Here is a 136,084-nt window from a genome sequence, read left to right on the forward strand (position 1 = left end):
CATATCTGATCTGACATTTTGTTGCTATTCCAGCCATGGGATGTGCTTTCTTCCCAAGATTGAACGGATGTAACTGCCAGCTAGTTTTTCCAAGACTTTTTTGGGGGTAGTTTAACTCTCCTCACAGACTGCTGATTGTAGTGTGTTTATAATACTTAGAGGAGGAGGAGAAAGGGGGGGGGGGGTTGAATAACTGTGATGGAATTTAATCAGTAGTCCCCGGTTGATTATCACCTTGTTTTTTGTTATTTTATTCTTAAATGGCAGAGACAAGAGTCTATGACTGGGCTTCAGGTTTCCACACTCATCAGCAGCAGTGTTTCAGTCAATGAGAGAAAGGCTGAGAAGAACTGATAAGAGGTCAGTGGGTATATGAGGAGAGGAAGTGTTTCATAAGAGGCCAAGGAATGTGGCTTTGGTATTCGGTAAACTGGGAAAAGCAAGGTTGGCGTGTGTATTTAAGCCCTTAAATGACCTTAAATTACATGGAATCCCTTCATGGAACCTCCCGTAAGCCCTTTGATGTCATCGCCATCTACAAAATAACTTGAACAATAGGGAAGCACCCTCATAAAACTTCAAAATATCATAAAATTGTTACAAATTGTTTCGGACCCTTGTTCATGGCTCCCATGGCCTTCAGCTATGATGAACTTTGAGGGCAAGTAGGAAGCTGCGGTTAACGTTAACAACAACAACCTGACAACAAACAAGAGTTTCAGGAAATGTTTGTAACATCTGCTTATCTTTGTTTTCTACCTCTAAAGTATGTATGAAAAATAAGCAACCTTGTTACTGCAGATATGGTATGTTGCCACCAAAGCAGCTGCTCTGCTAATGGTCTGAGTAGTAATTTTGTTATATCTGGAGAAGATAACTAAGTATCAAACTCTCACCCCAGAACTTACTTGAGTCAAAGTAAACCGTAAGATAAGAAAATAGCAACGTTGGCTTGTTTGAATGTTTCTAATCTTTTTATGTTGAATGTAATGATAAACATGTTTGAGGCAAATAGAGGTAGAAAGAAGGCTAAAGGTCCTCTGGTTTGGAATGTTAATTAAAAACTTCCCTAACCATTAAGTTATCAAATTAATAAAGATCCCTCTTTTCTAGGTGAAGAAGATATTAACTTGTTCATGAATATATGTCCCAGGACCAGTAAAAGAAAAGCAAAGCAACAAGGCCAGATCTACTACGACTCCTTACTTCTATTCATGCACATTTATGTTAGATATAATAAGATGTATTTGCCAGTTGGTGAACCAGACTGTTAGCTTGGTTAGCTTGGCTAGCTTGGTTAGCTCGGTTCTATCAAATTCAGAGACTTCGGAATTGCAGATTCAGATTTAAATGAGTACGCTAAAAGCATATTTGACTCAGGAGTTTTGGGGGGTTTTTGTTGTTGTTTTTTTTTAGTGCTTGTCTCAATTTACATGTTTTTTCAGGGTTGCAACTCCAACCTTTATTGCTAACAGCAGGTAAAAATACAACTCTTTTGAAAAGTACAAAAATACAAAGAAAAACAATGCCATTATGAGAAGGAACCTGACGTTGTACATACACACATACACACACACACATATATATATATATATATATATATATATATATATATATATATATATATACTTATATAACTCTATTAGATCCTGTAAGTAATGATGACTTCTTTCCCAGATAAAGGTTTTCTATTTCCATGGTTGTACTTCTACTTCAGTGCTAAAAGTCAGTTATGTCATACAAGTACAGCTCATACTAAACCCTCCTTGATGTGGACATCAGATTGTTTATGTCCCAGATACTTTGCATGTCCAAATATGAAATCACCATGCAAAGACCTCTCAGAACTGCCCCTCGAGCTAACAACCGAGCCACCCGCTGCTATTGTCTTATTGTTTCCTCTACAGGAAATACTTAAGAGTTGAGCAGGAGTGCAGACAAGGGGACGGCATGCTTGCTTTGAAAAAAACACCCTTCAACAATGGCTGGGACCGTGCCAAGTCTTTTGACCCAGCAGATCATTTCACATTATTGACCTCGCCTTTGTGCTCGCTGATCTGACTCCAGTTGCCTCGAACGTCCAGTCTATAAAGAGCAGACGAGCGTTTCCATCAGAGGCTCGTCCTGCTGTCTGGATGAAGCTGAGATCTCTGTCTGGGGTTATTCTCCGTTCCGACCTCCTGGGCTCCAACATCCTAAACATGGAACATATTTTCCTGCTGTGGCAACAACAATGAAATCTGAGTCAGGCCTGGGGAGCAGTTATCAGATGAATGTCAAATAAGAACTTTATTCCTTTGTGGTCCAAATTTAGGTTTCCTTAAGTCAAACAGACTGTGTTTTCGGCCTGATAAGGATCCTTTGGTGAATTAAAAAAAAAAAAAAAAAGCACAAGTTTTGACCAAAATGGTAGCCATCAAGGCTTTTTTTGTTGTCGTTGTTTTGGCTCCACGTAGCGCAGCCAAAGAGCGGGCAGGCACTGGGTTTTAGGCTTGCACATCCATTTGGCTGCACATCCGTCCCATTACCGCCAGTGTGATATCGCAGGAACACCTTCGGGGAATTTTTCTCGGATTTGTCATGAATATCAAGTGGGACTGAAGGATGAGTCACAAAGACAAAGAGGTCAAAGGTCAAAGCCACTGCAATCTCGTGACACATTCTGCAATATCTCAGGAATGCCTTAAAGGAATTCCATAACATCTAGCAGCGACACACATAATTATTTGATGGCAGGCGGAGCATGTATTGTATAATACTATATTTGGTACTACCAAACTCTACTCCTGATACTGCTGATACTCGTTTGTAGACTAATATGGGGGGAAGTACTAGCTAATCTATAACCTGTTTCAGCAAATCTAAACACAAACATACGTACCTTCTGATTACAGTGCAGCGTAAATCTTGGAGGCGTACAACCAAGACGAGCTATTTCAGGTTTAAATAAAGATTATGAAATTGAATGACACCAAAGAAATTTGCTGTCGAAACATTTGAAACGTGTATTGAAGCGTCAGGGGAGCAATGCTGAAAGAAGAAACGGGAGCTTAAATGGATGCGCTTTAATTTCAGTTCAGCTAATGCTCGGTTAAAAAGGGAAGTCATAAAAAGCTGTCAGATCATAAAATGAGAAGCAGGTTTCAATAAGTGACAATAAGTTGCATAATGGAAAAGTGCTGGCTGAGGTGAGAGCACTGAAGGCAGTGGAATGTCCATTATGACAGAACAGAGGCAGTTTGGGGAGTTTAAAGTTGTTGTTTTTTTTTTAATTGATAAGGAGAGCAGAACCAGCCTGTTTCAGAATTCAGAATTTGATAAGCAGAAGATTATTTTGCCACCGCCAGATGAAAACCTGAGACCTCAAACGTGTCACTGAAAACAGCGGTTAATTAGTCCAGTCCTGTCACTTTCAATTTATGTTCGTTTATGTCATTTCACCGAGAAAAGCCCCAGTATGTGACCATAAAATCCAGCCAGATTGAAGTTGCGTAATGATACATTGATAAAAAGGATCATTTAGGCTCATTATAGGTTTTAAATTAGAATAAACATGCTGTCATGACCTCATTGTACTGGAGGCAAACTGATATAAAAGTGCAAACAAATCAGATTACAGCCCACGTTTCTGTTTTATTGGCATCAGTGAAATCAAATTTGGAAGCCACCTCCACCATTATTGATGGGCAAAATCAGCTTTTGTCTGTGTCTCCATTGTTCCGTTGAGGTTCTGCTCAACACTCGTCTGATTCTCCTGGAGACAGGAACAATGAAGGATCCTGGGCCAGACGGGTCGCTCCTTCATCAATGACTATTTCTGATTAGGGCCTATTGTCTCCGGGGGCAGCCATCACACGTGAGCGGCTGTGTGTCAGCCATCAGCAGCAGACAGGAAAGACTGTGAATAACCATGAATCAAGGAAACCTTGTGTATTCAAATATGAGAGCTTATATTGTAAGATTTGAAAAACAAAAAATAGGGCAGCATTTTCAAAAACTCCCTCAGCAGACCTCTGATCCTTCGGCCGTCTATTCATGGTCATTTCCTGCAGACGACTTACGTAGTGGCGCAGATTTTGAAATGAATGATCCTGCTACGGCGTTCCGACCCGTATCAGACCTGCTATGTTTCTTTATGCCACTGATTTGTAACCATGCCAGCTCCGTGGTTGGCAAGGTGATCCACCAATTTGTTCACGATAACAATTTGATGCATCAACATGAATTTTGACCAAATTTGAGTAACAAAAAAAAGTCTAGTGTAGTTTAAACCTATAAAATAACTGCAAGGTCAAATACAAAATGCCCCATTATGTCCATCCTCTTAATTTAGTGTAACTTTTAGCAAATGCAGATTTTGAAAATGAGCGATTTATGTATTTTTAATTTAAAAATGTTTGAAAAACTTTGAAACGTTGTCTATTGGCAGAAGTTGTTTGGCGCACTAATTTTCTAATTTCCAACCGCTCTCTTGTCAAATATTTCATTACTAAAAATGCAAAAAGAAACACTGAAGAGATCAACCAGCAGGTATCAGATGCAAGTCGTTACCGCAGCTTGAATCGGTGGAACATCTGCAATGCTGTTCTCCATGACAACCACCAGAGAGCAGCATCCCACTCCCAAGACCTTAGCTGTCCACTCCACCTCCAACTGGCATCACTGGGATCCCCACAGTGATTCATCCTCAGAGCCGCTGGGACTGACAACTGAGTCAGAGACCCCATCACTCATTTAGCTGGTCAATATCCGATCCAAGCGGTGATGATCCCCTGTAAATCGAGGCATTAGCCTTTTATTCACCTGAGGCACAGTGGGAGTTATTTCCTGCTCCCATGCTCACAGTGCTGCGGCGCCAACGGGAAGAGTAATTGCAGAAAGAAGAGTAAAGGTGTGCTGGTGTTAGTGGATGATATTGCCAAACATGATAGACAGGTGATTTTTACCTCCATGCTTTGGAGGAAAAATTACAGCCTGGAAGAAAGACACTGACACAGAGGGAACACGCGCACTGTCACCAATCAATCAACTACTGAACCGCACTGATTAATTAAAGGCACAGTGTGTAACATCTGTTGCAAGAACGATTTGATGAATGTGATGGTGATGTAACAAGCAGAAATTATGTTCTCTGTATAGCCAACTATTACCAACAATGTATAAAGACAATTCAACACACAAAATTAAGCTGCACTTTATCTGTCTAGCAGTTAGTCACCTCAGCGTGAAAATATCGAGAACTTTTTAGAGTTACAACCACTTTTCAATTTTGTGTTGTTTTTTCCCCCTTATTTTAATGTAGAAGTATTACACATTATACCTTTAAGATAATTCACCTTAAAAAGTTTGACTACCACATGAAAATATAAAAAAGTATCCCAATTTTCCCTGATTAACATTCCCAAAGGGAGGATGAATTTTTTTTTTTTAAAGCAAATTATGACTTTTTTATTTTTATGTTTGATTTTTGCCCTATTGACTTTTAAAGGTGTTATTTGCCTCGGGAGAAGCAGTTGACTAACGCGTCAAGGTTTAAGCTGTTATGATGTTCAAGAAAGTGCTGAGTAAAAATATAAATTTTAACAACATCAACGCTTGGACGACTCAAGGTCAGTCAGCTGATGAAGATGCTGTGATTGAAAGCTCCGGAATCGCTACTAGAGGACCTTGAGGTGAGTGTTTGATCATGTTTTCATAAGAAACAACCTACTGACCTTTTCCTTTCCTGTCAAACTTGTGGTGTGAAATTGTCGTCCGTGTTTTATACAGCGCGACTGACTCCGACGACCTTGCTAGCACGTCACTGTGGTGCTTTACGCAACATTCAATCATGCACACAAGAGCTTTTAAGGAAGGACTGCAGGTTTTTTCTTGTAAACATCACATGTGACTAGATGATGCTTTGTATTCACATGGAAAAACAAGAGTCAGTACACCCTGGATCTGAAGGTAGGGCTCAGGACACTCCAGGCGTGACCACCTCTGACCAGAGGAGTGCATTGTAAATTGTGCACATGCCCAACTATACACTTAATTCTAGTGCAATACACACGCTCGTGCTTTGTTAATTACAATGTGCAAGAAGTTTTATCACTTCAGTAGTCCCTCTTTGGTCTGATCTGTCATGTACAACATGCCTTATTATTCCATCTTGACTTACTATAGTGTATGTGCATGAATATTATCGAATATATCTCGCAGGATGCTTGATTTCTCTGAGTGGGGATCCATCTTTGCGTAGTTCACATTTAAATGTAAAATCTTGACGTACTTTTAACATAAACCTGCCAAGGAATTTACAATGGAGATAAGCCTCAGACGCCAATGTTCATGAACAACAGTTATAAACAAAATGAAAAAAATGGTGACAAAATGTCTGCCGTGCGAGAGCAACAATATATGACATGTTCAGTTGATTCTTGTTTACAACAGAAATGGGAGTTTTCGTCTGCTGCCTTTGTTTATGACTTTAGTTTCTTTCCTCTATTTTGGAGAATCATCTGCACGTGTCGTCTGCCACTGGAGTTACATTTGCTTTGTTCTTTTCCCTCCTGATAGACGGTTTCTCTTTCCTGTTCCGGATGGACAAAGGTGATTTGATGTGGAACACTCTGTGATGAGACCGGGCATGTCTCACTGCACATTGTGTTTGTGTGTGTGTGTGTGTGTGTGTGTGTGTGTGTGTGTGTGGGTGTGTTTCTGAAGACTGAAGGATTTCCTCCTTCATCCAAGCTGCTGCTGCTCTGTTATGTAATATGTTTACATCAGTTGTAACTGCAAGGCATCGAGGGGTTTCTTGATCCAGATGAGTTGTGCTATAAACAAGCTTCATCCTCATCAATAATGGATTCACATTAAAACGTTGTCCCTCCTCTTCACGACCACTAACCTGACATACTAACAGAACAGTTATGTAACACGTAGCTGACAGGCAAAACGCCACAGACAGCCTAGATGGCATTCTTCAAGATGGAGGGCATAATGGCAGACCCCTATCAAGCCCCCTCCAGACCCGCCTGCCTGGACCTCTACCTTCCTGCCAGGCCCAGGCCCTGACATTTTGATTGAGCACACCGGGTCTGTGGTGCTAACAAGCCACCACTGAGATGTCGCTGCTGATTTGAGCTCCAGCTGCCACCTTGTGACTCTCAGATGGGGGATGGATATGGGCACTTTCATCCTGGCCATTACTCTCAGTCTGCTGGCTGGGTCGCTGACCTTTCCGCAAATGTTGGTTAGGAAGTAAATGCCGCTTAGCGCAGTGGTACTGAGCAGGAATGTGACGGTGATGGCTGGCAGGTATGAGCTGAGCCTGCAGGTTGCTGAGCACTGATGAGAGTGTTTCAGGCAGGTATAGTGTTATGTAATAAATCATAACGCTGGATTTGTGCCTACTGCTGTCTCTTAAAATAGTGACTTTGCACCACATCTGATCAGTTCTTTTCAGAAACATTATAGTGACAGGAGCCGGGTTGGTGGAATATATTAATCATGTGATCACAGATAAAGGAGGGGTCTCATACGTGTGTAAAGGGATGACTCAGAATCATATAATTATAGATGAACAAGCGATTTCAAATCCAATCTGCTTCTGTCGATGCGGGAAAATCTAATTACAACATGACTGACACATTATGTTCAAAGACTGTCTTTTGAAGCCATTTGGAGGGGGAATTCCACCAAAATCAGCTTCATCTTCAGTGAGAAAGCAGTTTGTGGTTTAGAGCGAACAACCCTGATGATGATGTCAAATGAGCAGCATCACGGGATCCAGTATTTGCTGATAAGTGTTGCAGTTTAGTGGAAACATCTGCCTGCTGCAACCAAAAATTACAGCACAAGAAACAATCATAATGAAAAGCTACAAAAAAAAAAAAACGAAGGTCATTGTCACCTCATTTCCTCATACAGATGTCTGGTGTCTGTAATGCCTTCAGGATGTTGATATCGCTCCCGGGAGGTGAGAGGAATATCCATTGATTAGCCCGTGCAGAAAGGCCAATTTTGTCTGTTTGTCTAGATGCGTGGAATATCCTCCCACTCCTCAGAGATAGCTGCAGCGGTAGCATAAGCTTACTTGTAGCTTGTTTGCTTATTTTAGCAAATACAATTTCTACCGTCTGCAAAACCCGCAGCTAAAGGTCGGTGTGGTCAATTCACTTGACGCATATCGGAAAAGCAAAACCAAACAAAAATCAACAAAGGTGAAGTTTCACAGACACATCGGAGATTACGGAAGGAATGAATGGACTTCTGGTTCGTTCACATACGTACACAGGTGAAAACTAGGCGTATAAAACCTCATGAAGCCCATTTATATATATATATATATATTATGCACAAGTACACATAGTACTACATGTTATGGTACAGGAATCAGCTCAAGAAACTCCATTTCAGATCACATGTCTCTCTCCAGGGTAAATACTTTTTTAATTCTAGGTTCATTTGTGTAACGTATGATGTTTATAACCAAAACAGAGTGAAAGCAGAGTGAATATTGGATTTATATTCTCTATGTGAACAAATGCACCACCACCACAAATAACTGACAGCTTCTTTGCGGTTTCGCGTGGAAAGAATAAGTTCATCAATGCAGATGCACAAATGTCAGAGGAAGAATTCAAGGACGTTGAGTTTAATGACCAAGATTCCAAAAGAAGTTAATGTAAATTAGCTGAGAGTTCATTAAAGGAGGTTTTGTGAAATTCTTGGAACTGATATACGATCAATATACTCCTCCCGAAGCACAATGTACAACCCCCCCAGCCCCCACCGCCAGTATGTTTATATTTCACTGGCAGCAGTTTCTCTTTGTGAGAATTTGATATTGGAGGGTGATTAAATTCATTGCATCTTATTGGAACAAATCTGTCTTTGGTTTTACTTCAGTTATAACAAACAACATTGTACAGTTGGGAAAATTTAAAGGATCCTTTTTTTCTTCTTCTTCTTCTTCTTCTTCTTCTTCTTCTTCTTCTTCTTCTTCTTCTTCTTCTTCTTCTTCTTCTTCTTCTTCTTCTTCTTCTTCTTCTTCTCAGGAATAGGTGGTGGGTGGGTGGGCAGATTGTGGGGTAAAAATAAATAGCAAAGAGAATGAGTCACCGTTCCCTCAATCCCAGTCTGGATATAAATACATCCTCATAGACACACGTATACGCATACGCTTCTACACGCGTGGCTGACATTACATAAGCCTGAGCGTGGGAGGTGTGATGCGAGGCATGTATAATTCATCAATGTGGGACTCAACTGAGGGGTAGCTCTTATACCCGAGCCAGCCCCCAAACACATCACCTCTGTTTATGGTTGATTTTAATGCTTGATTCTACGCGGACAAACTTGAGAATCGGTGTTAAATCAGTCGGTTGCAGTGCAGAGTGTGAAGTGACAGGTAGCCCAGAGGATTCACGCCGCGCTTCAGAGCACTTATCAAATATGACAGAAAGTGAGGAGAGAGATCAGATTGTCACAGTGGCAGAGCAGAAGTGGGGGGGGAAAGGGGAAGACGTTCTTAAAAATCTCCCTGGAGTTTGTTCTGTATGTTGTGGTTGTTTTTGGGCCATTTGAGGTCAGCAGAAACAAGCTCTGAAGGTACTGATCCGGTATCAGTTGTTCGTGTCTGTTTACACACCAGGCAGAAAAAATAAGAGCAAATCATCTGAAGTGCTGCTTTTAATGCATTTTCACCAACATTATTGTCCTTTTTGCTGAGTTTTTGGGCTCCACCATCTCCACAGGATGATATTTTAGCTTCTAAAATCATACAGTCAGACATTAGACCTGTTCTGCTGTTAACAACAACGAAAAGAACATGAAATGAAGCAGAACATGAAACGAAGTGGATTATGATGGACGCTGGTAACGGCAGCCGGCTGGGAGAGAAGCAGTCAGGACCCTAATCTTGACCCTAAACCTGACCAGAAGCTTATTCTAATCCTAACCATAAGACAAAGTCTTGACCTTCACAAACCAATTTTAAGTAGTGGGGCCCAGATTTTTGGTTCCAGAATTCCTAAAATACTTGAGTACTTCCATTCCTGTTGGTTCCTTTCTATTTTACATCTCTAGTTACCTCCCAGGAAGAGATTTACACAGTGGATAATATAATAAGCTTTTCAATAGAAAACTTTGTTAACAATGAAACCAGCAGTTTAAAACATTTTTGGCTGCAACATGTTGTCGCTGTCATGTTTCAGATGTCAGTGAGCAGCCCTGCCACTTTCTGATTTTTCAATTTCTCACAATTCTTGTCAGAAAAACCCTCAAACTATTCAATACTTCGCCAAAAACCAATGATTACAGAAAAAAGTCCATCCACAGTTCTTTAGAACCCATCATCTCAGTAGCGCCTCAGCAGAATTCCAGAATATTTGGTTCAAATGTTCACTTGGACTCGGGATGAACTGATAATCGTTTTGCGCTCAAATGTCACTGAGAGCTCACAAAACACATTCTCGGTCAAGAATTCCCTCACTTACTTTGAAATTCACATGTCATGTTTTCTATTCAAAAGGTCAAAGGTCAACTTCAATGTAGCGTCATACATTTCTGCAAAGACATTGCTATAAACTGAGTACACTGGCTGGCATATTGTAGTTTGAATTATTTTTGCTATTAAGATCTCAATATCATATACCTTTACTTCTCTACAATAAAGATCTAGAAGTAACTGATATGGGATACTGTCACACTGAGTGACATCATAATTTTCCAACCTTAAAACAGCTTTGGGAAAAGGCAGAAGCCTTTAATTTGCTCCCATCAGTTGTCAGCAGCAGTTAATCAGTCTGTACGGTCCTCCAGAGTCGGAGCTGTCAGCAGACGCGCAGCTGTAATGATCACTCAATGAATCAGTCAAGCCGCGAGGTCACATCAGATAAAACACACACACACACACACACACACACACACACACACACACACACACACACACACACACACTCCTTATGAGGACTTGAACTGCCATTGAGGGTGCACTTTACACTCCATTATAACACGCACGGCGGGCAGTTTTCAGATAGTTTTTGGTATAAATGTATCGGTACATTTTACACGCATTTCTGGCTGCGTGAAAAAGACTGTCAGGATGAGAAAATTTGCACAAAACAAATGCAAAGAAACATTGAATAAAATGAGAAGTGCTGTAAAAATATTACAAACATGCAGGTCATGAGGTGCATTTTGTGCAAATGAACTAATTTAGTTGAATCAAACTGAACTTGTTAAATAAAAAAAAGCAACAACAACAAAAAAAAAGAACAGTGCACTTGTCAAATATCCAAATTTACAACATCCAGGTGTTGGTTTGAATAAGTTTCTCTCTTGACCAAAGGGGGCGCAATAGTGTTAAGAACAAAGCTCCTCTGGTTGACTCCAACCATAAACATGAGCTGTTAGTATACGCGTCACATGACCAATGCCACATTCAAATGAAGCTACTCTTACATGTATAATTACTGTATGATTCCACTGTCTGTCCATCAGACAGAGGACTGGAATATAATCAGACAGGAAGTAAGCAAGTTTAAATATAGTAATACTGATAATAATAATATGAATGGTAATGATAATAATTGCAAAGATGAACTCTGCCCATGAGTGGAAATCATACGTCCCAACAGTTAAGATCAAGCGACTAAAACTCACACTCTGACGTCAAAGTGTGTGACAATGACAGTAAGTCAGGCCTGTTTGGGGAAACACTGCATTTCACGTGTGAACAGCATTCATTTCCTCAAAGCTCCTGTAAGATGAAAACCAAAATGAACCAGTAAACCCCAAACGAATCTAAGTGAGCCATTAAATCACGATATCATGTATTCTTAATTGAATTTGCCAGCTGTTTATAGTTTCTGCTGTGTACAACCTGGATATATTATAGGATGATTGTACTTTTGAATTTTATTTTCATGGTTTTTAACATTATGTCCTATCAGTTTAATTCCAGGCTCTAGCAACATGTTAAATTTGCTCAAATAAAACTAAATGAGACAAGAAATGGAGTGGTGAGACAATCGGACAGAAAGATGATCACCTGAAATGTCTTTCTGCATTAACGTTCACCCTCCGGTGTAGAGTAATTAGGGCTTTTTTTTTAATTTCAATTTTAGATTGAATTCACGTCCACATCAAGAAGTTGAGATAATCTGGTTAAACTGTCAAATGCTGCAAAAATGGACCGATTGATAAGTCAGCTTCTGGAGGTTCCCTCAGCCGTCTGACCTCAGGGTCTCGTTTCCTTCTGTTTCGGGGGGCCAGGACTGCTTTGATGCTCCCTAGAGGCTGAGCACATGGGGACAGTCGAGGGTTATTAAGTGTTGAGTGTAACCCATAAATCAGACAATGAATGAAGCACTCCTCCTCCTCCTCTTCTTCTTCTTCTCTTAAACGAATGCAGCATTTTTCCATGTATTTCTTTGTTTCCTTTTGTTTTCCAGTGATGGTCTAAAAGTATCAGCAATACAGCTGACATGTTTTTCCTTGTGTGTGTGTGTGTGTGTGTGTTTTTCCCTTCGCGTGAATGTTTTCCATGAGTGCAAACAAATGGAAATGATGACAGAGCAAAAAGACTTCAATTCAAAGGATGAAATAGTCTGTGTTTTTTTTTGCTTGGCATCTCATAAACAACTTGCAATATATTTTGACTCCTCTTTTTCGAAAAACTGCAGCCATTATTTCAGCGTGCACATGTCTCCTTGTTGGGCGTCTGATGAAGGAGTAGAACACTGCAAATATCTGAATCCCCTTAACAAACAAAAAAAAGGTCCTGACTGAACTACAGCACTGATGGTGATGAACATGGAGGGAGACAAGTGGGTCATTAGTTGAAGTGGGCCGGCCTGGAACAGTCAGGTGTTTGGCTTCTTCGCTATACGCTCCAACACTGGTCTGCAATCTCTCGCAAAAAGAGGCAGATCTAAAAAACAAAACCAAAAGGTGAGGTGACAAGTCTTCAGAAAAGTTTCCAGTGTTTTAACAGACAGACTGTGTCATGCTTAAAAATAATCAGAACTGAAGTGAAACTCTTCCTTGGTTCCTCCACTACTAAGAAAATCAACAGAGAAGCAATGAAGTAAAATCAAAATTTCAACACGCTAGTTCTTCAAAGTAGACTGGAAGGATTGAATCTCTGCTCTTTCCTCGCCTCTCAAGACGGTGCGTTAATGAGCCGACACTTAAAGCATTTTCCCAACAGCAGGGATTTTTCCCTCTGCGGTCACGTCACTGGAAATGTTGACACAACACCAGGCTGCTCCTCATCTTCTTCTTCTACTTCTTCTTCTGGATCCAGGATTCCAGTCTGGCCTTCCTCATCCCACATCCCTCTAAACCTTGCTGCCGAGCGAGGTGTCGTCACAGCTCCAGCTCATATTTGTGTGTGTGTGTATGTGTGTCTGTGTGTGTGTTTCCCCGCGGTCTAAATGGAAACTCTGCAGGACTGCAGGAGTTCACTGGCTCAGTCTGTCACTGGAACTCAATGCAGAGCAACAAAATACCAGGAGAGAAGACGACAGATGTTGGCCGTGCTTTAAAGAACAGCTTCAAAACTTTTCTGGACTGTATGTGGGTCACTTGAGTGAAAAACAGGGAATTTATTTTTCCTACAGGTTTATTTTGAAGGGCAGTGAGAGCTGGATTGAGCCCACTGGGGTTGATGGGGTTTACCTCAGCTATACTTTTCCGAGAAATGCTGCGTTTAAAGCTGGCATCGGGCAAAGTGATTTTCTCACTAGGGATTAGTGTCGGGCGTAAGATTCTTTCACTTAGCACAGTCAATGACATCTTTCCACTTCTGCTCCACTGATTAAACATCAAATCCACATACTGTATGAAGCTCGGAGACGGTCTTAAAAGTGGCTTTAGTGTGAGTAGATTCCAGCGTCAGCTAAAAAGATTGACACAAACAAAATCTCCATTTTGAACAGGTCTAAATGTCAGCTGGTTTCATACATGTAGAGGTGAAACAAAGGCAGCTGCTACTCTGACATTCTCTGGCTGCGCACCCATGATGGATGAAGTGTGGAAACCACAAAAGCTTTCCCTGTAACGGCCAAGTATCACGCCCTCTCACCCAAACACACACATTCACTGTCCTTGCTTTTCTTTTTTCTTTTTTTAAAAAAATCGAGCAGCATCTCTGGATTGGTGCCCAGCTGCTTTGGGATAGTTTTTATGGTCCCATTGAGCAAGAAGGTACTGCAAAAAAAGTACTTGTGACTTTACAACAGTAGTTATATTTTGATCATTATTATAGATTAGGGATTACATTTTCTGATAAACATTCAGTGGAGCTTTGAGGCTTGAAAACTGAAGATTGCCCTTATTAGCATGTTAGCATCTGGCTCTGAGTCTCACTGAGGTGCCGTCATTTTACCGCAAATTTTTTATTGCAAAATTGAAAACACGCAATTTAGTCAAATGGACTTGAAGTTTGAAACAACAGACAAGAGGAAGTACGCAACAAAATCAGAGGCAGAGGAAGAGAAAATGAAACAATATAGATGTCAACTAGAGTGGCCTGCTCTCTTTCAAAATACAGATTGATGAAATAATGGTCTTTCAATTGATCTGTTTACTGGCCCGATGCTTTTCTGTTCTACCCACGCCGAGTCAGGGAATGTCCTGTTGCCTCAGTGTTGTGTGTGTGTGTATGTGTGTGTGTGTGTGTGTGTGTGTGTGTGTGTGTGTGTCTGTCTGTGTGTCTGTCTGTGTGTGAGTGTGCGTGTGCGTGTTAATACTGTACGTGTATGTCTAAAGTGTAATCAGCAAGGGCGGGGTGGAGTCTGAGCATCGCCAAGGCAACAGCCTCAGTTATGTAACATCATATGGTTGTGGAGTAAACAAAGAATCCGGTGATGTGCACACCACAGCTTTGGAGACAATATGGAAGCAGAAATTTGGCTCAAACATGCGCACAGCAGGTTCATATAAAACAGCCGACAGGAGTCTCCTATAACATAACAGCCATCAGTGTCTAATGATTAAAAAAAATACAGCTTTATGAAAACAAATTGCACCGAGGGCAATGGACTTACAGCCTCATTATTCACATTTTTATGACCAGGCACATCACTCCTGAAATGGAGTTTGTTATGGATGCTATAGCTGCTGTTTGAGCTCTGCTTCTGCTCTCTGCAATGGTACATAAATGTAAAACTGTCCAGTGTGATACGTGCATGTGGTTGGGCTTATCTCCACAGGACAGCTTGGGTGCCAAAACTATTGTCCCACATTTATGTAGGGTGTTTATAACCAGTTCCTTGCATATCTGCTGCAATAGGAAACATACTGAGAAACAGGGATGAAAGGACGCCACCCTATAAATACTTCAGCAACATCAATCTTTATCCAAACGCCTAACCGTGTGCCAAGAGAAATAGGACACAGGCATTCCCTTATGAATACTCTCTTTCTTTGGAAGGTCGCATTCAATAAATATCTATTTTTGATACAAAGGCAAATAAAGTCAGAAAAACAGCACCAGATGAACAGCGCTTACAGAAGGACATAAACACAAGTGCCTTCCCTCCGCATAAGAGGCTTTTGTTCTGCTGGGCAGCTGTGCTTATTTACTGTAACCCCTCCATGATATTATTAGCTGACTGCCTAATGCTAACACTGCTACGGGGCAGCTGAGGAAGTCCCCTTCTTTAAAATGACCCGACTGAGATTATATTACGGTATAGAGAGAAAAGGTCTAACCGTCATGGCATTATAAAACCTCTGTGGATCCTGTTTAAACATATTGGTCTGTAAATTGCCCCTCAGATCAGTTGAGGAAAATGCGCTCCAGAAATTTCTAAAAGACACAAAAGGAAGGACCATTTAGAAACAATCAGCGAGGGAGGGTAGTCATGCAACATCCATCCATTGTCTTCCGCTTATTCCTATTAAGGGTCACGGGGGGGGTGGAGCCTATCCCAGCATCAACGGGCGAGAGGCAGGGTACACCCTGGACAGGTCGCCAGTCCATTGCAGGGCCAACATACAGAGACAAACAACCATTCACACTCACAGTCACACCTACAATCAATTTAGAGTATCAATCAGCCTCGTCCCCTCTTGATGTCTTTGGACTGTGGGAGGAAGCTGGAGTACCAGAGAGAACCCACACAGGAACAGGGAGAACATGGAGACTCCACACAGAAAGATCCCGCGCCTGAGCCAGGACTCAAACCAGGAACCTTCTTGCTGTGAGGCAACAGTGCTGACCACTGCACCACTGTGCAGCCGACATGCAACAGATTATGATAATAATATATAGAGAAACTGGGTTGGAATATTACCAACCTGAAAGTAATGGACAATGACATCTTACACAGGTTTTATGAGGAGGTGTAACAAAATTTGTTGAAATGGTTTCGTTTAATCTGCTTGATGATGAGTAGAACAAATTTGTATTAAGGTGCAATTCAGTCTGAAACCTGAGTGGCAGTAATGAGCCAAAATAGCCTGCCAAAACCTCAGAGAAGAAGATTGCATGTTGATTTTGATATGTGAGTAAGTTAATGTCTCCAGACGTCTGGAGTCCCTAAATCTGTTAAATCCAATTATTTCCTTAATCTCCCATTTTGTTGCCTCTACATTTACTTATGTACCAATATTTATGTTGTGTAAAATTTGTTTTTGCAATTTTCCACACTTTCCAGGTGCAAAAACAAGCTAACGGGCTATGAATGAGCTAACTGGCTTTTGCTAGGTTGCAGCTAATTCTGAAGGGTTCCATGTGTATGTTCTAAACATGCAAAAGTTGAAAAACAGACAAAATGTTTCTCTCAACCAATCCAGATATGGGTAGCGTTCACTGGAGATACAAATGGTAAATTAATGCAAGTCTGATGGTGTGTGTCACATGTGTCACATGATTCAGTGCCTCACTTGGACCACCCCAGGCAAAAAGTCTTAACACATTACTGATGCCAGCACCATGGAAACAATGTCAATAGAAAGTCAATTAAGATCCTGTTTTCACCCCCCCAAAAAAACAAAAAACCACAGAAAATCCTTGGTTCAACAAAATAGCGTTCTGGGTGGTGGTTTGTGTTGTTTTGTAGTTTAAGAAAATATATTCTATCATAACTGACAACAGCTTCTTGAAATGAAATTCCCGGTAGGAAAATAATGTTTTACGATGTGTCAAATTATACAGTCAAGGTCTGGTTAGGTTTAGACACACACACACACACACACACACACACACACACACACACACACACACACACACACAAACCCAAAAAAATATTTGGTTAAGTTTAGGAAAACTTCGTGGTTTGGGTTAAAGTGAAATGAGTGCTGTAACACGACTCAGAGAGGACTCAAACACCCGTGTCCCTCCGCGAAGTCCACCACATTAAGAGTTAGTGGTGATTTTACATATCGTCAATGGTGTCGCCCACCTCATAGGGCACGGACAGAGAAGATGTCAGAGCTGCGTTGAAAGAGCTCTTGCTGAATTAATTTATGTGCAGTTTAAAACGACACTGAGAATGCAGCCACCGTCCCGGCTCTGTGAGAGGATCACCCTGATTCATCGCGAGGGCAACGTGTGCACAAATATTCACGTGGTTAAGAAGTTTTTACTCCAGACAACAAACGTAAACCTCATAAAGGTATGATGAAATGTTAAAAGTCCACACCAGTACACATAAAAGGTTTCTAAAATGATTAGAATGGAAAGGCTTACTCTCATGCACATCTGTACCGAATCAAATGGCAAATGGAAAAAAAAACAAAAACAGCTTTCCCCTTTGTGGTGGCACTTGAGGAAAATTCATTTGATGACCAATATTTTATTGAGTTTGAAGTTGTTGAGTTATTTTTGAACCAAAGTCTTAGACTGATTGATGTTGTCATCCCTGAAGTTTCAGAAGCAGGAACTTCCAGTTTCACAGCCTCTAATTCTTCAGAGCGGTTCTTTGTCTTGACAGGCATGTACAGCGCAGTATCATCAGCGTAGCAGCGGATATCACTTAACTGTGTATGTGACTCAATAGGTCAAGTGGTGATATATGGAGTGAGTAGAGCAGCAGATTATGTCTTCTTGTCCTCACAAACACTTCTACACAGCAATACCACATTTAAAAACAAAACCTCTGATCTGTACTTGTATTGAAGAAAACACTTACGTTTGATGTCCATTTTTGAAGTCAGTAATGAGAAACAGTGATACCCTTGACACAGTTTACTCTCAAATATTGAGAAGGTAAATGATCAAAAACACATTTTCATATATATATATGTGTGTTTGTGTGTGTGTGTGTATATATATGTATGTGTGTATATATATGTATGTGTATATATATATATATATATATATATATAATAACCTCAGAGGTCGATCACACATGGCCATTATTAGAAGTGGAGATCATATCAGTATCTGCAGTAACACACAAAACAACACACACACACACACGCATAAGAAATCTGTATTATAAAAGATTGTTCTACTCTACATTGCAAACAAGTTGTCTTCTTAGAGAAAAATGTGGTTATGTAAAAACCTCCACTGCACCCCCCCTCCCACCTCTTTCATACAGCACTGACAAACCAAAAACATCTCAATTTTTACGTGGGTGTGCAGACAGCAGTGAGCGAAAAAAAGAAGCAGCGAGACGCCTCTGTTGGCATTTGAGATGATGTTAAATGTCGCTCATATTTGAAGGATTGACTGAATCCCTTTCATATACTTTTAAGTTATTAACACCTTCATTCATACACGATAAACCACTGAACAAACAGATACGCTGCATCAGTGCTCTGAAATCAGCGTGAAAAAATACAACCTCGCTCCCATTATTAAGTTCCACTATTCAAATGTGCCATTTCAAGTTGTTGCAGCTGAAACAGGTGAGTCATAAAGCTCGTCTCAGCCAGGAGTCCCACTCTGCAGTCTGCAGGAAGCCTGTGATGCGACGGTGGGCGGCTGTCACACGATCACTTATTAATGAGTAGATTTGCCTCACTGCAGCAAAGTTTCTTTGGGTGACAGTATGTTTCTCACAGCTACTTTGCTGCTGCTGCAGCCACTGACTTGATATGAAAAATGAGGAAAATGTTCAGGCTGATGTTTGGTTCAAAAGCAGCAAATGAGCTTTGTCAAGGGGCCCACTTTTAAACTTCCTGTCATCGCTCTTGACAATAAAGGAGTCATTTGATACTTGATATCAGAAATATTCTCTATTAGAAGCAGTTTCATCATGAAACCAAGCGAGAGTGGCTGGCAAATGATCCAGAAATATCGATACTACCGCTGTACTATGCCTCGTCCTCTGAAGATCGATTCTAGCATGAATAGGATGTGTACCAAGTCCAGTTTCTCTTCTGTAGAAAAGAATATTAGTATACAAACACTGTTCTGCTTTTATGACATATTTGTGTACTTTGGACTTCTCTCTTTGCTGTTGTTATGTCCTTATCACATTCGGTTCATTATTTTCCTGTCCTGTCTTTTAACAGCACGTCGGCCTAAGTAAGTCCATTCACCTCCAACACGAAAGTAGACAAGCTGCTTTTAAAAGAAAAAAAATTATTGTTATCAGGATACCAGGCCTTAATTTATTTAGTATGGAATTGAAACCAAATTTGGCAGTAGACTCAGGCACTTTTATACTAATTACATGTGTTCTACATGGGTTGAAAACATTTCTTCGTGCCATTGCTTTGGCAGCGTATTATCAATTACCTCCACCAAGGAGGTCATGATTTTGCTGGCGTCTGTCAGTCTGTCCTTCTGTCTGCATGATTACCCAAAAACTATGAGGCTGATTTTCATCGAACTTGCTGGAGGGGTGTAGAAGTGTAGAGTGGGCCAAGGAGGGGTCCATTTAATATTCGACTGGATTAGGCAAAACGCCACCTGGTGGCAGCACGTTAAACATGTTTTTTGTTTGTTTGTTTGTTTTTCCACACTTCACTTTTTTTACACGATTCCTTCTAGTTAGGGCCTTGGCCAATTTCACCATAGCATGTGGAACTATTCCATCAAAATAAATGGATCTTTTACAAACTTCCCACATTTGATGAGGGTCCCAGTCTAAAGACATCGACCATCTGAATTTAATTCACAGTTGTAGCGCCAACAGGAAGGAGGTTACAGGAAGTAAGCTGGACAAAACAAATATAATTTGATTTACATCAAAATGACACTTCTCCCCATGTAAAATAAAAATTGACTAATAAGAGAATGTTCTCTTGTGCTACATAGTAGATGCAGAAAGTGATCATTTCACCACAGAGCAGCGTTACTCTGCTCCTTCATGTAGAAGCCAAATATTATCAGGCTTCACCTCCATCTCCTGCAACTAAACAGCCACACACTGTGATGTGCACACAGCTTTAATGAGCACCAGAGCACAAAAGTGCCAGGGGCTTAAAGTTCACTTTGGTAGAGCTATGCACTCTCTGAATGCTTTCTAGTTTGGAGAGAGTATTTCTTTGGATGTTAAAATATCAACAGTCTTTCTCCAGATTTGGTGACTCAACCTCCAGCACTTTTCTCTGTTCAAAAAAGTGGGTGTAGTGTAAAAAGTTTAAGAGTGTGAGAGTTGGAAATACTAAACCATGATGTCAAACGGCATTTTCGATGACTTAAAAAGAAAATTGCTTTCAATTCAAAGTACAGCTGTTCAGTGCTTCGTCTACCTCTGTTAAAGCCTGGCGATAGTCGGACGATCATCATATAGTAACTTGTAGACATAAACATCATGGCATGTCCCTGCTGTTTCTCTGTTGCACTGGAACTATCCGGATGCTTTGCAAAAACTTTTGATTTGTTTATGCATTTACGATGACAGTTCTTTCTCGCTGTCTTGCAAATAGTAGTGTGACCTTTTTGGTTCAACGATGTGTCACAGTTGGTGCAACTCACCCTCTCATGGTGGTCATAATTCGAAGAAGACAGAAGGAAGATAAAAATAACACAACACCAGTGTACACAAACTAGTAAATCCTTCCAGTCATGATGACGTGAGGAGTCAGTTCCTAAAGATATCAACCACCAATAGTTGCTGAGGGATGCAGGCGATTTATATCTTGATCTACTGACTAATTTATCACTTTTCTGAGTCTAATGTAGAGTGAAATATGAAGATAATTCTTTAAATGTGACTGTCGCATGGAAGTTAAAAAAAAAAGTAACCCTGTGCAAGCAGTACCCTCAAGAAGGAATAAATGTGTTAAATGTGGGCGTGAATTCAAAAGGGCAGTTTGAAGCACGACATAACCCTGAGTCATTTCAGTCACAAGAGATTTCTTCTTTCTCCTTTAAACAAACACAACATGGCAAGACTTTTATGCTCTGTCAGAGGTACACAGGCACCAAAATTACACTCAGCAACTAAAATGTTAAAAGTGAATTTATAAATGTTTTAATAGGATAATGGCACTGAATTTATAAGGATAATTATGCTAAGATGATATTGTGGAAGACTGATGTATCACAGTATGATGCAGGAAAACTATATTATCGTGAGTACGCGCTGTTACAATTATTCTCCTGTTGAATTACAGTAGAGGATTTTTTTTTTTTTTTAGTGTGTTGCTAATCAGAGCTGGGTTTCTCATTCAATTTTCACATGACTTTTCTGAATAAGGCCATTTTAATGCAGCAATGTTCTGAATATATGTGGCTTGTGAAAAATCTAGCCATTATTTTCTTCAGTGACTGTGAGATAAGAGAAATGGTTAATGTCTGTACACATGCGCTTCTGAGTGAGTTTGTCACAGCTAACTGTTAGCATATATTTGAAATGAAATGTAGATAAGGAATTACCATATTGCATTAAGTGCAATTGCTCGTTGGCTGGTCATAAAAGTTGGACTATCGGGTAAATTAATTCAACATAGAGACCACTAAAATATGACAGCTGAGTTATACCGAAAGTAAGCTTCACCACTAGCTATCGCCTAACTGCTAACTGCTGTCTCGCTAAAGGCTGGTTGTAAATAGGGTTGCCAACCATCCCGTATTAGCCAGGACCCAGCTAATACGGGATGGTTGGCAACCCTAGTTGTAAAAAGTCAACAATGGGGCAAAATATACAACCAGGCCATGTCTTCCTGTTTTGTTTGGAAATACATCTTCATTTCAAAGATGGAAACAAGCTAAGAGCTATCCAGTCCTCTCAAATAAACGGGAAATTAAACTTACGTCAGTGTTAAAAAATAACAGTTAATTTGCATAGCAGATATTAAAGTTTACTTCATCTCACGGGTACACATAGATCTTGTGCTTTTGTTCATTTTTCTTTTTGAATTTTAAGTTAATTTAATTCCTTCTTTCCGCAGTTGGAAGAGATAATTCGACTCAGAAAAGGAAGAAAAGGGACACTGCGCTGTAACAGTTGGTAGCAGCAGGGTCACGTACACACAGAGAAAACACACTTGTTCTGCTGACTGTCGCTCAATTCGCTGTGAAATGTTTCATTGTATTCAGCCTCTAAAATGACAGGTCTTCACAATGTGTAGTAGTTTTTGAAGCTGTCCACAGTGTGAAAGCTAACTAAGTAGCTCACTCTTTTAGCTAGCATTGCATAGCATAGCATAGCATGGCATAGCATGCGAACTCACTAGCAAGCCAATTTTCTCAAACACTATTTGTTTAGGCTACTAGCTTGTCCAGCTGGCTGAGAGAACCATCACCTGTAAGGTGAGAGAGAGAAAGCATTTAACTTTTAAACTCTTTCGTATTTTATTTGGTGTTTGTGAGTTTCACATAAAACATACAGAAACTTGGGCACATATTTTCAAATTTTATTTTAATTATCATAATGTTAGGTGGCTTTCTATTTTACTACAAGTGAGTTTATTTTACTCGGGCACGGGATTTTTCTGTGTGAGTCTCCATGTTCTCCCTGTTCCTGCGTGGGTTCTCTCCAGGTACTCCAGCTTCCTAAGCGGAAGACAATGGATGGATGGATGGATGGAGTTTATTTTAAGTTGGATCTACAAAATAGCAAACAGTGCTGATCATGTTTCCCCAGGGACCCGGGTGGGGATTTAAAGTGTGAATGTGTAGAATTCTGGATGGATGACTGCGAGAGATTGAAAGCTCCACAACTCATCTTTTCAGCAGTGTTTAGTCACTTGACAACACACTAATGTGGCTGTCTAGTAAACAAAGAATCGCTGGTTCAAACCTCACTTTTCCTACACAATCAATTTCAATTCATTTTCATACTTTTTTAATCAAAACATTAAAACAAAGATGAGATGCTTTCCAGTTTTTGCTTTTTCCTCCCATCTGTAGCTCCTTTGAAGATAAAACAAAAAATTAAGATAGTAATAGTTCATAAATCTCAATACTTCTGTATCTTGCAATGTAAAAAAATAAAAAGACCAAAAAGAAAAAGGGATATTCCTGGATCGACTTTAAGGAGGTCCTTCTCGGCCCATGTGTTTCTTCACCTCTCGGAAGTTTCATGAAAACTGGCCTGGTCGTCGTAATCCTTCAGACAGACAAACAAATGGAAACAAAAGCTTTGTGGTGGAGGTAAACACACAAGTAAATTTACGCAACATATATGCTGTATACATTTTCTAAATTAAACTCCATTCATTCTAGTCAATTTTTCATGATTAATGGTCTTGTGTTTTTCATGGAATGATAAAAAAAAATGTTATAGCTATGAACCTGAATACACATTGTGCATGAAGAATTGTAGCTCCCTCGCCTTTATGAATTACTTCATATTCAAAGTATGTAAACAGGTGGTGAACTTGACACCAGGACCTGATAAAGTGGGAGGTCAGCGCCTATAAAATACCCTTTATTGAGAATTAGTGGCTGTTTGCTATCAGTTGGAGGCTCCAGTTAACCCATTGTTATTTACCACCAGGGGCATCGGTGCTGGTGCATTGAGGACCGTTGTGATGTTTCTGCTGCGGGTTTATACATGGGAAAGCCCGCTCGGTAGTGGCGGAGGGGCACAACGTGACCTGACAACAAGGAACTCCGGGAAAACCGTCAGTCCTAAACTATGTGCACAGGAGAGGGGGTCCGGTCGGGGGGATTGCGAGCAGCGACGTGGCATGCGAGCCCTCATCTGAATAATAAATGAGCGCTCTTGTGCTACTCTTGCTTGGGGAAGAAAAGGTGTCGTTTGATAAATAACCACAGACACCAAGGTGAGGTTCTGGTTCCGGTGGCAGCTCCCAACTCATTGAACGCTGCGCTCGTCGACACCCCCCCGCTGCCCAGCGAGGACACCCTGTGGCTGGGAGGCGGAGACGGGACCCCCGTTGACGTCAGTGGGCCTGTCTGTTTCCTGCAATAGAAAGTGAGAGAGAAGGTGAAGGGAGAAATACAGAGCTGTACCCCCCTCCTCGCTCTAAAGGTGTGTTACAACCCCGACACTAGCTAAAACTGTACCCGTGAGTATGAACACATTCACTTTCGGTGCGCTTGTTTTGTTTTCCTGCGCCTCTTTCCAGCGGCAGCAGCTGGCGGAGCGGGGTTCTGTCACTGTGCTATAGGTCGCCCTCGCTAGCCGCGGAGCCTCATGCTTTTTTATCGGTTGCTCTCCTGTTGTTTAGTCGCTAACTTTAGCGCCATTTAAAGTCCAGTTGAACCGGTGAGCTTTTTTTGGCGCAGTGTTTTTTTTCCCTTATTTATTTATTTGTCTATTTTAGCGTGGGACTTGTGTAGCATGCTCTAAAGACGAGCCAACTCTCCGGTGCGTCTGTACGCAGCGGCTCTTTGTTGATTTTAGGTAAGCCAGCGGCTCCATCTGACACCCACGTTCATGTGTTGAGCTAATGTGAAAAAATGTGCATGTGTGTGCGCGCTGCATGAAGGTTTAACGTCTCGGTGGGGTTTTGTTGGATACAGGGAAGCGTCCCATTCGAGCGCTGTTGCAGAGACAGCGAGGGGTTTTCCCTGGCTCCGCCCTCCCTCACAGGGCGTTCACGTGTTGCAACAGGCAAAAAATACGCTATTCCCACGCATTGTTTTTGCTGACTTCATCCCATGCAGCTATCTGTGAATAATATCCCGAGCTCTTTGTTTATCAAGATTGCACCAGATGGATCAAATCTGGCTCAGCATCGCTCTGAGTTTGATTATTCTGACTGCCCTATTAATATTGTCTCATAGCGGTGTGTGCTTTTACATAACGCCTGTGGTCGATCCTCAGGTGTGAGCGGAAAGCATCATTCATTAGTCACCTGCAAGTGCATACCAGCCTGCAGCGTTACAGGGGTTGAGCCACCGATGTGCGTTTTTCTCAGTAACAGGGTGTTTCCTCAAATGTAACACACACATTCGCACACACGCGCGCGCGAGCGAGCGAAAAGGCTGACGGACGGACTGACGGACACCCCGGGGAGATGTGCCCCTCTCTCTCTCGCTCTCTCTCACTCTCTCTATCGCTCTCTCTCTCGTCCGCCTCATCCACGCCGTCGAACCCGCCGATCACAGGTGAGGACAAGAACCTCTTTGCGTCGTGTGACAGGAATGTGGCTTTATGCGACCCGTTGCACGCGCCGAAACCTACCGTGAAGATGATGTCATCGCTCTAGCGCCACATGTACCGGCTGCATATGGAGAGAAATCATCATCTAGTCGTAGTAAGTGTTATGTAATGATGGTGAGGAGGGGGGCAAACAAAGGCTGGTTCCTCCTGAAGCACTGCATTGCTCTGGCAGGGGTGGAGGTGTTATTGGAGAGGATGAGGGTAGAAAAATCAGAGTTTTATTAGACATTTACCTCATGATTTTGATGCTTTTTTTTTTTGTCTGAGATGAGTTTTCCTGCTGCTGCATACCTGAGAGCCTTGTGGGCGTCACAGGTGCTTGTGCACCCACCTTTATGTCTTGTTTGTCAAACAGAAAATTTGCATGAAACCTCTATTTAACCAATGGAAAGGCATTGAAGAACGATTCCCCTCCTGGAAGTGGGTTGATGTTTAGCATAGACTGTGTGGGTGACCTCACTGTTATGCATCGCCGGTGCACAGAGGAGCTTATTGTTTGCACCGTTTACCAGAGTTGACTGACATGTCAGACAGACATGGAGCATGAAAAGCAGTTCTGTGTCGAGCGTTGAGATCAGAGGGCGGCAGAGGTTATGTTGATGTAGGAGAAACATATTCACGCCACAGAGTCCCACTGCTCATCGCTACAGAGCAGCTCCGAGGACAGAAGTCCAGCCGGGGCACCTGTCAGAGGACCAAACTCAATCAGCGTCTCTGTCCTGGACCACCAGACAGCTTCCAAGTGTGAGACTACAAGGATGGCCTTAATGATGACTGGGGCTCATGTTTGACTGATAAACGTGTGTGTGTGTGTGTGTGTTTTATCTAGATGTACCACGACTCTCCCTCAGGACATCACTCCTCTCAAGGTCCAACATTAGACCACGCTTTCCCCAAGATGCACCTGTGAACTGAGGTGGAAAGATGCCGCGCACCAAGCAGAACAACCCGAAAAATTTAAAAGGTGAGTTTGCATCCTTTTGAATTCTCAAAGCACTGTACTCACGTCCCCGCCATGTTCCGGTGTTTAAAATGGCTGATTTGTTGATTTGGATCGAACCCGAGTTTGTCAAACTGACTATGAAGGATGAATACATCAGTTTCTCAGACATTTCCTCCTCCCACCAGAGACACGTGATATAAGCAGGCTCAGGATTTCCTTCCTGTTTGTCTTGAGATGTTGTGACCTCCGCCATTATTTCCTGTAGCAAGATAACATAAAAAATATGTGGCCAGATTTCCTCAGACTTGTTGGAGGGGTGTAGTTTGGGCCAAGGAAGAATCCAGAATGTTCTGGAGATGGATACATTTAACATGGCAAAAAAACTTGTGTCTTTTTTTTTTTTCCACGCTGAGTTTGGTTGAGGTCGCCTCGGTGGAATTGTGCGGTCTCTGTGTGCCCTCTGGTCACAGAACGACTTTATTTAGACTCGGAGCATGAAACACTGGTGAATATAATTATTTATTGGCTTAACATAATAAAACAACTTTATTATGAATCGGACTTTTTCCTCTGTCTGGCTGTTTTGAACTTCACACTCTCTCGTTCAGTTTGAGATGCTGAGATCAAAGCTTTTACACTTCTACGCATCACTATCATAGTTGCTTCCTGTTCTGGACCCGACCGGCGGTGCAAAATGCGTCTTGCATCTTTTGACTGAGTGAAAATTTTTCAGGATGGTTTATCATATTTTATGTTTTGTAACGTTTAGGGGGGTTTCCTCTATTAGAGGGCGAAGGCACCTCAGTGACGACTCTTCGTTAAGTGTTGACATCAAATTACAGTCCGGTAATGAAGCCTGAAGCCGTGTCCCCCAGAAGGTGGCTTTGCTTTTCTTCTTGCACTTGAATTCAGCAGAGAGGTTTCATGCAGGGGAACGCTGCATGAATCTACATTTTATCCACTGCAGATTTCAAACAACACATGTTGGATAGAGGAAAAAATAAATAAATAAAAACACCTCTTCTCGCTGAGGCAAAAATTGGGCTTTTAGGACAATAATTTTGCTTGTTTTGAGGATCTAATTGTTTTATGTGCCAGTTAAATGTGGCAACGCTGAGCAGCAACTGCCTATCTGAACCACGCTGGGATATAATCTCGTAAATCTTATCCCTTCTCGTATCACGTTGAGTTCTGTGCCTATGTTATCACCAGCACGGCCGGCCTTTCTCTGAAGCGGCGCACTTTCTGTTTTATATCCTGTTTTTCTCTTGTTTTTTGATGTGAGCCGACGATTGTTGGATTTTTTTTCCTTTTTTTGTGTTATTGTTGTAGACATTAAGTAACACATTCTGAGTCTTTGGCTGCACTGCTTGTTTCTGATCCTCCACACTGGCGAGCGCCTCGTATCTTGAGGCCAGTGCGTTGAATGAAAACAGCTTGTTGGTCTTCACCTGCATCTGTTTGTTTGTTTGTCAGCAGGATTGTGTAAAATTTAAAAAACAACTATCTGTTTCCATGAACTTTGGTGCACTTGTGCAGGGTCAGGACCGTGGGTTATGTGATGTCTCAAAACATCAAAATCATTTATTCATTATGTGACGTCATTGCCACTACATGCCCCGCCCCTTTATGTAATGGACCTCCCTGCCTAATCTCTGACTGGTTTCACTTTGATCTTGGGATTCTGCTTTAATCTCTGACAACTAGACGACCGTCATCTCAGACCGACCCAGACTTCAAACTCGGCACTTCCTCGAGATGCGTAACATAGTGAAAAATGTCCCTTTTTTTGGACACGGGGTTTGGTTGAGATCCCTCTGGTTGTGATCTTCGTGTGTCCTCTCAATTTTTCATGAACGTTGGTGGAGATCTGCATCTCCCCGCGTGTGTTTATGTCCGTGTGACGAGAGGAAAAGTCACAAGCTGATTTTCATGAAACCTGATGGAAATATTTCCACACAGTTGTTTAGGTGCACTTATAACATGAAAAATATAAATCTGCTAATTTTACATGAGGTGAAGGTCTCATCATTCTTATGCAGCATCAGAGACCTGGGCACAGCCACACATGTTGGAGCTAGTCGGGCGGACGGAGCATATGGAAGCCACAGCATCTCGCCAGGCTAATACAGAACACCAATTGGCTCGGATGGATTTGTGTTATGTTGAGAACTGACAGATTTAGGTGTCAACAGACGTTTGCAGTTCACAGATCTCGGATTTTGCAGCATTCCATGCTGGGTGTGAAAGTGTGCATCATTGCCATTCCCCAGCAGTCCATCCACACAGCAGATTTCCTAATGAGCCAGTCCTCTGTTTATTTACCTTTATAAAGACTTCCTGTCCCATATTTGACCAAACAACCTAAATAATTAAGTTTTAGAGCAGTACAGTTCATTGCCCAACAGAGGACAATAGAATCATCGGGCAAATGATACTTGACTCTATTTTGAAAGGTGACTGCTCCCTTGTTTCTGCGCTTACTATGGGTTTTTCCTTAAGTCTGAATTCTTGCTCGTGTTGTACGTCGCTTTGGACAAAAGTGTCTGCTAAATGAAATTGTAAAATTGTAGAATTGTTTCTTGTGCTGCAAAATGCTGTAGCTGCTGTCGTGTGATTTTTGTGTTAAAGTGTGATGATCTGGACTTGTAAATGACAGTAATTTGAATGGAATGCATCATCCTTGATTGTGATGAAAGCAACGATGCTCCTTTGCAGGATTGTTGTACAAATTCCAGTCTTTACTGTGTCTTAAAAAGGGTCCAGGAAGGTTTTGTTTTTGTTTTTTTTCCTCTAAATGAACTTGTCATCCTCCTTTAAGGGACACTTCTCTCAATTTTCTAACTTCTTGAGACCTTTGTTTTGCTCCTTGTGCTTTTTTACCCAGTTCATCAGTTCAGTCCCGGCCTGCACTCAAAGGCGTTTCCTTCATCAGACAGGAAATGCTAATTGCATGGCACGCTAGCACGTGCTTAAACTCTGCTGTGGAGAACGTCTTTTCCTGGAATCTCACAGAATCCTTTTCATACCGGCCTAGAGCAGTCACATGATGGTGCCCTAGATGAGCTGTGAAAATCACTTCGCTTCTGGACTTTTGACACAGCTACATGTCTTTTTCTACACTGAACATTGCCGCATTCATTTCTGCGCATATTATAACCTCCAAAGGTTGTTGAAATCAGTATGCTGAGTTGATGAGGGGAAGCCTTGGCTCCGATCCTTTGTGTCTCTGAGGCTTGGCAGCAGTCTGACACTGGTATAAAGGGAACCACACTAACATTTTCCCTGCTGGTTGCCTGAAATCTGACTCGACACACTTCGTCCTGACAGGGGACACAAAGACTGAATTGATTTATTGATGCCATCCCAACCCAGCTGCATTGCTGACATCTGTCAGGTGAATTAAGGCAATGCAGCCTTCTCGCTGGGTCGTGTGAGAGCGCGAAGAGACTGTAGGTGGGAACGTGAGCAATAGTTGGTTTTATCCTTCTCTGTCTTTCTGTCACCCAATCAGAAGAACATACTAATAGTTTTAGATTGACATTTGTTAACGATTCTAACAGATGAACAAAATATATTGAGGTTTTATCAAAATCCCAGTATAGTGCGATAGCCATGTCACAGGAGGTTTATCTAAATACCTTCTGAATGAAGTTTTGTGGTACTGCAGAGGTATTCTGCAAACATCTTTGATCCCCACTAAAAAAAAAATCCCACCACGAACACTGCAATACATTTTTCTATGAATATGTAAATAATGACACAGAAATGATAATTCTTTCTGATATTTTGAATCATACCACAATCGCAGTCTCAGTCAAAATAATCACAGTTAAGAAATTGTTTATCGAGCTGCATCAGCACTAAGTGGGCCAAGGAAGAAGCAGCACAGATCCGTTCGCTCAAGAAAAAAATGCCCCGTTTTTTTTTTTAGGGTGTTTCCAAGCAAAGTCAATTGTTGTCCCATTTCTTATGAAAAAAAAATGTGGACAGTAGAAAAAAATAACAGTAACTCTAAACCTTGCAGTTCCCTTGGCCTTTTCTGGAGCATCGTTCCACTTACATGTTGAGTTACAGATCCCTTATGTATGTCTGCACAAATGAAAACACACGGCGGGAGGAAGGAACTCGGATTTATCGCTGGGAGAGCATTCCTGCCTGTATTTTTGTCTGATTCATAATAAAGCATCACACACTGTAAACAGAGGAACTGTCCGCTGTTTCAGGACGTGAACTTTGCAGACGGGAGGGGAAAAAAAAAAAAAACGGGGTGCATGAAATAGCTCGGACGTGAGGAAAGAAGACTTCAGATGAATCACTCAGCCTCCAGAGACAGTCCACAGATTCATTCATGAAACAGTTTCACCAAATAAAAGTGACCTGGCTGAAATGCTTCAGAACCTTCTCTCACTCAGCAGGTCAGACTCCAGGTACTCTGACCTCTGCTAAAAGCTTGTCAGTATATTCCTGCGCTCCGATGTTTGTGTGTGTGTGTGTTTGTGTGTGTGTGTGTGTGTTTGTGTGTGTGTGTGTTTGTGTGTGTGTGTGTCCTCAGAAGTGGCCCTATGACGCACTTTGCGGGCAACAATGTAGAAAGTTAGGAACTCCTGCCCCCCCCCCCCCCCCCCCCACCTCTGGGCCTGGTGTTTACTTTTCTCAAACAGCTGGTCTCCAAGCAGCTCTGGTGAAACACACAGCGGTTTCCCTCTCAGACAGACACGCTCTCTGTGGACTTGAGCAGAAACACACAGCTCACGGCAGGCAGGCCAACTCCAAATGAGCGAAAACTGTTTTTCCTAATATGAACAGCAACCTACAGTCAAACCAGAGATACATCAAACAGTCAGTCTGAGAAATCCACCAACAAGTGTTGCTCTGTTTTATTTTATCTTAATGAAGACTGAAAGCAGAAAAAAAGCTTGTAAGATTTCTTCTTCAACCCCCCCCCCCCCAAAAAAAATGGATGTTACATGTAGGGTTCCACACATCGATTATATGTCCCAGATACTTTATTTAAATATTGACCCAGTATGCAAACCTACAGAAGGTTTCACTTTCACATTGTGTCCCATGACAGTCACACTCGCTCCTGCAGCTGCACTTTTCAAGCGTCACCCTCGGGTTCAGGATCTGCACTTCGAGTGTCTTTGGTTCAAATATGGTGAAAAGTGTGTTGATTTGTCTTGCAAACGAAATAGGGGAAAAATCAAACACCTGTTGGAATGTAGCTGTGGATAATTGGAGCTCATTTACAAGTATTTTTTTTTTATTTCAGGGATTACACTTTATTATGCAGTTGATTTGCATGCCACTTATTGCAGATTAGTGATTTTCGATGAAGTCATATATTTTTTGCAGGTGTCAAATCTGTTTCTACAGCAACAACAAATGTGACACAAGAAACAACGCTTTAGACTTTAAACTGGATTCATGATTAGTTAGTATTTAATTACACTTCTGGCACATGATGGTGAAGTTTTTCCAAGTTAGTTGGGAATGTGGAACGTGAGGGGACAGAGAGACGCTGACGCCATGTGCTTCAGGCTGGGTGGTCGCTGCTTGATGCAGACCTGGTGAGGAAGAGCAGCCCTGAATGTTCCGTTCATCCCTCTGAGTGACCAGCAGCCCTCCAACAGGATGTGTGTGTTTGTGTGTGTGTGTATGTGTGTCGTCACACAAGTGAAGGCCGACACACACGTGTGACGGAAGCTTAGCTCCTGAAACCTGTCAGTGTTGTTACAACAGGTTTATTAGTAAAGTCTGGATTTTTTGGTTCAGTTCCAGGAAATCTTCAAGAATTTCTTTGTCAAATTGAATCTGAGCTTCTTTTATTTTTTATTTTTTTTAGCTTAGTGAAGTGACACACTTCTGAGTGCAAAAGGAAATGTGGTTGGAGTTTAATTATTAGAAAAGGGATTTAACTTGAGTCCCTCCGATATTATTGGATCATGGAGCGGTGGGCGTGCTTTAGTGAATACACAGTGATATTGAGCTCCCCAGGCTTGTTGACATGGGAAGAAATGAATAAACGCCTCAGATTTCAAACACTTTAAGAAATATAAAGTCTTTTTTTTTTCCTACTGAAATCAAAACACACCCTTCCCGTTAAGATTCTGCTCCTGATGAGCAAAACCTTATTTTTATGTGTCCAAAAAATGTATAATTAAAAAAAACAAATTCTAGAAAAATGAAGAAAAAAATCACTAGAAAAATACTCAAAATGAATGCTTTGAATATTCAGAGAAAAAATACTCGAAAATGCTTACTTCATCTTCAACGGTGTGTGGTGGTCAGTTGCTCTTTGACAGAAAAAAGGCCAGATTTGCACAACTTTCTTATGCCTTGTTTTGTTTAGGTGGTAAAGATCTATAATAGAAATTTAGAAAAAATCTAAATTTTCTTTTGCAATTATTAATTGTGCTGCTGTACACAATGAGAGCGTTCTCTGATAAATTACTTAAATTATTTTATTTATATCTGAAATTAATTTGTGCTCCTTTTTTAGTGGCCGCTGCCACCAAGTGCGTTGGGTACACAATAAATCATTGTTTCCTCTGGGATTATATTAACAAATTACATCATTGTGTGCGGTGCTTTTTAATTTTATTTATTTAAATTTTTTTATAAACTAAACTGCATTAGGTGAAACGGAAGAATGTGACCCAAAGTTGAAACCCAGCAGTTCGCAAAAAAACCTAACAAAAAAAAAACACCTATTTTTCACTAGCAGGCTGTTTTCCCTCTCTCTTTATGTGGTTATTATTTTCTTCTGCCGCTGCTGTAAGTGACGCTCCCTTCACTGACAGCACGGTGTTTGTCATGCGTCCGTCTGTGCTGCATTTGGTTTGTCTGCCTGTCGCCTGCAGCCCGCTCCTCAGAGTGCCCCTGAAAATGCCCAGACTTGTTAGCTGTGCCAGTGTTTATGGAACCGACTCTGCATTCCTCTTGTCTTATAAAAGGCGTCTCGCACTAAAGCCCAGCAGGTCTGGTCCCGGGCTCCAACAGAGAACATGCTGCGTGATAAATGCTGAACAACTGGAGTGAAAGGGGGCTACGTTTAACAAGGTGGAAAATGTTTACCCTATAAAGCCAACGCAAGGAGATGGAGATGGAGTTCCCCTTCCCTCCAACATCCCTTACCGTCCTGACAAGGATGTTTAGACGGAAAAAAAAATTGCTTTGGGCTGATGAATGTTTAGAAAGGTAATTAGCTTGGACTGTGAATTTATTATTTTAAGACGCTTTATCTACTCATCCTTAGGTAGTGAGCACACACACACACATACACACACACACACATACACACACATACACACACACACACACACACACACTCTCCTGAGCGGCAGGGAGCAGCTGCAGTAGGGAGCGGTCGGAACTTAGGTGCCTTATTTTCAAGGGCACTTGAGCTGTGGATGTTGAGGGAGGGGAAAGTGCTTCTCCATACATTTTCCCCTCCGTCCAGGAGATGAAACTGCCCACCTTTTTTTTTTTATTTCTTTTTTTTTAACCAAATAAGAGCCAAGCTCAGCACGAAAAGGTTATAACCTTTAGGCCATGAATCTAGTTTGGATTTGCATCCTCCAATTGTCCAGTTTAGCTCGCGTTGGTTTTTCACCGCCTCAGTGATTTGCAACAAACTGTTTCCTGTTAATGATCAACTCTGCCTCGAAGCACATAGCTGACTGTGGTTAAATATTCCAAGTCAGAACCAACCATCCACCAGCAACCAGCACGAATCAGAGGTACACGCTAACCCAGAGATGCCCCGACGCTGGACACACACTTGTTTGTTTGTTGCTTCACAGCAGGCTGTTGAACTGAGCTTCCATTAACCCTCCGATTGGTTCTGACTTGCGATAAATTCACTTAAAAACAGGAAATCTCCAGGAATTTTTTTTGTCTGCCATCACTTATATTTTGCGACACAAAAAGTGTGAAAACTTCAATCGAGTCTGTCAAAAACTGTAGTCTACATGTCATTTTGCTCCTGTACACAGCAGAGAAAGAGTTAACACCCTGGCCTGCTGAATGGATTTTTACATGTTGTGTCATGCTTAGGCAGCCAAACCAGTGTTTCCGTACGGTCCTTTCAAATTACAGTGTGTGAATGCAGCAAGAATCACACAAAGGGAACTTCTCTCCCAGAGGCAGGAATAACCCCGGGTTTTAGCAACAGTAACTACAACAGACGGGCTGAAACTAGTTCAGGGATGTCTGTTCAACGCGGTGCTAACCTCAGAGAGGCTTTCACTCTGACTGAGAAGCAGAGCTGGAAGAGGGAAGCAGGAATTTAATGGCCATATTTTGAGCAAATGAAACTGAATATGGTGGAAAAAAAGGGTGGGGGGGCTGTTACTGCGCTGCAGTGTGGGTTAATGTCTATTCCTTGTTTTTAATGGAGTGAGAGCCTTGACTTGAGTCACCGTGCGCTGGCTTTTAACGGCAGGTCGGCTCATAGGTCAGAGACTGAGCAAAATACATTTTTGATGAGGGGAAATGTAATTATCAGGGAGTATCTTCAGCTCATAGACCTTTTTAAATGTCTTGCATCACTTTTCTATTTGGTTTTGACTCTAATTGTGTGGTGTAGCTCACAAATGGCAGTGTATTCACTCACCTCAGGCCTTTGCTAAATGAAAGGCGGTCACTTGCTGACAAATCAGCCCTCGGGGTGTCTTCAGGATGGCGGGGAAGATGGGAGCCTCCCCAACACCTGCTGACATCTGGTTCCAGGAAAACAATTTGTCAGTTAGTTAATTTGTCCATATTTCAGATGGCGGCCTGTTCAAGTAATTGCATGTGTTGTTTTTATAACGGCTTCATTTTCAAGGCTTGGTGATGTGACGGTGCTTTTTACTGACACAAGACAATACTAGGTGTAAATAATAGGAGGAGGAATTATTAAAAGCAGGCAGCATGATTGTATTTATTTCTTACATGCATCTGTGCTTCTTTAATTACCGAAACTCCGGAAAGGTCAACAAATTAAACTTTGATGAATGTAGCGGAAAAAAAATATGAAAAAGGCCATTTTCATAAAAAATAAAAGCTTATACAGGAGTTTTATATAGCTCCTGATCCGTATGACGTTTAAAATCTTTGGCTGCCTTCCAGGATAGTTTTACTGGCGCTGTAGCAGTTTTGTGATTTTTAATTCTGTCGCCTTCTGTTGAAGTTTAGGTTTTCTTCCTCCCACCCGCATCTAAACCTGTTTCCTCTGTGTCGACTCTCAGTTTGAATGGCTGTCAAACTCTGCCTGTTTATCAGACGCTGGTGACTAATACCATAGCTAACACCGCCCGCCTGCTTTTGTAGAAAAGGTCTTGCATGTGTTTTATTTAAGTGTGTGTGTATGTGCTTGTGTGTGTTAATTAAGTCGTCTCATCTGTGCTGCGAGCGTCGCTGTGTGGAGGCAGGGATGTACTTTCTCGTGAAACCAAATATTCTACAAATGATCAGGCCATTATTCATTAACAGCTTGTCCGTCTAAGCCCTTTTCTCTGGCCAGGCAGGCGTGCTCGTGTCTTCTCTGCCAGTTACGTACGACCACCTGCAGAGAGATGACCTGTCTGTTTATAGCCTCGTGTGAGTGTCCGGGGCTTCATTTGGGTCGGTAATAAGCACCGCGGCCCAATCAGTCAAATTATTTGGCTTAAACTTTTCAAACTGAAGCAGTAGTGAAGGGCTCAGGCAACCTGAGTTAAATTGGAGCTAACGAACAGTGACCTTCTCGTACTCGTTAGCCTCATATGCCTGTGTGTGCGCACACATGCACCTTTTCCCTCCACAGGTGAGCCTTTGCAGCCTGGGGAGTCACTTCCAGTGCTCAACCAAGTTGAGCAGCATTGATGTTGGCAACTCGGAAAGGTGAGCATTGGCGTCGGAGCGGGAGCGATGAGGGGAAAAAGCAGGGTGGGGGCAACAGGATTTGCCTCTGCTCACGTCAGCACAGGGGCCAAGAATAGAGGAAGAAATTCTTCCTGCGGTGCCGAAACAGGACCAATGCTGTGGCTGGATGTCGCATGTTGGCGACATGCGCATGACACACTGAGGGGGTGGAGAGCTCCTATACACACTGAGGAGATGTGTCATCTGCAGAGAAATGCCCCAACAAAACCTGCCTCTGTTAGAGGGGGCTGCTAATTCCCAGGGGGTCCGTTTTTATAATCTTGGGGAAAATGTGATGCGAGTAAAGCTGCTGGATTTAGAGGTTTAAAAAAAAGAAAGAAAGAAAGAAAAAAGCCATGGAAAAAGTGCTCAAATTAAAAAAAGAAGCAGTAAAGCTATCGTCTGCCAGCGGAAAACCCTTAAAAGGGTGCTTGTGTGGGGGCGCTTCTGTGTGTGTGTGTGTGTGTGTGTGTGTGTGTGTGTGTGTGTACAGCTGCATATGTGTGTGTATGCAGAGCTGGCATTGCTTAATGGTTTGCACAAGCAAAGCCCAATGTAGGGGTTGCCAGGGAAACAGAGCAGCATGAGTCTCGGTCTGCAGGTGCTGTTGCTTGTGTCCTACTGCTGGAACCTCCTACGAAGAAAGAGGGAGGGTTAAAACGACAAATGAGGCCACGGAATCTTTCTGAGAGGGTAAAGCACATTGATTGCTTGAGGTGACATATGAAAAGTTAGGAATATTGGGATAGTAACACTGGACAAGTGTGGTAAAAATGGTGGCGAGTCTTAGAGAAGCAGTGAGCGGGGGGCTCATGCTGTCAGAGAAGGTTAAGGAAAAAGAGACGGCTGTAAGAGCTGGAGAGGCAACAACAATACTGTCGATTCAAGCCAGAGCGTCTGGCACAGAGCCGGCCAGCGAGGTCTGAGGTTTGACCGAGGTGGCTCCGTAACAATCGCTGAATGTGTGCACGTCAGTTCGGATCTGCAGGGAAAGCCGCTGATTCCCACTCTATCCTTTACCCGGCAAGTGAGTGACATGCCCAGAGGTACATTCAGACATTCCTAGCTGGTTCAAAAACACCCTCTACTGTGGATCCTCGTCATACTATTTTTTTTTCTTCTTTTTTTTCAGTTGATGCTGGTCTGGTCCAGTCAGGCTCCTCTCAGATCATGCATTGATTCATAAGCCCGTTTGGAGAGCTGCTCACTCTCATTTCCCTCATGGACATTTCTGAAGACGGCCATTCTGCTATTAGTATTAACAGGAGCTGTTTGCTGCAGTGACATAATAGATCATTACATGATTAATTCAGTGTCAGAGTTTGAAGAATCCACACACACATTAGAGGTGTGCACACCCGGGACATTAACCCTGATGTTCTCCTCCTTGGTGTTTACACACATGATGAATTTTAGATCACAGGACATAAAAGTTTCATCGTGTTTTTCCAGTCAGCCTTCAAGAGACCTTGACAGGAAGAGACTGTGCCCACCAGATGTTGAGGTGCAGGTGGGCAGATGGCCGAGAAGGCAGGAGCTGCTGAGCGCTCGGCTGCCTGGAGGTCAGGCCGTGAGCTGCGTTTATCAACACTGACACTTGCTGTGTCTTCGCTGAGTAGAACGTCTGCCTTCATCGCCGCAGTTCACCAGCCAATCAGAACGCAGCTGCTACGAAAGAGTCACGTGCATCAGGCAGGGGAATGACTAACTATCCAGCCCCCCCAGTGAAAAAGAAGCTGTTTTGCTTGAAGAGGCCCTCTCTAAACTATAAAACCCCTGTCAGGAGACGTGTCAATTTAAAAAATATCAACAGAAGTGTTCTCTGCTCCATTAGAGATGATCCAGCCTGGTTCGCCTCGCTGCTCTTCCTCCCTCCATAAACACTGAGTGATCTATGGAGTGTGAAGATGTTCAGAGGGGAAGTTTTAAGAAGGCTGTGTATTTAGCAGCACAACAAGCAATTTGAAATGATTAGAGAAAATTGCAGCAAGCCTTTTGTGATGTGTGTGTGTGTGTGTGTTGGGGGGTTTCTGCTGTGTGTTTGTTGGTACTAACATCTTGTCTGCTGAAGAATTGTAATTAGTGTGTTTTTGTGCATCATAACCTGAGATTCGGTGCTGATAGCAAAACAGTACTTTCTGGATATTTGTTATTTTGCTGTAGGAACACCTTGAGTGTTGAGCCCTTCTTCACATTTGGTACAAACATCTCGAAGAGTATGAACTCAAAAGGTCACTGTGACCCCATAAAAAAGCTTTTTTTCACTGATCGCTACAAAATTTTGCACAAACATCTTAGTAGGATAAATACTGTAGTGACGCCATTTTATGCCCAGTAGGTGAGCCATCACAGGGTTGTGCACTTTTCTGGCAGTTATTCAACACTACAACCCTTTTTAATGAAGTCCTTCAAAGCATCGCCTAAATGACAAACTCTCATTGAAGCAACGATAGTGTTACCAGATGCTGAAAACAAAATAATTGTACCAAGACTCCAGAAGTATTGACTTCGAGCAAAAGAACATTTCAGCACCATAAACTATACCAAACCAGACATAACCCAAAGGTATATTTTGGAATTTTAAGACACTAGCAACACCATAGGTTACAAATGGGCCTTTGAATGTGGGTGATGCAGTTCAAATCCATTTAGTTGTTTTGTGATAATCTGTTACAAGTGAAGAAATGTGAGTGAATAATATTGAAATATGTAGAAATCGATCTGACATACAGGACATAGTTGAAATGCCAGAATATTTTAGAATCAAACTGGTTCATGCCCACCTCATAAAATAGTCAAGAAGAAGACAAGAAACAATCCTCACTTGACAAAAAAGTCAGACATGAAACAAACCTGATATTAGTCATGTCAAACTTGGCAAATTGGAGATCTGAATATATGCTGGAGCTATTATCACCTCAATATAAGAAACCAGGCTTCTCTTCTTGCTGTACTTTTGCCTAAATGAGATAACTTAGCATTTAAATCATTAACTGTAGTCAAACATAGTAAAGAACATCATGAGTCCGATTCCAAGTTTCCTGTTTTCAATATTGGATTAAGCACAAAACAGTCCTGCTTTTAATTTGATAGCCTGGGTCTCTGGAAGTTGCTCATGCATTGATGTAAATGTTCACTGGTAGTCAAGGGACACATGCAGGCTTCATTAGCCAGTCATCAGGATGCTGAATAATGAAACTAGAAGCTCCAGAACTCCAAACTGTGGGTGTTTTACAGGAATCAGTCGGCTCTTTCCATGTCAGTTCCCTTTAAAAACATCCACGGGGCCCCGCCTCGTATCACGGAGCCCTGCCTGTTCATTCATAAACTCTCAGTGTTGTTGTGATTGCTTCCTCGCTGCTTGTGTAGGCCAGTCGCCATCAGAGGGAAATATGTTGCTTCATCGGAGTGATTTGTGTGTTATTGACTGAGCACGGAGGCGGACGAGTGGGAGGAAGTGAGTGTGTAAGCCCTGAAGTGTCAGTGCCGGGGGGTAGTTTTTCCTTGGCTGGCCAGACCCAGTGGATTCCAGTGGTCAATGATGAAACATTGAAAGCCCCCAGATAGTGCCTGAGTCATCAGGAAGGTAGAGTGGGGTCAGCGAGGTCAGGGGAATATTTTAAAGAGCTGCAGGCAGTAGCACGTGCACGCACACACACACACACACACACACACACGCACACACACACACACACACACACACACACACACTTAGAGTGAGTTCAGGAGGTTGACAAACGCCTTCTGCTCATTTCAGGAGCGGAGACAGCGGTGACAGGTGGCAGTCAGGTGTGAGGATTTGATGCACTGTCTGATGAAGGCTTTAGGATGGGGAACTCACGCTCGGCTCCCCTGGACGGGGTCAAGCGGTCATATCAAGCTTCCGTCGGGTGAGCGCGTCAAGCTGGCTATCAGGTCAGTCGACTACAGAAAAAGCCTCTCTGAAATGAGGAGCTGTTCAGCTGTGCAGCAGCGACACAGTGTTTCTGCAGCCATGGACGAAGATAAACACCACCCACCCTCCGTCCACTGAGAAGCCTCAACTAGGAAAATGAAGAGGGGCAAAGCAGCAGCTAAGGGTGGGGAACGGAATGGCAGAGATCCAGCACAGAGGGTGTGAAAGAGTGGGAGAATGGTTAAAAAGAGGAATGGGGACGAATGTAAAGAGGGTTAACAGGGAGGCTGTGGAAATATGTGTAGAGGGGAGTCGGAAAAAGGAGGAGGAGGAGAAAGGGGTGCCTGCCTGCCTGCTGGCAAAGCTTCAGCTTCTTGCGTAACTTGGGTCATGTCTTCCTTTAGCTGCTGTTTCCATGGGGAGAAATGGAGTTGGGGGGGGGGGGGTCAAAGAGACTCTGGAACCTCTCTGCTAACAACCCTAGCTAAAGAAAAGCAAAAGCAAAAAAAAAGGTTCATTCTGCTGGTTCTATTTTAGGCCTCACATTGTGGAAGATTTGAGTCAAAGAAGCAAGGAAAGCTGTTGGCCTCCCCCAAAAGCTTTTTAAAATAATATAAGAAGCTACTGACATGTGAAACTGTGAGGGAGTCAGACGTTTGTGTGTGGGAACCTGCAGGGCAATGATGTGTGACTCAAGCGCTGGTTCAGGTGTGCCCTTGTAAAATGAAATCCAGCCATTGTTTGTAAGCATGATTTAATTTTTTCCATGTGAACGGCGTGACTAAGGCTGAGTCGCAGCAGTGTGCGCAGGTGTTGCTGCTGTGATTCTGACGCCATGTGTTAACCTCAGTGTCCAGCAGGTGAACGGAGCTCAGGAGAAAACACAGATCTTTGACATATTCCGCTGTGTTCTTCTAAACTGAATAAAGAAGAAGGTTGAGACCAGGTGGGTTAGCTTAGCTTAGCATAAATATGCGATGCGGGGAAAGTAGCCTTGTTCAGTCCACAGGCAAAAGCCCATCGTTAACATGTGGTATCTTATTTGTTTTAATCAGATTTAAAAAAGGGAAGAAAAAAAAACAGTTTGTACTTTTATTGTCAATTATTTGCTGTAACAAGCCGAACAGAACTGAAATCATTTGAATGTGTATGGAAGCTTACATATTCTTAGTCAGTAAACATGTAATTTAACTTTGAGACCACTGAATTTAGGAAATACCAGTCCTCGATTGACACCTAGAATCAACCGAGTGTCAATCATCAATGCAGTGAGAGGATGAGCAGTTTATCCTTCCATCTCACCAAAAAGTTGCTCTTAAAAGTTGTTTTTTTCCCCCTGTCCATTCATACATTGAGAAACCAAGCAGATCATCTTCACACCAATTCTACTCTTGCATCAGCACCAGGAAGGGTTATCAGGCGTGCACACAGTGACGCAGGGGAAGCCTCATTATCGTCATGTTGTCAGCAACAGTTTTCACACCTAACCCTGGATAAGACGGCCATGCCAGCACAAAAAGATATTAAAATGAAACCTGTGTAATGAGTCAGAAGCACAGTTCTTAACTGTTGTAATATAAAAATTCACATGGTGACAAGATCCTTGACTAGACTCACTTAAATAGCCTATCTACTATGGTTCAGGGAGCTTGATTAAGGGGTGACCTTTGACCTAGATCCATCCATCCATCCATTTTATCCATTTTCTATACCCGTTACCTGTTAAGGGTCATGGGGGAGGGGGGGGGGGGGCTGGAGCCTATCCCAGCTGACATTGGGAGAGAGGCGGGGTTCACCCTGGAGCAATTAAGTGTTCAGTATCTTGCTCAAGGACACTTCGATATGCTCGCCGGGGGAAGTGAGGATAGAACCAGCGACCCTTCGGTTGCTGGACAGCCACTCTACCTCTGAGCCATGCTGCCCCCCCCTGACCTAGATTTGTCACATCAATGCTTTAAGAGTCGCACCCCAAGTCAACTCTCTGGAGATGATTATTTACAGCCAGTTGTAATGGTTTGAAGCTTGAATCGCTTGTTTTTTTTCCAGCTATTTAATTCACAGAATCTCCACCTGCTTCTATTATGTGTGAATGATGAGAGGACAGCATGGCAGACATCAATAACACAATAATAAACCACATAAAGAGCGATATTTACGGCAGTCCTGTCTGTGTGGAGGCGGTGGTCCATCACACCTCCCTCTCTCTGTCTAACTGTACAGATGATTTGTCTTTCAGTTTCGCTTCTTATTAGCGCTTACGCGGCTCCCTCCGAGTGCGCCGAGGCTGTCCCTGGTGTTCACTGCTTGCCCTGCACAAATAGGATCAATGCACAGAACGGATAGATGGGTATTTATAGCCGCTGCGTGGGTGTGGGAGGTTGTACGCAACAAGTAGGTTAGCAGCTAATCTGATGTTGACAGTGGAGTGAGCGAGTTATACATATAGAAGAATTAGACCTTTATTTTCAGAGCCTCCATCCTGCTTTGTTTGCTGTTTTACAGACAGATCGTAGAGGGAAGTCAGCGAACAAGCAGGTAGGGTTTTCCCTCGTCGAGAGTAGGGATTTAAAAAAAGAGGAGGGAGGAGAGGAGAGGAGAGCAGAGGAGAGGAGGGGGAGAAAGAACACAAAGGCAGGCAGCCAGGAAGGCAGGCAGGCAGGCAGGGAGGAGAAAGAAGCGTGGTTGCTATACTGACAGTAGAGGAACCAGGCATAAGTGAGAAGTGAAAGCTCGACTCTCAGCTCAAACACACATACATACACACACACACACACACACACACATACACAGCTGTGTGTTAACGTGTGTCTAGTGTGGCAGACGGCAGCCAGACGTTCAGCTTTTTTTAACTCTCCAGTGGCATTTTCGTTGTGTTTTTGTTGTTCTGGGAGACTGAGGGGCTTGGGAATGTCAGCGGTTATTGGTGGGGGAAATGGTCAGGAATGTCAGGTGTTCCCCCGTAAGCACATCTGACTCCGGGAGGGAAAGCCAGCAAGATCGCAGCTCTCTGACTAACTGTCGACTTGAAAACAGAGCGGACTTCTTCGACACACTTCTCCCTCCTAACAGGTACTGTGCAGAGCTCCGAGAGCTCATTTTTGTGCGTCTGATGATCAGTTTGTGTTTCATTCTTCACTTCAGGTTTTTCTTTCAGAGCAATGTCATTGTCGTCCTCTTATTTTCTGTGTGACAACCTTGCTGTTCATTTTTCTCTCTGTCTTTCTCTCGTATGCCATTACACCATATTCCTGCTACATTTTGATGAAGTTAGGAACCTTCTCTCCCTACCTTTCTGGGTTTGACACTGTCACATTCCAATCGATTATTATCTATCATCTATGTGGATCGATGGTCTGAAAGTAGAGAAAAAGAGCCTAAGGTGACATCTCTTTCTTCTTCTTTTAGCTGAACAAAGCTGATCATAATAGTACCTTTCAACAATGGCACCGTGCAAAAGTACTTAACATTTATTCAGAGGACTAGATTGGGAGTTTTTATGTTAGACAGGCAGGAATCATCTTATTTCCCTTCTGCATACTTTTTATTTTGAAACCCCTGATTACTGCTGTTCATCCTTACTTCCCCTCATCTCTTCTGACTAACAATAATGTCGGTCAAGGGGTTAACAGCGCCAGTTGTTGAGTAACCCCCCAGCTCCTCTCAGGCTCTGTGGCATGTTCATCTACCTCGGCCGGACAGCTGACGTACGGCGTGAGCGGGAGGACAGGATAAGCTGCAGCCAGGGATGAGCTGTAGGTGTTACGCAACAGCTCGGTCCAGAGATAGAGCAGAGCTGAACTTAGACACTTCAGACTTCTTCCACACACCATGAGATCATCAGGCTCACTTAGCTTCTCTCCCACTGGGCGGCTTCATGTAAGAATAGATGGACCTCTGACTGCAGTTGCATGAACTCCTTGCTTTCTGCATCCCTTTGCTTTGTCGTCTCTGCTGTACTTTGGTTGCGTTCTCTCCAGTGCAGCACCTCATTAGCTCCCCTGGATGCGCCCACCTCAGCGGCTGCTGTTGCAGGACTTCCTGTTTGCCACATTCATCTGTTATCACAGCGTAAAAGGATCAATAGTAAACTAATTAGCAACTAGTTTGTTTCTCATTTGTCTTAAAGTGTTCCAGCTTCTCAAACATGAGAATAGAAAATTAAATGACATCTGAACAAAAGAAAAACAAGACTTTTCGATGAAGTTGTGAAGCGTTTTCACGTTTCTCAACCAAGAAATTTCCACATTAAGATCTGTGTTTGCAGTCCTGAGTGTAATATTTTTGTTTTTGTACGACACACTCATGATGTTGGTTAACTCTGATGTGATGGAGTGAGCAGTGAAGGGCTGGAGGCAGGAAGGAAGAAAAGGGGGGTGAAAGATGGTGATGATGATGATTGAGAGAGGCAGACAGAGGGAGGGGACGCGGTGAGACAAAGTGGGGAAATTGAGGAAAATAAGAGGAGGAGGAGGAGGAGGGGGAGGAACATAAAGACAGTGAGGGAACGCCATGTCTCTCCCTGTGCTCGACGGTGTTGGCTCAGTCTGGTTATGTAACGTTACCTCCTGCCTACTGGTGATGGCAGAGAAAAGCACAAAAAAAAGAAAAAGAAAACAGCAGCGAGTGGCGAGGAGGTGGGCGGCAACAGCATCACAGAGGAAGAAGAGGTATCCACCAGGAGCGTATCAAAGGTCAAAAGCAGCTCTGGTTCAGCCTCTTGTAATTCCCAGAATCCAACCTGCTGCTGATGAATGTTCGCCAGGAAACAGGCAAATACCGTCAAGACAGTGGTGACTCTTTTCCCGAGGATGAACAATGTCACTCTACAGACTATTAATTTGGCAATTATAAGCCAGCGGGAGCAGAATTCAGAACATACCAACACTAAACACGTGTCTTAAATTTGTATCGAGCCACATTATCTTGTTTGGTAAAATCCAGTTTGTAAATCCTCTAATATCTACATGAGTATCAGTGTTATAATCTTATCTGTCCGCTTCTATTTCCCTCTTGCTGGTGTGTAATGTTGTCTACAACCCTTGCATGGTTCATTTTGGCTCCAGTGGTTGACACGCAGCTGTCTGTTGTGGCCACTGTCGAGACTCGTCCCTCCATGTTTACATGCAGGACCAGCCATGTATGTGTGGAAGCGTGTATGTGCTAAATGAGCTATAAAAGCAGATGGTTGTCTGGCAGCATCCACAGAGACAGAAACCAGAGAGAGAGAGAGAGAGAGAGAGAGACTCCCAGCAGCTGCAGGAAAGCCCTGTGGGAGTCTACAGAGACAGCCACAGGGCAGCACAACTCACAACAGTACACAACGTTATAACACTCTTGAACAGGGCACAGTGTTGCAGCGTACAGTAACACACAGCTACTTGTAGAAAAACACACTTTGTATGACAGTATTACTAATTGCTTGGAGTACAAACACTTGAGAGATTCCTAAAGTCACTGCAACAGAATATTTGATCTCATAAACAACAGTGGCTCAAGCCACATCACAACATGGTTACGGTAACGATACATGCTAACTAGCAGCTAGTTGCCACGCAGGCCTGCCAAGCACCTTCTTTTTTTTTTAGACTTTTATTTGATTTTTTTCTGATTTTTTTTTTTTTTAACACACATTTACGGACCGAAGTGTCACACTCAGGTTCGGACACAAACCTGCACATACACAGTAATTTTGGTGTTTGGTGTGAAACTGATCTTAGCGAGCCGCTTTGATTAATTCAGTTCCCTTTTGAAACAACCCAGTCAAGGTGCTGCAGGAGACTGAACTCTGTCTGGCTGGGTAGCTGTTTGCTGGTTAAAGGGCCATTGCACATATATAATCTGAGTGGGTTTGTTGTTAATCAGGGAGCATAGCTGTATAATGGCTTCTGTACAACTTGACTTTTTTAAAGTGAAGAAACAACCTCCAGTGATGTCATCAGTGTTGGCATTTACCTGTCAGAAATGGTTTAATGAAGTATGCTGCTGGTTGTATCATGGGAAGTGTAGGATTCTGTGTTTCTGGACTCATTTCAATATCTGCCTCGTTACTGTTTCTCAGTTCATTGTCTTTGTGGATTATCGTTTGGTCACATTTTGTAGGCCCGTTGTTGAATAAAACAAGTTGTTAGAAGAATCTTGAAAAAAAAAAATTTAAGAAAAAAGATGACCATAACACTGATAATATAATAATAAAACACAGCAGCTAGCAGCTATGGATGGATGGACTTTAAATTAGGAGTGAAATTTTCAGAGCAACTGTCTTCGAACCTAACTGTCGTCTTCTAAAACCAATCTTCTTTATATACATGAAATGGAGATGCAGGCTGTTAATGTGTCTCACATGTTTCCATGTGCGACTCAATCATACTAACATCTTGGCTCCTCCCTTGAGGGCGTATAGCAGGAGGCAGCTGATGGACGAGAGTGTGATGGTTGAGAGGAAGCTTGTTTTGTAATCCAAACAGAGAAGGATAGTGTGTGTGTGTGTGTGTGTGTGTGTGTGTGGGTGTGGGTGTGTGTGTGTGTGTGTGTGTGTGTGTGTGTGTGTGTGTGTGTGTGTGTGTGGGTGGGTGGGGGGGTGTGTGTGCAGGATCTGATTGCTATGTTGTAACTTGATCGATGACCTTGCTGCATAAAGATCCTTATTTCCTGTGCCGTCTCGTCACCTCTCACTGTAGCAGCCTCATAGGCTCCAGATCTAATTAAGAGTCGTCTCTGGACGGTTGTAATAGTCTCCTCTCCCGTCGTGAGGATGACACTGTGATTAGATTCCACGATACGAGAGCAACATCTGTCAGCCGGATGAAACGTATTGGCCTGAATTGTGTTAGATTCCAATGATTGGGCTCACGGTCCCATCAAAGCTTCTGAGTCATTAATCTGTTCGTGGTAAGTGGTCATGTAGCGGCTCCTCTGGAATGACACGCTGATTGTTTTGATGATTTTTGTCAAAGGTGGCCATTAGGGGTTGGTCGTTAGCGGCTGCACTGGTTTCAAATAACAGTCAGATATTTTGATAAAGCCAAAAGAATCTATCCTTTTCAGCCTTTGTGTTTGGCTGAGAGCAGTCCTGATGGCGAGCATGAAGAGAGAAGTGAGATTTCTGAGTGGAGGTACACGTAAAAAAAGGGACAGTAAGCGTGTGGTTGACCGTTATTATTTGTCTGCCAGTCCCCCCATGGAAGGCCTTGGTCAGTTTGGTTATCTGCTTGGCAATAAAGAGTTCAATTTTATGGGAATTTTGAAGCTTGAATGACTAGTGTGTGTGTGTGTGTGTGTGTGTGTGTGTGTGTGTGATGGCTGACATCGTTACCAGCTGCATGACTTCATTCAGGCTTGTTGCGTTATCACCAGCTTAGTTGTCATTAACTCACGTTCCCACAGGGATGAGACGGCATCTTTCTAACGCACTTCCCATGAAGAGGTGCAGAGGGATCCTTCTCTAGGTCATTTCTAGGAACAGTAGATGTCCTGCGCTAAGCCGTCTTATGTGAGTCAGTGCTTATTTTGTCTTACAACTCGCCAACACCAACTTTCATGTTGTTGCTTTGGGCGACATAATTACAGAGCCAAATGTTGATCCTGGAGTTTTAGCTTGTTTTCTTCTGTACCCCAGCAATGACACAGCAGAAAGTGCTCGGTCGCTGTTCGTTGTCCCTGGCCCGAGAAAATATTTATCTGATTTTCTGAACCTCTTTTGAGGGCAACCTGTGAAAGTCTTAGAATTCCCCGTGATGACAAAAGCAAAAAATAAAGCTGAGGGCTCTTCCTCTTTCTGTGTTTCCAAGTAGACAACAGTAACTGTTACTACCTGGCTGGCTGGGCCTGGCTAGTGGTGTTAAATGCAGCAGGCTTGTTGGCCGTCACCCTCTTGGCCCTGGGCAGGGTGAATCCTCCATCGTTATAAATATGGACCCTTTTTAATAGCTGAGGGTGAGCCTCCCCACTGTGACCCTGCTCCTTTATCTCAGCCTGTCAGTGTCAACTTTCGTCAGCCGCTGTTAACCAGGCAGCTCTGTGATTCTGTTCAGCGCGTCAGCAGAGTTGCACAATTCAATGTCAGCCTAAAGAACTGTGGTAAGATCCTCCAGGCTTCACTGGAAGTTACAACAACAATGCTGCTTTTGTGTGCCTCCGTTTTCCCTGGAATCTCTGTCAAGATAAAGAAGGGTCAATACTTGTGAGGCACAGCAATGTGGGACACTCTAGAAACTGAATCTGCTTTATTTTAATTCAATCAAATTAAATGTAACTAAATTACCAAGAGAAGGATCAAACTGCAGAAGTACAAGAAAAGAAAACAACCAAGAAAAATATCACAATTAAAACTACAAAGTGCGAGCAAGAGCACCATCTATCCTGCACCATGAGCCTTTCATTCATTGAAAAATTTTGGATATGTTTAATAAACAAAAGAAAGTTGGTATTAAGAATTTCTAACCCCGGTACTTGGGAAAAATCCACATCTGACACTCCTTTACAATTCATATCAGATAATTGTTATGTCTGAAAACATGTCTGACATTTACCTTTACTTCATCTCATCAAGTACACATAAACTACATAACTTTTAAGAGGTCATATTGAAAAAGGGAACAGAGAAAAAGAAGCAGAGGATCAGAGGAAGAAAAAAAGAGAGGTCATTCTCCAGTAAACGCCGTCCTGTGGCCCTGGTGAGTAAGCTGTTGGGCAACCAGCAGTTGGCAGGGAGTCTAAATCCCTCCCCCTTCGAGACAAACAGAAAGGGGGAGGGAGACTGAGAGAAGGATCCCCTGGAGGGTGCCAAAGCCGGTTTAAGTGACGTCACCCATCCTGTTCTGTTCAGGCAGGCCCTCCCCCCTCCTCTCTTCCTGGGCTTTACAGGAATTCCCCTCCTCGTCACATTACTCAGGAAACCGCTGGAAACGCCCTGAACCGCTGCAGAGCCACAGCTGATAGGGCGGAAACAGACTTGTGACTGTTTGTTTTGACACACGGGAGTTTGTGTGCACTTGTCTCCAGTTGCCTTTTGTTTACGAACAAAAGGAGCCGTTGAATGTTTATTCCATGAAGCATCAGCAGAGTCCTGGGTAAGAAGTGAACATTTTGTTCTATAGGCTTGTGAAACAAACTCGGCAAAACACACGGAAATATGATGCGTTCTTCCTCTCTGTTAATCGGCTGTGTGACTGGTGTTCTAGGAGACTTCTGAGGCGGGACGTGTCTGTACGCAGGGTGCGACAAAGCTTTCAACATCTCTGCTCCGTAAATGAATGAAACAGGAAGCGGTCAGTGTGCTGTCAGTCAACTGTGGTGCGGCGTGAACCTGCAGCAAGTGAGCTGTGGGACAGTCAGGCTTGTTGATTTGGTATTTTGCTGCTGTGATGTTTTGTCATCCTCCGGCTGCTCTACAGAAACAGTTACGACTTCACATCAGTTCAAGCACCAACAGGTATTTCCTTTATTATTCTGACAGTTTGCTGCATATAATGTCAGAAGAGAGATTTTCTAGGGCTCCAAACCTAAAAGTATTCAGTTTAGCTGAGGTTGAGCGTTGATGTTTGAACACAATCCCACGTCAGACTGCAAACAGCTGCTTTTGATTCTATGTCACTGTTTGTAAGTTGATTTACACGCTGCCGCGCCAGTGACGGGTGTACTATCTCAGAAACACCCACTGATGTCTGCTGGGACTGGAGGATGAACTGAGAAGAGTCTGGTGGTCAAAGGTTGGTCCCAGTGTCAGGCGCACCACTGCAGGCTTTCTTCAGCTCTCACTGGTCTTGTAATTGCTGGGATTGAGAGGCTGCCTGAACGGACCTTATTGTAAGATTGAAGGACTCTCTCATTAAAATAAATAATTATTCTGACAAATAAATTACACCCTAAACAAAAATAAAAGGGTATATTGACGAACCGTCTGTGATTATCGAATAGGGTCTTTTGAAAACTGTGGCGATGTGACTTCCTCCACAACCAGCAGCGCCTCTCATGTACAGTACATGCAACCCATAGATTTAAAACTGAAACCCCGCCAACACACACACACACACACACACACACACACACACACACACACACACACCGCTGCATGGTCTTAGCTTAGTTTTGTCACTGCCCTCACAACTCAGAGGGAATCTGAGGATGAGTTTGACATGCAGCTTATTTTAGATCTTTTTTCTTTTTTTTGTCTCCGCAAAGAACAAAACTCTGTGTGTGTGTGTGTGTGTGTGTGTACAGATGAGACTTCGCTGCTGTTCCACATCTTATCTGGAACAGTCGAAGAGTTGCTCAATGTGCAGGAGAAGTGAAACTCTTAGTCACTTGATTTATAAACCTATTTGTTGCAGGAACAGGTTTTTTTGCAACTGCTGTATTTTGATAATTGACTAATCATCAATCATCAAAACCTCAGTTGGATCCAGGTTGTTAAATGTGAGGAGTTTCTTTTGTGTAAGAATCAAACGTTGAACAATATGAGGACATGTAAAGTCTTCCTAAACTAAATTATCGATTATTTAAAAAAAGATGAATTGATTATGTAACTGTTAATTACAGCCGCAGTTTTCAGCAAAGAAAAACTAAAAGCTGCTGTCCAGGTTGACATATATTTGTTTTTTCATCAATTATTTAAAATCAAATTAATTTTCAGATGTTGGTTTATCTGCTTGTGTTACGGCAACATTTGACAGTAGAAAACATGTCTCTGCAGTCATTTTGGCCATCAGTCAGTCATTGTTTCGTCCATCCTCTAAAACATGAGGTGAAAAGTGGCTTTCGAGGCTTCACACCTCCGTGATTTTGTGGCTGTGAGGGAAGGGAATTATTACTTTGTGTTTCTTGGCACCACCTTCCTGCATCGTGTTTGGAAGTCTGGCTTTTCTCTGTTGTGATGCGTGCAGATTTTTAAGGAAAGTGTGTGCGCATGTATGGTCTGAAATACAAGGAAGAGGTAATATTCACAGTCACGTTCATCTGCGCCTGCACCATTAAGCCCCCTACACACAAACACACCTCTACCCACCCAGTAGATTTCTCGTTATATCAATTTTTCACAAGGGTGCCCACGCAGTCCCAATAATCAGTGGCCTCCAGTCTGCTGCTTCTTCCACCTACAGTTTCCTGCGGGGGCAGTAGCACTGTACAGATACTGCAACACACCACTGTCTTTGTGCGCGTGCGTGCGTGTGAGTGCAGAAGCGAGAGAGAAGGGGGGATTAATATTTCATTTGTTGACTGAGTGTTGACAGCATCGCCACAAATTATTGCCTCTAAACATGTCCTCTAATTATAATGATTTTGTAGGAAATGGGACAAGTGATTCTGACAGGTGAATCCACTAAACTAGTGCCACTCTGCATATCTGCATCTCTCCCCATACATTATTAAACAACCTGCCTACCCCAAACACCACCTAACACCGTACGGTTTGAACTGGTACCTGCCCCTGCTCGGCTGGAGCCATTCAACATGCCGTTTCATGCAGCACATACACAATCTCCCCCGGAATCTGCCAGCCCAGTAAACAGCCAGGCTGCTGCCTCCCTCCACAGTGTCGCTCCCAGATGTTTAGAAGTCAGCAGCTGATCTCCAGGCTGCAGAGAAAGATGGAGTTGCTTGAATGCTTTGCTTTATGCTGAGGGCGGAATTCCGAAGTGTTCCTGGATTATGAGCCTTTCAAACCAGTTTTAGATAAATTGAGGTGGTTATTCCTATCAAAATCCTCTTTTGAAAAAAATAAATAATTAGTCTCTTGATATATAATTAGACACCTGCTACGGTAGTAGAGCTAGTACAGCTTTCTTAATGTGTTCATGAACTCTGAGCGCTTAGCGTCGCATTTGCTTCTTTGCACTGATTTACACTTGAACACCGAGTGGACCCAAGGAAGTTGCGTTTTCTTCCTTTGTCAAACATTTTTAAAATAATTCAGAAAATAATCAGCTGATTAATTGATAATGGAAAAAAAAAACCTTCCCAGCTTTGAATGTCATTATTGTCGGAGACGATTCAATGTCTTGTTTAATCTGTCCAGTAACTAAAAGGTCAAAGATGCTGAGTTCATGATGCTATGAAATGGAGAAAAGCTGCAAATGCTCAACAAAATGGAACCTGCAAATTTCCAACTTTCTTTGTCCCGAGGCTGATTTCTTTTCTATCTGTTGATCAATTTTTTTCAGCGTCATGATAGTATGGTCGGCATAAAACATCATCCTGGAAAGGAGCCCTTTTCCCTCCCTCGCTCCGGCACCATCGCTCATCTCATCATCTCTGTCAGTTAGGTTTGATGGAGCGAGTTACTGCAGCGCTCGCTCCAGCTAATGTGCAGACGGAGAGGGAGGAAACTCACTTTACTCTCCCGTCTAAGCTGCCTGATGATGATGGACTACAGGGTAATGGGACACTCCGGTTACAGTGGGGGGGATTCCTCAGTTCTGCATCATCGTCTGACTGTGATCACGGAGGAATAGACAGTCTGGAACTTCCTGTATCGCTCAGCCTCTATCAGTCTCAGCTCTGCTCTTCAGACCGGTTGGTCTCCCCCGAGGCCAACGGGAGTCTCTTTGTACAGGCGTGTCTGTGTAGATAAAAATGTGTCAGATGCTGACAGTAGCCATTATGGCCACTTATTGCATGGGTCAGCTGCTGAGAGCTGCAAAAAAAAAAAAAAAAAGCTGCGTCTCCTCCGCACACCACAGGAAGAAAGTTGAGATAAGACCAGCAGACTTCCTTTAAAGCTGACCAGGAATTCTGCAAAGCTTGCACAAATGATTTTCTTTATTTAGGCTGCTTGTAGCTGGCAATCCAAAACCTTGTCGGAGACAAGAGTGAGATGCTTTAACAGGAATCCAGTGGCTGGACTGATAAAATGTCAGGATTTTCCGTCACCGCCTGATTTGTGCCAGCAGATGCAGGAGTGGTGGAAATTTAGGATGTAAGACTCACTGCAATCTATCACAAGCGATATGGAGCAGTCTTCACATCTGAGCGGTTTTGTCTTTACTTATAATTGATCGATGTATCAGGAGCTTTCTGACTGAACCAACTGTCCTCTAATCACTACTGTTCCACTGTAGTGATCAGTCCCCAGTCTCATTCAGGGAGTTCACATGCAGTTACATCTTGTTCTACTCTATGAGAGCACGGGAAAACATGATTTATTGACTGAAGTATGTCCGCCTCCACAACAGTAGGTGGTAGGTAGCGGTGGTTGCAATCAGACTGTCTCCCACTTCCCTTTTTGCATCACATACCAAGCAAGTTAGCAAGCAGCGTCGCTGTAGAACTGAGTGGACTTGAGTTCAAAGGCTATTAATGAAGAAAAATGGAGAAACCCTTCAGGTGCAACAACATAAAGTTCTCTCTGTCTGTCCAGAGGTGTGTTGTTGTCAGCCTTCATGATGACACTTCCATGACTGTCTGATGTCTGTTGGACTAACTCCTTTCCTTGTATTAAATTAAAAGTCAGTTGTATTCAGAATAACACAGTAAATCAACTTTTAAAACTTCGAAATGTTTAGTTGATAAGTAGATTGGTTTGTCCTTTAAAAAAATATAATTCGATCAAGGGTTCCCTGGTATGACATGGCTTTGTTTTTTTAAGGATAGGTTTTGTTTTTGTTTGTTTTTTTGGTCAGAACAACAATTCCAAAGATTAAATTTATTATAATTATATAAGACAAACAGCATGAAATCTTCATGGTGGCTGGAACCAATTCCATTTCTGTCGGCAGCATATTCAACTCCGTCTGCCTGTACTGTCTGTTTTTGTTCCTTGTTAGTGACTGTTCAAAAATGCATCAGCCTGTGTGTGTGTGTGTGAGTGTGTGTGTGTGTTTGTTTGCCCACAGCCGGGCGTGTACAGCAGGCTGGTGGAGGTGCTCGAGTTACATAATCTCCATCTCCCTCCCGCACAGTGACAGGGAGGAAGGGGGCAGCTGCCGAGTACCATCTCGTCATCTTCAGTCTGTTGAGGCATCTCGACTCCTTTTCTCTTAGTTTGTATGCTGCACTGTGCAGCAACAACCTCCCGTCTTCAGACATCACGCTGATATCATCCAAACATCAAACCCAATCCAGGTGGTTGATCAATCAGAGCAGAGTAAGAGCTCTCTCCACACTATCAGGTGGATGACTTCCTACCTAACTCTTGCAATGCTGCAATTCTTTAAATATGGGGTGATAAAATGTCAAATTATTCACTGCATCGTTAGTGCTGGCTGACGTCCATCTGCTAACCCTCGGCAGTCCACTGGCATTGTTCAGGCTTGATGCTGGTTGGGTGACGGCGAAGCAAACTCAATGATGCTTCACCCTCGAACACGCACCCCTGCAGGACGGGCAGCGCCATGCTGTAGACAAGCCGTCGTGGCCATCTGAAACATGTCAGTGCCATGCATGAGAACTGAAAATCTGCCACTATGTCAAGGATGGCCTTCATTTGGCATGGTGAGGCAAGCTGTTGAGCAAATGGGAGTGTCACAGGCTGACGGGGATAGTGTATGTATGTGTGTGTGCGTGTGTAGGGGGGGGGTTATGTGTGGAGCCTGCTGGTTATTTGTCAACCAGAGGGCAGACGGGGTTTGGAAGCTGCACCATGTGGGACGATGGCGCCCCACACTATAATGTGATATTCTTATTTATTGGACAGGAAGGGGGTCTAGTTCCACGCAGATGCTTCGTTCATTAGATCCACTTTCCACTTGGTGCAAACACTCATCAGAATGCTATCGCAGTTGAGCCTATTAAGACCCGTCTTACGGGCATCCTTCCCCATTGAGCAACCCCTTCCCCAGGTTGGATGGGATGTAGATTCACATCAGGTGGGCGGGTTGAGAAACATGCATGTTTCTAAGTGATGATGTCACTCTGGACCTTGGGGCTTCATAATCACATTTGTCACTCTGAGGCAGCAAAGAGAGGAGGAGGTGGAGTGAAGAGGGCATGAAAAACACGTGACCCAAAGGAGACCCTCGCCCACTCTGACCCTTTAGATACCACACGCATCCCGAGTCTGCCACCTGGACACAGAGAACAAACCTCTGCCATTAACACAAGACCCTCATAGTGGATTTATTTGCTGGAAAAAACAAAAACTGGTTTGCAGGACTGCTGTCAGACAGTGCTGCCGTGAGAGGGCTCAGGACCATGAAGGAGGGAAACCTCACTAAATACAAACACTTGCAGGACATCTCTTTGTATCTGTGTGTATCAGAGGGCTTAAGTAAGACTGGCTATTCCCTCCATATGTTTAAGTCCCATTAGAGGAAAGTATTGATTCCTATTCTACTAAATTATTAAAGCCACTCAGATATTTCACCTGCATTTTGCTGATGATAACGCCTACTTAAGTACACCAAGCCAGGCAAGTGGTCAATACGCTTGCTGAATTTTTTTGTCGTTTATTGGTTGGAAAGAGCTTCAGCACTGACAGAAAAAGAATTACAGCGCGTGAAGTAGCATCCTGCAAACGATGATTTCCTCTGTTTTGTTTCTAAGTGCACTTCTAAACAGTTTTGATACAAGTGTATGAGTGCAGTATATTTTAGTACCATCCAACTGTTTTCTCTCTCTCTTGACCCTGGCAGTTCATGGTCATGTTCCACACCATGCTCGGTTTTCATCACAGACAACATGCAAAACTGTTTTCTTTTTTTCCCCCATGGGTGCAGGACAATTACACGCATTTCACATAGCACGACAGATACCTCTGAGCCTGGTAGTGGCCATCACAAAGACCACTTCAGCAACCCCAGCAGCCGTAATGAGGGAAATACGAAGAAGCTTATAATCATTACCTGCTGTCTTAATAACGTGGGCACTGTGAATGGAATATTATGTCCTTATGTGAGCGATGAGGGGAACGCTGCCTTGTCCCTTTCCATTCACCAGGGCTGATGTTTCCTGCTCTTTTCCATGGTCCGGAGCTTAACTTCATGGGTGTCATTCACCATGAGAGGTCTTGTTTGTGGTTTATTATGTAAGGAGTGCAATCTGATATATAATAGCATATACTCTGGTCTTGTACTATACACAACCACTAATAAGATCTTTGTTGAGCAGTAATCACTTACGCCTTGGTTTGCCAGTGCGGTCTAATACAAGACATATGTATCAAGCTGTGCAAACAATGAAGCCTGTGCGAGCAGGAATCTACCTCCCAATCATCTAACCACTAAAATAAGCATTTATTATCTAAAATTGGTTTGCAATAATGTAGTCATTTACTTGAGGAAGCTGTGAGGTTGCCTGGGAGGGAGGCTATGCGATCCTCTGTTTGGAGAAGTACCATGCCAGCATCATTGCCAGGAAAACGCATCCTACCTGATTCCTTTGTAAGAGGGCAAGGGCATTCATGGCTGTCATTTATATGCAAATAGAGGAGACACACAAACACATACCTCCGTCCTCTCTCTGTCTACCTTTCTTTCAAACACACAAACACAGACGCTCTGCCCTCTCCTCATGCATCTTGGTTGCTGTGTTTCTGCTGGCAGGGTGCCTTTGTGTAGCTCCACGGCAGCTCAGGGGTGGGGACACATTATGTAATCTGTGGCGTGTGCCTGGGATATAGAGAGAAATAGGCGGAGAGAGATGGAGACGGGTGTGACTGTAGTAACTCTCTCTAACACACACACACACACACACACACACACAATGACATAATCCACTGACCTCTTCCGTGGCCCACTCGTGTCTGCTTCTCCTCCGAGCATTCCCAACATCACTGTGATTTCGGAGAACCACAGAAAAACATCTTCCTTCACCCTCCATTAACATTTGTGCACTCTGGGACAAAAATTGTTATTATTGGTCCTGGAGGACTCGTCATGCACTCTAATGTCATGTGCAAGGCACAGAAGCCACAGTGGGTTTACTTTTCCATCTATTTTCCATGGTCACGGAAGACAGAACAACTTTCCCTCACGAGTGTGTTGCATGGTCACACTGGACAAATACCCAGATTTTTAAAATTCAGGGCAGCTGGGACTGATTTACACCTTGTTATTATGTCCCAGTTGATCCTTGAGTTGCTCTGTTCCCTGCTGCAATAAGATGCAAATTATTAGCCATCTTTATAGTAAGTTTTTTTTTTATGTGAATTTCAAAGTACTGCAAGACAAAAGGCTTCTGGAAATTGCAAAATTTATTTTTGTGATTCAGGGTGAACTGTTCATTAAAGTAACTTTGTCCTAACAGAAAATGTGAGAGTAAAAAAAAAAAATTCTTGATTTTGCACCTGTTTCGTGTCAATAGGAGAAAAAAATCCACCTGATTTTGACTGGATTTTTTATTTTTCATTACCCAGTTGAATTTTCACTCCCCCAGAAAGTGAGGAGCACCCTTGCATTTGTCACTCTGCTCACCTGCGTGTAACCCTTCCAACCACACAGAGCACAGAATTAATGTTGATTACAGCCACACGCAGCCAGAGCACTTCCCACACATCCAAATGCAACTGTTACAGATAAAGAAATATGCACTTCACCTGCATTGTTGCATTGTGGGTGATGATTGTTGCATGTAAAAGGAATAAATCTGACTCCCCAGAGGTGTGTTAACTGTTTGTATATTGATTGGTGTGTTGGTGCTCATTTTTTAATATTGAGAGCGAACTTAACCTTAACATCATACATATTCACACTTACGTGGGCGTGGTTATAGGTTATTATGTGCACACACGAGCTCGCCGCCTTCGTGATGACGGTAGTTTCCATACTGGAATAGTGCATTCTCTCAGCTATGGAAGAATGTCTGTTTTTCATTTGAAAGAAGTTCATGGTGCTACAACTGTGCAGGAAGCATCCCCAGTATCATTATTTAAGTTCTGCAATGCCTGCACTGTGGATTCTGTGGCTTCACTGCTGTTTGGGCTGAAAATGGCATCTGTTCTTGTGTTGCAGATAAAATTGAAGAGGCACAGAAAGAGCTTAAAGACCCCGCAAGCTCACAGAAAGGTAAGAAAGCTTTTTCTTCTCACAACTCGACTTAAAAAGAAGCGAGTCTATATCAAATTTTAAAGAAGAAATGGATGCAAATGTTAACTATTTACACACAATCTGGTTTTTTTTGTGATGACATCTATTTCATGTAGTATTTATTAAGAAGAATTTTCTTGTACAATTTAATCTTGCTGTAATTCATTCCATCCTCGTTATGAATATATTTATTTGTCAGATTTATATCTTGGTGGACTTAAGACACATCAGCATTTATACTTGATAAATGAAAAAAATAAAATAAAAATAAAATCTCCTACTGCAAACTATTCGTGATGTAGTAATTTATTTGGTTTCCACAGTCTTAGATAGTAGTAATAGTAGAGTTCATTATTTTCTTATCTCAATAATATTCCTGTTCATGAAGTGCGTTGCTGTGTAACTGAAGTCAGCTAGAACCAGTGCAGTGTCACAGTGTTCCTGTGAATGACCCAGCTGAGCCTCCCCTATCACCGCAACGCTGCCCTTTTAAGAAACACCCAGCTTATTTGCATGACATGCAAGCTTTGATTGAATCATCCACTGTTAATAAGATTGGAAGGACAGGCTAATTAGAGAAGATACAAATAAGAATATCTTAATCCCCCTGTAAAAGTACAGCAGGTCCCGGTCTGTCAGTCAAAGGTTAAAACAACCAAGCCATGGTCTTTGCTAAAAAAATCCTTCACTTCACAGTCATGGAAAAAGCTCAAATGCTGGTTAACAGAATTTGCTGATTGGAATAATTCAATCTAAAACAGCTGCAGCAAGTTTTTCTAACAATAAATGTTAAAGCAGAGGATGACACATGTTTGTTTATTATGGAAAACTTGCGGTGAAGTCATGGAATCTCTTTTGCAGACTGAGTTGGAAGAAGTAATCATTTTCCCATGTCTCTCGGGAGCTAATGCAGATATAGTTATTTCTGAAGAATCTTTTGGACTTGATTATTTCAGAAAAATCCTAGGCTTTGTTTTGAGTGCATTTTATATTTGTTATGCGCTCCTTTTAAAGGCTGCTTGGTTACATGTTAGCATGGGGAATGGATTAATTTATGTAAAGGCAAGGCGTTTCTCAATCTAATCATGCCAGAGGCCCTGAAGGAACCCTGACCTCATCTTGGGAAATACCTACATAAGCCAGGAAACTGTGACAGGGCACTGTGAAACTTATGCAACATGTCCTTCATAACACTTGCCTCAATCACGTTAGCAGAGCCAAATGACTAGTGATGGCCATCATGATATAGTCACGCCCTCTTATAAGCAGTGCTGCACAAAAGGAATGGAGGATGTTTACTTCATATTGTAGGCCTTTTTGTCAACTCCATAAAGGGATAAGAATGAATGGCTGTAGTTTTAAGCAATATTTACTTAAATTTGTGCTTTTATTCACCATTTTAGTCATAACATTTTATGGCAGATTCTAAGTTCTCCACCTGTTTGTCTGATCATAAAAGGGAACTATTGGTAGCCAAAGTAGAATTTTAGAGGGGATTGTGGTAAAGACTAAATCTTGGAAACCTACAATTTTATCTCTAAAACTCTGGTATTTTGAATTTATCTTGCAGCTTGTCATGTAACACGCTTTTTGGAAAGCTGCCCCCTCATGGCATTTTAATTATGTTGTGAGCCATCCTATGATAGTTGGTAAACCACCTCAAAAAGTTGATGTGTTCAAAATAACTGCATATCATTCTTCAATATAAATTGTTTTAACCATCGAAAAGACAGACAAATGTTTTTATAAACTTTACAATTAATGACTATAGATTGCAAGATTTTGTTTCATTCATGTTATTGCCTGGCCTTGAATATACATGTAAGACATTTGAACAAGAATATTAATAAGAAAGCAGTGTTGGGAAGTGTAATAGATACATAATCCAAACTACCATAGCATAGCAAGCCAACAAGTATTTGGTACACTGCCATAGTACTACAGTCTTTAAAGTAGTATTTAATAGCTGACAGTCTTTTTACACACTAAAAAAGCAACAATATGCCAATGGCATGGAATTTTGTCTTCAATGTTTGGTGAAGGTTTTCATTTTTAATGTTACAAATGAATGATTAGTGTAGTCATTAGATTTGGTAATTCCCATAATTCCCTCTACTATCAGCTAATCCCCATCATTAGATGCCAAATGTTTGAAATCACATGTTTCTATATTAATCTGTTTTGTTCTTCCGTGTTCTGAAAACCTCCTCTTGGAAATTGACACTCCTCTTAAACATTAAACCTTAAAAGTTACACGTCTAAATTATCCAACTGTGAAAACACATATAATATGCAATAATATCTGTGCCTCTTAACTTAAGTTTTAACTGCATGCCATTTAATCCAATAAAAACTGGAATTTACTTTCTAAATAGGGATTTGTGTGCTTAATAAGGCCATATCAAACTAGTGTTAGTGTTTTTGTATGCACTATGTTCTTTTTTTCTAATTGTTGTTTCCTTTTCCATAGGCAAGTCTGAAAGCAGTCGAAGAAATGAAGATAGCATAAAAGGCCTAAAGAGGAAAAAGGTGGTTGCAGAGAACCAGCTGAAGAAAATTCCTAAATCCCCAGTGAAGAAGCCCCTGCAGTTGAAGACACCTGAAGCTGCCCTCCACAGAGGATCCCCCAAGGACAATATACCTTCCTGCTGCTCCACCTCCAATAGTCCTTCCCACAATCCTTCAGTGTCACCAAGTGGGAAAAGAGACCCAAAGTATGCTCAAATAGTATCACCATCCCCTGACAAAGGGGCACCATCCACTGGCCATGTAAAGGTGAAGCATGAGGAACCATCCAGGCCAGCATCACTTGATCGCCCAGATGGTCAAGAAGGCTCTTTGAATAGTGCTAAGGACTTGAGGCCTAAAGACTGCAAAAGCGAACACAGTAGCTTTGAGAGAGATTCTTTCCACACCAGTGCTCCGCTTGATGTTCTACTCAAGGCCATGGAGCCTGATTTTAGTACGCTAGCTGAGAGGAACAGCTCCTTGCGAGTCACTGCCTTTGGGAAACCATCTTGCACCCTTAATGCTCAGCCTGGTGGTGAACTAACAAATAGATCAGCCGTCAATGTTGGTCTCCAAACGCAATCTTCACATATGCAGACGTATTATATTGACAAACAGGGCAACTTCATTGGAATTGCAGCGCCACTACAGGGAAATGTGCAGACATCTACACAGGGTACCCCCTTACAGTCCTCTCAGCTAACCAGTCAGCATTTTATGCCTGTTCCAAATCCAGAAAAGCCAAGCTTGCACATTAGCTTCAATACTGGGCCATCTGCTATAACTCATGCACCTGTTCCCTCAGGCAGCAATACTTTGCCTCAAAGCCAACCACCTGTTGTGCACACATGCCAGTCCCTCTCGGCAAGTGTTCCCAGCACTATTCAGGTCCCAGTTACACCTGGAAGCAACCAAGTCCAGATGACAACTGTAATGAACTTTGGTGCTGAGCAGGTCTCAAAGGACCAAAAGCCTAAGAAGCCAGGGAAATATGTATGTGAATACTGCAAGCGGGCATGTGCGAAACCTAGTGTGTTGCTCAAACACATTCGGTCTCACACAGGAGAAAGACCATACCCCTGTGTTACTTGTGGCTTCTCATTTAAAACCAAGAGCAACTTGTACAAGCACAAGAAATCCCATGCTCATGCTATAAAACTTGGTCTCATTGCACGTTCTGAATCAGGAGGTGGATTGTTATCACAGGAATCTGACAAAGCTCTCGGAACACATTCAGAGGCAGAGGAGAGCGGAGACAGTGATGAGGAAGGCAGTACCGCAGACCTGGATCCTGATTCATCCCAGAGCAGTGTGGCAGCTTTATCTGAAAATAGTTTACAGAGTGTTGGTACTGCCCAAGCAACCCATGGGGAAGTGGACTCATCAGGTTTGTTTGATTCAATGAAACCAGCCATTGGTCAGAGGGCTCATGAGCCCAAAGTGACAGCTGCACTTCCAAAAGTGGTTGTATACCCAGTTAATGTTTCACCTCTGAGAGCAGACAGCCCGAGAGTTACAGGTGCGGCACCTGAGCAAGCGGCTTCACAACGTCAACGAGAGTTCCAGACTGCCAATCTGAGATCAAGCATCACAGTCCTGTCCTCTCTGAAAGAGGTAGACGGTACAAATCCCTCACTAGATACAGTGAGTGAGGATGAAGACCAACAGTGCAAGTCCCCATTGTTAGGTGGACATGCTCAGCTTCAGAGACAACAAGCAACAGACTTTTCTCAACAGCAACAGGCCAAGTGTCTACTTAGCCCTCGCAGTTTGGGAAGCACAGACTCTGGCTACTTTTCTCGCTCTGAAAGTGCTGACCAGGCAATGAGTCCACCAAGTCCATTTGTGAAGATAACGCCACCAGTTGACATTGAATTAGTCAAAAACACTCTTCCCAATCTCCCGCCTGTGGTTGCTACAGTTATGCATGTAGCAGCAGAGCAAAAGCCGCGAGGCACGGAAGGACAGATGCGTCCACCTTTAGAAGCCAAAGCACTCTCTCTGGAGGAGCGTATCTCTAAATTGATATCTGATAATGAGGCTGTAGTAGACAATAAGCAGTTGGACAGTGTAAAACCAAGGAGGACATCGCTTTCAAGAAGAGGTAGCATTGACTCTCCGAAATCGTACATATTTAAAGACTCTTTTCAGTTTGATCTTAAACCAATGGGAAGAAGGTCAAGTTCCAGCTCCGACATCCCCAAGTCTCCTTACACTCCCACAGATAAATCAAAGCCAGTATTTCTTCTCTCTGTACCTTCACAATACCCCCCAATGGATTGTTTACCAATAACAAGGAGTAACTCCATGCCTACTACACCAGGACACTCTGCTCTTCCCCTCAATATTGCTCCCCTCCCCCACCCTTTACGAATTTGTCATTCAGTTGATGAAAAAATAAGTTCATTGAATGATGATGTATTTTCATCAGCCCCTTCAACCCCAAATCCAGCAATACATTCTCGTACTTTAGTCAGACAAGCGGCAATAGAGGACTTTTCCACAAGTGAGGGCCATGGACTTCCTTCTGTTCGCTCTATGGATGATGGCTATGGTTTAAACAATTCTACAGAACTGATGCAAAGAAGCAGATCTTTTGAGTACAGTCAAGACAGACACAGGAAGCCTCAGCAGAATAAAGGCACAATGTATGAATGCGAAACTTGTCGTAACCGGTACAGAAAGTTGGAGAATTTTGAAACTCACAAGAAATTCTATTGCTCGGAATTTCATGGTCCAAAAAACAAGCCTACTGTTGTTAAAGACACCGATCAAGATGTTTTTCATGTGAACATACAACAGGCCTTAGTTCCAAGATCAACTAGTGGTTCAGGAATACTCGATCAACAAACATCAATCAGGAAGAGAAGGAAAATGAAAAGTGTTGGAGATGAGGATGATCAATCTCCAACTGACACTATTCCACCTTGTTCAGTTAGTTTTGATTCTTGTCAATTACCAACAGCTTTGGCAAGTAAGAATTTTCCTCAGCATGCTGTAATAGTAGATATACAACCGAAAAACAACCAATCAAAGCTACCTCAAATTCAGCTCATAGCAAGAGGTTTAAATACTTCAGACTCCAGACTGTCACCAATACGAGAGACCCAGATCAGCACTTGTGCCAAAGGAGAAATGCAAAGGCAAGGCAGTGGTACTTCAGTCATTAGACATACCAACTCTCTCAGCAGACCCAGCTCATTTGAGACTGAATCTTTTGACAGGCACTCTCCTGTTGATAGTATGGAAAAGGATCCCTTGAATAAGCCCAAAATAGATGCAATAGCTGCTGACATCTACCATGAAAAAATATCAAAACAGAAGAGTGCTGACTATGGGAAACAAAGGATGGAACAATGCACTGATGGTACAGTAGCAGAAGTTGGTGAAAACTCTACTCCCGTCCATCAGTCTCGACTGGTTCGTCAAAACAATATCCAGGTTCCTGAGATTTTGGTCACAGAGGAGCCTGACAGAGAACATGAAACACAGACTTCTGAGCCAGTAGATAAGCCTGCAGATCAATTCAACTGGCCTCAAAGAAGTGAGAGTTTGTCTAAGTTACCAGCAGAGAAACTTCCACCGAAAAAGAAAAGAATTCGTCTTGCTCAAATGGACCACTCCTCTGGTGAATCCAGTTTTGAGTCTAGTCTCTCGCGAAGCTTGAGCAGAGATAGTAGTCTTTCTCGCTGTTCAAGCATTTCTGCCTCTTTTGACAGAGATGAGCCATCTAGGTCAGAGAGTCCTTCTAGAGGGGAGTGTATCAGCAGAATTCCAGATCCTCAAGGTCTGCCAAAAGCCTTCAACACCCTTGGTGTTCCTGGAATGATGAGGCGTGCCGCGTCTGAACAAATCACTTGTACTCAACCTTCTGTGGAAATTTCATGTGACTATCGTAGCAAGTCATTTGACTGTGGCAATGTATCTCTCAGTAGATCTCCGTCACCTGTTGGGCAGCCAAAATGTGGACAAATCTCCCAAGTTTCCCAGGTTCCACTTATTGAAAGGAGGCGGGGGCCATTAGTTCGCCAAATGTCTTTAAAGATATGCCCTGAAAGTCAGCAACCTGTGCGTAAAGCTGTCATACCTCTAGATAAAGGTCCAATTACAAATGTTAACTGTTTAAATCAGAACAGATCCCAGCAAATTCATATTGCCAGTAGGCTGACTATGGCTCAGCCTTTTGTCTTAAATTCTGGAGAACCACCCTTGCAAAAGAATGAGCAAATGGTGCAGAGCATCAATTTGGGTAGCCCAACACAGCAGCCTCAAGTCCATGGCCTTCCACACCCTTGGCATCAAACATCAAGGGTTCAAATATGCCAAAAGTTACAACAACCTCTGAGCCAGATCTTAGTTTGTCATGACAATGTCCAAAACAAGCCAGCTGACTCAGAAGACAAGAAATGTTTTGTGCCCAAATACCAACTACAGTGTCCTCTGAGAACAAGCCAAACATTTTCATTCTCCAGCACAAAGGGACCTCAGATAGCTTTGCCAGTTCTAACAATACCTATTGCCAATCCAATTCTGAGCATTTCAAAATCTTCAGATATACTCCAAAATGTATATGCAGCTCAACCCAATCAGCAGACCTCTGAGATTAAAACAAAAGCAGTTGTCTTGCCAGTTGAGCAGCAAAGGGAGCCCTTCGATCAGACCCCAGCAGGAGCTATACCATTGCCACAGATCCTAATAACTCATGAGCAGATGCACCCTGTGCATTCTGTGTCTAATAAAAATTGCTTCTCTTACACGCATAATGTAGAAAGTGATATTCATGCTGTACAGAGTGTAAAGAAGGACAGGACACAAGCTCAACCTATGAGTGGACATAACCATACTGGAGAAAGAGCCCCCTCTCTAGGATCTTTACACTGTCAACAAAAACTGGCATCAGTAAACCTTTCCCCACAGCAGGAGCCCACTGCTTCAAGTAAAAGAATGCTGTCGCCTGCCAACAGCTTGGACATCTACATGGAAAAGCACCAAAAACGAGCTAAGGATGAACATGGTGTGGCCTGTCTAACTGATGGAAGATCAGTCAATTATCTGAACTCCAAGATGTCGGAAATGACCCGACAGCGAAAACTAACTCTTGTTAGGCAGGTGTGCACAACTGAACCAGTGGACAGCCCCATTGAGACAGAGGCTCCTCCTTTGCCTCAGGTCAAAACTGATGCAGAGAAGGACTCAGAGGCTCTTGATGATGTTAAGCCTATGTCACCTGACAGCACTGGCCTAGAAAAAGACAAAAGCACTGTTATTCCAGAGGAGGTGAGCTCTGACCTGAATACTACAACCGCTATCCCAGGTAATAATACCCTAAAGCCTCAAGAAAAAGTTGAGGAACAAAGGTGGACTCCCATCAAATCTCCTATTAGGCCCTCCAATTTCCATGGTGGTCAGGTGAAACTCCACACATCTGTTTCGGTGGTTAATACAAAAGACAGCAATCGGCTGTCTTTCCCCAGCCTGAAGACTTCCACCACTTTCACATGGTGTTTCCTGATGAAGAGAAAACCTCTTCATGTTCCACAGAATGACCTGAAGACCTCAGCATATGCTGTTTGGACCGTTAGCCCAAATAATCCAAACCCACTTGGCTTGCCCACCAAGGTGGTCATGTCTCTCTTTGACTCCAAGCAAAGCTCCAAGAAAATACGCTATACCTCGGCCATAAGGACGTCTGGAAAATCGGATATCTTGTCTTACTCAGGCAAGCTTAAAGATGTCATGCCCAAGGTAAGAACACATTTTTTTTGCAAACTTCTACATGTTGTTGACTGCATTGTATTAATCAGACAAATAAATTACCTTGTGACTTTGCAGGTGCCAGTAACCCAGAGATCCATATCAGTTGAAACAAGAAGTAAAGTGAAGCCAGAAATGCAGACCAGTAGTGAGTCAGACAAGGACCTGGCATCTAAAACAGAACCAAGACGAGTCAAAATATTTGATGGCGGGTGAGTTTTTTTTTTTTTTTTTACTATTAAAGCAATTATTCATTAAATTAATTTAATATTACATTAGAAATCTTTCTTTTTCTTGATTTTTCTTTTTATGTTATTTTGTGAGTCTTGCATCTTATTTTTTACTCATCGTTCTATTCTACCCCCACAGATACAAATCTAATGAAGAGTATGTTTATGTACGTGGGCGCGGGCGCGGTAAATACATCTGTGAGGAATGTGGGATCCGCTGTAAGAAGCCCAGCATGCTGCGCAAACATATTCGCACCCACTCGGATGTGCGACCTTACCACTGTGTGCACTGCAACTTCTCCTTCAAGACTAAAGGTCAGAGCATAGTGGTTGTTTGTCAGTGTTAAAAGCTTAAATGTAAAGCCACAACTGTATACATAATGTTATCCTTAAGTGTTTTTAGCAGATGTAATAGTCGCCTCTCAGCCACTGAACATCTAGAAATCATTTCTAATGCTTTATCTATTCAAGGTAATATGGTACTTCATATAGACATGCATAGATGCTTTTCAAAACATTGATGTCTTTTAATGTACTGCCTCATATGTGGTTTGAAATTAGAGCTGCAGGGTCTGTTGAAAAAGTCACAATCCAATTATTGTGTACAGGCTTGTCATTTAGAATGAAATACACGAGAACTTGCTTGCAAACCAATAACTGATGGTTTTGAAATGTGTATTTCTCTACTCAACAAACATTTGTGCAGAAATGATTTCAAAATGATAATGGCTTATGAAATCATAGTCCTAGCAATGAAAAATATCATGAGGAAAATAAAGGTCATTTCTAAAAGGGGCACTACTGTTCAAAATCATGATTGCTGTTCTATATTTGATGCTCCAATTCACTTAATCATGCAGGACTATTTAAATTCACTGGATAAATATGATGATTATAGTACCACTAATCTTGAATAGCATAGTTGCTAGCACTCATCTTGTGTTTCAACATATTTGTTTTCGCTATTATTTACATTTAACACTGCATATTTAAAGACTTGCTACTGCTGTAGTTTCCCTCCTGCTATAAAATTAAAGATGAGGTTTCACCATCTCTTAAAACAAGACATTGTGATTCACCATTCTTTATCAAACTTGCCTACCCACGCGACACTGCAGAACAGTACTTGGTGTCAGAGCAACCCACGTTCATTTAAAAATGTCTTTATCAGTTACTCACCCTTTACATACGCTTGCCCAAAGACAATTCTCTTACATAAACTCATCCTGTGATATTGTTCAAGTTCTACCCACCCAGAAGACCTTATTGCCCCTCTTCTTGCAGGAAATCTGACCAAGCACATGAAATCCAAAGCCCACAGTAAGAAATGCATGGAGATGGGGGTGCCTGAGGGTCTCATAGAGGATCAAGATGCAGAAGACTCTGGTACAGTCCTTAACTGTTCATCTTTGCTTACAGAAGCGTCCCAAGCTATAACTTGTCAAACAAAATTAACAGTTTTCCTGTTCATTCCTGTAAAGAGTTAGTAGCAGTATTCTGTTACACGTGTTTGGGTGAATCTTTTACATCCTGTTTTCTTTGGTTTTAAAACAACAGGATTGCCCTTATTTAAATAGTTCTGTGGTTGATGGCATGAGATGTAAAACATGGATTGTCCCTGCTTGTGCTCTGTTGCTATGTCAATCAATAGCTTTGCCATGGTCTAATTAGAAATTCTAAATGCAGCTTCTTCCTCTGTTAACTCAGAGCGCATGTGGGCGGCATGCACAACGTTTAGAAAGAGGAAATTGCTGCGTCTAATTTTAGAAAAAAAGAGAGAAGCTGCCTGAAAGCATTCTATGGTCCTAGTCTCTAAGAGCATATTTGTTTTTCCTCCTCTGCCTGTGATGGAGCTCAGAGGCGTATGATGGTCTAGGGGGTAAAACACTGCTGCTGCAGTATGACAAAACCTCACTGAATCATATTCTTAGTGGGGCCTTTTTTCCGCTGTGTGAAAGAAACCTACATGATAAGATTTTTAATGAATAAAGCGATTAAATGCTGCTTTCTTTTTTCACACTTCCTCTGATGCCTGGTGCTGTGCAGAATACCAATAATAGATGTCCCTCTTATTTTCTCATCTGCAGGAGACCGCAGTCAGGTGGGCAGTGCTGACCGTCAAGATTCCGATGGCGATGACTCCGATGGCCCTGATGAGGAGGAGAATGATGAAAATGAGGAGGAAGAGGAGGATAGCCAAGCAGAGTCTGGCCTGTCCACCAACCCCTCAGTCTCAGCCAGCCCTCAGCATATTCCTTCTAAAGAGGCAGAGGTCCCACCTAGCGCCCTCCTGGCCCAGATGTCAATCAGCTCGGTTTCCTTCTCTCTATCCCAGCCTCCAGTTCCTGAACCCCACTCATCAGAGTCCGACTCTGTTCCAATGATGAGTCCCGTGTCCCTGAGCAAGCAGATCTCCATCTCTGGATCCTGCTGTAGCTCGATGCCCCTCCCTAACTCTCCTCCGCCTGTTGCCACCACATCAGACTTCTACACCTCAGACACTGAGTCAGTGCACATGATGAGTCCGGTGTCACCATGCAGGCAGATGTCCATTGACTACCCTGACTGTGACGTGCCCCCCAGTCCCCCAGTGCCAGGCAAGGGCTTCAGGCTTGGCCAGGTAAGATCCCTGTATTCTCATTGTGCGTCTCTGCCTGCCTCACTTCTTCCCTATCTATACTCTTAAGTTGAATCCTGCATGCAAGACACATCCACAAAGCTCCTGTTAATGCTCTTTAAAAAAATTGGAATAGTTGCATTCTCATAAATTGGTGGATTGATCCAAATTTCCCTGCATTTAATCTTCTAAAAATTTCCTTGGATTGTTACAGTTAATAGAATTAAACATTTATAAAACTTGTTCTCTCCTTTTATAGGACACCTCTGCTGCCTCTCATACTGTGCCAACCAGTGAAACTGGCATACCCGTGGACCGGAGCACCCAGACCTCTTCTTATGCCTCAGGAGGAGGCCCCATGCACTTTCCCCCACAAGGTCTATCCCAAACACCAGGAGTAGAGACCCAGACCCACCTGTTCAGTCACCTGCCGCTGCACTCTCAGCAGCCTCTCCGCTCCTCTTACAGCATGGTCCCAGTTGGAGGGATCCAATTGGTGCCTGCTGGTCTGGCAGCTTATTCCACCTTTGTACCCATCCAGGCTGGCCCTGTCCAGCTCACCATCCCAGCAGTGAGTGTCATTCACAGAAACACTAGCCCACTACCAGCTCCCAGCTCCCCTCCTCAACCAGAGGGCTTGCAGACCCAGCCCCTTGTGGTCCAGGAGCCAATCAGTAATGTTGTGTCCTGCTTCCCTCTCGGTCAGGTCGCTGACCTGCAGGCCCAGACAATGCAGCCGGTGGGACTGGAGACACTCAACCTCATGGGGCTGACCAACACAGGCCTAGCATCCACCCAGCTGTTACCCCAGCAAGGATTCACCCTCAATGCCACGCTGGGCCTGCAGGTTTTAGCTACAAACCCCACCTCACAAAGCAGCACCAGCACCCAGTCACATGTCCCTGGCCTTCAGATAGTTAACATCGCCCTGCCGGCCATCATTCCCTCTCTTAGCCCCCTGTCTACCCTTAGTCCTCTCCCAGGGTCCTCTGAGAGGCAGGGCAGCCCTGATGCTCCGGCACCACAGTCATTTCAAATTGAGCCTCCTTCTCAGAGTTCTGTGTCTGCCTTACCAACTGCCCCTTTAATGGTCAACAGCTCCCCAGAACTGCCCTCAGGCAGCCGGTCCAGCCCCGGAGGTATCAGCGGAGCAGAGCCCACACACACCGTGGAGAAGGAGGAAAGAGGGAATTTCCCACGGCAGCTCCCACTTCTACAATGTCGAGCAGACAGTGCGACACCGGTCGGGGGAGCTAGTGACCCAGCACCAACAAAACCACCACCAGTATTCAACTGGCAGAAGGTAACTGATGACTATAATGAAGCATCCAGTGATGATGAAGACAGACTGGTCATTGCAACCTGAGAACCCCCAAGTAGAAAGCTCTTCTTTCTTTCTCTTTTTGTAAATCTCGTCACTTTGTAAGACTGAAACACTTTTTCAGGGGTTTGTTTCTTTGCAAATCACCTTTCAAAGCACAGAAGCTGACATTCATATTGTACGTGCAATCATATGACAATTATAATGATGACCAATCATTTTATTTTATTTTATTTTTTATTTTTTTTGTCAGCTCCAGATGATTTTTTTGTACATGTTGTATAGACAATTGTGCCTTTATGGAGTTTCTTGTTCAAGAACCTGTACATAATTCCTTATTAATTCAGTAGTTGCTTGTGTTTATTTCAAAAAGTAGAAGAGGCATAACAATGGCAGATATCAGTTTTATTTTGGAAGATCTCTCATTCGTAAATGTATGGAATTATAAATGTTGTACTGGTATATGTACATTTCTATGGATTATGGGGCGATGTTTCTGTGTATAAATGTTGTGTTCAACTATTTATTATAATCCATCTAGTGCCCATTATAATTCATATGTCCATAAGTATGTGCATTATGGTAGCTAGCTTTACATTGCTGTATCAATATTCTTAAATGTATAAGTAAAAATTTGTTTACAATCATTAAAGTGGTTGCTACATTTTGTTGGTCAATTACTACAATTGACTAGATTTTAATTACAAATATTGATTATGATGATCGTACAACTTGATGCAGTTGGTGTGATACATGGGAGTGCGGCTAATTAGGTTAGTATTTTATTGTGAAATATCCATGCATCCATTTTCTACTGATTATCCTGTTAAGGGTCGCAGGGGGGGGTGGAGCCTATCCCAGCGGCCTTCAGGTGAGAGGCGGGGTTCACCCTGGACAGGTCACCAGTCCATCACAGGGCCAACACATAGAGACAGACAACCATTCACACTCACAGTCACACCTACGGTCAATTTAGAGTATCAATCAGCCTCGTCCTCTCTTGATGTCTTTGGACTGTGGGAGGAAGCTGGAGTACCAGAGAGAACCCACACAGGAACAGGGAGAACATGGAGACTCCACACAGAAAGATCCTGTGCTGGAGCCGGGACTGGAACCTGGAACCTTCTTGCTGTGAGGCGACAGTGCTGACCACTGCACCACCATGCAGCCTATTATGAAATATTTATAATATTTAATGTTAAATATTGTAGTGAACATGTTTTCCATATCAAAGCACATTAGAATTAGACCTGAAATATTAATACTGATTGGCCAGAGGATAAGTGTTTATTAATTGTGATATTTAGGTATTTTCTAGTTCTCGCCTTGAAAAGGTGACTCATTTCCACTCTCTCGTATTCATGTGATAAAATACTTTGCTGGTGTATTTTTTAGTTTTTTATTCAGGGGATGGGGGTAACGACATTTTAATCAGCATATTCAGGGAGCTTGTCATTGGCATTACTCACAATTTCCAGACGTTTCATAGAACAAATTCTGTTTACTCTAGTGAGAAGTAACAGAATTGTTGAGCATTCCGATCCAGAAGGAGGTTTGAAATCAGCGACAATTTAACAGCAGTGAAGGCCAAACAAAGCAGAATGAACTGTTATGGCCCAGGATGGACTCTTCATCTTTAGTCACCATTTCATCATCATTTCTTGTCAGCAGAATTACATGTAAACGACCACACTGAATGTCATGAAATGGGTGGAACACACACACACACACACACACACACACACACACACACGCACACAAAAAGTCACATCTTAACTTTATGAAAATCAGACACAAAGTGATAAAGCTATTGATGGGGATAAGTGTGAGTCCGTTTTAAAGTTTGGATGCAACAATTCGTGTGTGAGCAAGCTATTGGCACTAGCGGGGCGCTAGTCTGCCACCTCCAAGTGTACTTCTACTTTATGTGGTAAATTTATTTTCAAACTATTTATGCACCCAGCGGTTACCGAGCAAGACTCAAAGCCATTTGGAGTCCTGTATTGGTCCCCCTGGTGAGTCAAAGTCAAACACCCCATCTCCTTTTGCTTTAATTTTAGCTCTTGAATGCTCACTTATGGCCAAAAGTGACATTGAGCACGGAGAGTCGACTGAATTTTCATGAATGAGTTCAGGGTAAGAAACTGTTTTATACCCGGCCGCCATGATTTCGTTAAGCAGCAATATGACATTTTTAGTTCGAAATGAAAGGTTTCCCAAATAAAATGGTAGTTGTAGAATCATTTACAGCACGGGTGCTGTTGCTGCGTGGTTCTCTGCAGAGGCTAAATGAAGCTTCTAGTGTGACAGCGGAAAATTCAGGGTTTTTTTTTTCAAAGTAAAAGGATCCTCAAATGGCTGCACTTCTGAGAAGCTGCATCATCAGATCCAGCTGAAGGGCTCTTCAAGGACCTGATAGGGTACGAGGCCACGATGGTGGAACTGATGGTCGGCCCTTCTCGATGATGCTTACCGTAAGCAACCTGAACACTCGAGGCTACGGGTGCTCACACTTGTTGTCCGTGAGGCGCTCTGGTCCAAGAGCAAACACGTACTGTGTTTTGTCTGTGTGTCGCTGCAAAGTTCCACTCTCCTGCTTGGCCAAAGGAAATGAAAGATAATCAATAGATGGGGATCCAGTAGGCCTAATCAAAGCAAACCTGGGCTGTCAGGGGCTCTCCCAGTGTAAGGAAGGAGCATCTGAAGAATCCTGCTTGTAGGGACCCAGTCTACCAAGAAGAGTCCTTGTAGCTGAGGAAACATGCCTTGAGACTGGAGCTGCAGGACTGATTGATTCCTAAACTGCAGAAGTTTGTCAAGTATTTTTTCATCTTACGCTTGTTTGGAATTTCACAGGGTATTATTTACCACACAATACAAAAATATTCCCATGCTCTTTAGCAAGTTAGATAAGGATTTCACACTGTATCCAGTAAAAGAATCCTAGTTCCTGCGAAATAAACTGTGACACGTCCTGCAAGGCAAAGGTCATGATCCTCTCTTTGTTGGAAGGACGCTAAATCAAAACAAAAAAAAACACCAAAAAAAACACTTGCAAGTCAGGTGATCAGCGCTTGACTTCAAATAATGTTTGTTTTATTTTACTTCTGTGGGTAAAAATCTTTGTAACAAAAACCCTTGAAGGACCAAGAGCAAACACAGCAATCTGGCCTCAATGAGGAAAATCTCGCTCTTATCTCAAGAGGTTTGATAGTGATAACCTACATGTTTCACCCCACTCAGAAGCTGACTCATCCATCAACAGTCCAGAGCCCATCAACCTCTCCACCTCCTCCTGCAACATGTAGAGGAGGCTACAGCAAGGACAAGAGAGACCCCTAGAGGTGAAAACCTGCCAGTGCTGCAGCAAAACAGGCAACCCAAACGGCCTTTCTCCCAAATCTTACACAACAAAACACTGCGGCAGCTGTGCTCTCTCTCATCTTGGAAGCCCCCAGTTGAAGTGAAAGATTGCGAACCTGCCGGTTCTACTGGGCTGATTCTGTCCTGAATTAAGAAAGTCTGTCTCTCTGCCAGTGGAGATTGTTCACGCCAGCTTCTGATCAGGGGCCTCGAAGCTACAGCACATCAGTTTGACTCAAGACCCCTCACACAATGAGAACGCACAAAAGAAGGTGAATTTTCCACCTCTGCCTCGGGCACAGTGACCCCGCGTACATGATTTAGTGAAAGGAAGAACCTCCACTTCCACAGGTTGTTGTTTTTTTTCCCCCTCACAGTTGGTGGTGGAGGGAGTCCATTAGATTAACAGCCACTCTGGAGTCTGTCCACACACTCACTAATCAATATCACTTCATTCATCAATGTATAAAACACAGCAGCTGTAGGGCACAAGGGCCAACGTGTACTTCTACTCGTTGTCACGGGGTGATGAAAGGCCCCAGGCAATCAGACCGCCACCTCCCTGACGTTACATATTGATTGATATCGGTATATTAGTTGGCCTCTCAAGCTGGATCCATTTCCTATTAATAGGAGACTTCAAATGCTTCTCAGGCAACGGCTGCAAGTCTCTTACCAAATTTAAGATGTTGAGTCCAAAATAAAGCATAAAAAATAAAATAAATTAATTAATACTATGTTTAGGTGAAGAGAATACCATGTTGCTGGGTTGTTTTTTGTTTTTTGTTTTTTATTCTGACATCACACAAAGGACAAAATCTTCCTGTCAGGCGGCTTCTTTGTAACTGATGATCACGCCGGCTCTCAGGGTTCACGATATAACAAGACTGTAACAAGAAAGCCCATTTGTGAAGCGAGTAAAGCTTTGAGGAGAGTTTATCCCATTTTCACTTTTAGAAACACATGGTTCTCTTTCTCCACAAGAGAGAATAGTGCTACAGACCACGTGGTTCTGGCCAGGATTGTTACCTCTTTTTTGTTTTTGCCTCATTATCAGTTCTGTCAAAAGCATTTTGGTTAGAAAAAAATCCTCCCCTTTGAAGTAGTTTCACTTTTTTATGATTTGACTGTCTTGATTTGAAACTTCAGAATCTCTTCTCTCGATGCAAAATAATTTAGACTTGTTCATCTATCTGTATTATTATTATTATTAGCATTATTTTGCTATGCAAGGAGCGTGTTTATGTCCAGTATCAGTCTGTAGTGTCAATAACAGTCATTTTTGGAAAAGACCGTCCATCTGCAAAGCCCTGCAGTCCTTCCCTATGCAACAACGTTGCTTTACTGCCACCTGCTGTCAGATAAGTGTATTAGTGTACTACTTATTGCACAAAGAGGTTCGACAGAACTGCCGGGGCCGCATTTACTCCCCCGGCGTCTCCATTCGGTACCAAAGTCATTGCAAAGTCCTCGGGCTGCTTATCAGCCTCCGCCTCGCAGACAGGAGTGCGTGGCTGCGAGCCAAAACACACAAGAGTGCGTCGTTGCGGGGGGTGGGGGGTGGGGGGGGGGCGCGCAGCACTTGTATAAAGTCAAAGGGCTGAACACGCAGGGCCACACTTACGGAGAGGCTCTTGAGCAACGCTCCTGCGTGAACCTGCGAGGACGCTCACGCAAACACTCAGCCGAGGACCGAGACACTGGATGCTTATTGCTTGTCTTGGATTATTATTATTATTATTATCATTATTATTAATTTTTTAAACCAACAAATTCAACTTTAGCCTGGAGAAATGGATTTACACATTTTGTTTTCCGTGTTATTGGTGATGTACTCCCGGATTTTGTGCACAGGTAACTTTTGCATGATTTCTCCAACAAATTATAAATGTCGATTCATGGCAAATAAGAAGATACGTGGCTTCAAACAGACGATAGTGTGAAGTTGACAACTGAAACAGAAACCTACATCTGCGTCAACGCAGATTAAGGACTGTCCCCCGTCAAACAGTCTAATATGATGTCGATAATTCCTGGGCTCTGCTTTCTTTCCAGTTCTATCAGCGCCTGCTGCAGAAGCACCCACCGCCTCCTCCAGCGTCACCCAGGGGCGACATGTGCGGACCAAGCGCTGCTCCTGCGCCACTTTCCTGGACAAGGAGTGCGTCTACTTCTGCCACCTGGACATTATATGGGTCAACACACCAGAGTAAGTCTCCCCCGGTGTTCTACCGTAGTGGTTTGAGCAGGGCTACGGCACTCCTAGACTGGTAGGAGCAGACCAGTGTCCTAGCCAACTGTTTGACAGTTAATTCCGTAAATCAAGAGGCATTTTTCTCCCTAACCTCCCATTAGAAACTTTGACTTGAACTTTAATAAAAGTCTGACACATTTTTAACCGTTGTTGTTTTTACCGTCTCTTTAAAAGTATTTATTCGGTATTTTACCGGCGTTATGAGGTGTCTGATTGAGTCTCTGCCTGTCCCCTCCAGGCGCGTGGTCTCCTATGGACTGGGCAACGCTCCCAGGGCGAGGCGCGCGGTCGTGGACTCCATAGCAACCGGCGGCTCGCGCTGCCAGTGCACGAGCCACAGCGACAACACCTGCAGAGACTTCTGCCGGCGGGAAACTCACCGCAGGTGTGTAATTAACATTCTTTATCACAACGCGTCAGCAGGCAATGACAACAATGACATTAATATCAAACCGTCGAACTCAGCAATGATTTACACACTCTCATCATTTTCTGCGGGTTTTCTCCGGCAGGTATGAGACCTCCCCAGACACGGAGACCCTCCCCGCCGAGGGCGATGGCTGCGCTGAGGCTCAGTGCAAACACAAGCTGGCAGCCGACACGGGCAGGATTAAGAGGTAAGACTCGAGAAGGCTGAACATCTCTCTGCCAAATAAATACACACGACAACCAGACTGGAACCACACGCTGCACCGAGGGCAAACGAGATCTAGATTTAAGAAAATAAATTAAATAAAAAACTTTTAAAGACAGACACTTGGAGATGAAACCTCAAGAAAGGCATCCCTTCAATGGAGGTGACTGCTATTGAAAACCTCTGACATTCATTGGAGTTTAATTTCTTAGTGAGCTACAATGCTTTTCCCTCTCTGTCTGACCTGAGAGACTAAGGCGGGTAGCAGCCACTTTCCTCTCGTAGTCATGGTAGAGGTATGAATCCCTCTGTCTGTTTGCGGTGCTGGAAGTCTGCGTGCCGTGACGCATTAATAAATGGAGACTATAACTGCATGTGCTGTGTGTTCTGTGTGACTCTTTGAATATGTGACTGACAGCTGTACGTTTAGCTTTGACAGAACCTGAGAGATCAATGGCTCGGATGTCTGATTGTTCTCTGTCTTTGTCTGCAGCATGAAGAACAGGAACAATAAAGGGGTGTCACCTCTGGTGCTCAGGGCTGCATTGAAAAGCCGCCTGCTGCTGGAGAAGTGGAGAGTGAGACAGCGCCACAGGGCGAGAGCGTGGGAGGGCGAGAGCACGGCCTCCTAAAGACGGCAGATAACCTCCGCACCTCGTCAGTCAGAGGGAGAAAGGGTTTCATAACCACGGGGCTTTCTCTGAAGCCATCTGCCCACAGGGAGTCCTGGGTAGCAGGAAGGCACCCGGGAGCCTTCGTATAAAGCCAGCAAACACCCTCCATGTTGGCTCAATGGCTGCGGTGTCACGAGCGTTTACACCTCAACTTGGTTGCACTTCATCAGACCGATGAATGAGGTCATAGACTATACCAGGAGTTCAGGTGACAAGAGATGAGCCGAACAGGAACAGCGGAACAGCAAAGCCGTGGACATTCCCTGATCTTTCCAAGGGTCCCAGTCAGACTCCTTCACTCATCTGGACTCAAAGAAACACAAAACAAAACAACAAATGGCATTTCAAAGACTGACATTACTGGAAGAAAACCATCTGTTACTGACGTAAAATCACTGCCATGTAAGGAGGAGGGCACTTATACTTATTCTCATTCAAAACACTGCTGTTCTCCCACAGAAGCTGGCATAGAAGGGGTTACGTGCCTTCCTTGATTCATTGACTGAAAGCCTGTACTGCATCTATGTAGCAGGTCGTCTACTGTATGTCCTGATTCTGCCGGCCGAGCAGCTATGCCCTACAGCTACATTTATCATAATTTAATGTTCTAAATACTGTTGCTACAACATGCTGTTTTTTATTTATTTCTACATCTTGTTATTTGAAGACCATATTGGTTGTATGTTTGGTTTGTCATTTCTGTGAAATGTTTGTCACCAAGGTGCCAAATTCTGGCCAAACTTTGAATAAATTTTTTTTTTTTTACACATTTTAAAATTAACTTCTGTGTCTTGACTAGATTGTATTCACGCTGAACGGTTGTGTTTCAAGCTAAAAGAGATGCCAGACAAGAAGCGTGGACCAGCTTAAAGCGGTACTTTTTAATCGCTACATTATTTATTTGTGACTTCCAAACCAGAAATACCCAGCCACGTATGTTTAGCTTTATGGCAACTGACGGCTAACAGCTACGGCGACAGGACAACAGAGCTGTCAAGTGCATTGTCCTCTACAATCCCTGTAGTCTTCATCCATCCAGAATACAGACAGACACTTGCAGTTGTATGCTAGCAGGCTAGCTAGTCAAGCTCAGTGCTACCATGAACGAGCACTGACAGACAAAGCGCTTTAGCATTTGTCAACTTTTTTTTTTCTTCTTGTTTTGTTGCTGTCAGGTTCAAACTAAATATACGTGTCTGCATCCTGGAGTCACAAAGAAGTGAGGTAGCAGCGAGGAAAATGCCTCCCTGAGCTCGAGATATCTCTCTGTGAGTCCTTGAATGGCAACATGCGTGTTTCCAGGAGTATTGCTTTGAGTGAGAGTAGAGGAACGTTGAAACTACAACTCTTGATTTGCACATTTATTTAAAGCAGGCTTGGTTTCACGTGGGATAACGGCATAAAACCAAAAGACACAAGCGAGGATTAAAAGAAAGATCACAACTTTGGATGACAAAAAGGGAAAGAGCAATAAAACCCTGCTCTTTCATCCCAGCAACAAACCACCGTATACTCAGAAATGTCAAAATCTGATGAAAGTGGATTCAGGATTTCTTTCAGCATGTTGGATTTCAAAGAAACATCCGACCCATTGTTTATCTTCAACCCTATAATCATCCTTTTCTAAAATAGCTTTGGATGTCAACAGGTGACTCAGCAAAATCAACAGTCCCTGTGTCACTCCGATGGTGTTTTCCTACCTCCATAGCCTGGATTTTAGATACGACACTGATGATTATAGCAGATCAAGACCTACCATTGGTTTCTTTTCTTCCCCTTCCCTAAATGCACCCAACATCCTGGCACTTGATATGGTTTGTCTCATCTTCTCTCTGTTGCAGTAGATGACTCATCCAGGTTATATCAGTGCTGTCAAAATAAAACATCGCACCTTGTATGTTTGAGATTGCAAGTGTTGATGGGTTCTAGCCAAAGGTGGAGTACCCTTAAAAGCATTCCACTTTAACTTAGGCGTATGAATTTCACTTGACCTGAATTAAAAACTCTTCATTTCGTCCGTGATATATTTTAGGTGCAAAGTCATTAACATCCATCTGCTGGATTCGTCCCTCTTTACACCTGATGAGTATCATACAAGTTGTTCTTGGGCCGGGTTCAAATGGCGGCGTGCCTCCAGCTCGCTCTCATCACTCATCACAGAGCTGCTTGAGCTGGCGGCGAAGAACAATTCAATTCAAATTGGTTGAAAACTCTTATCTATCCAGCCCATTTAGCAAACACGTTCATGGATTCAGAGCCTTGGGTTCATTGGGAGAAACAGTGTTGTGTCGTCTCCTGTACTAAAACAATGATAATGCTGATGTCATATTTTCCGGGCAGACATCGTTCTTATTTCCAAAACAGTTTTACAGCACGTCTGGTGACAGAGTCAATCAGATATTAAGATGTTTTTAGAAAGTTGAGATGACAAAAAAAAACCTTTAACTTTATTTAATCCCTCAGTACAGGTATCAAACACACCTTTGGTTAACTGAAGGTGAAGGCTGACGTGTGTATTTGCTCTCCAGCCCAGTTCTTTATACAATATATTATTTATCTGCAACACGTTGCATAACAAGGGAGAGTAAAATACTAAAGATGGTGTCTTTTTTTTTTTTAATCTAACAGCTCCTTTTTTAAGTGAATATACATTATGAGGTGTGAGCCATGAACTGTACTGAGAGCCACTACTTCAATAAAATACCACAGTGTTTTTGGTACAAATACTGTACGTGTTGTCTGAAAACTTTAAGTCCAGTTGCTCGAGTGAGTCGCTGAGTTGAGCTGCGCAGGGTGGAAAGGTAGGAATAAATCGGAGGAATTTAACTGGAAAGCGATGGAGTCCAAAATGTACCATAACATCCCGTTAGGTGAGGCCTCGATGGGATGGCGGTATGACCCGGGGAGAGAGACGAGGACCACCGTATAATCTGGACCAGACCGTAGCTTTGGTATTTTGGGGCAAGAGAACGGGGTTAGAGTTGCTAGTGAGCAAATTAAAGTATGATATTGCTGCTTGAAATTGTTTGGTGGCCACTTATATAAGCATTGTTTACACCGTTGAGTAGTTCACACTTTTTTTCCTTTGTATTGTGGGTAAAAATACATTTTGAACAGCAGTGAGTGATTATAGCTGGGAAGTAAAATGTAAATGACAGGAGAAACGGGCACAAAGAATTCCACGCTATTTCAGTGCAATACTTGATGTGCTTGCTGTATTTGCTCTCACTGTGTTCAACCACACCTCAATTTGAAACCATCTATAACCTTTTAGCACACTGAGTTGGCTATCAGATCACCTTTATCAAAAGGTGCCTGTTTGCTTCCTTTTCTCTTGGAAATCATAACATGACCTCTTTACCGTGACTTTACTCAGCGGTAGATTTTTTTTAGGCTTTCAGTTCTGCAGTGTCATTGTTGCAAAGAGATGTCTGCCTTTACCTGCATGCTAAAGAGGTTAACAGCGCGCGGATGGGCCTGGGACCCAACACAATGGCACTTACCCTCCGAGCTATGCGGCTCAATGTAAGGAACTCCCCTGAGACATTAGCTTTTGGCATAAGTCATTAGTCTATTGAATAGAGCGAGAGCTAACATAATAGCCCATTACACAGCAAGGAATCTCCTCGACTCGACAGGAATTCTCGAGCTCAGGAGTTAAACAATAGAACTCTGGGTAAGTAACGTCTGGGCGGGGCCGACTGGCCTCGACTCCTGACGTCTAAGCATGGCTTGATGCTACCTCCGCACGCCCAGTTTTCCAGCTTACTCTCATAGCTGTGCCAAAGCGTCTCACGAAACCGTGCTACAGAGGGGATTCATTACTTTGGATGATCGGGATCTGGTAAATCTGCTAAAAAGTTTGCCAGGAGTCAACAGGATGAGTGAGCGCCACGTGAAAGCTGTCAGGGAAGTGTCCTGGAGGAGCAGGGGCTGGCAAAGTCACACAGGCGCATGGCATCTTCAGCCTTGGGTGAATTTGATTTGCCATCACATCTGGGTGAGGGGGAGTTGGGTCACACTTGTCAGAGAGTTGATTATGGGAATCTGTGCAGGTATCTCTCATCAGTCAGTCTGCTAGTAATCCTGCACCGTCACACCCCAACAGGCTCCTCCCTCGCAGTCAGGAGTGCAGTACATTACAGGAATATCCCCTGACATAGTTCGAAAATGTGCTGCTGACAGACGTGAATTCCAGACGACGTGTGTCTGCACTTGCACGCTTTAACTTTTCCATAATTTGAAATCAGAAAGACTCGGGGGGCCTTGTCACCCGTTCTTCATAGACATTTGGAGGGAATGTTCAGAATGCTTGGAATTATACACTCTGTTTCATAAACCAGCCAAGGTTTCAACCTGGTGGTCCAAAATTAACTCAGTCAAAGTCAGGAATGATGAAAAACACACCACCAAGCCTAAATATATACACATTACATAACAGATGTATACACACTTAGTGCACACAGATTATACATGCATTTTAAAAATATGCATGTATTCTGCACTTTAGGTAATTATTTGCATTTTTTGCCGTAGAGGCTTAGCGTTGGAGTCTTAGAGTTTTCCAGATGGAATAATTCACCCTGTCGCACATTTATCAGCGTCTGACAAGAAAAAGCCTGAGGTGAGATGGGTCTCTCAGCGAGCGCTGCTCTCTCTCTCTCTCTCTCTGTGACGGCTTTAAATAGTGGTCCAAGGGTCATAAAAGTTTTTTTCCCCTGAGGTGTAAATTTCAACAGAATAATATAGAGGTTATCTTACTCAAATAATGCAGCTGGAGCATTTTGACCCATGCTCCTACTAGAACTGTCAGCAGCAAGTGCCAAGATATCAGATCTAGAATTACAATCTGAACAAACACTGCCCTAAGCCAACACAGACAGATAGCAATCTGATTTCCCAAAGATAATTTTGAAAATACTTAAGTTGCGGGTGGATTAATACAATAAAAGCATCTGCGCAGCTATTTGCTTTGCTCTTTTGGGTCAACGCTTGTTTGCACTGCAATGTACGCGGTGATGAAATTCTTTATCTGCAGTTCTCTTTTATTTGCTCGATCTCTCTCAACACAAGATGAAAACCCTTGTGAGGGATGCTTCAAGCAAATGTTGACAGACGCAACTGACTTCTCCTTTAAGGGTAACAAAGCTATTTTATTGCCATCGTGTCAGATTTTGTTTGGTGTACGTAGCTAAGACGTTGTTTGGAATAAGGAGGCTGCTTTTCCTCACGTTATTCAAGCAACTTTATTTCAGGCAATTGAAAACACACCAAAATATCCAACCGTGGAAGTCGTCTGGTTTTGAATGCATTTAAGGAAAGTGGTGTTCTTGGAATACGGAAGATTACTTTTCTGCGTTAAAGAAAAAAACAAAAACAAATTCTGTCGCATTGGAAAATACGCACATTTGCTTTTGGTCAAATCCGATTTTTTGGCTTAAACCTTTATCCCAAATCGCGCGGCTCATCAGATACATTCTTACCGGTCCTCACACAGGAGAACAAAATCCTTGACAGTGGAAAATAACTTCAGATCTGTAATCTGTGTTTAAAGATTTCCACTTGTCAAAAAGATTACCAGCCCATGATCTCTGTGGTCAATCACAGGAGGGTTCCTTTGGGCACGGAAATGCTTTGGTATCGTTTAATTTCAGCATTTCTGGTGACGTCGCATGAAATTATTTCAGCCAGAGGAAGAAGACAAAATGTCTTAGACGTACATGAAGGACGGAAGAAGAGAAGATTTGAGCAGTTTGCAGGGTTGATTCAGAGCATGTGTAGATGTTACTGACAGCATGGCGTTCTTCCGAAGCCTTTTTGCTCAGGTCAATGCTAAAATGGGATACATCTTTTTCAGACAGAGAAGCAAATAAAACTATCCTAAAAATGCTAAACTCTCCCTTTAACAAGCTCCCTAAATCCTCAGTAAATGGTTCGCCCCACCTTAGGGTGCCTGCCGCTTTTCTTTCGCTTTGTGAACCTCCACACGTTTTTAGCGTCTTGGTGAACGTGGACCCCCGATGACCCGATTTTGCTGCCACAACCTGCCTGCCCCCCTCAGACCTCACCAACCTCCCATTGGATTCTGAACTTTGCTCGATTTTGGACAGTTGATCTGAAGAATTATCACCTTTGTAAATGTCTGAATTTTGGTCCAAGGCTTGATATTAAACCCGCTACATCCCTGACCCTTGACATGCCTAACCCAGTCTGGTATTAGAGGTGAGAGTTGAGCCTCTGCCAGTGACGGCAGCGGCAAGGGTCCCGGTTGTTGTTTTGACAGGAGAGCTGCCAAGTGATAAACTTGTGGCTTCGACTCATTGTGTCAGGTCTTTTTATATTCCATCATCATCCTCGTTAGCTCAGCCTCTCATTGTATACGGTCGTGCCAAGATGATTGTTCACTTCGAGGCCTGGATCTTTGCATTCCTCTCTATTGTCAACAAAAAAAAGTAGCTTTCTGATACGACAGCAAGCTCAGCCAAAACAATAACACATGCCACCGGCCGGTTCAACTCTGCCCCACAGCATTCTTCTTAAAGATATTTTTATACCACCATAATTTTAGCTGCATTCCAGTATTTTCGTCTAATTTTAAACAATCAACCATTTCCAAGGGGTGGCTGGTAATGCCAGACAATCAGATTGAGTCAGTTTATTGAAATAGCAGCAAATCACAACACAAGTTATCTCATGACACCATACTCATTACTGCAAAACTTGAACTCTAGGTGGGCGGCCTTCTGCCTCGACCGGTTGAAGCGAGAGAGAGAGCGAGAGAGAGAGAGAGAAAGGCAGGGACTCTGACGTTCACTCTCATAATTAATGTGTTTCTCCAAAGCCCTTGTTGCAACCTGTTGCAGCAGCCTTCAGCATGTATCCAATAAACTGAAATTTCTAGTCAAGGTGGATCGATGCGGTTCAGTGGAAGTTCAGAGATTTAATCCCATCCTTAGGCAGGAAATAAGGGGGCAACAACAATACGGGAAGAACTGCAGAAATGTGTTCTAAAAATACGGGATCTGTCAGCAATGAGGCTGTTGGCATGTGAACACGAGTACGACGTTTAAAAAACAAAAAAAGTTGACTCTTTGAAGTGTGGAGCAGTGCAGGCCAACAGGTCTGAGCAAAGTGCATTCGTAGGAAGGACTGGTGTATTGGAAGGTGAGCCCTTATTGACAGAGCCGTGACTCACACTTAACCTGCTGCTGTCAGGACCAAAACATATCAAGACAGAATGGGTATTTGGAATATTTGGAGAGGACGGTGGCGATAGTCATGTCACGTGTCACAGCATTTGACAACCTGAACTTACAAATGCTGTTTGATGAGTGAAATACATTCGCCGCTTCAATTACATGTCATGTGTTTTGGTGAAATCTATTGTCCGGAGGGCAGCTAGATGTCTGCCAGTGTCGGCTGACAGCCAGCCAGGTTTTTTTGAGTTTGAGCCAGAATTGGACCAGATTAACAAGCAGCGTACCAATTATTAAGCAGTCGGCCTGGAGTCTTGGGTTGACGCGTAACCACATAAACAAACATATCAATATATACATAATATCATCAAGTCCTTTCTCAAATTTAGGGAATACAGCAGGTAGCTATGTTGGGGCAGGATACAGGACTTTGATATAGATTCAATTATTACATCAAAATCTATGTTTGTTTGTTTGTTTGTTTGTTGCAACAACAAAAAAAGACGCATGCAACAATCGCATTACCTCCTTGACAGAGTTTAAAACACAAAATAATGACCTGTAACATTTTAAAATTAGGATTATAAGAATATATATTTATTGGTCTTGAGAATGACTTAAAAAAATTCCTCTTTGATAATTTCACTTGAAAATAAAGCAAACAAACAATCCATCACACCGCAGCATCTTACGCTATCTGGTGTGTGAGGCTCACAGAAGACATGAGGTATTCCCTTGACCCCGTCAACCTGTAAATTACAAAACGAAATCACTACTCCACCTTGAAAATGATCTGCAGGGGGCCAAGGGTTAAAGAGATGAACTGTAAGATTAGTATGTTGCTTTGGTTATGAAAGTTTCTCTCTATTTATCTTTGCCTTTGGCTACGTAACAGATTCCAGACATATTTTGTGGAGGACTTTTGTCCCATTTCCTGAACCGTCTGTCAGTCTCCACAGAGGCCCCACATGTCCACGCGCGACGGTGATTACCGCACGCCCGGTACCAGCTGACATATGGACGGCGCAGACGGTGCAGCTGCGCCGGACGGTCCCGTCACGCCAGTCCTCGAGGAACGCTAAAGGACATACATGTGTGGATGGAGAGAAGAAGGGGTTAAAGGCACACAAAGGGCTCGTTGTCACCTGATGGCACATAAAGGGTAAAATAATTGTCTGAGGAGAAGAATGACTGTATTTTTGAAACAGGTATTTTATAGAAAACAGTTCCCATTGACACATCCGTTTACTGTAATTGCCGCTATGTCAGAGTGTAATATTGAGGCAATTATTATTATTATTATTATCATCATTATTATTAGTAGTAGTATTATTTGGCTGATTCTATTTTGAAACCCAGGTGGAGAGATGTCGCTTAAAAACTTCATCCAACACGCGAGGGGGCGGAGCAACGACCAGCTTGGCAACGTGATTTGGCAATGTACTATTTTGGCAGGAAATAAAGAAATAAAGAGAAAGACTCCAGCATGTCTGAACCCAGAACCTTCCTGCTGTACAAGATGGATTACGTGATCAGGGCGTTCATGCGTACGAACACTAATAACAGTTGAATCAGAGAGGGATTCTTGGCCACTGGCAGGAAGAAGCTATGAGCGGTATTTGTGAAATGCGTTGAGACCATATACTCCATTTACAGAGATTAGAATTAATTCCCTGGAGACGGTACGGATCGTGTTCTGGATTAACCTCCAGACGTATTTATGGCAGGTGAGAGGAAAATTCATGATTGTATGAATAGTATGTTGATTCATTCCCTTCATTAGTGCTGAGCACGCGTGTCTCAAACTGAAAACCCTGCACCGTGGCCTGCCATCACACGCATCGACTCACTTCCGGATAATCTAATGATAATAAAAATAACCATAATACATTTTATTTATCGGTGCCTTTCGGGACACTCAAGGTACAGAAATCGAGAAACACCCCAATATGAAATATATCCAAATAACATAAAGTACATCTCCAGCTACAGACACGTACGTGAGATGGTTCTATCATCCCAGACGTGCAGCTCTGATCATGTCGCCTTGCCCTGACAGTGAATAATACACTGTACTGTACCTTCTCCCTCGCTGCTGCGCCGCTATCTCCCTGAAACTAAACACGATTGTGTGCACCTGCGGCATGTCGAGGGAGACGTTCCCAAACAAAAGCCAAAGTCTGTCAACAGGCATGATGTCAACCAGAGCGCTGTCACACATCTCTAACCCAAATAACCTCCGGTGAAACGATGGATCCACTCCATAGAGAGATGAAAAATGACTATAATATTACATAACTTTGTTTTTTTAACACTGTATGCAAATGAGATGTAAAACAAAAGTGGAAAAACATGTGATTTGCAGTACAGTTCCGTCAGTCTCTGGATATTTGTACTGTTTCCTCAGAGTTTTTCCCCTTTCAGACTAGTATAACGACAGCTGCACAAAATATATATACTTTATAATATATATATACTGACTCATTTTCAGTCAACAAATTCCAAAACAATGTGTCTCGTGTACGGAACCGATATTTAAGATGTTTCTTTTTTTATTTGGGTTGGAGAAAAAAATCTTGTGACGCAGTAACATTTGCAATCTTTTGAAATGAATCATGAATTAATATAATTCATGAGTTTTCTTCGATACTAAGCTACAACAGCTTATATGTTGATTATCTGGAATTGATTCAGAACTTACTTTCACTCTCAGTTCTAAGGACAAGAACACACAAGGATTGTAATGTCAGGGGAAGTCTAATTAGCTTGGGTCTACACGGCAGCGTGCGGAGCGCCTGCCTTGCTGTTCTTCTACTTTATTTGTTTGTTCTTTTAATTCCAGCTTTGACAACAATTGGAAGTTGACTTCGGCAAAACTCAAGTGTATTTATTCAAAAAACCTTAATATGTTATAAGACATAAATTGATGGGGTTTTTTCTTTTTTCTCTTTTTTTTCGAAAAAGAAAAAAGTTTCTGATGATTTGCTAAATGATTGATTGATTAAAAACAACAACAACAACAACAACAACAACTAAACAACAGATAGTTTTTAACAAGATAATAGTTGCTACGTGAACACAAAGTCAGGGAGGTGAGAATTGTACGTTGCGTCTGCCTGAACCTGCTGTCTCCTCTTGGTTGGAGGTTCATGTCTCCTTCGTCTTCCATGCCTTCCATTTCTCCCTTGTCTCCCATGTCTCCCATGTCTCCCACGTCTCCCACATCTCCCAGTAGCTTCTCATATGTTCAACCCTGCCTGGCAACCCCTGATGCACTACCTGATCCCCACAGGGGTCCAGCACCTACCAGGCCTTTATGAGGGCTATTTGTGACACCATTCAGGTCGTGATGACCTTCCCTGCGGGGACACGGCCCCGGGGCCAGAGAGGGAGGGGTCAGGGTGAACAACAGGGTCATAATCCTCTCCTGCCTTGACAGGCCTCCACTAATGAAACCTTCCCACACACACACACGAGTCACTGGGAACCGGCGGCCGCTGTGACACTGTTGCACTTTTAAACCAACTGAGAGGTCACGTGTCGGGGTTTGACTGAGGGTATGGACGTTAAAGACGTCTGACAGCTGGGACGTGGGGAAGGTCCCGCTGTAGCACCTGCAAACACACAGATGGTACAGTACAGCGTCCAGGTGTGACCCCAAACACTATCTGACTCTTTGACATGAAGCTGACTACAGATATGGAAATTATCGCTCTGGAGGTTGTTTATGTTTTGGTTTTGGAATAAAAGCAACATGGGGATTAAGTTGTTTGGCTGCTCCACTAAAAATTCAATATTGAATATGCGTTGTACCAAAATATTTCTTCTTTTGATGGAGATATGAATATGACTCTGTCGTTCCTTGTCAGCTTGTAAACACTGAGTGGCATGTTCCATAATATTTGACTTGGTTCTGGTGTACACAGTCTTCTCAAAGTTACTTGTGAAAGCAAATATGGTGCAAAATCATGATGTTTAAATAAAAATAAACAACACAAGATTCCAGAGCTCCAATAGCAGAAAACTAGAGGTCGACCTCGGAGGCTGCGGGGGGATTTGGTGGCTTCAGTATTCATTAAGTACTGTAAGAGTATCCTGTCTGAGCTTTTGTTGGAAGTTGTAGTGCACAAAAACTCACTACCATTGTGCACAAACAGGAAGTGACAAAGGAATTTGTTGAAACTGTAACCGTGCGACCACTGATAGAGCCTGATGCACACTTTAAAGGGTAACACACTATCATAAAACAGAAAAAAGGACATTTGTGTGTGTTTAATATCAATAATGACAAGCCTGGAAGCTTCTCTTTCAATCATTGTCCAGCTCCAGTTTTACAAAGGAAGAGTTCGTTGTTGTTGTTGTTGTTGTTGTTGTTGTTTTAAATAAACCTCCTAAGAGTATTGAAGATGAGAATGAATCAAATAAAAAAAAAAAACAGATGAAATATTCTTATTGGTCAGTGTAAAATGGATTGCGTTCGCCCTACTGTTCATTAAGTATATTTTTTAAAAATCAGTAAACAAAGATAAAGGCGTAACTCTTACCGCCTTCATGACTTCATGAGCTGTGTGTTTCTGCTACTCACATTTGCAGTACATCTGTCGTTTGGTTACTTCACCGACCGCGACAACAAGAATTCAAACGTACCCGATGGTTCAAACTCAATCTCTAGTTTGCCAAATTATAACGTTTTCTTTCTTTTCTTTTTTTTTTGTATCAGGCCTGTTGGTGGAGTGTTTCAGTTACCACTCGTGCGCTTTTCGTAGATTTCATCAAGCGCCCTGCTGCTCACTCTTGCATTCATTAGGAATAATTAGCTGTGACTAAAAAGAGCCTCACCCAACTTCAAAGTAATCGAGGAGCATTAAAGGAGGTAAACAAACTGGTCAAGCTGCTTCTAACTATGTCTTGATTTTTTTTATGTCTTTGTATCGCTGACATTGTTGTGGTTATATTTGTGTTACGCTGCGAAAACAAGTCGTGACCCGATACGGTCGTACCTTTAAGTTTTAAGCTGTACCCATTAGCAAACAGTTGATCCTTCACTCACTAGCGCTGCCATGTCAGCCTGCATCTGATCTCAACAACGCCTCTGAGCTGTTATTTTGAGCCGCACAGCACAGATGTGTCAGCTTTATTCTTTGAAAAAAAAAAAGTTTTTTTCATTTTTTTTCTGCTACTTGTGGAATTTTGAACATGAAAACTTTCTCACACGCCGCGTGTTTTTATGCTGGTTTAAGTTTGTGTGTTTGAGGTGAGAAAGACACATTTAACTTGTGTGCATTTTTCTTGCTAACCAAAAGGCGTTCATGATGCCCTTTATTTATGATATGTGCTTAAAAAAAACATCTAACTTTTCCATCAATGAGGTCGCACCAGTTTTTATTCTCTTTTGTAAGGTTTTGTTTTGGACACGTGTGTCTTGTACTGCTAAATGCTCCACCATCAGGAAGTTGCTAACTGTCTGTTAGCCGTTTGGTGCTGAGCAGGTAGGCTACTACTGCTTTCTAAATATGAACCAACCAAGATCAAAGCTAATCATAACAGTACGGTTGCTGCCAAGTCAGGGTTCTACAGAGTTGGGTTCTCACTTTACTTTAAACCTGTGATTCAGCACCCAAAATGTTATCAAGCAGAATGTTAGCTGCCATAAAAAAGCTCAATCTAATTAAACTGCCATTCATGATTAATCAGTTATCCATTAATCAGTTACCACAACCAGCAGTGAGTAACAGAATAACCTTTACTGTTTGCTCACTTAGGGGGGGGGGGGGGGTAGTTCAAGAATTCCGCCATGAGTAATTGTTTTTAATGTTGTGAACTTTGATTAGTTTCCACGGTAACTACTGCTGTGGTTGAGAGTGTGGGTTGGTGGAATCGCAGGATCACACCTGCAGCCCAAAGCCTTTGGTCTTCCTGCTTGTGGCGAATGTAGAAATACGGACAGCCTGGCGAGTTCTGTGAAAGAATACTGGCTCTCTGTCTGTATGGATGCGACCGGCTCACTCTCAGCTAATGAAAACGCAATCATTCGTTCGTTCCAGTTAATTCTAAACAAGTGAAAACTGAACGTTCCCTCTAAATTGCACACACTGGCACTTTAAGACAAATGCATGTACATGTAATGTATAGAAAGTCCTAAAACCACAGCAACGATTGCTTTTTTCTTCTTCTGGGTTTCTCTCCTCGGCTGCGGCTTCTGAAAGACTTCAAGGTTTTCGCTTCTCAGGCCTCACAGATCATCACCGGCAGTATCGGATCACCAGCGGGAAGGGAGCGGGACACAAACATGTCCTCGATTGCTGAATGTGACTTTGCTGCTGACCTTTGTTTATGGTCTGATAGTTGTTTTCCACAATCATCCATCCTTAATAACATAAAAGCTTAACGACTATATTTTTCTGTTGCCACACCTAACGACCTGACTGGAGCATAGAGGCGGGCACAAACTGTCCTGAGACTTGAAAGAACTTCAAACAATGCAAAATTCAAATGTAATAATTGGTTTTCCTAAGAAAGGAATGCAAGTATTTGTGTCAACTGTAAACACCCTCATTAGGGTTTAGAATTTCATTCACACAGACCTTATATCACTCTGTGGAAGGGTGTGTTGTCATCATTTCAATATGTATTTATAGGTATTTCATTCATTCAGTGTGTGTGGTCCGTAAACATCAACACGTTCCCGATCCAAACCTCCGTCTGCAAGACTGAATTCAACGCCTAAAATTGTGTTCAGAGTGAAATGAAGGAATTTTTCGGAGACACGACGACTCAAGCAGACGTGCCAGAAAAATATAACCACACACGTTGAAGACGATAGAGAAAAATGCACTTGTCTGTGACTGGTTAACCTGGAGCGTAATTTACTCGGTTTGACAGCTGGTCCAAAAATTGAGGTTTGTGACAGAAATCAGCTGCGTCGATTTTGACACACACCCGTCAAAGTTATCACAGCAGCTGGAAACTCGAGGGAAACAGAAAAAGAGACAGCAGACGTGTTTGAAAGAATCTGTTTTTTCTCTCAGGTGGACCCCCTCACCTTTTGTTGGAGCCTCTGCATTGACATCAGATCAGGAAACAAATTCTTTCTACATAGTTGATACGAAAAATGATGGATGATCAGAAAAATTCGTATTTGTGTCATCGGGGGGATCTACCGCAAACAACATACTTCTGGTAACAAAGAGCACATGTTGCACGATCAGGGCTTTTGAAGGAAAATGCAGCTGACACGTTAAATGTGGCCGTGATGTTTGCTTTACTGTAGCTCCCAAAAAAGTGAAAATGGATACTTTTTCATAGATGTTAACATATTCTCTTGAAAAGTTTGTACGATAACTCGTGAAAAGTTTCTAAAAGAACGTCAGACAACTCAAAACAACAAATGTGTCCAGCAAGAACCTTCAGGAAAATTCACATTTCTTTTCTTTTTCAGAGGAAAAATGCAACATTTCAAGGTAGTTGAGAATCAAACTGGTAGGTTTGGGCACTAAAAGCCAAACTTTTGACTTAGTTTTTATATAAAAATGATGGTAAACGTCCCCACATTTCGCTCCTTGGCTCACAATTACATAGGTTTTCTGTTAGCTGGGCCATAAAAAACCTGGAGGTCGGGAAATTTGAAAATAGCATCTCCAATAAATAAATAAATAAATAAATTACAAAATAAAATAAAAAAAAAACAAAGTAGCATCTCCAGACCCTGCAAAGTTTTTGAAAATTAATTGTATTTTGGGAAAAAAAAAAGAACTGACGTATTGAAGATGAAGATGAGGATGATGATGATTGATACTTTTTTTTGTTGCTGTGTCAAACAGTACAGCTTGACTTTAATTTAAGCTTCTTTTTCATGTACGGACAGAGGTTTCGGACGATGTCTTGTTGTGGAAATGTTCCTCAAAGATGTGGAAATGTATGGAAAATGAATGGCCAAAAAAATAGCGTTTAAATATTGGACCAGTTATGGTGCATAACACTTTGTAGGTAAACCAGTGCATGAGAAAACCTCAGTTGATTACTTTAAGAAGAACAAATCTGCAAAGCTTTAAAAAAAAAAAAAAAAGGATCTACGTTGTTTTGGTCGTTCAGAGAGATCGGACGTGATGAGGACACATTTATTAATGCTCAGCTCATACTTGTTTAACCGAGTGTATCCTGTACGTCGCACCCGTTCACTGTTGTTGTGCTCATGAGCGACTCGGTCAAACTCTTTTATCTCCTTAGTAAAACACCTCATATCAACATTTGCTTGTTGGTAACGCAGACATCCGCACAAATGAATGTAAATTTCCCTTTCATGCACACTTGCCAAAAGGCACAGACAGGAGGATGCAAACTGTGTTTTTGTGTGTGTGTGTGTGTGTGTGTGTGTGTGTGTGTGTGGTGTCCAGGCCAAAGGACTGATCACTTTCCACACCCGCAGTCTCTTGACCCTTTATCTGACTCAGGAACTGCTCTGTAAGGATGACAGCAGCGTGATGAAATGGCAGCCTTTTAGAGCAGAGAGCGAAAAACATGGCGTGATTTATCTTGGCAGCTTGTTTGTTATTCTTAATGAGATTTTAAGAGACCAAAAGGGAAAAAAGGGGAAAAAAAATTATCAAATGTCCCTTTTTAGATTGGAGTTATTTCACCACCAGGACCAAAACAACCTCTTTTCAAAAGGTGAGGAATGCTGCAGCGTGCCGGCATCTGAACTCACCGACTGGCTTCAGAGATGAAGACCAGTGATGGTGGCGTGCAGGTGGAGGAGCTGGAAGTCTTCAATGTGTTTTACCTTGATCTCCATTTTGGCTGTAATATTGCCTGAGTTGAAATATTTTGTTGTTGTTGTAGTGCCATTTACTAAGATTTTTAGTGGTCCTTATCAGTCACTTTTCATGAAATATGTTCTGGTTCTCCCTTTTTGTCATGAATGTTGTTCTTGCCTGTATAGCAGTCTTGTTGTTTTCCTTTATCTTTTATATTAAAAAGCGTCTGACATGTCAACCGCTGTCTTCTCCTTAACAAATCAAAAGGTGTGCGGCGATTCAGACGTGCGGCGGTCAGCCAAGACCTCATTTCATGACCCGGAAGGAGTGCAACCAGCTGTAAACATAACACATCTCTTATCGCTATGGTGATATGACAACTGGGTTCTCAAACACTTTGAGCAGATACAAAGCAGCATTAGCATCTCTTGGTGTCATGTTTCTCTTGCATTGGTAAATATGTGTAGCTGGTTTAGCTAGGTGTTTGTTGGCGCTCGCTCTGTCTGGTTCTTTAGCCCGACGCTACCTGCTCGTGAGCTACTCTCCAGAGCAGATGAACGCGAGGTTTCTGAGCTTCTTCCCTGAGAAAAATTGCTTTGTTTGGAAACAACAGTCATGAATGCAATTAGAAGTGAATAAAAACATGAAGTAGAGGGTCTTGGGCCGATTCTCTATGGGTTTGTCATGGCATTCACCAGTTTAAAAAAAAAGCATCTTTTTCTTTTGAGTTTCCTCAGATTTTTTAGAATTAAAAATTTTTTTTTGAATGGCATTGATGATCTAGCACACGTTATCTGCTGAGGAATCCATCAACTTGAAATCAAAGTGAACTTAAAGATGCCACTACCCACCACGTTCGATGGCTGTAACGATGGTCATCAAAAACAAAAGAAGAAGAAGAAGAAGAAGAAGAAGGCTTTGTTTATTGGTCAGACGTGGGCCTGCATTTAGTGTATATTTCTATTTCTTCCTCCCCCTCTCTATACAGTAAACGCCTCTGGTGATGCTGCGTTTTCAAAGATCCAACTTTCACGTGGTTACAGGAGCTGTTAAGGCTCAAATTTGTGAAACACTGTTGCGCTGGCAGTTGTGTCGGGGTCAGTGAAGCGAGGACGGCTCGTTCTACAGCGTGTTTGTTTGGAAGCCCTCCAACACCCCCTCTGGTCTCCATCTGCCTGTTTGGTCCACATTTTATACGCACCTGAGTGTAATTGCCAGTTTCAACACTTGCCCAAGGGAACCGAGGAGCAGAACTATTTATCATTTTATTGTCTGTGAATGTTCATGTCATTAATTAAAAAAAACAAACTGCAGTGACTTTATAAATAGACTGTCACCACGGATAATCACCATTTAGAAAGCATTTCCCTTTTCTTCTGTCATTCAAAAACTGGACAAAACTGGATTTTTCTGCACAGGAAACACGTTGAACTCCACTTCTTAGACTTTTGTCTGGGACGTTTGTTGGTCACTGAACCTGAAACGAGCGTGTTCTCCTGAAAAGACCATAGGAAGATGAGAGTCAGGGACAAAGGCCTGAGAGAGAGAGAGAGAGAGAGAGAGCGGGAGAGAGAGAGAGAGAGAGAGAGAGAGAGAGAGGAATTAAGTGAATAAGAAAAGACAAAGACCTGGCTAGGAGCACAAAGAGCCAGCATGGGGTAAAGCAGAATGAAGTAGACTAAAAGAACTACAAGAGGTCTGTATTAGCAAAACTCATGCTCCTAATATGCTGTTCACCAACTCATAATGTGTGAAATGTACAGCAGGCGTGCTGTGAGGTGATTTTAACACCCTAGCATGCTTCTCTCCATAATTGCCTCCACGACTTTCTCCCTGGTGAGATCCCAGCAGCGTCCTGTTGTTATTCCAACACATTCCACCGTGTGGATGCTGCTCTCGATAAACCAGCCAGGAATCTCACCTGATCTGGAGATTAAATGTAGAATACCTGCGTTAGTATTCACTGTACCAGCGGGAGCAGACAGAGGCAAGGGTGACATACACAGACAGCGTCCTGATTTCTGTCTCTTCACAAACACGCCTCCCGAAACATTTGAAATATACATCATTTCATTCGTGCCTCACATTTAATGTAGCGAGCTTCTCTTCTTCCAGGTCATTTGATGCGGTGAAGAGACGGCTGATTCAGTGTTTTTCTAATAACATTCGGATGAGGAGACCAGTTCTGTTGCTAAGCTCAGTGTTGACATGTTTTGATGATTAGCTAACAGCTCTTTTATATTGACAACCATCTAAATTGGAACTATGTTCAATGAAATGTACTTTCTTACAGAAGCGAGGGAAAACAAGCTAGTTAGCTTAGCATGAAGTGCAAAGACAAAAGTGAAGTGCTGGTGCCGACTGGTCCAAAGGTTCCACTGTGTTACAAAATCAGAACTTGGGGTTTTGGGTGGTTCCTGTGCAGGACAATGAGACGGTGTTCTCTGCCAAGACATCACTTTAAAATGGCATTATGGCTTTATTTTTACTTTCTTTCAGTTTGATGGATGAATTTGCTTTCTTTTGTGACATTAGAGATGATTGTATATACACAAAAATCACAATTTTTCCCAAATTAAAATCATAAAGCAGCATCAGGTAGGTTTTGTGAGCAGCAGTGGCCTCACAAGTGGTGAAATACAGGACACTGATACATTCGAAACTGCGTTGTCTGCGTTACCAACAATGTTTATGAGAGGTTCTTTAATCTCTTCCAACCTAAACATCCTTCATTATATATATATATATATATATATATATATATATATATATATATATACACACACACACATATATACACATATATATGTGTGTGTATATAATATGTGTATGTATATATATATATATATATATATATATATATATATATATATATATGTGACACAATAACAGAATGAAAAAAGAGGAAGAGGAATAAGGAGATAGATGTTCACTGTTTTGCCACTGCACTGTTGATATATTTGTGTTATTATGGTAAGAAGAGAGCAACAACAAATCCCAGTTAACACCCGCTGAAAGACTTAATAATGGTAGACAGTCTCGTCTACATTTGTAATTTTCTTTCTTTCTATGCCGGCAGATCCTTGCAAACATCCTTATCCACATTTTTCATCTGGACCAGAGTGCTCCAGACCTCCATCCCTGGCCTCACTCAGGTAATGATCTCTGGGAAAGCGTGGCTGAGCGTGAAATATTTTGGCAGAGTGTTGGCTGGTGTCACCGTCTGATTCTTGACCTGTCCCTCACAGATCCCCGGCAACAACCCCATAGATCAAAGCTGGACAGAGAGGTCACAGAGTTCAGGCCCCTGGTGGGATGATTAAAGACGCTGCACAAATGACAGCTACTCTCTCTCTCTCTCTCTCTCTCTCTCTCACACACACACACACACACACACACACACACACACACACACACACACACACACACATTCTATGAACATTATAGTCTCTTGCTCTGTCCCCAGCTATGAAATATATCCTCATGTTGCTGAGGTGATCAGGGGGACTAACAGCATGCGGCGTTTCTCTGCTGACAATGAGGTCATCCAGTCAGCTCAAATATGAGGAAACAGCCCCTTTGCCTCTCTGTCACGCTAATCCCAAAGCCATGAGCCTGCAGAACCCTGTGCCGCCTGACAGATACACACCTAAAAAACACTCTTAACTGCTCAATTACCTCTTTGCCACAGGCCGCGGGCGTCGACAGACAGCTTCTTACTGGGGTAATCCGGCAGAGCTCAGGATGGGTTCAGGCAGACGAGGGGTAAATGAGCCGGGGGCTGTGTGGGGGGAGGTTTAGAGTGAAAGAAGTCAGAAGCACCAACGATACCCAGAGGGAGCAGGATGACTGATTCCTCTAAGCTTTGCCATGTTAATTTTGTCCCTGCAGGTTCATCTATCAGTGTAACCTGGAGTTTGAAGTCCAACTTTGATGACACCAAAGTGAAACTATGATGAATCATCTCAATAATCGCAGCGGGAACTGTTTGTCATTCTGTACCAGGTTGTAGGTCAGTGTCTGCGCTGTGCGTGCGGAGGCTAACCTGACGTGACATGTGGTTTGTTTCACAGATCCATCATTCATAAAAAGTGCATGAAAAAAAAATACTTAGCAGATGATTGGAAGAACCAGCTGTCAATCAGGGGCTGAATTTAACCCATGAGATCAACGAACTGATTTAGAAGCTGAATCCAGTCAGAAGAAAACAGATGAATCCTCTCTCCAACTGTGAACAGTGAACAGTAGCGGCATCTAACCTCTCCAGGATTGTTGTTTTGAACAGGGAGTTTGACTATCATCATGCTAGTATCTCCAAACAGGTCTCTGATTGGTCCAAACCACTGGCGGGCCTGACTGTTTCTCGTGTGCTCCACAAATCAGGAGTTTTGATCTGCTGATGAGCTGCTTTTCATGGGGTGAATCAGGAAATACGGTAAAACCCTTTGAAAAAGTAGAGAAGACAAATGAAATTCAACCCGTTTGTGTTCAGATGGATGGATAACTGATCATCACATGAGAGATTGTTGTTCTCCCATTTTCTTCTGAAAGTTTTGTTCATTGGGAAAACCACCATCCTCCTAACCTCAATCACGTCACCTTAACTAGATACACAGTCCAACCCGAACCATTGTCTTTTCCTTGTTTTTAAACATTGGTCACGCAGGCATGTGACATCATCCTGATAGCTGCTGTTGATAAGTTGTTGTATTTGTCATTCTGGAGTCACAGGCGGCCAAATTATTTTTAAGAAAATGGATTAAATCATTCTAAAAGAGGAACGTTGAAAAAAAAGTTTGTTTCTTTACTCGCACAATTAAAGAAAATGAAGACTTGTGACACAACTGGAGTGACTCAGGATTGCCACAGATGGATCACAAAGTAATCCATCCATCCATCCATTTTCTTCCACTTATTCCTGTTAAGGGTTGCGGGGGGGGGGGGGGGGGCTGAAGCCTATCTCAGCATCCCTCGGGCGAGAGGCAGGGTTCACCCTGGACAGGTCACCAGTCCATCACAGGGCCAACACAAAGAGACAAACAACCATTCACACTCACAGTCACACCTACGGTCAATTTAGAGTATCAATCAGCCTCGTCCCCTCTTGATGTCTTTGGACTGTGGGAGGAAGCTGGAGTACCAGAGAGAACCCACGCAGGAACAGGGAGAACATGCAGACTCCACACAGAAAGATCCTGTGATGGAGCCGGGGCTCGAACCTGGAACCTTCTAGCTTTGAGGTGACCACCGTGCTGCCCCACACAGTAATTTCAAGACAACTTCATTCAGGTAAGGTTCAGATATTGGTGAAAATATCTGAACTTAAACTTAGTCATTGTATTGCTGTAGTATCAAAAAAATTCAGGGCACTGAGACCTGATGCAAACACCAAGTGGTATAATAAAGAAAGGGGGCAATCAAATCATCACACACACACACACACACACACACACACTAACACACACACGCATATGCCTGCACACACACACGCGCGCACACACACACACACACGCAAAGTCATAAAACTTCCGATCAAGCTGGACTCAAGTCTGCCTTTGCTAAATCTCTGTCTATTCTATTGAGAAGAACAAACAAGAGGAGGAAGGGGGACGGAGACAGCCAACAACAGGAACCCTGGCAGTAGTGTTGGGCAATGCCTGGCCTACTGACTGGAACTGAATGTGAGGACGGAAATGAGGGGGAACACATCTTTACTGGACTGGCACAGCTTGTGGGGTCCGTCCAGTGCAGGAGGCACCTCATTCTTCACCACCCGACTGTGACCAGCATCCTCTTCCTCAGCTTGCCCTCTTTCTTCCGCATCATCCTGATGTTTGTTTGTTCGCTCGTGTGTTACAGGCTCCCTGGATTGAAACTTTCCATGAACTTCTGTGTTCAGCTTGAGTGAACGGATGAATCACTTGCACAACTCTTGTTACGCACTGTGAATATTTGATGTTTCGGTTTGTCTGAATCTTCCTAGGTGGCCTCGGAGACGCTTACAACACGCACGGGTCATTCTGATGGTTTAAGTTTTAGCACGCAGACACAGACGCAGACAGCTGTATGACTGAGAATTGCGTGATATCAGAACCGCCACATGCTCCTCAGGGAAGATTACATGTACAGTAAGAATGCTAGCAGGCACCTGCTGAGGATTTTGGAAAAAGAAATTCCTCTCATTCATGTTCTCTGCGCTCAGCAGTGACCCCTCAGTTCACACACCAGCATTCCAAAGGTACTTGAGGGAGGAATGATCATTTCTTTCCAGCTTCAGCCTTTGTCCTGCGTACATTCCTTCGACACATGGAGCAGATTTGGGTAACGACGGCCTGACAGCTGATGTTGAGCTGATGATGTTTGGAGCCACAGGCGAGGGCTGCATTTACTGATACACTGTCAGCATCTGTAGGCGGTTTATTGACACGCAGATGAGGTGAATATGCAAATGTAATCTCATTAGACGAGAAACTGCTGAAGATTTCTCATTACTGCATGTTAACGCCAATAAATGCCTAAATGCTTCACGCACACGCACACACACACGCACACACGCACACACACACACACACACGCTGGTTATGGCTTGCTGTGCGGACATAAACAAATTAGTAAATGCAGTTACACCACCAATGCATCTTAAGGAAAGAATATTATGAATATATGAACATTATTTTCTGCTGTGAGTGATGCGACTGCTGGAAAAAAAACATTCAGTTGAGGTCCAAAGTTAGAATTGGTTTACATGCGTCGAACAGAGATGCTCCTGTGTACTTTAAAACAACTCTGTCATGAAGCAATACTGCAGTACCGTCACAATATCCTGCAGTACTTCTCACAGGAGCAGCGTTGAAAGTGGGGAGAGAGTCGTTTACTTCCAGAAAATGTAAAATATTTGTTTAAGTGAGTTATTGAATTTTTGATGTTGAGACCTAAATGAGGGATTCAAAAGGATTTGGATTCAGAAAGTGGATAAAATGCTATCAAATCTCACTGCTGCATCAAGCCTTCTAAATATAAATCACAATAACAGACGATCAGACGGGCAGAAAAGCTCTTAAAGAGAAAGAGAACTTTAATGCAGGCGTCTTAACGCCCTCGCCGTTCCTAAGTGTTCAAAATGAGCTCCTCTAATCGTGTACTGCCGAGTCTGGCGAAGGAGAGTTGGTGTTATTTGCGACAAACAAAAAAGTCCTCTCAACTCACGGCTGTGAAAATTCACCCATTTTAATGTGTTTTACGACACCAACAATCCAAATCAGTGTAAATCTTTGAGCTGTGGAGTTTTTTTTGGTGGGGGGGTTTCCGGCACGTCAACCTCTGCATGACTGAGCTGGCATGTTCGGGGAGATCGGAGGACATTTCTGAGTGGTCAGATCACTGTTTGTTTAGGGTTGGAATATCTGTGTGTGGCTGCAGGAGGTCCCTGATCGGTGTCAGGGCGAGAAGAGAGAGGCACCACCTGGAAGTACTTCTCCAAGGTCAAAGGTCAATGCTATTGGACCTGAGTGACAACGTCTATAGGTAAACAAAATCATGCGTGTAATGAGAGAAATGTTGACTCCAAAGGAAGAAAAGAAAATGTGGTCACACCTTGCCTTACCTTTTATTTTTGCTTTGTAAAATATATAACTTAGAATATGCATATATGCCATAAACATATAAACCACACTATAGTCATACAGGTTTGAGCATATTAAGATATTTGACAAAATCCCTCTTAAATCCTTTTTTTTATGAAATAATCCTTAATTTATAAAAAAGATCTTAAGACCATACATGTCATTTACTGATAAAATAGCTAAAATGACACATATAGTGCATGTTATTTGAGTTTTTTTTATTTGTGATACATTTGAAAATCAAGCACAGATATTATAATATAAAATAAAATGTTTGTGTAAATATGGAAAATACTTTCCATTGTTAGAAACATGAACATTAAAGATATCAACACATAAAAGAAAACATCTGACTCGTGTTTTTCTTCTATTTTTTCAAGGAAACAATCGATCTATCAATTACAGACCAAACCCTCTTTTTTTTTTCTTCCTCTTTGTTTCTTTGACCTCAGTGCAACCAAATTGTTCAATACAATAATAGGAAACATTAAAAAGCTTTTATATCAGCAGCGGCATCTCTCCAGACGTCGTTTATCATGAGGGGTATGAGTAAAATAGGGACAGCTCCAGGAAGGCATCCGCCAGGGAGGCTCCCTGAACGGAGAAGAATAGTTGTCACCGTGTTGTCAGGGTGTGGAGGATGCTGCAGGGTGGCAACCACGCCAACATACCACGAAGACACAGGAGGTATAGAGGTAATGCTCTCAATGAGTACAGTCTTCAAAAACAAAAACAGTGTCTGTCACCGCAAACGGAGTCCTTCTGCCGTCTAGAGGTGACATTTTCCGAGAAACTGCATGCTTTTATTTTGAGTCATTTCCAAAAGAGATTTAAAAGAAAAAAAACACCACAGATAAACTCAAGTCCCTGAGTAAAGTTTACGGTGCAGTAAGGAGGTCATGATGCTTTTTAAACGAACTTGGCAAAATCAAAAGGCATCAACAGTTCTTTGACCCAGATCCAACCTGAATCCTGATTCAACCAAGGTCACTGAAGCATCCTAGTGAGTATTTAGTCTATTGGCTCCTCATAACATCCACAGGGGGCTCGCAGTCTTCTTGTCTCTGCTTATCGAGGCATGCCAGACATTCCCTCCTCTGTGTACGAGCATGTTAGTGTGTGCGACAGCGTGAGCGTGTTCCAGTGCGTGGAGGTGTTTGTGTGTGCATGCTCTGACCTGAGCATGGACATGAAGCTAACATGTTAATTCACCTTCTCAAAATTCCAAACACTTGTAGCACACACGAGCCAAACCAAGGGGATGGTTTCCTGTTTTGTTCTCTGCCCTTTTTGAAAGGAGAGACTCCCACCTTTCTACTGCCCACGGTCCACCTAAAACCCCCCTCCCACACACAAACACACACACCCACACACACACACACACACACACACACACACACACACACACACACACACAGACCCTCTGCATCAAACGCTCCCTCCCTCCCTCTTCAGAAAAAGCGATGGAAAGTCTGGTGAAGAAAAGCTCTCAAGGTTTTCATCGGTGAGTAGTTTTCCATTTCAGGGAGATTTTCTGCATTGGGCTTTTGTCTCTTATCTCGCCTAAAAATTCTACGTAAGTGTCTCTGAGCTACCTGTTCCATAACCAGGCAGCATGGCTTCCTGTTGTTCACACCAGACTTTCCAAAGTACAAGTGGTGCTGAAGCATTATTGGAAGTCTTTAAAGGAACAGTCTGCTCTCCTGCAGGTAGACCTGCGAAGGCTCGTTCCTGCAACGAGAGGTTCAGCAGCTGACCAACAAATAAAGACGTTTTCCGCAAACCAGACTGTCCGGTGTGGCTCTTCTGTGGTGTGAACACAAAACAGAATTTCATGATGGCCAACAGTTTTCTCCCTTTTTGTCATGTTAAATAATATGCAGGATAGTTTTTAGTTAAAAGGACTTACTATTAAAGCACTTCAACCATTCAGCACAAAATGACTGCAGAAATTTAATAATCTTTCATGTGCTATTACACACATTTTCAAATATACCTGCAAATAATCATGCTATTTCCTCCAACCATCCATTCACTGATCGCTGCAGCAATGACATCACCAACTTTACTTTTCTTAGGTTTGATTCTCTGGTGGCTGCATTCCAACCCTCTGTATAGCACCTTTGAATCAGATGACAGCAACATAACAGAGGAGGGAAGGCCTGCTTCAGGTGTGTTAATCCCTCCTTCACTCATTTGTCTGCAGTGTGTTCAAGGTTGCACGCACGTCATGGGAACGCAGGTGTTTTAAGAGGACTACCAAAGTCCACAATCAAAATAGAGGGTGCTAACATGACAGCGAGGCATCAAGAACCACTTCAATTTACTTCTACTTCCTGTCTACATGGATTCCCTCAAATTCTTCCATAAACATTTGGTTTGGGAGGCAATGTTAAGTTTTGACCTAAATCTGTGACAGGATTCTGAGCACCGGCGAAAAAGACGGACAAAAATGGTGGATTAAAAAGTTTTACGGGGAGTGATTTGTGATGTGTCTCTTAGCCAATTAGCTAACATTAGCAAGAAAGCTAAGCTTATGGTTGACGTCAAATAACATTACTGCTATCAACTATAATGTTTACTAGCTAGCCAAGATAAGCTAGCTAGCATACATTAGCTAGCCAACATAAGCCACCAAAGATTAGCTAGCCAACATTAGCTAATCAGCATAAGCTAGCTACCAAACATTCCTAGCCAACTTTAGCTAGCCAACATAAGGTAGCCACCAAACATTCCTAGCCAACTTAAGCTAGACAACATAAGGTAGCCACCAAACATTCCTAGCCAACTTTAGCTAGACAACATAAGGTAGCCACCAAACATTCCTAGCCAACTTTAGCTAGACAATATAAGGTAGCTAGCGAACATTAGCGAGCCAACTTTAGCTTGCTACCAAAAATCAACTAGCCAACATTTTCGCTTTTCCCAGAAGAATGCTCCATATAACCATTTTTAGAACAGAAAGTGGAGATGAATATAAGGGTTACTGCACTACGCGGTACAAACTGTAGAAGGTCAAAACGCTTGTTGGTGGTGGTGGTGCCTCTCATTTACCTCTGCGTTTTGTACTTTAGTGAGTGGCAGGTGAAACAGAGTAAATTGTTTTTGAAGCTAATGAATGATTTGCAAAGTAGCCTCTCCTTTTCAGGTATACAGCTTCAGTACACATTTTTATTAAAACGCGCATGTGATTTTAGAAATGTGTATGTTTTCAAAATGGCTGGTAACTTAAAGGTAATACAGTGTAAAGTGACAGAAATATTTGCCTTTCCACATATTTATTCTTATTATTTGCAGATCAGGCTTGTTGTTAACTGGACCATTTGAATAGGAAACATTTGGACTAATTGGAAAGAAAAGGTCCCTCACCAATGTGGACAAAAATGGTGGTGAGTAAATTCAGTGCAATATCCATCCATTCATTTTCTACCGTTTATCCTGTTAAGGGTCCGGGGGGGGGCTGGAGCCTATCCCAGCAGCCTTCAGGCGACAACCATTCACACTCACAGTCACACCTACGGTCAATTTAGAGTGTCAATCAGCCTCGTCCCCCCTTGAAGTCTTTGGACTGTGGGAGGAAGCTGGAGTACCAGAGAGAACCCACACAGGAACAGGGAGAACATGCAGACTCACACAGAGAGATCCTGTGCTTGAGCCGGGACTTGAACCCGGAACCTTCTTGCTGTGAGGCAACAGTGCTGACCACTGCACCACTGTGCAATATCTAAAGAATTTTAAATTAAGCTAATAATTTTATTGGTCTGCCTGCAACAATGGAAAATATGAATTACAACGTCTTATAATAAAATCGCACTTCCAAGCTGCAACTGCTAGTAATCAAGTGAAGCCCAAATACACCTGACACAGGCTGGGAGTCCAGTCTGCTCTGTGATTGTTTCATAAACGTATAGGATGTCCATTTTACATTCATATTCCAACACACTTCTATTGTTATGCTGCTGCTGCTGTCCTTATTCCAGCCTTATATAACACACCTTTAAATCAATATCAAATGAAATCACAGCCAACAACAGGAAATTCCTTCTCTGTTTGATTCTATTAAATAGTAGAGGTGTTTCCCGTGTTCCAGTAAAAATGAGGCATTTTTGAGGAATCTTTGTTGTAAATAAACATGCGGGTTAGAGGGGAGGGGGTGAGCTGAATGGGGAGGGAGGGAGGCTCTTTTATTGCAACAGCTGATTGTTCTCTGAGTCAAAACAACACACGTTCAAGCCACTGTGGAATGGCATTGTAATAACAAACAATCCTTATTTTCTGCCATCAAGGTTTATACAATCTGAATTGTCAGGTTGTGGAAAAGGCGAGCGCCCAAAGTGGGTGCAAGTATCTGCCTGCAGAACACGGGATCGCAATAACAGGAACCAGCGAGAGGCTCCTGCAGCGCTGCAGATAAGAACTACACTCAACGAGGACCCCAGGCTGTTGAAGCTGCCTCATAAAAAGTTCCACTAATGAATCAAGCCATTAGCAGTTTCAAGCCAATATATTGCTTGGAATCGGAAAAGAGAAAGAGAAAAAAAGTTTATCAGTTTTGTGATCAGATGTTATTCATACATCAATGAACTTCACATTAAAGAAACATTATAAAGAAGATTCAAATGAGGAGAAAATACAGAAGAACGACATCAAGTCTGTCCTATTTATGCAACGCCGAAGCACAGCAAAGGTTTTCTCATGACATTTTGCAGAGTAGGACCACCGTCTTTAAATTAGTTTAGTTTATAAAGATCCAACAATTCTCCATGAGCATGCGTTTTAATAAATGGAAGCATGGGTGGCCATCTGCCTCGAACAGTCGGGGCGAGAGAGAGAGAGAGACAGAGAGAGAGAATTAATGCAGCGCGTACACAAAGGCGGACGCAGCCGATGCGACGAACACCCTGGAGAACAGGAAGGTCTTTTTTTAGCACATGACGCGTCTGAAGGTCTATTCCTGTTGTTCTACGTGCATCACGGAATCACCTTTAAACCCTTTAAACAGTCACTCAGTTGAAGAGGTGCACCTGTCTCTCTAATTGTAAGGGATTTGCTCCCTTTTCAGACAGCGCTGATGTAATGGAAAAAAAAAAAAGAAAGAAAATGTTAGCAACGTCTGGAATGCTGCTCACTTTAAATCCTTTTCATGTGTACGCGCCACTACGCCCTCACAAGCTCGACAGAAAGTCGCCCTCAATGCACAGGTGAAAGCAACTCCTGCTCTGTGCTGCTCAGGCGTTTTATTTTCTATCCACTGTTTCCGACATGACTCCTGAGCGACTTCCAAGTAATGTCCAATGTCGTGGCTGTTGGCCCTCTCCAAGAAAATATTATGAAAATGCTAACCTGTATTTCAAAAGCAAACACACTTATCAGATCTAATCGTGGGAGAGCAGAGGAGGCCTGAGGAAAAGGCCTTCTCCTCTGTTATGTAATTCTCATAAATTCCTTTTTTGTGGTAAAACAAGGTCAGGCGTTGCATTCATTAAGCGGCTTGTTTACCGTCTAATAACGGTTGGTATGCTCTGTTCGTGCTCCTGCTGACAAACTGCACTGCTCAGTGTAGATAAAACACTGCTGTTACCAACAAGCAAAATGAATCTGCTGCTCCGAGGGATCGACTTGTTGTAAACGGACCTGAGGTTTGCACCGACTTGCAGTCAAAGGCCTTGAATTCATTACACGTTTAGATTAATACCTTTCATTACAGATAAGAGCCCTTGCATAAGAGCCCCCTCTCAATAATGACATGATGGAAAAGACATAACTTTATAAGTGATAGGAATGTCATGTAAAAAGGAAACCTAAAACACTTGGCATTAGCATTCATTTTGGTCAACTCAAGGCCGCGTACCTCTCATGCCTCGACCTGGCGCCTGCTCACCCACTTTCTCTTCTCTGTCAGAACTGATGTAGCTGCACGGAGAGTCACTGAGATGCGCTGCTGCAGCTGGACGGTTCAATTCTGCTCTTCATCTGTCAGCTCGGGGGCTTCAGGCTCGCATGGCAGATGATGGGAATACCTGGAAGGTCTTTTTTTTTCCATGCTGTCCTTCCCTCTGTTTAAGTCCTGGAGTTCCTTGAGCGCGTAGATGGGATGACACGTCGTGTCCTCCGCCTCCTGTATTGCTGGTGATTTGGCTCCATCTGCAGATGTTGCTGCTCACTATGCAAACATCAGCCGCGCGCATCCTCGTTAGTGTGTCACCTAGGGTGCTCACGGGGTGAGGCGCTGTCAAAACACTTATGTCATTCCATCATGCATTAAGTGTAATGCAGGATTTGTTCTTTGCGCATGGAAGATATAGGTCAGGTTCAACATCCATCATCATACGTGCATCAGTAAGACATGAGTCAGTACTCAGGTTCACCGCAGCGAACTCAACTCTTATCTTCACATGCAGCTCTCGTAGAAGGACGGCAGTGACAGGCCTCAGTGTGTGTGTGCGCGTGTGTGTGCGTGCGTGTGTCTTACTGGGTGACGTGTCCTCAACTCATTCAGTTTTATGTGTGGTAAACCTCGGGTGACATGTTGGTAGGATTAGCATGGTAACCACGTGTGAACCAGGCCACTCTCAGTACCTGCACAAGGCATTATTCCATGTGTTATCTGCTGTCTCCCTCCTCTACACATGTGTGGAGGAGTGTGTCATCATCCTGACGTCAGTAGAGGTAAAAGGTCAATAAGAAAATGAATACTACTTTTGGGTTGTAATTCCTATTCTATTCTATTCTATTTTATTCTATTCTATTCTATTCAATTCATAAAATCAGGAGTAACAATGTCTGCCAACAGTTGCATAATTGTTGTCCATTCTGTAATTAATCCACTGTTCCAGGTAAAGCCGAGCTCGGTGGCCCACTTTTTAAAATCATTATTATCAGTTGTAACCGCCCCCCCCCCCAACCCAAATGGCCCAATTCATCCCCCAAAAAGGAGCATCTTTGCTCCTTTTTCAATCGTGAACAAAACCAGAAAACTAACACATTTGTAAAATTTCAGTCTCTTGAAGCGTGGATGTCCTGAGGAATTCCCGCATGAGCCTGAGCCACATTCTCACCACTCCTCCACGAGGAGTTTCCCGAACAATCAAAACAAATCACGTGTTCCAGGGAGTGAGGTAAATTTCAAATGAGGACTTTTTGGAGAGAAACAAAAAAATGTGGCTAAAAAATAAATAAATAAATGAGGTCGCGAGGCTTTGGCAGAAACGGCAAGTTCTTTTAAACACAAAACAATTGTCCGACCACTTTCCCGTGCGACTCTGCTAGTGTTGGCTTGTTGCTTGTTATTCAGGTTAAACTTGAAGTCACATGTGTTGTTCCTCATCCCAGGCTCAAGGAACTGCACCAGCTTATTATGCCTGGCAGACAGGTTTTGTTTTGATTGAGGCTGTGGTTATACACTGGCTTTGATCTGAACGCTACTGTACTCATTTAGATTTGAGTTGCATAAAAATATGTTGCTATGGGCCAAAAAGGATTTCACAACCAAACACTCCCTTTAAATCATGTTGCTGAGTCACCAAAGCTTCAGGATATGTGCAACTCTACCTATCAATAATCTGATCGGCAAGTCGTCAGTTATATTAATTTGACATATCAAACATCTGTTCGCTGCTGTTGAGGAGCACTACTTCAAACGGATGTGTTATTATTTCAAATGTTACATGCTGATGCTGGCAACTGCAGGTCTGACAGGGAAAAATGAAAAACTTTCTCTAGGGCTGCAGGTATTTTATGGCACAGCACGTCAGAATCACCAACTAAAATATCTGGGGTTGAGTTGCATTGTGGGTATTAATGTACGCAGTTGGGTTTGGCAAGACAACATGAAATAAAAGTGATGGTATATCAGTGGTTCAGCTGCAGCCTTTTTCCCTTCATTCTTTGGTCCTTTAAGGTCAAAGCGATTCGCCAGCCGAGGCTGCAGCTTGCTCCAACATGATATGACTTAAGTTGAGCAAGAATGTAGTTGTCATGGTGCATCCAACACAGATACAAACAATTTAGAAATTAAAGAGCCTGTATGAATGCACCAGCGAGGGCTAAACTGATAAATGTGGGTTGTTTTTCTTTGCTAAAGTGGAGAAGGAAGCAACAAACGGTGCTGCAGGTGCTGCTGCGGCGCTGGTTCAGAGCCCGACTCCGAATAGAAACTAGCGGTGCAAGATCCTAAACAGCTAAGCTAAACATGTTTGAGTTCATATTATCGGCTTTATTTATGAGATTAACTTTGTGTATATTACAGGAGTAAGACCCCAGTGCAGTGCCGTTACACCCAGTACATCAGTAAATAGTATCACCATGCAGGGAGGCTGAGCACACAGGCAGCATGCACCCACCCACCAGCTACCACAAACAAATTGATCGTCACTGCTGGAAACAGTATGGTCGAGTAAATGCTCACCCTCATGCACAAACAATAACAAAGATGCGACACAAAGCAGAGGGCCACTTACTGTAAATCTGCTTTACTTTCTTTTTTGGTTTAAGGGAATATAAACATAGTGTTGTTGCTTTTTTTAAGAAGGCATTTGTTTCATGGATAAAACACGTTTTTGCCACGATCCTGCAGCTGCAGTCACATCAGATAACACCGTCACTGGTGATGACCTGAGAAAACCCCACTGAAACAAAACCCTGAACTACCTGGTGAATGTAAGCTAGGAGATCAGCGAGAGGCGTTGATGAGAACAAGGCTGAGGAGAAAGAGGCTCGTCGTCAGGGTTCATGTTTGAAAATACGGCCAGAGCCGTGGTAACGCGAGCCGGTCAGCCAGTCACAACCGTGTCTATGAGTGGGTCATTAAATGAAAGTGAAAGTCCTACGTGAGGAGCCTCTCTAAGAGACTCAGAGGAAGGTTCTGGATCCTGGTTAGGAATGAGGTCCTGGCACAACTCTGTTCCCCTTGACCCAGCATGATTTGGAGCATGCAACTGACTTCTCACCAACAAGCTGCTGTTATCGGAAATAAACTCACTCTCGATGTCCATGTGTACTTTAAAAATGTAAAACTCTGATCTTATGCTGTAAAGTAAAGTGATCAGCTTACTGTTACCTCACAAGTCTGAGCCTCACTGTTCACGATGATGCGTAGACACTTCTAGAGTTGACGGAATCAAAGTTTTGAAAGGGGAAAAAAAACTTGCGCGACGTCCAAGAAACTAATGATACATCTTTTTTTTAAAAATCATTTACACGAGTAGAACTCATTCAAAAGAGTGAGCTTTGAATTCCTCATTTTAATTCAGCGCTACTTAAAGACTAACCGCTGATGTCTGGAAAGTGTTGCCAGCAATAATTTAATTTCAACGTGCTTACATTTTGAAAACATGTCAGCACGATGAGTGATGACACCATTATGAGCGCTTGTGTCTCGTAATCTATGCTGATCTCCTCACATCTCTGCAGCCTAGTAAAATACCTCTGGGAGCTCTGATTGGACCAATCTGTTCCCCGCCGCCTCACTTTTCCCCTAAAACACTCACACATACCCGCTTTTCACAAGCATATATCAGTCTATTAATAAGATGGCGTGCTGGAAGCTTCTCTTACGCTATGACATCACAGAGTTTAACATGTTGACGGCGTTACCGAGCGGCTCGTGTTAAGTCGGGCTGACAGCCGCTGACATTAAGCAGCATTCCAAACATGCTGCCCTGGTGGGGAAAGCAGTTAGGAGATCATAACATGTTTCAGTGAAGGCTGATGAGCGTGACGAGCTGAGGGGAAGAGGCTTAGGAGGACTTTGTTCATCGTGCTAGAGCCAATAATGAGTGTCGCTCAGTTCAGAGTGGAGAACCTCGAATAAAAAATGACTGCAGCACTGAAAAGTCTCCAAATGTATCTGTTTCAACTTGTCAAAAATAAAAAAAGTTGGACCGTCTGCAAGGTTTTTTTCTCACTCAGACATGATCCCATCTGATTGTTTCACTTGTTTAAAAGCAAAAAAAAAAAATGAAATTAAAAAAAAATCCCCTCAGAATTGGAACAGGCACTGATGGATGTGAAAATGCACTTTAACTTGCTTTTTTTTTGAGTGAAACAAGTTTTGATACAAAGTAGGATTTTTTTTAAGTTTTACAAAAAGTGTGTGTGTGTGTGTGTGTGTGTGTGTGTGTGTGTGTGAAAGAGAGAGAGAAAGAGAGAGAGAAAGAGAGAGAGAGAGAGAGAGAGAAAGAGAGAGAGAGAGAGAGAGCTGTCCTGGTCCACGCTGTAATGACTCCTTAAGAACAACAATTATGTCTACAACCAATCCTCCTCCCCTGGCACAGAGTACATCCCCTCATCATATTTCTTTTTCTATGTTACACAAATTCAATACCTCCCATGTCTTAGTCCCTCCCACCTGAGCAAAGAGCCACTTTAAAAAGAATTCTAACAAAATGAGGCATCCCTACTTTGGAAAGCCATCATTTTTAAAGAGTTGTCAATCAAATATGAAGCGTGTCACCTCTGCATCATCTGTTCAGAGGGAGCTGCTGTATTTAAGATGAGACGAGAACAGTGATCACTTAAGCAGGAACCCCCAACCCCACCTCATCCAACCTGTAACGTAGTTTAGGTGTTGTGTGCTGCTTTGCCACCTCAGTTTATGCGCATGTGCTTTCACCTCCACCCTTTTGTCATTGGAGTGGTTCCTGTCAAACGCCCTGCTATGTAGGGTGCAGCTCCAGTCTCCCTTACATTGTTTCACTGAGTATAGATTGGCATCATATTGGCTCTGCTTCCTGTTTTTTAGACACAACTGTGTACATGTTTTGATGTCATTAACAAATACAATAGTTTTGACCATGTCCCTTAACATCAGGTGATCATTATCTGGTTGTAGAGTCCTGCCACAGGGTGTAGAGTATATCAGACCCATCCAAGCTCAGTAGTGCTGTTGGTAGCGATAGTGGGGTGGGCCTAGTGTGGTACCTTGAGGTCTAGCTTTTGATTGACAAGCCGATCAGGATCCATATCACAGTAGGTAGTTGTGGTATGTATGGCAAAAGAAAGTTAAAAACACCCAGAAATGGTGGCGCACAAGCTTTAGGGGAGACCAAATGCTGTGTTTTAACCATGGTACCTCAGCCTCTACGCACCAACCATGAACTTCCTCCTCCACATCAACTCTTTAGACGATGTCCAGCATTTAGAGAACATTATTTCACAAACAGAAAAACTGATGTGAAATTTAACTGAAATTTGTACAACCTGAATATCACAAGAGATCATTGGCCAGCTTACAGGAAGACTGTCCAAGCCACACACCCCCCCCCCCCCCACACACACACACACACACACAGAGTATGTGACAATTGTTAAATAAGTGGCTTCCTCATTGGTGATCGGTGATGTCACTGAGACCGTCTCAGTGAGACGTCAGCCCCATCATGTGATGATCATGATCACGAGATCACCTCCAGTGATTGACAACCTCCAGAACTTCTACACGTCTGGTGTGGTACTTATGCTTCATGATGACACAGAAGAATGACACAAAGCGAATACACTCGATGTGTACATTCCTGTTGCTGCGTTAAAACATTGTTTGGGTGTGTTTGGGATGGGTTGTGTAGGGGTCTTTCCGATAACAACTTAATCCCAAGAATGTTATTTAACATAACTTCCAGTATGTTATCTAGTAAATCTAATCCAAAAGGCGTGAAAATTCCTGAGTGTGATGTAGATGCGGGACATATCACTGGAATAGTGTACAGTCACGAACACCCTCATCACCTTCTTTGTTCGCCAAAAGTCTAAATCTCTTTGACTCACCTGTCAGTAGTGATGTCATCTAACAATCACGATGTCTGAATAATTCAAAGAAGTCTTAATAAGGAAACGTCTCATTCCAGTTTCCTGGATGATGAGGCTAAATAGTCCCAACATGTATCAATAGCAGACGGGTGAGAAGTCTGCCGGCTGATAGGTCGACCCTGGCCGACTCAGTATCGCCTTCCTGATGCATGATGTCATGGACCGCCACCTCTGTCTGGTATCTGTCCATTCCAAGTGTCTGCTCATCCTTATCCCATCAGGGTAGAAGCCTCTGTAACATCCTTCCTTCGCTTACAAAGCCAGTGTTAAGTTACAGGAGCTTGGCGGGTAGAATTCAAATAAATTGGGAAAGTCTTCCATATTGGAAAGAACAGGACACATCTGACTAAATCTGACTTGAAAAAAAAACAACCTGATGCCAGATTATTTTCCTCTACTTTATGCACTCTTGGAAAGACACAGCAGTGCAGGAGGCAGAACTGAATGCATCCCTCCAGGGTTTAGGGAAGCCTGCTTGCTTTCCTTCTGCAGGTTTGGCCTGGACAGTCATGCTGGAAGCTGGCAAATGAGCACCAAGCTGGCAGTAAAAAAAAAAAAAAAAACATAGCTGGAAGCAAGTCAAACTTAATGTAACGCTGTCCAGACATTAGACATATGGCTATTACATATTTGATCAGAGGTTCTGTGTGAAGAGGAACTGATTAATTCTAAACAAACGCGACCTTAAAGAAAACAGGAGGAAAAAATGATGCCAAGAGCCAAAAGAACCAGCGCTGCTCTGACTCACGTTTAAGATTTGTTATGAACTCTTCACTTCCTGTGGATGGAGGTTTTGGGATTCTTTCACTGTGAGACTCACTCCATCAGTGCGCTCAACACTACCTGTTAGTGTGCCATATAAGTACAATGTTTTCCAGTAGCCATGGCAACAATGAAGGCTGATTGAACTGTATGAGCAGGAAATGCTGCGAGGACAACAGGATGTGCCCTGGCTCCGCCGTCGAGGGTCTAAGAATTCCAGGAAGTTATTGTACTTTGCGGAATGGGCTCAGGAATGCAAGATGTCTGACGTTATATTTTTCGTGTGTTCGGTCTGAGTCGTATCGCATGTTGGAGGCGACAGGCTTTGAAGATAATGTGACCTTGTTTGATGCATGTTTTGCATGGTGGTGTTTGTGGCTGCCCACCTCCACATTCTCCCGTGATGGTCACAGACGGGAAGAACGCCTGCCTCAGCACTTATTCAGTCCGTGGACAAACATTTAGTCAGCATGGCGGATGGAAACATGTCACCTAAAAAAAAAACAATGACAAGTTTGGACCTCATAACCTCAGTGGAAGGAGGCTATCAGCAAAACCTGCCTTAGATTCCTATGTTATCTAGATGTGATGGATGCAGAGCCGCAGATTGAATAAACAACAGAGTAAAAGCAGGAACCCTGACCAGCCGCCCCCCCCCCCCGTAGCTTCAGCTCCAGATTAAACTGTCATGTATATGTTGTGCTACTGATACTGTGCTGAGTGGGTTTCCTATGCTGAAAACACATTCCTTTGCATCTGGACGAGCGTCCTGTATAAGTCAAAGTACCGTGATAGAGAGTCTACGTGCACATGTGAAGTGACACATTGAATCAGGAATGTTTCCTCAAAACAGATTCAGGAAAAGCAGCACTCCAGTGATGTAAGAAGCAAAACAAGCCGCTCATATCTTGATCGGTTGGTGGATTTGGACAAACAGTGACGCTTTTGTAAAGGTTGACTACCTTTAGATAAACAGGAGCGATCCTAGTTCATGATTTTAAAAAAAAAAAAAATTTCCCGGAAATTAGAGGTTTTTGAAATTTTGTGACAATTTTAAAATTGGAAGAAAAAAAAAAGTTCAAAATATTTGATGGATTTAATTATTCAAACCCGCCCCCCCCCCCCCAAAAAAAATAAGCCTGACAGCTTCTCTTGATTTTCTTTGAATTGCAACTGCAAACTGGATTTATAGCTAACAAAACAATGTGAAGATGTCACTTAGAGTTCCAGGGGAAGTATTATGGCAATTTTTCATTCTATGACCCAAACATTTATAAAAAAAAAAAAAAAAAGAAGATAATTGATGGATGAATAATGGAAACATTAAATGGTTGCAGGAGTAAAGTATTTTACCTGAGAGACACTATTCAGGACTACATCGTGACATGGTAACATCCCAAGGGATTTCCGTTTCAGCTTGTGAAACTGGAATCAAATTTGGACATCGAATAAAATCAACAGAAAAGACAGTGACAGTAACTTCTCAAACATGGGAATGTCGTGTTTTTTTCTTTGTTTGATAATTACTACTTGAATATCTTTAACTTCCTGGTCATAAAAATATAAACCTGACGAGGTCTCCTTGAATTGAATGAAGCAGCCCTGCACGGGAGTTTAATTCCATACGTGTCAGTTAAATGAATGAAATATGGGAGCTAAATTAAACGTTCGTGTCTGTCTTCATCAAAAAAACAACAACTTGCTAAACTGCTGTTTCAGCTAATTAAAGACAAGACACAAAGAAAAGGTTCTCTATAATTAAGTGTTATTTCATATGATTGCTGTCAATAAAACTGCAAATTTAACACACACATCGACAGGCTCCAAGCTCTTAATCTTCCCTCTCTCCAGCCGGTGGCATCTATTCACACTTTTCCTGCGGATAGATATGCATCCGGCCGCCTGACATTCTTCACCCAGCCTGTGTTTTGATCTTGCCTTAGCCACAACGCTCTAATTGTCCCTGTTTTGCCATCAGGCCCCCTCCCCAGCCGCCCTGTGTTCTGGATGTTTCCGCTGTGACAGCCCTTCTCCCTGACGCGTGGATGGAACTATCCTCCTGAGGGTCAAGGGGCAGTGAGGTCATGGGTTAACACCACGGGCGGAGCTCAAACAATAAATAAGTTGTCGCCAAATCCCAAAACAGAAAAGCTTCGCTCTCTGGTCCTGAAAATCCTGTCAGACGGATCATGTCTTACTTTAAGAAGTCGCCTTGATCCTTACGTTTGACGCTGCTTTGTGGTGGTTTGAGAGTGTTCATACGTCGTCTATCAGGACGTAAATCTGTCTTCCATGTTGCCATCCCGTCTACTCCATCTATTCAATCTGCACACCGTAAAAAACAAGCGATGGGGTGGAACACATCGAGCCAATGGGGGATGAGAGTCGGTGCGCTGATCTCCTGCCGGATCAAATGTTTGCTCGGTGCTGAAAGCTACACTCTGCCTGTGGGATCAGGGTGTCTGTTTGTGTGCCCAAAGGTGTAGCGAAAACACATCGGCCCATCGATGACATGTCCTTCAATGGAGAGGTTAACAGATTTGACCCTGAGCCCCCCCGCCCCTGGGTGATGGTCAAAGACAGACAGATTGGCTGACACAGTCACAAAGATCCAAGGGGAGCAAAAAAACGTCCATCACTTCTCAACATCTGGCATGTAGCTAGAATACAGGCTTATACTCAATAATCCCACAAATGTCCGCCTTTATTTACTTTCTAGCTGAAAATTCGATGGGAAATTTGAACTCCAATGTTGTGTCTTTATAGTAAATATCAAACCAAATCCAGCAGCAGGTCAGCTTAGTTTAGCTTAGCTTGGTCAAGCTGAGCCTGTCACAAGCTCAGCAACAGTTCTGCCTTTGTCCAAAATGTTAAAACTGCACCAAAAAACACCAACGTCCATGAAGACATTACATGTCAATTTTCCAGACCAAAATGAAAATCAGCAATGTCTCAGAGGGTTGCACGATCATTAATGGTGGTCTGATAAACACTTGCGAATTAAACACACATTTCAATTCGAAACTCAAAAATTGCTCACACAAAAATGTTTTTTTTTCCCTTTTTTTTTTTTTTTACAAACAGCCAAACGTGATGACTGCATGTCAAATACAAAACCAGAGAAATTCTGTCGAAATATTCAGTTGCCATCACAGGCTGTGTGCAAGCAGAACTCCATTAAACTCATCAACGTGCAGAGCAGCAGCAAGTCAAGCATCCAGTTGAGTATTGTTCATTAACACATGCATTTAGCGCCCCCTGCTGGAGCAGGCTGGGAAAAACCTGCAACTGAGACCTTGAGTATTGCAGAAGAACCCTGGAGAACATTTCAGAATTATCAAGCGTTTGTGGATTTTCGATGATATTGAAATATCATTTAATCTCTTATTTTAAGTATTTTGCTTCCTCTGTTGATGCCCCCCCCCCTTTTTAAATATGACTCCACCACTCACAGTTGTCCTAAATCAGATATTTGGGAAAATAGATTTGAAGATTTATTTTTTTCAAAAAAGTATTCATTTCTAATGCCACTGGTAGCTATTCTATAATAAAATCTTTTAACATGCTGTTAAATACTCAGGTGTACTCATAATGTTGTGGTTTTAAATTAAAATATCAAAATGTTCTAGATCCAAAATCTGTGATTGTTTGCAGTTCAGCGCAAACACTAACGTACCAGTTTACAACCCTAACAGAAACTCTGATGAATAAAAAGTATATATATATATATATGTGTGTGTGCGTGTGTGTGTGTGTGTGTGTGATTTAATAAAAAATGCTGGACACAATGAACTGACTTTAAATGACATTCTCAAGGTCAACACCTCATCACCTTGATTTCATCAAATCACGTCATTATCATGACGTCAAACCAGTGACTGTTCTGGATGGAAGCGTCTGTAGGGTTTTCTGTAACTCTCTCCTGTGTGTAGGCGCACGCTATAAATTAATGAAGCCTCCACGTCACGCTGTTGCTTTCCCATGAATATTTATTCAACCCTGACCCGCGATGAAACGACCTCCATGACCCTACACGTGATCCGAGGCAAACACCTCCTTGACTTAAACTGGCCACCAGAGGGCAGTGCTACCGCAGGGATGCAGAGAAACATCAGGGCGCCCTTCGTTCACTCACGCGTTCATTCACACAGAGGGACAGTCTTGTTTGCAGTCATTCATGCTGGAGGATGGATTCTGTGCCTTCAATCTCAATGTTCTGAATTTGTATCTGGGGAGACTGATGAGAAGCAGCACAGCCTGAGACTGGTTTTATCGGTTGTGTCAGGACGTTAAAGGCGATTTAAACTAATTTTAAGCCCAAGTGACACTAAATCTTCAAATGTATGGCGTTTTTGTAGATAAATCCAGACCCGTTTAGCCTGCAGATTTGGGGGGGGGGGGCGGGGGGGTTAAAAATGGATTCACAAGCTGTTGATTCAGAGACCAATGACATGAATATCTAACTGGCCTGGAACTTTTCAGACGTGTTGTCTGCTACTCTGTTATGTCTGTCTTTAAGAGAGAGATTAGAGCGAGGGCTGAGTGGGACAGACAGATGTGTCATCAGGTGAACCTGTCTGCCTCCAGCTGCCACCACAGCTGAGCTTATAGTCCCTCTCTGTCCTCATTCTCCAGCCTCCATTATTTCCTCTCACCTTCTCTCTCTGCCGTCCTCCTTTCTCCCACTCCTCTCTCTGAAGTCACTGCCCTCCTTTCTGATTCTCTGGTTGTTGCTTTGATGTTTTTCTCTCCCCTCCGTCATTGTTGTTCGTATGTGTCCGTCCTTCTGAGCCGCGAATGAGATCTTGTTTTATTTTCTGCTGCTCAACCCAAATCGCCTGGAAATGAAACGATGCCACAGAGGCTGCAGCCATCCGGTCAGATTAGGTGTTCAGTTCAGAGGAAAACAGAAAAAGAAAACAATTCAAATTGTATGATGGCAGCTCGTATGGCCGTAATCACACCCGAAATGGGGGGGTGGGGGGGGGGGGAGAATAGAGAGGGAAAAGTGACCCCTGCTGCAACAAAAACACATTTTAGATGTCATTAGTTGGTTCATGCTAAGTTTGAAAAGTGAAATAAAATCAGTGCGGCAGAAAAGCATTTAAATGGAGATAAATGTCAACAGAAAGCTTAAAAGAAAACAATTTGTCAGCATCGCTCTGTTTTTGTTGCGGAATGTGGAACACAATGGAATAAATCACAAAACAACCTGCAGGTCAGGATAGTAAAAGAAGGAGATCACATATATTTTTGAAAACGGACACCCACATCTAAGATTGAATGAAAAGCATTAATATCCGTTTCAGACAGACTTTCCTGTCATTCATCCACATTTAATCGGAGGTTTTAAATAATAAAACGTCATAATGGGGATTAGGATTGACGTCTGACACAGCCGTCATGTCTCTGCTCCCTCGCCTCCTCTCTGTTGATGCTTCTGCTGTAAAGTCGCGCGCGCGCGTGTGTGTGTGTGTGTGTGTGTGTGTGTGTGTGTGTGTGTGTGTGTGTGTGTCCTTGGTCTGTGGATGACAACAGCTCTTTTCATAGCTGTCAGTGTATCCGGGTCAGCTGCGCAGGAGGTGCGGGCGGCCGGGAGTCCTGCAGCTGTTGGAGGGAGCCAGGGCAAAAAAAAAAAAAAAATGAGGACACTTTTGTTGATCCTCACTTTTAAAATGAGACTTGGTTTATAGATTGAAGTTTAGGGAATGCAACATGTCATTGAATGTCCTCATTACTGTACCAGCTCTGTATGTGTGTGTGTGTGTGTGCGTGAAACAGCTCAGACTAAAACCCAGGGAAGAAACAAAGATGGGCGTATGCCAGGAGAGGATTGCCTTGGCTTTTTTCTTTGGGGGATTGCATCTTTTGGGAATCGTTTGTCTGGCTGGTGACTAATGCAGGGGGTAGTTATGGATCTGAGCTGGGATGTTTGTGCTCTTCAAGGTTTTAAACTGATTCTTGTTCCGTCACAAGCGATTTACAGAGACTCACTGGTGTTAAATGTCACATGTGCCCTCTGTGATGAGTTTGAGGGCATCCAGAGAATCTTTTCATACATGAGAGTGCTCTGACACCACATCTAGATGGAGCTGTCCTTTTCTATTTGCAAAGAAAGGGAAGTTCCGTGTGTTTGTTATCTGCTTGGAGAACAAGAAAGCATCACATCAAGAGCCAGAGACCCAGAGTCACTCTGACTTACACGGCCATGCTTTCATGAGCTCTCTGGTGCCAACTCTTCACTCGGGTCAAGACAAAATGTGTCATTTTGTGTGAACTTCATATTTCTTTTTTTTCCCGGACACTTGAATGTGAAAACATCTGAAAAATGTATTTACAAAAACAGATATGAGCCAAAGAAGGAATAAATAATAGAAGATGGATAAAACATGTATAAAAAATGGATTATATTCTTCAGATTTGGATGCATTGTTCATTTGTCTTGGCTTTGCAAATGAACTCTTTTATTTTCACGTGGGTTCCTTTAAATTCTGAGTAACTGCTCTTCTTATCTCATCGGCTTTTCTCATTTGTTTATCTCCAGCTTCCTCGTCCTGCACCTCTGGGGAAACAATGAGCAAATCTACTGCATATCACCCCCTCTCATCCCGATATTCCCTCCAAGCAGGCCATGCAACCTTTCCTACGAGGAATTCACGTGATCGGAATCATATATCTTAACCTTGGAAACACAACTTCATCACCGAGTCATGCGTAGCTGCTCGGGAGCGGTTGATTACATCTGCTCATCTTCCTCAGATTGTTCTGTTGACTGCTCACGATGATTTTCTTTTTTTCTTTTCAGCTCGTAAACCAACGTGGGATTTAAAGAAAAAGTCCTTTACATTCTCAAAAAAATGTAAACATTCTTGAGAATTTAACCGGGGGAATTCAATTTGACCTGTCAACTGTATTTAGAGTTTCTCCTTTTATTTTTTATTGGTTTAAATCCGCATTTTTCAGTCCCGTTGTTGTGACGGTATATTTGACTTTTTTCTGCATGCGAACTCGTCCACTCTGTAAACGAGGGAACCCTGAATGCTTTCATGAGAATAAATAAAGAACTGAATCAGCTCCTCCTGCTGAGGCGTTTGTCCTCCACTGGTGCTACTCGCGGAGGGATAGTTTTAATCATCCAGCGGATATAAACGTGTAAAATAGAGTTCGAATGATTTCATGGACAAAGTAGAGGACAAGGTCGCGACCCTGAGGGTACAGCACATAAATGGGATGTTTCGAAAAAAAAAGTGTACGCGCTGTAAAGCTCGGGATCTATAGAGGACCAGGTGATTGGTTTATTGATATTCTATCACTCATCCTTCCACACGATGCGTCTGATCCTCTTACAGCTCAGCCAGCTCAGCGACCTACAACACAGGACGGACTCTCATGAAGACAGTTGCATAATAAAAACAGACCTGTCTCCACGTGACGGAGTCTTATTCCCCCCACCCTGCAGGTGTGTCACAACTTCTGCCCCAAATTACATCTGATAATTCATTTTCAGTTTGATGGGGCGTGGTTTGACCCCGAGGGTGTCAGACCCACAGAGGGCGTAAAACGTGACAGGTGCAATCCGTGGCGATGAGGAGGAGGACATTTATGTTTCTGTGGTTTTACCTTCCTGTGCTTCTGAACGACTGCTGTATCTTCTTTATTGGCCTGCAAACGTATTTTGGACCATTTGTAGTTTATGAAGCTGAGAGCATTTAGGGAATAAAACCCTCATTCTTTAGCAGATAAAGTGTGGCCAATATACCTGGTAGCTACAATACAGGTCTATTAATAAATGTTTAGTTAACTGTTAGTTAAGTAGAAATGATGTTCAAGTTTGTGTTAAAGATTAAAGATGGATGGAAAACTGGGGGAGGCTGAGGTGAGTCTTATTTAAGGGTTTACAGTTATAAATAGTGAATCATGCTTCAGAAATGCTTATTCTGCACTCATATATATAAAACTAAGCATTAACTAAGAGTTATTAACATACTCTTATTGCACCAAACACATTTCTAAACCAGAGAGGGTCAACTTACACTTCCAAATGTAACGTCTGCACCAGGGTTGAAGGGAGAAGAAGTCGTCCCTTCGTCAGGAGGGTAACGTCCACTTCTTCTGAATCTGGTTGAGAGAAATGTTATCATCACAGGATGCTGCCCTCCTTTTTAGAGAAAATCATGCTCTGTGTGTGTGTGTGTGTGTGTGTGTGTGTGAGTGTGTGTGTGAGAGAGAGAGAGAGAGAGAGAGAGAGAGAGAGAGAGAAAGAGAGAAAGAGAAAGAGAGAGAGAGAGAAATGAAGGTAAAGTGGATGTTAGTGTGTGTGTGTGTGTGTGTGTGTGTGTGTGTGTGTGTGTGTGTGTGTGTGTGTGTGTGTGTGTGTGTGTGTGTGTGTGTGTGTGTGTGCAGCAGCTGAGCCCGGGGAGGGCGGAGTCTGGGAGGCAGTGCGATGAGCCGCTCTGCGCGCTCCCTGGCCGCTCAGTCTTTAATGTCTGAGAGCTTTCACGAGGGTCGGACTGCCAAGGACCGATCACCGGTCCGTGGGCGGCTGATGAGGCTCAGTTGTCTGCGGAGTCTCAGCATCAGGATCCGGACTGGAGAGGTGCCAGGACACTTTTACGCACGGACCCGTGAGGAGATATGAGTACATTGAAAGGACTCACGCACTGTGAAAGTTTGCATTTTCAAACATGGAGACACAAATACAAAGACAGCTGTTTACTTTAATGTCAAGCGTCACTCTCGCCTGGCTCTGAGGTGCAGAGGAGGATGACACCTGCACCCGCCTGCGCGGAGAGCGAGGACCGATGTTGCTCGAGACTTGACATCTTTGAAGAGTAGGTCAAATCTTCCGCAAGAGTGACTTTCTTCTTCCACTTCAGCTCGCCGTCCTGCTCGCCGTCATCGCCAGTGACAAGAAACTGTGCGTTTGTTGCACTTCTTCATAGATTTGCACAATCTCGGACTGCGACAAAAACAGCAGTGGTCTCGTACCCCGGACCCCTCACACACACAAACACACACACTAACCCATACACAGGTGAGGTGAGCATCAGCACCTTTAATGCAAATGTAGGTCGAATATTAACGGGCATGTGTGTGTTGCAGTTAACAAAATGGATATTTCAAATATGATGAGATAAATAAAATAATTGAGCAGATTTTGGGGGGGGGGAGTGTAAAAAAAAACAACAACTTCAAAGTGTGTTTTGTTTAAATTCACCATTTTGGCTCGTGCTATTATTATTAAGTGTCCTTCTCTATTAAAGTCCAGGAATGTTCAGACTAGAGGCTCATATGTCTAGCAGCTTGTTTCGCTTCATATTTCTCTTGTGAGGTTTAGAAAATCATCAGTATTGCTGCGCATTCTGCTTGTTCAAGCTCTTTCTAGAGGCTGCATCCTCCCCTCAAATATTTTGCAGAATAGAAATTTCCACTATATCAAATTTGGTATCTTCGGAAAGTTTGGGATGATGACTCGAATTGCGATTAAGGTCTGGCTGTCGGAAAAACGTGTCAGTGATCCGGAGCAGTGCTTGGGGAGGTTGTTTGACTTGTATTCACAGCTAAGTGTTGAATATCTTTTAATTTCCCGTTTGCTTTCATTCTCTCCTCCTTTATGTTTTACTATTGCAGGTCGTTTCTCTGCAGCATCACATGCTGAGGTCGAGTCTCAGCTCCTGTGACATGTCCTCGCTGCTCATCTCTTCCTGCTGGTTCTCATCCTCAGGCTATTAAGCGATAGAAGACATAAAGGGCCTGGCCATCGCTCTTTACGACCCCCAGTAAGGCATTTTCATCTCTGGAGCTCTGACTCATCATGGGCACTGTACTCTCGCTGTCACCCGGCTCTCGCAAATCAGGCTACTATGACAACCGGCCCGGCTCACTCAACCACTACCCGAGCCTCAGCAGTCGCTCTCTCAACAGTCAGAAAGACCGGGGGCTAAAGAGGGGTCAGTCCATCTTCCTCCCGGCGCTAACATGGAAGCGACTGGTGGCGTCCACCAAGAAGAAGGGTAGTTCCAAGAAAGGCTCGGGTGGTCCAGGAGCCCTCGGGGATCCCCTCAACAACAACAATAACATCAACATCTACCAAAAGGACCCTGTGCTGCATCTCAACCGTGAGAATGTGAAGAAGTCCCTCTCATGTGCCAACCTGTCCAGCTACGAGGGCCCAGCAGGCCTGGGTCTGGGTCTGGGCTATGGCCTAGGGTTGGGTCAGGGGCACGGATACAGCTACACCAAGTCTCAGCAGCTTTCTTCTGTGAAAAAAGTTCCTCAGGGGACGGTGACAACCTCCCCAAAGCGTGTCATTGTCCAGGCATCCACCAGCGAGCTCCTCCGCTGCTTAGGGGAATTCCTGTGTTGCCGCTGCTACCGCCTGAAGCATCTGTCTCCCGCCGACCCGGTGCTCTGGCTACGTGCCGTGGACCGTTCCCTGCTGCTGCAGGGCTGGCAGGACCAGGCCTTTGTCACACCAGCCAACGTGGTCTTCGTCTACATGCTGTGCCGAGACGTTGTGGACGGCGACTTGGTGGCATCAGAGCATGAGCTTCAGGCCATCCTGCTCACCTGCCTCTACCTGTCCTACTCTTACATGGGCAATGAGATCTCGTATCCACTGAAGCCCTTCCTGGTGGAGGCGGGTAAGGAGGCCTTCTGGGACCGTTGCCTCGCCATCATTGACGCCACCAGCGCCAAAATGCTGCGCATCAATGCAGACCCCCACTTTTTCACTCAAGTATTTGCTGAACTCAAGAGTGAAGGGGGATGTGGCCCTCAGGACTATAGTCGGGTGCTGGATCGGTGAGAGGAGGTTTGAGAGCAGCTTCTTGCTGACCGCATGCCTTTTTTTACGCTCATGCACACGTCAACTTGCACACAAACACACGTGTCACGTGTCACATTGATTCTCATTCGCCTTCACTGCTTCTGCTCCTCTGCAGAGGCAACAATGCCCATCTTGTTTTTTAATCATCCCATCTGTGTTTGTTGCCATTGTCCCCTCCATCCGCAGATATAAGGTAGGCATTCAGTTACTTTCACCAAAATATTCTCTTACAATTAGCTGATTGTTTTGATGGTTTGATTTTTTTCTTGGAAATTTTACTTGATTTAACTTGAATTAGAGAACCATTTGGTCCACCTGTTCTGTCACACCCCCCTTTCCACTCCCCTGTCGCTGGTCCCACTTTTACAGCTGCCCAGTGTCCCAGCATCCCCATCTACCACTCTGAATGTGATGCACAAACACTTCAGCCAAGACTGGATGACGCCATTGTCAGTCACTCATCTAGGATTTCCCGTGGTCACATTATCCCAAACATCCAAGTAGATTGGATTGACATTTTTATCAGCGGCTGCAGAAGAAAATGTGGCACAGACAGTTTAATCCGCCTCAGTTAGAGTTTCCTGGACAATGCAGAGCGTCATCCTGACATCCATCACTGGCGAAGCCTCGTGTGCCGGCAGACAGAATTGACTGATGTGAACAGCTGAGCTCGTGTCAGGTCCTGCAGGTCCTGCTGTGAATCACTGGAGCAAAACAAACTGCTGCTGTTTTGGCGAGCCTTTTGAGGGTCGTCTGGTCGAGGGGACAGTTGCCTGTTTTTTATTTTTACGTTCTCAAACTTTGCCATTAGACATATGTCATATGAGTGAGGTGATTTAGTGCGAATGACTAAAAGTGTGAGTATTTGCATGTGTGTTCATGTGACGGCAGCCAGGGTCATCAGCTGTTTACCCTGTCCTTTGTTCCCTGCCTCTTGTTGACAGGGCACCACAGCCGTGGGATTAATTAGATTAGCAGATTACCGCAGCCCCTCCCCTCTCACAACCTCTGCCCCTTCTTGTCCACGCTGCAACCCTGCGGGGACCGGTGGCTAATCCAGGCCTGGCTGGACTGTAAACACAAATGAAGGTCTTGTCGTGTGCACTGTATTCTCCCCTGAGCATGAAAAAAACCCTCTGTGACACACGTGTGCAGCTCAGGGTCCAACACAAACTCTCCAGGCAGGAGTAACATAGTAGTGCTGTTGAGGGTGAAGGCATTTTGTCCCATTTTCCCATCAGCCACCTGTGCATCTTCATCAGCTCCTGAGGACAGACGTTTCTTCCATCTCTTGTTCAATTATCCCCGTTAATGGTGTTTGTGCTTCAGTGGCTTTAATCTCTATTTCCCTGACTTTGTGCATGTCAGAGTGGGGGGCGCACACGCACACACACACACACACACACACACACACACACACACACACACACACACGTGCGCATGATAAAGGTTCATCATTTTTAATTTAACAATTTTAACTGGCGTGAAATTTTTTAAAGCAGATTAATTTGATCACATTCCAGCTTTATTTTATGTCTGCAGACACTTAAAAGTTTTCCTGCTTTGAAAGGTCGCTTATGCTTGCAGACCATTTTACAATGATCAAAAAAACAGTGGTAAAATGAAGGAAAGCACAAATACTCTGCCAATTATGCACCGTCACCGTATTTAATGGCACGAGGAAGATGAGGATTAATGAATTGCAATTGCAATCTAATTGTTTTTAAACAGATAAATTCACAGAACTGAAGGTGTGCATGAGGATACACATGAATAAGGTTTCTCACCTTCAAGCACCCTCTGGTTGTTGTGTCACGTCTTCTAGTTCTAATTAGAGAAACAACTTCATGCAGCAGAAATATATCTTTTTCCACATCTTCCACTTCTTGTTAATCATACCAACACCTAAGAACATCATGTGACCTCACGGGTTCCTGACCCTAATGTGGTGCAAAACCTGATGCAGTGCCACCGTCAGCACGTGGCAATGCTTTAATCTTATTGTATTCTGGAGGTTTTGTGGCTCCGCCCCCTGAGCCATGTGTCAATCCCGCACACTCTGCTGTGCTGCTGTATTCTTGCCCTCATATGATAAACAGGCTATACGGTCCGACCTTTACACACAAAAAACAAACACACTCTGGTGCACATACCCACCATGAGTAATCCACTACTAATCCCCCTCACCCAATCAAATAGAGAGAGGGAGTGAGGGATGAAAAGATGGGGAAATAAGTAAAGGGTTCATGAGATTTGGTGTCACACTTGCCGTACAGTTCTGGCCCTCGGCTCAGCCTTCAAATCCTGCTCTAACAAACTGGAGCCCTCAGAGACCCAAAGCTCAGCTTCGCTGCCTGTTCCAAGGCTTGTTGGAGTGGAGCCTGCCTTCCTGCCCGCCTGAGGGGTCTCGCATGAGCTCACACCAGCAATGATTCACATCCTGAGAGTCTCTTTTCTACAGCCTCTACTGGCAGCCATTTTGGGCTTATTGTTGCAGGCAAACCATCTCTCTCTCTCTCTCTCTCTCTCTCTCTCTCTCTCTCTCTCTCTCTCTCTCTCCCTCTCTCTCTTTGGCCTCCCTTACTTTGACAAGGACACTTGTGTCTTGACACCCCCCCCCCCAACCCAGTTTCTACACACACTCAGCTGTTGTTCACTGCCTGTTTCATTAGATTTGACACCCCACACCCGCCAGCCATTGTCAAGAGGAGGAAAGGCAGAATGGGACTGTTTGTTGGCATCGGGTCCCTCGTGTTTGTTTGTGTCTTGGACTGAATGTTGTTCCAAATGCAACATCTGCTTCCACTACTCATCTCCTGTAGGTTAGTTATAGTGAAGTCAGTGGATACATTCGAGTGATGACGCTGATGTTCACTTTTCTTCCCTGACAGATTAGGAATATTTTAGGGTAAAACAACCTTCGCTAACATGCTAATCAGTGGCAGGCACCGTGGAACCATCTTGGTTTAATTGAGCACTGATGCATCACAAAGAAGAAGGCAACTGTCCACTCTGTCAGTCCCTCTCCAATCACTACCTGAGCTGGACCTCGAAGCTGCTCCTCCAATCGTGTGGCAGAGCAGCGCCACCTCAAAACCAATTAATGCACATCTCAGCTGGAGCTCTAATTCTGTTCATCCAATCAAAATCCTCCTGATATCCACCTGAATGACAGAGAACACACGATGCCTCTCTGAGAACAATATACTGACTGGTGTTCACTCAAACTGCTGCGTTTGGGATATTTAAACAGGATTAAACGTGACATTTAGAGCAAAAACTGGATTTCATTCTGCGGATGTGACCTCATCTCGCTGGGACTTTGGCAACTCTGCTTTACAGATTATTTCAGATGGGGCCTTCGACCAGCTCTGCTCTGGAGAATTTTTGTGAACAATGTGATAAAAGATTTAAAGAATAAGTCTGGAGTTATTCTGTGTTTATCTTGCTGTCTTCAAATCCCCCAAAAGAAAAAAAAGAAAAAGAACAGAAAAAGCAAATCTCAGCTGCAAGACATCCAGCTCATCAAAAATCTTTTAAAAACTCGTCAAAAGTAATTCAACAGCGAGTGCTTGGACGGTGTATTAAATGTCCCAGTGTGAACTCCATCGTATGTGCCACCCTTCTTAGACAACAGTGGCTCAAAGAAATGAAATACAGATTAATAAACTGACTTTTTTGGGGATTGCACAGGATTTGTTGACAGTAAAAAGAAAAAAAAGAATAACGCCACACTTCTCCGTTAAGTCGCCACAGCTCTGTGAGTTGTGTTACTTCAGTATGCTGCTGCTGTAGGTTAGAGTGACACGTCAACGGCACACTTTAGACCTGTGAGTTTGATGTAAATAGTGTTTGGTTGGTGTGTTAGAAAAAGAGCTGTCGAGTAGGGCTGAGCGATTTTCAGAAGACAAAAAAAATTGCGATATGACTCACAATATACTACGTATTCTTGTGTCAATGTTTATGTTTCAATTGAGAAAAAAAACAAACCTGTTGAAATGGTAATGGTGGGATAATTTGGGGGATTTGTACCAAACAGGGATTTTTTTTTTTTTTTTTTTTAAGTCTTCAGGATACAATTTACAAGTAGGGACGTCTCTGCAGTGCCACAATACTTCAATTGTAACAGTATTTTGATTTTATTCAACATTGCTCCTTCTGCGGTTTGGATATTGCAGCAGTCCACACTGAGTATTTCAGTAAAAAAACATTTTGATATATATATAGTTCGGCCCTACAGTTAAGAATAAAAAAATGAACAAAAAAGAGATAGTCTTGCAGTGTAGTAGCGTGCATGCCAGCCAGCTAGTGTAGAATTTTCTCTCTTTTTTTTTTTTTTTTTTTTTTACTACTGCTATTGTTCTACTGTATTTGCTTTTTATATACGATGTTTTAAATGAAAATGGTATTTCTTTGGTTGTTCAAAACTGGATCTCATTTTTGTCGTGAGTGTTTCTGAACAGGAAGCACCATGTCAGCAGTATTAAAGTCCGTCTTGAGATGTAACTGTGGCAAAGCATGTGAATTCGTATCCGCCGTGACAGAGTTTGAACTTTTGGGTTTTCTCATCGCCACCGTTTTACACACGCACTCATTACCAAGAAAGATGTGGTCGAGAGAGAAAAAAAAAAACCTTGTTAAATCTCTCTTTAGATTCACTCAATGCACAAATAGAAATGATCAAATTAGTGGCTATCAATAGCTTTTCTCATCACTGCCCCAGATGGTGGCACAAAGATGGCCATTGTGCGTGTAGCGTTTATCTCAGGCAGCTCCGCCTGCACACTCAACGATGGCTGCTTCACCTCCGAAGCAGAAGCAGGCTTTCTCTCAGATTACACTTCACCATTTTACATTCATCACAACGCCGCGAGTGAGTTGTGTCAGTGCCGGACACATGTTGATCAACCAGTCCAGTTACTCCCCTAGTTAGCTACCTACGTTTCCATGGTTACCTTCCTCAACCATCATTGTGACTGTCACACCAAAATGAAGCCGAGCATCACCTTGGATGAAGCCACTAAAGGAGTGTTGCTCTTAAAGTCAAATACTGTTGATGGGGACACTTGAAGAAAAATGTGACTGATTCATTTATTTTTCTCTTTTTCCATTAAGATGATGATGTTGACTATGTGGATTATTTAATAAAGTATTGAGCTGAACTCACGGTGTTGATGCATGACTTTTCTTTCTTGCCTCCACAGTGCACATGATACACTCTCCGCCTGCAATCCAGCTAATTTAGTGCTCCCAGTAAATTCATGCGGGACATAAAATAGCCCAGTGCTCCGCCACACAATAGCCCCAGCAGTGCAGATGGCCTTTGGGCTTCCTGTCAGGATGGCTGCGCTCCATCTGAGCGTGTCTCTGCAGTCAATCACCAGCTCGGCTCAAACCACAGGTGGAGATACTGGGATTTTGCCTCCGCGGCTCACAGCTAGCGCTGTCTCCTGCTGCTATGATATGAGAACGCGTGCAGCAACATAAAAGAACTCTGCAGAGCTTGCTTTGTTCTCTAAGCAGACATGAGCTTAAAATGACAAACCGAGAGAAGAAAGCAGGTTTTATATGCACATTTAGCAGTGAGCAGAGCGTCCGCCCCAGGCTGCCTTGCTCTGTCACTGTGTGTTATCGCTGATCTGCACTGTTCACATTTACATCCTCGTACAGCTGTGTATCTCAGCAGCGCTCGTGTCTTTCCTTCATTCTTACTTGTTTGACATAACGGATGTGTTGAAATGAACAAAGTTGTCGAATTTATTATTCATTTTAAACATTAATGTAGTGTGCATTTTAAGAACAAGACGAGTCCCTGAATGATGCATCAAGTGAGAGTTATCATGGTTACAAAGGTCTACTGACATGTTAGCTTGAGAAGCTTTACTTGTATTTAACCTTTTCTGTAATTGGCTATTTTATGATCTTGCATAAAATCAAGACATATAAGGGACAAAAAAAATTTTTTTTGAAGAGATATATGACTCTCAGGTTAGCACAGTGGCCACCAGCCTGTTAGCTTAGCATAAAGGCCGTTCAAAGTCAACAAAGCCAGCTTGCTAGCGTTTGTATAATGTGAAAACTGAAAATTAAAGTTGGGGTTTTATGAGGGGATGTGCTGGATACATTCATCACACACTTTGGTTTCACACAGAAAATGAGTTATGGTGCTTCTGTCTCAAACTCAAGCTAATACCATTTCCAGGCTCACTGCTAGGCTAAGCTAACAGCTAAGGGCTTGTAGCTTCATGCTATTTACGAATCTTTTCTTGTCCAAGTAGCCAATAAGCCTTTCCTTAACATCTTAAAAGTGCTAAAACTGAGTGACAAGATTTAAGTATTAAATTTGTAATGGAGTGACAAACTAATGGCTGTATTTACGTAGCCACTAATATTCTGCATCACAGCAGCATACTGGGCAGGGTGGGATGCATCTATCTGTCTGATGGTACTGGAAAATGATTATTTTAATGACATTTATAATCTCTTCACAATGCATGAGTGAGAGGTCATCGGGAGCCATATGGCTGCGGTCAGGGACGGGGTCGGCGGCCGAGGCTGGGGACGCCTCAGAGGGTGGAGAGGTGAGGTCAAGATGCTTTGATAAAAAAAAAAAGAAAAATATATAAGACAGACAAGAGGAAGAGATTTCTGCAGATGGCTGCCAGCTCGGGTGAGTCGGATCCAGCTTTCTCGTGTCCTCAGAGGAAACAAATCACCCGGCGCTGCCTCCCACATTATCCACACTCCCAGTAGCTTTCTGAAAGCCTTGCTGCTGCTTGCTGGCTTTTATCAGCCCCCAGGGATCTGCAACACCCTGCCTGCCAGAGCTCCCTATAGATGGTAGGGGAACCACTATGTATTCAAGCTGTTGTATCGTGTTTAACTCAACTACGCATGTCCACTTTAAATTAAAGAATATACATTATAAATGAGTTATTCTCAGTATCTCCCCTGAGGACAGAAGCGGATCCACTGGGGGGACGAGGGGGTTGCAGCTGCCCCCCTAAATTTAAAACCCTCATAAAATGTAAGACTTGCAAGTGAAATTTTGTCAGAGGTTAATTAATGCGGCTAGAGGCGGTACCGTGAAGGGTTTATTGAAATCGTTATCTCGGAATTCTGACAAAATCTTACTAGAAAATGAGATTTGTTTTTGATAAATAAAATGAGAATCTGTAATTTTGTACTTGACGGATTGATTTCATGGAAGCAAACATGTCCCGACTATGTAGTTTATGTTTAAAAGCAGTCCAGCCAATATAATCAATAAGCTACGGTCCTTTTTTTTCAGAAATCATATGAATTTTGAAGGGTGTATGTGCCATCTATCGCAAAGGACAACCTTCTGAACTGTTACCAGTGAGATATTAGAAAAAAGTTTGTTTGAAATATAAATGTATTCAACAAATCTCTAAGTAAGCCATCAATGTCACAAATACAGACACTCTTCAAACCTTGATGGGGGCGTGTGTGTGTGTGTGTGTGTGTGTGTGTGTGTGTCTGCCGCTACAGTAGCAGAGCTGCAGAGGTAATTACATGACTTGATACGGGGGTCAGGCTCCGGTGTGAGATTGTTTACAGATTGTGGGGCAGTTTGGGACGTCGGAGAGCAGCAGCCTCTTGGCACTTCCTGACAAATGAACAGATGGTTCACTCACTCATTCCTCTGTAATCAAAGTCCCGGTAAACTGATATGCAGTGCAAAGAGAGAGAGAGAAAAAAACCCTCTTCCGACGAAGATAAAGAAGTTGAATTACAGTTTAAGACATTCAAAAAAATTCCTTCTTTTTTTTTACATTTAAAGTAAATATATTTTTTATTTATCCTCTCACAAAGTCTAATATTAGATCTGTTGAATATGAACCCGTATCCTAGCTTAGCTAGGCTAGGCTAGGCGACAGCTAATCAAAAACAAAAAACCCTCAACATTCAATTCCACTCTTTGGTTGATGATCAATAAACATACGATTTCCTGTGTATATTTCAAGGGAGCTGATGTCCTTTTATTACCTTTATCTTTAAAGCCAGTCTCGTTAGTTTCCAGCATGCTGAGCTATGCTAACTAGCTTCATATTTAGAATACAATTTTCCCATCCAACTCTCAAAAAGAAAGCAAGTATATATATTTTCCCAAATATCAAACAGATCCTTTTAAGCATAATTTTGACTGTAGGACATCAATGGAGTATTTTTAGCACAATAGGATCCTTTTAGTCAAGTGCATACGGAATGCAGCTTTCACCCGTTCCGACTAATCTCACAAAGTAGAATATGCGTCATTTTCTGTGCTGTAAAGTGGTTTTACACATTTCAATTTAAAATTCAAGTATTGAGATGTTGTGGTTTCTCCAATATTTCTTGATTAGTGAGCGTTCAGGCTGATGTTGCTTCAGAGGGAGCCAAGCAAAAACCAATCTCCCCCCTCATGTTACTGTAATCTCCCGCATGTGACCTCCGCTTGGCCTGATAACGGAGAGATGCTGGAAAACCTGCAGCGCTCACCAAACCAGTGCTGGTCTGCCCTGAGGGGATTTAGAGGCAAAAACACAGCTCCGGGACACATGGTAAATCCTCTCCAACTCATTACCAAATCCTAGCTGCTGGGCTGCTAATCTCTGAAGAGAGACAAACCAGGTGCCAGTCTTTCTGTAATGGAATTGCACGCCGCTTTAAGTGATTGCATCAACAATTGCCAGTTCTGATTAATTAGATTAGAACTGGAAGAATCCTATTTGTAAAGCACAGCAGGAGGAAGCCAAGACACTTCATCATAATCCCAAGCAAATGTCACAGGAGCGTTGTGATACAGGGGCTGTGCCGTTATGCACACTTGAACACACTTACACGCTTAGGTGTTCATTAGCTTGTGCAAGTGGACAAATGTAGCTCATTTTTCCAAATATGAAAAGTACTCCATGTTTAATTTGTCATTTATTCAAATTTTTTGTAAGATTGCACCCGAGTGGAATACGGCCAGGTACAAGACCCAGAAGCATCTAGAATATCAGGCAGAATGTGAAAGATTGACTCGACATTGCGTGGTGTTATTTCTCAGGATGGGAATCACAGAATTACTCACAACAACAGTATCCATACAGCGATGGGGCGACGGTATTCAAATGAAGACAATTTATTTACGATAAATCAAAATTACTGAAGAAAAAAATACCCCTCAATGGCAAAAGTAGTAATTATGCATCTTTTCACTCCATCGTCCTGTCAGTTTCACAGAATTTGACCTCTGAGATGGAAGTACACAGCTAATGGCTGTGAAACACGCGCGCACACACACGCACGCACGCACACACACACACACACACACACACACAAGAGGACAAGACGGCTTTCTATTTGAGGGGGATGCTGAAGATGTCAGAGCAGAAAAGAGTCAAGAATAAATATGGAAGAGAAAACGTTACTAGTAATAATCGTTGCGCTTGTGCGAAGCAACAAATGCCAACAAACCAAACCTTTTCAAAATAATGTCAGCTAAAGAGGATACGCTTGAATTTGCATGTCGACAGTGAATTTATACAGTAAGTCATCAGTGATTAAAGGATTACAACATAACAACAATCTACAATCTGCTTCTAATTGACTGTGACGCACTGACATACAGGGAGGATTCATCTGATTGGTGGAGCTGCAACATCTGTTCCATCGCGGAGCAGTTGATGGTCTCTGCAGAAGAGTGACGACAGTAATAAACAGCATCTGGAACCTTACACAACAAAAGATATCCAGGCTGAGGGTGAGATATTGTATGTGGCGTGTCGGTAAACAAACCCAGGCCCGGCATGTCTGCAGCTGTGGTGGCGTGTTTTCATTCCTCATGGGGAGTTCGCTGATGTTGGCGGGGAAGAAATCCTGTAAAATTAAAATAGGCAGCGAGCACAGACCTCAACCAGAGAGGCTGCAGCGATACAGAATACGAGTACAGTATCATCACAATGATTCATCAAAATCATTTCACACACTCATACTTTTTCTCCACAACAACCAAAAATAAAATAAAAAATACATGTTGGATGGATCACCGACAAAGAATGTTATCCATGCCATCTCTCACAGATTAATCCTTTGCTTTCTTCTACTTCAAATGAATCTAATTAAAATATGATATCAGAGTTATCAAGAGCAGATCTAATGATTCATCGCTGCAGAGTAAAATCAGGAGGATTTACAGAAGCTGCTGTTCTTTCTGCCGTTTCACTTGGACTCCAAGCAAAATTTAAGCAAATTCAGCTTTGCTAGCTAATAGCTACATTCTGCCAATGGCCTCAAACGGGCCTCACGATCCAGGATTTACGGTTTAAACCGGATCGTCTCCAAAAGCTCATCATTTCCTTGTAATGTTTCCTGTCGGCCCACTGAGTTTGACCAAAGCTTGCACATTTGTTTTGGAGATATCCTGCTTAGCAACATTAGCCTGACGCAAAACAGAAATTGTTAAAGCACTGATTTTGTAAGCGTTCTTGACTCCTAAAAACCAAACACACCCCAAGTGCAGGAAAATGAATACATCGCTGCACAGCCAACGACTTCCCTCACTGAGGTGAAAGATGCTGTAGACAAAGAGCATTGTGGGTAATAATGGTTTCATGTTGACAGTTTGCGGAGCATTGGCTCCCATTCAGCTACAGAGATGCGTATTAAACTTGACGCTGAAGCAGAAAGTGAAACGTGACTCATCCTCTATCGGCGGTGATTAAAAAGAGAGATGACGTCGGTGAAGTGTGCAGACACACGACCAGAGACCGAAAGAGCAACTTCACTTGAAGTTCATCACATGAAAGGAAAGAAAGAATTCAAACAGAGAGCACGTATGTAACAAATGTCGTGCCGCTGCAGCCTCCACATCCACAACACCATACAGAAAAGGAAGAGTGTGATGGTGGAATAGAAATATCTGATGCCATGAGATGTATTTTTACCCAGAAGATTCTCACCCCAGAAACGGTCGGAGCTGACTGGACGCACTTCCTCTTTGGCTCCTCGTTCTTGTTGCAAGGTAAGGAAATGCTAAATAATCATTTGAATGTGTATTTTTTTCTTACATTGTGGTAACTAGCATTTCACTTCAGTCGAAGCTCAAGTTGGTCTGTGAGGATATAATTTATAGAAAAGAAAGACAACATGAAATCGGAATTATTTCTCGCCGACTTCGTGAATTGGGATTTTTATTTTTACTCACCCGGGCAAACACTTCTGATGAACTCAGCCAAAGCCAGTTTGACGACAGACCCTCACAAGAGCAACAGGATGGACCTTTTAGCATTGTGTTCCAGATCAAAGCATTTTTTTTTCAACTTTATCCTTGAACAGATTTCTCTTCAAATAGAAAATTCTCATTAAAGTTTCAATTAAAATAGCATGGAGGGGGGCTGGTGGGGGGGGGGCTGACTGCTAGTAAACACTAAAACACTGAACAACAATTTCTAAAACTATTTATTTGATGGGTCACAATCCTGATGGTCACGCAGGATTGGGATCATGCCAGTGTGCAGCTTGCAGCGAGCCCGGTACGACGTCTGAACAGGAACAGTCTGTTCACACTTGGGCGCCACCTGAGAGGTCGTGGAGGTCACACGTGACTCGGTAC

At 42.9% G+C, this 136,084-nt stretch overlaps 3 protein-coding genes and 3 long non-coding RNA genes across 15 annotated transcripts; 5 read left to right on the forward strand and 1 right to left on the reverse strand.

The window, feature by feature from the left end:
- Positions 1-22,691: 22,691 nt before the first annotated feature.
- LOC147240809 (uncharacterized) lies at positions 22,692-25,603 on the reverse strand. The gene is made up of 3 exons (XR_015111119.1): positions 25,497-25,603; positions 23,835-24,269; positions 22,692-23,450 (listed from the first exon to the last, which is right to left on the reverse strand). It is a non-coding gene; the product is annotated as an uncharacterized LOC147240809 (long non-coding RNA).
- Positions 24,246-71,233, forward strand: hivep1 (HIVEP zinc finger 1). 7 transcript variants are annotated; one of them, XM_086192573.1, is made up of 10 exons: positions 24,246-24,338; positions 26,305-26,439; positions 58,087-58,140; positions 60,632-66,414; positions 66,502-66,635; positions 66,793-66,968; positions 67,938-68,039; positions 68,741-69,273; positions 69,530-70,117; positions 70,369-71,233. In XM_086192573.1, the coding sequence occupies exons 2-10, from the start codon at positions 26,400-26,402 to the stop codon at positions 70,525-70,527; spliced, it is 7,569 nt and encodes a 2,522-aa protein (XP_086048699.1). In that variant the 5' UTR covers positions 24,246-24,338; positions 26,305-26,399; the 3' UTR covers positions 70,528-71,233. The 7 variants fall into 7 exon arrangements, with proteins under 7 accessions (XP_086048699.1, XP_086048700.1, XP_086048698.1 ...); XM_086192574.1 differs by having other exon boundaries at positions 69,530-69,841; positions 70,369-71,232; XM_086192572.1 differs by having other exon boundaries at positions 69,530-69,841; positions 69,977-71,230.
- Positions 49,174-49,933, forward strand: LOC147240811 (uncharacterized). The gene is made up of 3 exons (XR_015111120.1): positions 49,174-49,272; positions 49,384-49,634; positions 49,831-49,933. It is a non-coding gene; the product is annotated as an uncharacterized LOC147240811 (long non-coding RNA).
- Positions 71,234-75,562: 4,329 nt separating the features above from the next.
- Positions 75,563-78,293, forward strand: edn1 (endothelin 1). The gene is made up of 5 exons (XM_086192575.1): positions 75,563-75,808; positions 76,010-76,163; positions 76,447-76,593; positions 76,721-76,825; positions 77,336-78,293. Exons 1-5 carry the CDS (start codon positions 75,748-75,750, stop codon positions 77,472-77,474), a joined length of 606 nt encoding a protein of 201 aa, XP_086048701.1. The 5' UTR covers positions 75,563-75,747; the 3' UTR covers positions 77,475-78,293.
- Positions 78,294-86,395: 8,102 nt separating this feature from the next.
- LOC147240813 (uncharacterized) lies at positions 86,396-97,385 on the forward strand. Its single transcript, XR_015111203.1, has 3 exons — positions 86,396-86,439; positions 96,545-96,620; positions 97,357-97,385. It is a non-coding gene; the product is annotated as an uncharacterized LOC147240813 (long non-coding RNA).
- A 24,734-nt stretch (positions 97,386-122,119) lies between these two features.
- On the forward strand, positions 122,120-129,648 carry LOC147240814 (cyclin-dependent kinase 5 activator 1). Of its 4 annotated transcripts, none has more exons than XM_086193768.1 (2): positions 122,120-122,693; positions 123,285-129,648. In XM_086193768.1, exon 2 carries the CDS (start codon positions 123,469-123,471, stop codon positions 124,459-124,461), a length of 993 nt encoding a protein of 330 aa, XP_086049894.1. In that variant the 5' UTR covers positions 122,120-122,693; positions 123,285-123,468; the 3' UTR covers positions 124,462-129,648. The 4 variants fall into 4 exon arrangements, with proteins under 4 accessions (XP_086049894.1, XP_086049895.1, XP_086049896.1 ...); XM_086193769.1 differs by having other exon boundaries at positions 122,120-122,688; positions 123,379-129,648; XM_086193770.1 differs by having other exon boundaries at positions 122,120-122,485.
- The last annotated feature ends 6,436 nt before the right edge of the window (positions 129,649-136,084 follow it).

This window comes from Aulostomus chinensis, chromosome 22 (assembly GCF_037954235.1).
Source record: "Aulostomus chinensis isolate RoL2024-O1b breed Wild chromosome 22, RoL_Achi_v1.0, whole genome shotgun sequence".
Lineage (NCBI taxonomy): Eukaryota > Metazoa > Chordata > Actinopteri > Syngnathiformes > Aulostomidae > Aulostomus > Aulostomus chinensis.

What these genes read in the sequence shown, in the direction of transcription:
- hivep1 (XM_086192568.1), top strand. Translation starts at nt 26,400, where the DNA reads ATGCCGCGCACCAAGCAGAACAACCCGAAAAATTTAAAAG. An exon ending in CAACCCGAAAAATTTAAAAG is followed by an intron (nt 26,440 to 58,086) that starts GTGAGTTTGCAT and finishes CTTGTGTTGCAG; the next exon opens with ATAAAATTGAAGAGGCACAG. An exon ending in AGGGCTTCAGGCTTGGCCAG is followed by an intron (nt 69,274 to 69,529) that starts GTAAGATCCCTG and finishes CTCCTTTTATAG; the next exon opens with GACACCTCTGCTGCCTCTCA.
- edn1 (XM_086192575.1), top strand. Translation starts at nt 75,748, where the DNA reads ATGGATTTACACATTTTGTTTTCCGTGTTATTGGTGATGTACTCCCGG. An exon ending in CTCCCGGATTTTGTGCACAG is followed by an intron (nt 75,809 to 76,009) that starts GTAACTTTTGCA and finishes CTTTCTTTCCAG; the next exon opens with TTCTATCAGCGCCTGCTGCA. An exon ending in ATATGGGTCAACACACCAGA is followed by an intron (nt 76,164 to 76,446) that starts GTAAGTCTCCCC and finishes TGTCCCCTCCAG; the next exon opens with GCGCGTGGTCTCCTATGGAC.
- LOC147240814 (XM_086193768.1), top strand. Translation starts at nt 123,469, where the DNA reads ATGGGCACTGTACTCTCGCTGTCACCCGGCTCTCGCAAATCAGGCTAC.